The sequence below is a fragment of the Felis catus genome, chromosome D1, assembly GCF_018350175.1.
Source record: "Felis catus isolate Fca126 chromosome D1, F.catus_Fca126_mat1.0, whole genome shotgun sequence".
In the NCBI taxonomy this organism is placed as follows: Eukaryota; Metazoa; Chordata; class Mammalia; order Carnivora; family Felidae; genus Felis; species Felis catus.
The window spans coordinates 114,616,247-114,738,142 of record NC_058377.1 but is presented as its reverse complement, the minus strand read 5'-3'; the positions used below and the strand labels follow the sequence as shown (position 1 = coordinate 114,738,142).

Below are 121,896 nucleotides of genomic sequence, written 5' to 3'. Positions count from 1 at the left end.
TCCAAGTCACAGAACTTAAGAAATGAAACTGTTTCCAGGCACTTCTTACAAGTAAAGGCAGCCTGCCCCTCGCTGGGCATAACCTGGTTAGGGAGGGCCAGGTGGACTCAGGCCTGATTCTAATAAATGACCTGAGGGCTTGCAGGAGCCGAGAGGCAGGCAGTGTGGGGTCTTTCTCATGGCCACCTGTGTGCCTCACCATGCTCTGGGACCCCCGCCCCAAACACACACATACTTTTGGGAATCCCAGGAGGCCTGGGAAGCCCAGCAGCAGCACTGAAAGGAGATAGGATGTCTGTCCTACTCCAAGCCCCTCTTCAGAGAAGCCCACCACCTCGGCCTGAGCTGGCACTCTGTCCATTCCCCACGTGGGTCCCCGCAGCCTCTGGGCATTGCCCTGTTCTGTGAGTGGCTGCTGGGGGTGGGTCAGGGTCTGCTTGTCGGAGTCGCCTGGCTTGGCCATGGGAGGGGTATCTCGTGGCATGGGGATGTGGGCCCTGGGGATCTCCCCTCCTCCAGGAAGCCCTCTGCTGGCCCAGCTCTTTGGAAGGTCTTGGAAGGTGGTGAAATAGCTCTCTTACAAAGATTCCAGCCGCCAGGGTTCCGGTTTCCCCCAGGGGGTCTTGGAGGCCCAGAGCATGGGTGGGGTGTCTGGTCTGTGGGAGGGGCCCCGCCCCTTCCTCCTCCTGGTCAGGGTCCAGCTGGGCCTGACCTCTCACTGGGAACTGAGGAAGTGAGCCAGGGTGGGGCAGAGGTCTCTTTTGTGGGTCTGGGCCAGGATCAGGTTCAGGGCCCAGATACTGCCGCCCCCCCCCCCGGCCCCCCACCTGCCCCATAAGGAGGAAGCTTCCTTTTCAAAGCCATGTGGCTTCATGAAGGCCAGCTCAGCAGGGCCACCTGCTCTCCAAACACACTCCTTGGGTGTAGCAATGCGGGAGGTTGACCCACGGGGCGGCCCTCTGCCTTTACCTCGGGGTGCAGAGGTGGGTGGTGGCAGATCGGCAAAGGGTCCTGGCTGGGCGTTGAGGGATCAAAGTCTAGACTGGGCCCTGCGGTCACCGGGTGCTGTCTCGGGGTGGGGGTGGGCCGTCCTTTCTCTGCAGGCCTCAGTGGCCCTCTTTGTTAAGAAAGGACTGTCGGGTGATGTGCAGCAGGCCCTTAGGGCTCTGGACGCAGACCAGCCCCCGACGTGGGCAGCAAGTACCCCAGAACCTGGGCCAGGTCAAAGCCACGGGGGAGATGATCCTGTCGCGGAACGGCGCGTCGGCCCGCCTGCAGGGGGCGCCCCCGCTCCTGCCTTTACGCGCCCGCGCTTGACGTGCTCGTCCCCGCGCCGCCTGCCGCCGCGCGAGCGAGCGTGTGCGTGCCCGCAGCTGCGAGCGTGAGTGCGTGCGCGCGCGCGCGGCGGCGGCCCTGAAAGCGGCGCTCGGAGCCTGAGGCGGCTCCGGCTGAGGCGGCTCCAGAGGCGGCGGCGACCCGCTTCCCGCTCCCCGCTCGTCCTCCGGGCGCGCCAGCCCAGGCCGCTCCCCGGGGCCCGAAGATGCCGGCCGTGTCGAAGGGGGACGGGATGCGGGGCTTGGCGGTCTTCATCTCCGACATTCGCAACTGTGAGTGGCCGCGGCGCGGGACCGGCCTGTGGGGTGCGGGGGTGCGGGGCGGGGGTCCGGGTGCGGGGCGCGGGGCGGGGTCCGCGTGCGGACCCGGGGGACGGGAGTGCGGGGCGGGAGTCTGGGTGCGGACCCAGAAGGCAGCGATGGGGCGGGGGGGGGGGGGCGGCTCGGGGCGGGGCGGAGGTCCGGGGTCGCAGGCCCGGAGCGCTGGGTGGGAGTCCGCGGGCGCAGGCTCGAGGTGCGGGGGTGCGGGCCAGGGGTCTGGGTGCAGGGGCAGGGGGCGCGGGGCGCGGTCCCGGGTGAGGACCTGGAGGGCGGGGGTCCGGGGGCGCCCCCCTGGGGTGGGGCGGGAGTCTGGGTGTCGACCCAGAAGGCAGGGGGCAGGGGGCGCGGGGCGGGGTGGGGGTCTGGGGACGCAGGCGGGGTTGGTCTGGGTGCAGACCCAGATGGCAGGGGGCAGGGGGCGCAGGCTGGGGGTGCGAGGGTCCCGGGTGCGGACCTAGAGGGCGGGTGAGGAGGGCGCAGCAGGCCTCTGGTAGGCGGGATCGGGGGCTCCGACTGGAGTGCGGGGGCCGCGGGTCGGGGAGCAGTGGGGGCAGGGGTGCGGGGTGCAGGGTGGTGTTCGCCGACGCCGTAGGGGGCTGTGGTATCGTCGGCCCGGTTCCGGCGAAGACCCCCTTCTCCCCCCCCCCCCCCCCAGCATGATGTCATGTCGAGCAATCTGCTCCGTCTTTCTAGTAATGGAGCATTTAACCCAGCGTTTTCCAAAACAGCGTGGACTTTCGCTCAGGGAGTGGGAAGAGCGAACCCTGGGAAGCGGCTCTGCGCGGGCTGTGGCGGCTTACTGCGCCCTGATTAAAATGACTCATTCCCCGGGGGAATCCAGACACTGGGGCCCTAGAGGGTGGGCTGGCTGCAGGGAAACTGCTCTGGCTGCCGTCTCCGTTCCGGGACACGCGTGCCCTCCCCGGAGCGCAAAAAATCACGCGGCAAGGTGAAACAGGCGGGGAGGGTGCTGGGTGCCCCGTGGGTCCTGCAGTGAATTTGGCTGTGGTCGGCAGAGGAGCTCTTGGCATTCAGAGGACGTCTCCTTTACTGGCTTAAAAAAAAATAAACACAAACCCGGTTTCCTGCTGGTGCGTTTTATTGTTTTCGGTACCCACCAGATAGTTGACTGATTTTTATTGCCTTGGGTTCAGTGCATATTTTGATGGTAAATGCCGTTGTGTTGAACCCCTCACCTCCTTGCACCGGGGGCCCTGGTGTCCCCAGACCGTGGAAGTCTGGATCTTCTGGCCCTCTGCTTACTCTGCAGGAAGTCGGGGTGGTATTGCACTCTCGGATTGGTGCCTTCACAAGTAGGCAGCGTTTGTCTGTTCCTTTGCTGTTCGCTGTGACTTCAGGACGGTGGCACTCTTAATCCGGGCGCGTCTCGTAAAGCCAGGTGCATGTGCACTACTGCTGCAGGGGACCCTTGGCCGAAGGCTTAGCAGCCTTAAGTTGGGCGTGATGTCAGCCCTTCCGTTTTGGTAGAAACACGCATTGGGCAAGAAAGACCTCGAGGCTGAAACCCGTTTTCTCGGCCAGCCGTCACCCGCGTGCCAGACCTGTGACCCTGCTAGGTCTGCGCTTGGCTGCAAGTAGGCGCCTGCCCCGGACTGAGGACTCAGCCGGTGCTCGTTGACTGACTGGAGACCGGACTTTGCCCTCCGCCGCGCTGTTGACACCTGGGCCCACCGTCTGTGGTGCAGAAGCGTCCGTTAGTGGCGGACAGCAGCGTCCCTGGCCTCTCTACGACCAGATGCCTCCGTTGTGACGCCCAAGGCCACGTCCAGACGTTGCCCCGTGGGGGACTTTTCTCGGCTGGAGGGCCGCCGGTGTGGACCAAAGAGTAAGACAGCCTCTCCCCCGAAGTCTTATATGAGGGGGAGGGGTGCCTGGTCCTTCTTGGGGCCAGCTCTCCGTTTAGTGCGGCCCCCTCCTCAGAAACCCCTTCCCAGCCTCGCTGTGCCCCTGCCCTTTCTTCCGTCAGTCATGGTGCCGTGCTCCTTCAGAGCAGTGTCGGCGATCGTGGCCCCGCACGGCGGGGACCGCGTCTGTCGCGTCACACTCCTCCGCTGCTTGCACAGTGCCTGGCATGAGGCATGTGCCGAGGAAACGAGTAGACAGTGAGCCAGAGAGGACTTTGCTAGAAGATGATTCTTGCACCGATTTTCTCTGAAGGGCCCTGCAGGCAGAGGGCCAAGATGTGCCTGGAACAGCAGGGAGCTAACGTCAACACGGGCAACACGGTGCCTGGAGACTGACCGAGGGCTGACTCTGGCCTGGCTTACGCCTGTGGGGAGGGAGAGGGGTCCCTGCTTCCCCTTCTCCCCGCCCACCTCTGATCTCATGTGCTTACTGGTCTCTTGTGAGCTGTGATGGCTGCACCCAGGCTCTGAGGAGAGAGGGCACTGAGCTGGCCGCCAGGGTCTGGACTCAGCCCGCCTCTCCCCTGTGCCATGACCCACAGCCCGCGGCCGCTGAGTTAGGTTTCGCAGCTGACAGAGGGGTTGGTTTGAGCAGGAGCACCACTGAGGTCTGTTTCAGTTCTAAAATTGCAGCTCCCTTTGCCTTTCTGAGCTAGAGTCTTAAATTCCCCCCTTTAAGACGTTCAGGAGCGAGCGCTGCATCTGTCTGCACCTTATGTAAGTTATGGGCTTCAGGCGGCTGGCTGGGAACGTTGCTTAGCACAGCCACAGCGAATACCCTCCGGGATCTGAAAAGGTGCTCTTGTCATGCTGTGTTCCTCAAGCCTGTAGCTTTTGTGGCTCAGGTAGCAAACTAATTCAGTGCCTCATAAAATTAACTGGATTCTTTTTGATGAACTTCAGCCCAGGGCCACTGAATTTGGCTAGTGTGACTTCAGGGTGTGGGAGTTAGGAGTTGTTTCTTTCTCTCTGTTTTTAAGTTGGTATTGAAAAATTCGAGGGGCGCTTACGTGGCTCAGTCAGTTAAGCGTCTGACCTCGGCTCACGTCATGATCTTGTGGCTCTTGAGTTTTGAGCCCCACATGGGGCTCTGTGCTGACGGCTCAGAGCCTCTCTGCCCCTCGCCCACTCACGCTCTCTCTCAAAACATGAATAAAACATGAACAAATCAAAAGAAAAATTCTCATCCTTTTACTTAGTCCCAAATTTTAAATAAGTCTTTATTTTGAAATAAAAATAGATTTGCAGGAAGTTGCAAAGAAATGGACAGGGAGGTCCCGGCACCCTTCACCCCACCTCTTCAAAGGGGGATTTCTGACATGACAGTACAATTTCAACACCAGGAAACTGACATTGGTACATTCCACAGGGCGTAGTCACATTTTATCGGTTTTACCTACACTGGTGTGTGTGTGTGTGTGTGTGTGTGTAGGTCTTTGTGCTTTTGTCACAGGTAGCTACGTGTAACTGCCACCTTCATCAAGACACAGAGCTGTTCCATCATCACAAAGCCCCCTCGCCTTACGCCTTTAGCCAGCGTACCCACTCCCGACTGCTAGTCTGTTCTGTCTGCATAGCATCTCAAGGGCGTCATGTGAATGGAGTTGTGTAGTATGTGACCTGTTGATTGGCTTTTCTCACTCCGTACAATCCCCTTGAGGTCTGTCCGAGCTGTTGCATTAACTGATAACACATTCAAGTGATGGGTTTAAAGAAAACAAAAGCCCTGCTGAAATTGGGAAAATAATAGTTATTTGTTATTTAGTTATTTTGGAACTTTTGTTTACTTTTACACATGTGATGTGTCATTGGACAGGCATGTCTAAGTTAATGCATGTCTTTTTTAAAAAGTATTTTTTAATGTTTTTTTTTTTTTGAGAGAGAGAGCGAGAGAGAGAGCGAGAGCGAGAGAGAGAGACAGCAAGCAGGGGAGGGGCAGAGAGAGAGGGAGACACGGAATCTGAAGCAGGCTCCAAGCTCTGAGCTGCCAGCACAGAGCCCGATGTGAGCCTTGAACCCAGGAACGGTGAGATCATGACCTGAGCTAAAGTTGGCCACTGAACCAACTGAGCCACCCAGGCGCCCCAGTTAATGCATGTTTTTATGCATTACCATTGACATGTCAACACGAGAACAGTGTTGAGAATATGAAACACTGCTGAAAATGTTGACAGACTCCTCATTGGCTGCAAAATAACCAAGACTGAGGAGCGCCTGGGCGGCTCAGTCGGCTAAGCGTCCGACTTTGGCTCAGATCATGACCTCATGGCTCGTGGGTGCGAGTCCCACACCGGGCTCTCTGCTGTGAGCGCGGAGCCCACTTTGGTTCCTGTCTTCCTCTCTCTCTGCCCCTCTCCAGCTCGTGCTTTCTCTGTCTCAAAAAAACAAAACAAAACAAAACAAAAACAACCAAGACTGCAATGAAAGAGAGCGATGGGTCTTTACTCTTGTGAGACCAGTCACGTTGCCAATGGGCAGGAAATTGTCATTTATTCCTCCAAGCGGGAGGTGGCGGGGGCGGGGCCTGTGCAGGTGAAGGGAGACACTTGCATCTTGCTTGCGGGCGGGCGTTCTATTTACTCCCTCCAGGCACTCACTCAAATGAAGGGGAACAAGTGGAGACGTGTAATTAGCTATTTGGCAAAAACGCATTTCCCGTGTTCTTGGTGAAAGCATGCAGTTTTGCTGCAGGTGCAGTGATAAACTGGCAGAATGAGTATCACTGCTCGGCTCATTGTGTTGGTCACGAAACTCTGTCCTCTCCATTTCCGTTAACTTCGTTGAAATTGGGCACCCCTTTGAATTATATTTTAACATGACTAGAGTTCAAAACATTTAGTTCATAAAATTCCGTTTGTTATGAGTCATAAATTGGATGTGGAGAACTGAACGTAAAACGCTAAGTTCAGGTTATGCATCTGTGTAGGAAATGAAACGTAAAGGTGATACTTGGTTTTCCTGAGTAATAATAAGGAGCAGAACCAGAATTTGTCGGTCTGCTTTTTAACTTTTAAAGTCCTTGAAAAAATTTAAGGTTCGTTTTAGTCTTGACTGGACATTTGAAAAATGATGACTTTTTGAAAAAGAATGCTCTTCTTGCGAATTTTCTTTTGCATAATATATACTCTTTAGAAACTGATTTAGGGAGCGTGTGACGGAGGGCAAAGGGAGGGACGATCCCCCGTGCCGGGCAAGGGGAGGAAGTCTTTGATCCAGGTTGAATTTGTCTGCCAAGGTTGGTGGTTATTGCTTCGAGGAAATACCTGTTCATCCCCTTGTTTTCCTTCTGGCTCCTCTGAAGTCGGGGACTCTCTCTGTTTCTCTTATGACACGTTCAAATATCCTGGTGATGAGTGTTTTCTCGTGCCGGATACTTAGCATTACTTCTCTCTCCTCTTAAAATGACTTTCACTCTGTTGTTTCGGCAACAGTGTGTGTCAGGATTTTGTAGTTGCGGAGTTATTGGGAAGGCTGTCTTTGTGGGGGTGAATAACATTTCCTTGGCTTTTACAAAATAGAGTCAGATCACAGGGGAGGGTTCCAGTGCGACTAGGAAGCGCTGTTTCCCGCTAACGCAGAATGTGACTCCCTGGTGTGAGCCCCTGAGTGGGCGGGGCTCTGGGTGCCTCAGAATTTCGTGGGTCTGTTTTGCAGGTTCTTGGGCTCGAGGCCGGCTTCCCTTAGCTCCAATTTCAAAACTTATGAGACTCCCAGAACCAGAAGTCTTTTTTTGTAAGTCTTCGGTGAACTCCTTTGGCCACAACCCTGGCCTTGCAGAGCCGGGAAGCTGTGTGTGGTCTCCCTCCTGTGCGAGTGAGTGTTCACAAGCGTGTGCTTCCCGGACACGATGGCCACGTGCTCTGCTTCCTCCCAAAGTCTTACCGGTTCTGGATCTTGGGACAGATCGGGCCTCAGGTTTGGGGCAAGGGGTGGCATCTGATCTGTTACGTGAAATTTGTGGGGTTCGGAGAAACAGGACATGTGGTCCCTGTCCCCCTAAAGAGTTTGCAGACAAATAGGGAGATGCGTTCATCTTTATTGAGCACCTCCTACGTTGCGGACTCCTGAATGTAGTATGCAGAGAATGAGAGGCTGTCAGGTGGACAAGATGAGTCCTTGCCCGAAAGCAAGGTGGAGAGGTCCTAGAGGACAGAGGGCGCCAGGTGCTCAGACACCTAAGAAAGGAAGGTCTGCGTCAGCCTTTGGAATGTTTCATGTTTGCCTGTGGCCTTGTCGAGCATTCTTTTTTTTTTTTTTCGCTTAAAGTGTGTCAGTCCACTCCCTGCCTGGACTCGGTGTGTGAAATGAATGCAAGACAGATACGTAGGACGGGCACCCTCCTGTCTTGCCCTTTCATTGTGATCAGCACAGAGGTGTGATATGGAAACCACAAGTGCGGGAGTTAGAAAGTTGATCGTTTTCGTCAGCTTCCAGTGCACTGTGAAGTAGATCAAATAAGTCTGCCCTCAGCTTGACCAAATGAGTGGTACACTTAAGAAAAGAGAAATGAACAGTTTTCACCGGGCCGTGTAATGTCTGAGGTTGGGATGATAAGACTGTATTTACTGATTCTCCTCTTGGCCTTTTGCACGATAACTGACTTTGGGATGACGTTGCCATGGTTGAAATATCATGGAAAGTTGCATGTGCCATTTGATTATGAGAGCTTCAGGGTGGGTAGTTCAAGTGGGAGTCGCCACCGGGAGCTGGGGGCTGAGGCCGAGCGATAAGACCAGCCCTGGCGCTCTGTGGGAGAGAGGGCCCTGCACGCCACGCCATGTCGGGAATCAGAAGCGTGCAGGGAGGAGGAGGTGGCCTGTTTTAAAACAGTGCCCTGGCGACTGACCTGGGGACGGCCAGATGCACAGATGCACAGTGCCAGAGAGGGAGAGGCGAGTCCGAGCCTTGCCCAAAATGTTGCGGTTGCCCGGAAGATGCAGTTTAAACCTGTGGCGACACTCTTGTCCCTGCCTGCCGTCTCACATCACTTCCTGCCACCCTTCATTCTTTTTCCTTCAGTGTTACTGCCACAGAGGATTAGGACTGGGGCCCACAGTCACCCAATAGGGAAGGTGTGGGAAGTGGAGTCAGAAAGACTTCGGTGGGAGTTGAGAGCCACCAGTGGGAAGGTGAGAGGCACACAGGGTGTGGGGATGGGGCCTGTGGTCTGGCCCTTGGAGTTTGTTGTCTGTGTTAGTGGGGGTGCAGCAGAAGGGCAGTGACGTGCCCACAGCTGCTCTGGGCCCCGCAAGGACAGGAAGGTCTTTGCTGTGAGGCGGAGACCCACTTCCCTTGCTGCGTTCTGGCCCCACACGGCTCCCTCAGCTCCCGGCTGCCTCAGGAAACGGGGAGTTGAGTGATGCTGGATGTGTTCATTTAGGATAAGACGTTGCTGACCAGCGGTTTGGGTCAGATCCTGATACTGTACTCTTTGATTCCTCACCTTTGCAAATTGTGGCCTAGTAGAGTCTGGAGTCTTTGTTTTCACCCCCAGTTTAAACCCAGTGAGAGCTGCGGTGGTTTTGTGTATCCTTGTACTCAAGATGTTTCCCATTTACCTTCTCACCTACCCCAGGACCTGGTGTCTGTTTTACAGTGTTGCTTCAAAGTGTGGAGACCAGCATCCAAGTAGGGTTGCCTGGTTTTTGTTTTGGGTGGTAAGGTGTTTTTCTTGCCTTTAAAATCCCTTCTGGTGGCAGCTCAAGAGTGTAATGAGGATTAGTTATTCAGTGTACCTAAAGCCCTTGGAGCTAACCCTTAGGATGTCAGTGCTGCACTGCGATTTGTGTTTTGCCTTTTCTTTTTTAAAAAATTTTTATTCATTTGTTTTGGGAGAAGAAAGAGCACATGTGAGTGTGCACACGTGAGAGTGGAGGGGGGACAGAGAGAGGGAGGGAGAGAAAGAATCCCAAGCAGGCTCCGCACCGTCAGTGTGGCGCCCGATGTAAGGTTCCATCTCACAAACTGTGGTGTCCTGACCTGAGCCAAGATCAACATTCGGATGCTCAACCGGGGTGCCTGGGGGGCTCAGTCGGTTGAGCGTCTGACTTCGGCTCAGGTCACCATCTCACCGTTTGCGGGTTCGAGCCCCGTGTCGGGCTCTGTGCTGACAGCTCAGAGCCTGGAGCCCACTTCGGATTCTGTGTCTCCCTCTCTCTCTGCCCCTCCCCTGCTCGTGCTCTGTCTCCCTCTGTCTCAAAAATAAATAAAAACATTAAAAAAAAAAAAAAAAGAATCGGATGCTCAACCAACCAAGCCATCCAGGTGCTCCCGTTATGCTTGCTTGTTTCCTTCCTTCCTTTCTTTCTTTCTTTCTTTCTTTCTTTCTTTCTTTCTTTCTTTCTTTCTTTCTTTCTTTCTTTCTTCAATGTTTATTAATTTTTTTTTTTTTTTGAGAGAGAGAGAGACAGACAGACAGACAGACAGAGAATGAGCAGGGGAGAGGCAGAGGGAGAGGGAGACACAGAATCCGAAGCAGGCTCCAGGTCTGAGCTGTCAGCACAGAGCCTGATGTGGGGCTCGAACCCATGAACTGCGAGATCATGACCTGAGCTGAAGTTGGACGCTCAACCGACTGAGCCACCCGGGCGCCCTATAGCCTTTTTTTCCTTTATGTCAGGCACAGCACGACCAAATCAGAACCTGATTTTGAACCTCGCACCCATGAGAGTCAGAGCCTTCTGTGGTTGAGTTCATAATGAATCCTGCTGGGGGTGTGTCTCCATCTACAAGTAGTTTTCCCGTAGGGCTTCCTTCTGTAGGACACGCTCCTCACAAACTCAGTTACGTTTAGTTAGCTTATAGCTTCTGCTCAACTATCCTTTTTAAACTTTGTTGCCACCTTTTTTTTTTAAGCTTAAAAATATTTATTTTTGGGAGAACCCAAGTGGGGGCGGGCAGAGAGAGGGGGACAGGGGACCCGAAACGGTCTCTGTGCTGACAGGCTGACAGCAGACAGCCCGATGTGGGGCTTGAATTCACAAACTGCGAGATCATACCTGAGCCAAAGTTGGACACTCAACTGACTGAGCCTCCCAGGTGCCCCTTTGTTGCCTTATTCTTTCGCCACAATTTGAGCCGTCCTTGGGTAACATAGTACATACAGCTTTCCCAAGTGCTGAGAATGGAGGAAAAGGGAGGTGGGAAGGTGATGGTCTGAGGGTCCGTTTGTACCGAGTTGTTCAGTTCCTGAGGCTTGGCCTTTTTGAGATTGTCATCCACAGGATGGAGATGTGGGCCCCTCGCACGGATGCTGGTCACAGAGGGACAGGAGATGCTCCTCTGCTGGGGGCTGATGTCTGGTGTATATTCTCTAACGTAGCATTTGCTGTAGGTCTAATTTAAATCTGTTTAATATTAAGTAGCGAAGAAAACGTATTTCTTTGTATAATGTTCTTGTTTTGCTATACTTTTGGTGCAGCGCCAAGAGTGAAGTGTATTTTGTAGTTGTATATTTCAAAATTTATTTATTTTTCTGGATTCTGTTTTCTGATAGAATCGTACCATTTATTCATTCACGAAATCTATTTTTTTTAAGTTTATTTATTTATTTTGAGAGATGGAGAATGAGCATGAGTTGGGGAGGTGCAAAGAGAAGGAGAAAGAGAATCGCAAGCAGGCTGTGTGCTGATGTGGGGCTCGATCCCACAAACTGTGAGTTCATGACCTGCCCCCAAGCCAGGAGTTAGACGCTTAACTGACTGAGGGCAACCGGGCGGCCCCAAGAAATCTATTGAGTGCCTGCTGTGTGCCAGGCACTATTCTACTCTAGGTACCAGGGATTCGGTGGTTAACCAAATGGACAAAATCCCTGTACTTTCAGAACTTAAATTCTTGTGAGACTAGACGGACAAAATAAATGAGAAAAACAGGTATCTATTTATCTCCATTCATCTTTTTGTTGCTCTGTCGTGGAGAAAAATACAGTAGGGAAGAGGGACAGAGAGTGTGGACGGTTCTCAGCTTCAAAGCCTGTGGTCAGGTTAGGTCAGGTCAGGTAGCCTGGAGAAGGTGTATTCTAAGGAAGCTTGGAGGAGATGCGGAAGTGAGTTCTGCAGGTGGAGGTGCGGAGGCCCTCAGTGAGCATGGGCTGCGGGCGCGGAGGGCGGAGCATGTCAGGCCTTGTAGGAATCCTGGGAAGTTTTCAGCACACTTGATCTCACCCAAATTACTTTTGCTTTTAATGAGATCATTTGCTTCTGTATAGAGAGTGAGCAGCGGGGACAAGGGTTGAAGTGGGAGGCAGTTTGGGTGGCTGTTGTATTAACCATGGAAGGTGAGGCTGGGTTGAACCAGACGGAGACCACAAGGTAGATCTTCCGTCCCACGACGTTAAAGGTGCGGCTGTGTCTCAGGCTTTTGCCCTGTTTCCAGAGGTACGTCTGCCACCGTGTTTACCACTGTTCGCCTGTGTGCGATGTGGCTTTTTCCTCTGGCTGCTTTTCGTGTATGTTCCCTGGCTTTAGTCAGTTTTATTTGTTATGTGCCTTGTCATTTGCTTCATGTTTCTTGTGCTTGGGGTTCGAGCTTCTGAGATCAGTGGGTTTCTAGCTTTCACCAAATTTGAAAAGATTTGGCCGTTATTCTTCAAATACTTTTTCTGTCCCCGTCCTGCCTTTGAGGACTCTGTTACACACAAGTCAGGCCACCGGAGGTTGCCCCACAGCTCAGTGATGCTCTCTCAGATCATGTTTTTCGGTCTGCTTTTCTCTCTTTGTTTCACTTGGGCTCATTTCTGGGCTGTGTCTTCAGGTGCACTAATCTGTGGTGTCCGATCTTCTATTAATCTCGTCCAGCATATTTTCCCTCTCAGACATCGTAGGTCTCGTGTCTTGAACTTCACTTCGGGTCTTTCATGTGTCGTCTGTACCGATTCACATGCTTGTGATACCGTCTCCCTCCGTGAGCATATGGAGTATAGTTATGATGACTTCTAATGTTACTGTCCCCTGATTTTATGTTCTGTCATTTCTTGGTTTTTTTTTTTTTTTTTCCTTCATCATCTGTAATCTCTGGGTCTGTTTTTATTGATAGATCTCCCCCCACCCCCATTATGGGTTGTATTTTTCTGTTTCTTTGCATGCCTGTAATTAAAAAAAAATTTTTTTTTTAACGTTTGTTAATTTTTGAGACAGAGCATGAGCGGGGGAGGGGCAGAGAGAGGGAGACTCAGAATCTGAAGCAGGGCCAGGCCCCGAGCTGTCAGCACAGAGCCTGACATGGGGCACGAATGCTGAGATCACATCCTGAGCCAAAGTCAACACTTAACTGAGCAACTTAAGCACGCCTGCATTCCTGTAATTTTTTATTGGATGTCAGACATCATGAATTTCACCTTGCCCTGAATATTATTGTATTTCTTTAAATATCCTTGAGCTTTTTCCTGGGCTGAAGCTCAGCAACTTGGACACTGTTTGGTCTTAAAGGAGGGGCCGGAGCAGCCTTTGGTCTGGGGCTGATTTCACCCCCCTCTTGAGGTGGGTTCCTTCTCATTTTTTTTTTTTTAACGTTTTTATTTATTTTTGAGACAGAGAGAGAGCATGAACGGGGAGGGGCAGAGAGAGAGGGAGACACAGAACCGGAAGCAGGCTCCAGGCTCTGAGCCATCAGCCCAGAGCCTGACGTGGGGCTCGAACTCACAGACCGTGAGATCGTGACCTGAGCTGAAGTCAGACGCTTAACCGACTGAGCCACCCAGGCGCCCCGAGGTGGGTTCCTTCCCAGAAGTCTGCTTGATGCCCTGGGTTTTATGAGGTTCCCCCCCCCCCCCCCGCCCCCCGCCGGCTTACTGGCCCTGTGTCGGCATCCATGGCTTACCCTCCAGCTGCTTTCCAGCGGCTCTTTCCACAGCCGCGGGAGCTGGTGGTCGTGCCTGGGCAGATGAGTGATGAGGCAGAGATTCGAGGACCCCTCTGTGGCTCTGCTCTGCACATTCTGGCCCCTTTGTCTGTCTCCTCACTTTAGGGAGACCTGCCCCTCTCATCTTGTTTGTTTTCTGTCTCTCGGAGGTCATGGTCTGCCAGAACCTCTTGTCCAGTTTCTGGAGACTGTTGTTTCGTGTATTTTCATCTATTTAGTTGTCTGAGGTGGGAAGATAAATCACGTCCCTGTTTATCACCATTAGCGTTGGGGAGAGACACTGAGTACGCAGTTGGATATCCAGGACTGGAATGCAGAGAAGAGGTCTGGGCAAGAGGTAAACGTATGGGGGCAGAACTTCTAGGTGTTGTTTAGAGCCATGAGACAGGGAGCTAGCTCATCGAGGAGGCGAGTGGAAATGATCGAAACCTAGCTCTCGCTCCTACAGCTCTTCTGTGTGCCTGGCATGCTTCCAAGCACGTTACCTGTGTTTACACATCTGACATTCATGATGATATTTGAACAGTAGGTGCTGTGTTCCTCCTGTTTTGTTTTTTTTTTTTCTCCAACGTTTATTTATTTTTGGGACAGAGAGAGACAGAGCATGAACGGGGGAGGGGCAGAGAGAGAGGGAGACACAGAATCGGAAACAGGCTCCAGGCTCTGAGCCATCAGCCCTCAGCCCAGAGCCTGACGCGGGGCTCGAACTCACGGACCGTGAGATCGTGACCTGGCTGAAGTCGGACGCTTAACCGACTGCGCCACCTAGGCGCCCCGATCCTCCTGTTTTGTAGATGAGGAGGAAAAGTGGGGCCCTGAGCCCAGGGCCACGTGACTGCCTAGAAAGTGGTAGGACAGGAATTCAGACTCTGGCTGCCTGGTTCCAAGTCTCCTCTCTGAGCCACGGTGCTGGACCAGCTCTCTAGGAAGGTGGCCAGAGCTCCAGGCTTGCAGACCCTAAGCAGTTAGGGGGAGACATGTCTAGGTGGGAGGAGCACAGGCCAGTAAGGAGGGAGCACGGTAGTAGGTCACTTGAGTGGGGTGAGCAGAGGTGAATCCGATGGGGTAGTTTAAGGGAGAATAATTGGAAAATGTGAGTCTCCACCCTTTTGCGGAGTCTGGCTGTAAAGAGGAGAGAGGGGAGATGGTGACTGGGGAGTGTAGAGGGTGTGTTAGCTTTCTATCGTTGCTGTGACAAAGGAACACAAATTTAGCAGCGGAGACCAGAACTCCTGTATTATCTCGTGTTCTGTAGATCAGAAGCCGTGCACAGCCTGGCTCGGCGGGGTCCTCTGCCTAGAATCTCACGAGGTGGAGATGAAGGTGTCAGCAGAGCTGCAGTCCCTTCTGGAGACTCTGGAGGTGAGGCTGCTTCCAGTCAGTCCTTGTAGTGTGGGGGCCGCGGCCCCCTTTTCTTGCTGGCTTGCCTCCTACAGCCTGCTCACGGTCCTTCTCCTGCTTCCCGTGAGGCCCGCCAGCGAATCCCTCTCGACATAGGATCTTTCTGACTTGGTCAGCCTGTCTCCTGCCTCCAGAGTCTCTCCTTTTAAGGGCTTATGTGATTATATTGGGCCCATCTGCCTGATCCAGGATAATTCCCCTATCTTGATTACATCTGCAGAGTTCTTTTTGCTATGGAAGGTATCTTACAAGGTCCAGGTATTAGAGTGTGGGCATTTTTGGGGGAGTATTCTGCTTATCACAGTGGGATAAAGAAAAAGGAAGCTTTTTTTTTTTTTTTAAGTTTAATTGATTTGTTCATCAAATTTACAGAGCTGCGCGGTGGACAAAACAGACAAGAATACCTTCGTGTGGCTTACGTTCTAGTGAAGTAGACATAAAATAAGTATGATATATAGTGCATTATATAGCGTATTAAGGGGAAATAAGGCAGGAAAAGGGGATTGCAATCTAGCTTGTGCAGCTGGGGGTCAGGCATGCCCTGCAATGCTGGTGGACAGCGTGGCTGGAGTATGAGTTGCAGACAGACCCTGGGGTTCCGGAGTCAGGCGCAGGGGGCAAGGCAGGTGATGGGGGTCTCGTAGGCTGTTCTGAGAAGTCTAGTTTTCCTCCTGAGTGACAGGTGTAGCCGGTGGAGGGTGAGCAGAGAAGGGAGGCACCTTGGAAGGAATTACTGCGATGCTGGGAATAGGGGTGGGGGGGAAGCAGACTGTGAGCCGGATGAAGAAGGTGAGGACTCCTGGCTGGTGGGGGAGGCAGAGCATGTCTGTAGGCCGCCAGAAAGAGAAAGAAGGGCTAGGGAGAAGGTGGAGGGGTGAAGAAAAGTGGAGATGCAGGGGGAGGTGGTGCCAAGGGTAGCCTGAGCGCTTAAGGGCTGCCGGTGAGGGGAGGGAGGAGGCGTGGGGTGGAGGTGAAGGCGTTGAGGAGAGATGGTAGGGCCTCCCTGGGCTCCACATGTGAGGCCAGCCCAGGATCGCGGGTGTAGTTTTACCAGGACACTCAGCAATCCAGGCTCTGGATTGGCCAGAACTGGATTCAGCAGGGAGGGGTTTGCCAGCCAAGCGCACAGACAGAGAAGGAAGATCAGGGCTTAGTTTATGCCATGGAATTGAGGCTGGCTCAGAGGAGGTGGGGATGGGAGAGGGAGGGGAGAGGAAGACTAATCATCGGTCCCCGGGATGGGGGTGGCTGATGGGTGTCGGAATTTGCTTACCTGATTGAGTGAGCTGAAAGGTTGGGGCTGGTAGGATGCCTGCAGTGAGTACTGGGGGGATGGCCATGGTGGGACCAGATCGTCAACGGAGCTGGGGCTAAAGCCAGAGGATGGTGTGGGGGTCATGTGCATGGACACTCATCACCGATGATGGAGAGGGGTAGTGTTCTAGTAACTGGGCAGGTCTTTTCAATTGTGTGCATTTTTCTTATTTTTTTTTTGTCTAGTCTTGCCCTTAATTGTTTTTTTTTAATTGTTTTTAAATGTTTATTTTTATTTTTGAGAGAGAGAGAGAGAGAGCGCGTGTGAGCGAGCAGGGGGAGGGGCAGAGAGCGAGAGGGACACAGAATCCGAAGCAGGCTCCAGGCTCCAGGCTCTGAGCTGTCAGCACAGAGCCTGACGTAGGACTTGAACTCACAGACCGGGAGATCATGACCTGAGCTAAAGTCAGACACTCAACCGACTGAGCCACCCAGGTGCCCCAAGTGTTTTTTTTTTTTTTTTTCTTTTTAAAGCAATACATTTTACTTTTAGTTTTTAAAGTTTATTTATTTATTTTGAGAGAGAGACAGAGCACATGAGTGGAGGAGGGGCAGAGAGAGGGAGAGAGAGAGAATCCTAAGCGGGCTTCACATTGTCAGCACGGAGCCTAATGTGGGGCTCGAACCCATGAACCGTGAGATCGTGACCTGAGCCGAAGTCAAGAGCCAGACGTTTAACCAGCTGAGCCACCCAAGTGCCCCTTTCATTGTTTTAAAAAGTTAGGAAAAAGTTAAAACTCGAGAACGTAGTTTAAGAAGTTAATTATAAAACACTTGACATCTGCCTTATCTCCCCGTTCCTAAACTTAGAGTTAATTTTGATTTTATAGTCATTTGTTCTCATATTTACTTTCAGAAATGTGATTACTAAATTAATGTTTATACTATTTATGGGTGTTTTCCCCCATTTAATTATTATTTATTGACTTCTTACTGTGGAAGATGAGGACTTAATATACCTGAGCTTTCATTTACTCATTCTCTAATATGTCATTTTATTTAATCAGTGTATAGCAATTAACATCTGGAAATATTCTTCTCAGCTGAGATGATAGTTCAACTTAAAAAATTTTTTTTCTTAATGTTTACTTATTTTTTAATGTTTATTTTTGAGAGAGAGAGAGAGAGTGTGTGTGTGAGCAGGGGAGGGGCAGAGAGAGAGGGAGACACAGAATCCGAAGCAGGCTCCAGACTCCGAGCTGTCAGCACAGAGCCTGATGTGGGGCTCGAACCCACGAACTGTGAGATCATGACCTCAGCTGAAGTCAGACACTCAACGGACTGAGCCACCCAGGCACCCCAGTAGTTCAACTTTTTATTTTTATTTTAAAAAATGGTTATTTTTTGGGGCGCCTGGGTGGCGCAGTCGGTTAAGCATCCGACTTCAGCCAGGTCACGATCTCGCGGTCCAGGAGTTCGAGCCCCGCGTCAGGCTCTGGGCTGATGGCTCGGAGCCTGGAGCCTGTTTCCAATTCTGTGTCTCCCTCTCTCTCTGCCCCTCCCCTGTTCATGCTCTGTCTCTCTCTGTCCCAAAAATAAATAAACGTTGAAAAAAAAATTAAAAAAAAATGGTTATTTTTGAGAGAGAGTGAGAGAGTAGGGAAGGGGCAGAGAGAGAGGGCGAGGACAGAGGATCTGAATTGGGGTCTGAACTCAGGAACCTTGAGATCCTGACCTGAGCTGAAGTGGGACACTTAACTGACTGAGCCACCCAGGTGCCCCCTGATAGTTTAATTTTTAATGTGTTTAGTGTTAACTATTGTTGTTTTTATACTTTTGTATTTTTTTAAAAAATATTTTATGTATGCTTGTATGTATTTGAGAGAGAGAGAGAGGGAGAGGGAGAGAGAAAGAATATAAAGCAGGCTCCATGCTCAGTGCAGAGCCTGATGTGGGGATAGATCCCACAACCCTGGGATCATGAGCCGAAATCAAGAGTCATACGTTCAACCTACTGAGCCACCCAGGGGCCCCAAGATACTATTTTTAAGTAATCTCTACGTCCAGTGTGGGGCTCGAACTTGGAACCCTGAGGTCAACAATAGTCAAGTGCTCCACAGACTGAGCCAGCCAGGTGCCCCCATCCTTTTGTAGTTTTTAATGCACCTGTTGCTTTTCAGCCCTAAGCTTCTGGATATGACTGTGAGATCCCCCTTCGTGTGGTTGGACACAGCAGGTGGCCTGTCAGCCCCTTCTTTCCATGTTGAGGTGTCCTTCCTGGAGCGGTCAGTTCTGCTGTCGTCTGGACGGATTGTTGGTGCTGCCCTCTGGGGACTTCCCTTCACCATAGTCTGGAGGGGCTTGTCTCTGGCTGGACCTCGGTTCTTTGGAGTCCACGTGTGTGTGCTCCGGGCTTGTGCTCACTTGAACTCGGTAGGAGTGCATAGCAGGCGAAATTCTTTTGAGAAACTGCATTTTTTTTTTTTTAAAGTATTTTTTACCTTTGTACTTAATTGAGAATTTGGCTCTGGTAGAATTCTGGCTGAAGTTAACTTTTCCTCAATTTTGAAGGTATGGCTCTATTTCTATTCTTAGTTTCTAGTGGTCTGAAAGTTTAATTTTTTTTTTTTTTTTAAGTAGGCAGAGCCCATTGTGGGGCTTGAACTCACGACCCTCAGATCAGGACCTGAGGCCAAGATCAACAGTCAGATGCTTAACTGACTGAGCCACCCAGGTGTCCCTCTAGTCATTTGAAATTTTAAGATGCTGTGCCCATGTGTGGCATTTGGTGGCATGATTCAATCTGAATGTCAGAAATGTTTTGGGAAATGTTCTTGTTTTTTTTTTTTTTTAATTTTTAAAAAATGTTTATTATTTTTGAGAGTCAGAGACTGAGCGTGAGCAGGCAAGGGGCAAAGAGAGAGGGAGACCCAGAATCCAAAGCAGGCTCCGGGTTCCGAGCTGTCAGCACAGAGCCCAACGCGGGGCTCGAACTCACAAACCACGAGATCGTGACCTGAGCTGAAGTCGGTCGCTTAACTGACTGACTGAGCCACCCAGGTGCCCCAGGAAATGTTGTTTTATTTCTTTGGTAGTTTCCTTTCACTTTCTCCTTTTTGAGTGATCCTCTAATAAGAGGTGAAACCTGGACCTCTTGGCTTACATTTTCTTACCTTATCTCTCATTTTCCATTTCTTGGTTTTTGTGGTGTTCTATTTTCCACGATGTTCAACTTTGTCCTCCAGCCCTTTTGAATTCTTTTATTTCTGCTAGTAGGTTTATCATTTGAGGCCTTCTTCTTGTCCGAGTTGTCCTTTTTTGGTGTCATCTGCTTCTTAAAGCTGTGTTTCTCTGTGTGAGACTATGCATTGCTTTGGAGTGCCCTCCTCCACGTAGCTCTTTGCTCTGAATTCCTTTTCTGGGGCTTGTTTTGGTGTCTGGCTCGTGCCGTGCGAGTTTCCTGATGCCTGCTCCTTGGAGTCTGTCCACTCGCATGCGCCAGCATTGGCCAGCACGGTCAGGGCCCCGGGGGAGGGCTCCTTGCACGGTGATGGATGTGCGGTCTCCGTCATTGGGGGAACCCGCACGTCATTGGTTTTCTCGGTCTCTCCCAGAACCACCCTTCAGTCTCAATTCCTGCTTGGGGAAGGAGGTGAGTATTGCAAGCCCAGCTGCCACTGTTCTGGGAAGGGGGTGTCTCACCATCAGTGGGTGTCACTCTGTTGTGCTTTTCTTAGTATGGCGCCTTATCCCAGCATTCAGTGGTGTCACCAGGCCTAGAGCTTCTGTGTTCCTGCTTTTCCAGAGGAAACCTCTCGTCTGCTGCTGAGGTTATGAGAGTGGGCTGCCTGGCTGTAGGGTGTGCTGGAGGGCCTGCTATCCCTTAGGTAGACTAGCCTCCTCCAGAGTCCACTGCCCGAGGCACTTGGCATCTTTAATTTCTAAACCTTTGCAGGTTCTCTGAGAAGATTTGCTTTTTACTACTTCTCTCTCCTGCAGGCAGCTGGTTCCAGCTTGCTCTGTTAGGCTCAGTCAGTAGTTACCATTCGATCATCTCTTTCCAGCATCCCCAATTGTGGTCCTCCCTTTTACCTAAGTTTTGGACTGATTTCATCTATTATACACACACAGACCTTCACGATCTTTGTGGCCATTTTTTAATGCTTTGGATTAATCACGTCTTTGGAAATAAGAATTTGACTCTTAGTATTTCTACTTTTCTAAAGAAGTTTTTATTTATTTTTAAAAAAAATTTTTTTTCAACGTTTATTTTTGGGACAGAGAGAGACAGAGCATGAACGGGGGAGGGGCAGAGAGAGAGGGAGACACAGAATCGGAAACAGGCTCCAGGCTCCGAGCCATCAGCCCAGAGCCTGACGCGGGGCTCGAACTCCTGGACCGCGAGATCGTGACCTGGCTGAAGTCGGACGCTTAACTGACTGCGCCACCCAGGCGCCCCAAGAAGTTTTTATTTATTTTGAGAGCAAGAATGCACTAGCATGTGTGGGGAGGGACAGAGAGAGAGGCAGAGAGAGAATCCCAGGCTCCTCACTGTCAGTCCAGAGCTCGACGTGGGGCTCGAACTCCCAAACAGTGAGGTCATGAGCTGACCTGAAATCAGGAGTTGGACGCTCAGTTGACTGAGCCACCCAGGTACCCCTTACTGTTTTTACTTTCTAATTCTCAAAGGAAGTAGTAATACCTTTTTTAATTAAGTCTAATTTTGGAAGGTAGTTCTCACTGTAAAGGTGGTTTGGCATGTGCTTCTAAAGTAGAATTTAAAGGGAACACATGATTCTGTGGCATATTTTTCTAGTTCTTACCTGAAGCCGGCAAGCAGGGTGGACTGTTCTTCATTAAATGGAACAATATAGTATATACAGGTTTAGTTTGCTAAACCCAGTGCTCTGAAACCCAGATATCAAAGCTAGGGAGCTAGGTGTCTGATAGGATTTTGTTCCACAGACATGATCTGTGTTGATGAGGCAGTTTCTTGCTGGTAATGGAATATAGTAAGTGGAAACTTCTCTCTCTCTCTCTGTCTCTCTCTCTCTCGGTTAATTTTTGAGGAGGGTGGGGGAGACAGGATCTCAGCAGGCTCTGCTTTGTTAGCGTGGAGCCCAGTGCAGGGCTCGAACCCACGAACTCTGAGATCATGACCTGAGCCGAAGTCGGACGCTTAACTGACTGAGCCACCCAGGCGCTCCAGTGACAGTTGTTTAACATCGCAGTTGGGGGCAAATAGTAGTCTGGCCAAAATATAAATATATTATATCAGTGGCATATATTAATATTTAAGTTAGTTAACATACAGCGTAGTCTTGGCTTCAGGAGTAGAACCCAGTGATTCATCTTTTACCTATGACACCCAGTGCACATCCCGCAAAGTGCCCTCCTTAATGCCTGTCACCCATTTCACTCATCCTCCCACCCCTTCCAGCAACTCTCAGTTTGTTCTGTGTGTTTTAAGTGTCTCTTATGGTTTGCCTCCCTCTCTGTTTTTATCTTGTTTTTCCTTCCCTTCCCCTATATTCATCTGTTGAGTGTTTCAAATTCCACATATGAGTGAAATCATGTGATATCTGTCTTTCTCTGACTGTCTTAGTTGGCTTCACATAATACACTCTAGTTCCGTCCACGTTGTTAAAAATGGCAAGATGTCATTCTTTTTCATTGTCGAGTAGTTTTCTGTCGTATATATGTACCACATTTTCTTTATTCATTCATCAGTTGATGGACATTTGGGCTCTTTCCATACTTAGGCTATTGTTGATAGTGCTATAAACATTGGGGTTCATGTGCCCCTTCGAATCAACATTTTGTATCCTTTGGGTAAATTCCTAGTAGTTCAGTTGCTGGGTCGTAGGGTAGTTCTATTTTTAATTTTTTGAGAAACCTCCACACTGTTTTCCAGAGTGGCTGCGCCAGTTTGATTTCCCACCAACAGTGCAAGAGGGTTCCCGTTTCTCCACATCCTTGCCAACATCTGTTGTGGCCTGAGTTCGTTCTAGCCATTCTGACAGGTGTGAGGTGGTATCTCATTGTGGTTTGATTTGAGTTCCCTGATGATGAGTGATGTTGAGCATTTTTTCATGTGTCTGTTAGCCATCTGAATGTATTCTTTGGAAAAGTGTCTATTCATGTCTTCTGCCGTTTTTTTTTTCACTGGATTATTTATTTTTATTTGTGTTAAGTTTAAGTTCTTTAAGTTCTTCATAGATTTTGGATACTAACCCTTTGCAAATTTGCAAATACCCTCTCCTATTCTGTCGGTTGCCTTTTAGTTTTGCTGATTTCCTTCGGTGTGTAGAAGCTCTTTATTCTGATGAGGTCCCAGTGGTTCATTTTTGCTTTTGTTTCCCTTGCCTCCAGAGATGTGTTGAGTAAGAAGTTGCTGCAGCCAAGATCAAAGAGGTTTTTGCCTGCTTTCTCCTCGAGGATTCTGATGGCTTCCTGTCTTACATTTAGGTCTTTCATCCATTTTGAGTTTATTTTTGTGTATGGTGTGAGAAAGTGGTCCAGGTTCATTCTTCTGCATGTTGCCGTCCAGTTTTCCCAGCACCACTTGCTGAAGAGACTGTCTTTATTCCATTGGGTATTCTTTCCTGCTTTGTCAAAGATCAGTTGGACATACGGTTGTGGGTCCATTTCTGGGTTCTCTGTTCTGTTCCATTGATCTGTGTGTCTGTGTTTGTGCCAGTACCATACTGTCTTGATGATTACTGCTTTGTAATATAGCTTGAAGTCCGGGGTTGTGATGCCTCCTGCTTTGGTTTTCTTCTTCAACATTACTTTGTCTATAAAGGGTCTTTTGTGGTTCCATACAAATTTTTGCATTGTTTGTTCTAGCTCTGTGAAGAGTGCTGGTGCTATTTTGATTGGGATTGCATTGAATGTGTAGATTGCTTTGGGTAGTATCGACATTTTAACAATATTTGTTCTTCCAATCCAGGGCATGGACTATTTTTCTATTTCTTTGTGTCTTCAGTTTCTTTTATAAGCTTTCTATAGTTTCCAGCAAACAGATTTTTAACCTCTTTGGTTAGGTTTATTTGTAGGTATTTTATGGTTTTTGGTACAGTTGTAAGTGGGATTGATACCTTGATGTCTCTTTCTATAGCTTCATTATTGGTATATAGAAATGCCACTGATTTCTGTACATTGATTTTATATCCTGCGACTTTTCTGAATTCATGGGTCAATTCTAGCAGGTTTTTGGTGGAATCTTTTGGGTTATCCACATAGAGTATCATGTCATCTGCAAAGAGTGAAAGTTTGACTTTATCTCTGCCAATTTGGATGCCTTTTATTTCATTTTGTTGTCTGATTGTTGAGGCTAGGACTTTCAACCTACGTTGAACAACAGTGGTGAGAGTGGACATCCCTGTCGTGTCCCTGATCTCAGGGGGAAAGCTCTCAGTTTTTCCCCACTGAGGATGATACTAGCCGTGGGCCTTTCATATATGGCTTTTATAATGTTATGATGTTCCTTCTATCCCAACTTTCTTGAGTGTTTTTATCAAGAAAGGATGGTGTATTTTGTCAAATGCTTTTTCTGCATCTGTTGACAGGATCATATGGTTTTTGTCCTTTCTTCTATTAATGTCGTGTATGCTATTGATTGCTTTGTGAGTATTGAACCAGCCCTGCAGCCCAGGAATGAATCCCACTTGATCATGGTGAATAATGTTTTTAATGTACTCTTGAATTTGATTTGCTAGCATCTTGTTAAGAATTTTTGCATCCAGCTTCATCAGGGATATTGGCCTGTAATTGTCCTTTTTAGCTGAGTCTTTGGTTTTGGAATCAAGGTAATCCTGGCTTACTAGAATGAGTTTGGAAGCTTTTCTTCCATTTCTATTTCTTGGAATAGTTTGAGAAGAATAGGTATTAACTTTGCTTTATTTTTACTATTAAAAAAATTTTTTTTTAATGTTTATTTATTTTTGAGAGAGAGTGAGACAGAGTGTGAGCCGGGAGGGGCAGAGAGAGAGGGAGACACAGAATCCCAAGCAGGCTCCAGGCTCCGAGCTGTCCGCAGAGAGCCCGACGTGGGACCTGAACTCATGAACCGTGTGAGATAATGACCTGAGCCAAAGTCGGACGCTCAGCTGACTGAGCCACCCAGGCGCCCCAGCTTTGCTTTAAATGTCTGGTAGAATTTCCTTGGGAAGCCATCTGGCCTAGGACTCCTATTTGTTGGGAGATTTATGATAACCAATTCAGTTTCTTTGCTGGTTATGGGTCTATTCAAATGTTCTATTTCTTCCCATTTGAGTTTTGGTAGTGTGGGTGTCTAGGAATTTGTCCATTTCTTACAGATTGTGCAGTTTGTTGGCATATAATTTTTCATAGTATTCTCTTATAATTGTTTGTATTTCTGTGGTGTTGGTTGCGATCTCTTCTCTTCCATTGTGATTTTATCTATTTGGGTCCTCTCTTTTTTCTTTTTAATAAGGCTGGCTAGGGTTTTGTCAATTTTGTTTATTCTTTCAAAAAACCATCTCTTAGTTTCATTGATCTGTTCTGTTTTTTCTTTTTTTTTGATTCTATATCGTTTATATCTCCTCTAATCTTTATTATTTCCCTTCTTCTGCTGGCTTTTGGCTTTATTTGCTGCTGCTTTTCTAGTTCCTTTTGGTCTAAGATTAGGTTGTGTATTTGGTATCTTTCTTGCTTCTTGAGATAGGCCTGAATTGGAAATATGTTTTCCTCTTAGGACTGCCTTTGCTGCATCCCAAAGAGTTTGGACAGTTGTGTTTTCTTTCTTTCTTTCTTTCTTTCTTTCTTTCTTTCTTTCTTTCTTTCTTTCTTTCTTTCTTTCTTTCTTTCTTTCTTTCAACATTTATTCATTTTTGAGAGACAGAGAGAGATAGAGCATGAGCAGGGAAGGGGCAGAGACAGAGGGAGACACAGAATCCAAAGCAGGCTCCAGGTTCCGAGCTGTCAGCACAGACCCCGATGTGGGGCTTGAACCCACAGACCATGAGATCATGACCTGAGCTGAATTGGACACTTAACTGACTGAGCCACCCAGGCGTCCCTGGACAGTTGTGTTTTCATTTTGATTTGCTTCCATGTATTTTTTAATTTCTTCTTTAATTTCCTGGTTAACCAACTTATTCTTTTTTTTTTTAAATTTATTTTGAGAGAGAGAGAGAGAGAGAGTGTGCATGCGCGAGAGAGCGCATAAGTGGGGGAGGGGCAGGGGGAGAAGGAGAGAGAGGATCCTAAGCAGGCTCCACACTGCCAGCACAGAGCCCGATGCAGGGCTCTAAGTCACAAACTGTGAGATCATAACCTGAGCTGAAATCAAGAGTCAGATGCTTAACGAATTGAGCTGCTAGGCACCCCAACCCATTCATTCTTAAGTAGAATGTTCTTTAACCTCCATGTATTTGGGGGCTTCCCAAATTTTTTCTTGTGGTTGATTTCAAGTTTCATAGCATTGTGATCTGAAAACATGCATGGTATGAACTCAATCTTTCTGTACCTGTTGAGGGCTGTTTTGTGATCTAGCATGTGATCTATTTTGGAGAATGTTCTATGTGCACTCGAGAAGAATGTGTATTCTGTTGCTTTAGGATGAAATGTTCTAAATATATCTGTTAAGTCCATCCGGTCCAATGTGTCACTCAGAGCTGTTGTTTCCTTATTGATTTTCTGCCTAGATGATGTGTCCATTGTTGTAAGTGGAGTATCGAATTCTCCTACAATTATGGTATTATCAGTACATTTGCTGTGTTTGTGATCAATTGATTTGTATATTTGGGTGTTTCTACGTTGGGGGCATAAATATTCACAGTTGTTATCTTCTTGATGGATAGACTCCTTTAATTGTGATACAGTGCCTTCTTCATCCCTTGTTACAGTCTTTGTTTTAAAATCTAGCTTGATGTCTACTAGCATGATAGATGGTTCCCCATCCCCTCACTTTCAATCTGCAGGTGTCTTCGGGTCTAAAATGAGTCTCTTGTAGGCAGCATATAGATGGATGGCATTTAAAATTTTTTTTATTTATTCTTTATTCTGATACCCTATATCTTTTGATTGGGGCATTTAGTCCATTTATATTCAGCGTGATTATTGAAAGATAAGAATTTAGTGCCATTGTTTTATCTGTAGATTTCATGTTTGTGGTGATGTCCTCTAGTCCTTTGTAGTCTTTGCTCTTTGCACTCAGAGTCCCCTTTAGGATCTCTTACAGGGCTGATTTAGTGGTCATGAACTCCTTTAGGTTTTGTTTATCTGGGAAAGCCTTTATCTCTCCTATTCTGAATGGCAGCCTTGCTCGATAAAGGATTCTTGGCTGCATATTTTTCCTATTCAGCACATTGAATATTTCCTGCCACTCCCTTCTGGCCTGTCAAGGTTCAGTGGTCAGCTCTGCTGCTACCCTTATGTGTCTACCCTTGTAGGTTAAGGTCCTTTTGTCTCTAGCTGTTTTCAGAATCCTCTATCTTTGTATTCTGCCAGTTTCACTATGATATGTCATGGTGTTGACCTGTTTTTTATTTTGAAGGGAGTTCTCTGTGCCTCTTGGATTTGGATGCCTGTTTCCTTCCCCAGATTAGGGAAGTTCTCAGCTATAATTTGTTCAAATAAACCTTCTGCCCCTGTCTCTTGCACTTCATCTTTTGGAACTCCTATGCTATGGATGTTGTTTCGTTTTATGGAATCACTTAGTTTTCTAATCCTCCCCTCGTGATCTAGTAATTTCCTTTCCCTCTTTTTTTCAGCTTCATTATTTTCCATAATTTTATTTTCTGTTTCACCTGTTCTCTCCTCTGCTTCCTCCATCCTCACTGTCACTGTATTTAGTCTATTTTGCATCTCAGTTATGGCATTTTTTAAAATTCATCCTGACTAGTTCTTAGGTCTTTGATCCCTGCAGCAAGAGTTTCTCTGGTGTCTTCTGTGCTTTTTTTCAAGCCCAGCTATTAGTTTTTTGACTTTTATTCTAAGTTCTTGTTCACATAATATTATTTGTATGTTTTGAGCAATTCTCTGGCTGTGATTTTTTTCTTGAACTTTCTTTTGGGGAGAATTCCTCCGTTTTGTGATTTTGGCTAAGTTTCTGTCTTCTGCATGTTTTAAAAGCTTGTTATGTGTCCTGTACCTGAGAGCACTACTGTATTAAAACTATACGCTGTCCAGGGCCTGGCACTCGAGGTAGTGTTTTTGATGTATGTTGTGTGCTCTCTGTTGCTGTGGTTTGGCTGCTCTGTCCCACTGGTCAGTCCTCTGCAGAGCTCCTTCTTGCTTATAGTGGTGGAGTATTTGGACCTTCAACCAGAGGTGCTTTAATTTGTTTGTTGAAGTAACCCTGGAATTAAAAAAAGGAAAGGGGGGAGGGGAAAGCCCGATCCCATAAAAAGAGAAAAATAAAAGGGGGAGAAAAGAAATCCAAATGGAGAGTCAAAAAACCGTAAGTCTAAATCCAGAGAAAGAGAGAGGAAAATAAGAAGAAGATGAACGAGAGAAGGTCAAAAGATAATAGAGTAAAAATGCTTGATAAAAAATATTAATATTTATACATATTATGTATATAATAAGAATTGGCCAAAAACAAATCAGAAACTATGAGCCTGATTCCAAATGAAAAAGAGTAGAGGGATAAAGAAACAGAAAAGAAAAAAATGAAGGAAAAACCCTAAAACCAAACCAAAACAAAAAGAAAACAGTTGTGTTGGTGCCCGGGATGGGTGGCCGTGCTGGTGTGGAAGAGGGGCCAGCTGTGTTGGGTCCGTCAGTCTTGCTCCCCTCGATAAGCAGTCGCCAGGCACGGAGGGGCGGGGTTTGGTGTCAGCGGGTTCTGCCTCCACTGGGGTTGCTGTGCTACTCTCTGAAGTCAAACTGTGTCGGTGTTGGGGAGAAAACTGGCGACACCGCAATCTCTCGTCCCCTGACTGGATATCTTAACCTGCGCTGTTCAGGCAGCCCTCACAGAATGGCCAGTCTGGGTGGTCTGTCTCCCAGCCTTCCGGACTCTCGGCTGGGATTCAAAACCCATAGTCTTGAGGGACCCAGCTCAGTGCGGCTCCTCTCCCCTGTTCTGGGGTAGAGCCACCCCGTGATTCTGATCTTTTATCAGGGTCTTTTGCCCTTGGGGAGGCCATAAACCCTCTTCCCGAAGTACTCCGGGAAGGGGACTGCTCTCTCCCAGTGAGCCCCTGAGATTGCTACTCCTTGCTATGCACCCCGTGGCCAGCTCCCTCCTCCCCAGGAGTGCTTGCCATGGCTTCCAGCTCCCTTCCGGAGATAGCCGTGCACTTTGAAACCTCGGAGTTTCAGCTCCTAAGGATGTTTGCAAAATAGAAAGTGGCACTCTCCGTATTTCTTGTTCCCCAGTCCGTGGTCCAGAGAGGCTTTCCTCTTGTGTTAGCTCAATATCGCACTTTAACTGCCTCTTTCTCTCCTGCTCTCCCTTTTGTCCCTCCACAGAAGGGGTTCCCTCCCCTCCGTGCATATGCTGTTTTACCTCCCCCGGTTCACATACACGCACCTCGATCCTGCCAAGCTGTCTTCTTGCAACTGTGGAGATCCTTTTGCCGCTCTGCAGATCTATTTCCTGTGTGTTCCAAGTGAACTGACCTCAATATAGCTGTGTTGTAGGGGGTACGGGTATCCCGGTCCCCCTACTTCTCTGCATCTTAACTCCTCTGGCCAAAACCATTATTTTTATTATTTTTTTATTTTTTAAGAATATTTATTTTTGAGAGAGAGAGAGAGAGAGAGACAGAGAACACGCAGGGAAAGGGCAGAGAGAAAGACACAGAATCCAAAACGGGCTCCAGGCTCCAAACTGAAAGCACAGAGCCCGACGTGGGGCTCGAACCCACAAACTGCAAGATCATGACCTGAGCCGAAGTCGGACGCCCAATCGACTGAGCCACCCAGGTGCTCCTCTGGCCAAAATCTTAAAAAGAATATGTGAAAAATGACATGTCATCAGGGGGCTTTGAAAAGAAAAGATCCGACAGATTTCAGAGATCTAGAAGGCTGCACAGGTGCAAGGCTGTATGCCTAGGAAAGACTCAAGAGGCCCCCGGTGTCTCACCTCTGGCTAATCTTGAGTCCCTGTGCAAATAGGAAATGAGGGCAAAGGCAGAGTTATGGCTGCCTTGAGTACTGAAAGTGTGCTTCTACACACAGGGTCCTTGGAACACTTATTCAAGGCACTTAAGGACATCCCTGACCAATCATTAACTGACCATTAAGTTAAGTGAGCAAAGACTTTAGTAGCTGTAAACTATAGGGAATTTATGGACTTTACAGAACAAGTCCAGGAAATTCACTAAAAAAACCGACCGCAGCAACAACAATAACAGCAAACTAAACGCCAGGTACTGCCAGCAACAGCAGCCCCTGATTCCCAGCAGCCCCACTTTGATTTCCAGAGTTGCCATATTACATTGGCGAAAATACCCAGTTTTCAATAAAAAATTATGAGGTATACCAAGAAAAAGGAAAATATGGTCTATGTACAGGAAAAAAAATAGTAGAAACTGTCCTTGAAAGGGTCCAGATATTGAACCAATTAAACAAAGACTCTAAATCTGGTATCATAAATCTGTTCTAAGAACTTAAGTAATGTTTTAAGAATTAAAGGAAAAGATGAAAATGATGTCTCACCAAATAGAGCATATCAATGAAGAGGTAGAAATAAGCCAAATAGAAATTTGGAGTTGAAAATACAATCACTACATTGAAAACTTACTGGAGGGGCTTAACAGCAGATTTGAGCTGGCAGAAGAAAGAATCCGTGAATTTGAGAATAAATTCGTTAAGATAATCATTAAGATCTATATCAAGGTAAGCATAGGTCCAATCTGAGGAACAGGAAATAAAAAAGTAAAAAATGAACAGAGCCTCAGAGATCTGTGGGCCATCATCTAGCACACTGATGTATCTGTAACTGGAGTCCCAGAAAGAGACGAGTAGGAGAAAGATGCACAAAGATTATTTTGAAGACACAAACTCCCCGAATTTGGTGACAAACAATAATCTGCATATCCATAGGATTAATTTAAGAAGGAGATCAGTTTCTAGACGTATCACAGTCAAACTGTTGATAAAGACCTCAGGATACTCTTGAAAGCAGTGAGGAAAGTGACACCCTCAAGAGATCCTCCAGATTAACAGCTGATTTCTCATCTAAAACCATGGAGCCCAGCAGGCAGTGGGCTGACATCTGCACAATGCTGAAAGAGAGACTGTCAACCAAGAACTTTGTATACAGCAAAATCATCCTTTAAAAATGGAGAAGTTTAAGATATTATTTTTAACATTTATTTATTTTTGAGAGACAGAGTGTGAGTGGGGGAGGGGCAGAGAGAGAGAGGGAGACACAGAATCCGAAGCAGGCTCCGGGCTCCAGGCTCCGAGCTGTCAGCACAGAGCCCGATGCGGGGCTGGAACTCACAACCCAGGAGATCATGACCTGAGCCGAAGTTGGATGCTTAACCGACTGAGCCACCCAGGTGCCCAGGATATTATTGAATAAACAGGAGTGAGGGAGTTTGTTGTTGGCAGACCTGCCCTACGATAAATATTAAAGGGAGTGCTTCAGGTTGAAATGAAGGACACTAAGTGGTAGAATACATGAAGAAATAAAGAGCAGTGGTAAAGACAACTGCATAGGTAAATATAAAAGCATAATTCTTTTGATAACTTTTTTTTAAAATCTGGTTTAAAAGACAACTACATTAAATAATTTTAATTTACAAACACTTTAAATAAAACTGTACTGGAGCGCCTGGGTGGCCCAGTTGGTTGAGCCTCCAACTTTTGGTTTTGGCTCCACTCATGATGTCATGGTTTGTGGGTTTGAGCCCTGTGTTGGGCTCTGGGCTGACGCTGCGGAGCCTGCTTGAGATTCTCTCTCCCTCCCTCTCCCTCTCTCATCCTCCCTCTCTGCCCCACCCACACTAGTTCTCTCTCAAGATAAATAAATAAACTTAAAAATAAAACTGTACTGATGGGCTTATAACGTATAAAGATGTAATTTGTGTGACAGTAATAGTACAAAGGAGGGGAGAGAAAACAGCATATATATCAGAGCAAATTTTCTGTGTACTATTACAATTAAGTTGGGATTGTTTTAAGTTAAGGTGTTAATTATAATCTCCAAGCAAGTACTAAGAAAGTAGCTTAAAAAAACACAGCAAAAGAATAACAAGGACATTAAAGTGGTACACTAAAAAATACCTGTTTACCCAAAAGAAGATAGTAATGAAAGAATACAGGAACAGAGGCACAAGATATATAGAAAATATAGCAAAATGGCAGATACGAATCCTACCTTATGTAATTGTTTTAGATGTCAGTGGATTGAACACTTGAATTGAAAGGCAAGGAGACTATAGATTGCAAGATGACAAGTCAAAGAAAGAAAAATAATGTGCCTTGCAAATAGTGACCAGAAGACAGCTGAAGTGGCTATGCTAATGTTAGACAAAACAGATATTAAGACAAAAATTTAGAGACCTAGAAGAAGAACATTTTGTAATGGTAAGGGGTCAGTCTCTCAAGATATATCGTTTATTTGTTAGTTTATTTATTTTTGAGAGAGAGAGAATGAGAGAGAGAGGGAGGGAGGGAATGTAAGCAAGTGAGCAGGGATGAGGCAGAGAGAGAGGGAGAGAGAGAATCCTAAGCAGGCTCCATGCCCCGTGTGGAGCCCAATTCGGGGCTCAGTCTCACCACCATGGGATCATGACCTGAGTCGAAATCAAGAGTTGGACGTTTATCCGACTGAGCCACCCCGGCGCCTCTCAAGATGTATTGTAAACATAGCTACACCTAATAACAGCACCCCCAAGTACATGGGGAGGAATAGATAATTATAAAAGTTGGAGACTTCAGAACACTACTTTCAGTAATACATCTACAACTAGACATGATCAGAGTGAATAGGAGACTCAAACGACACTATAACCCAATCAGGCCTAGCAGTCACCTCTAGACTGTTCCACCCGACAGGAGCGGAATATGTAAATTCTTCTCCAGGGCACATGGAGCATTCTTCACAATACACTATACAATAGATTTCAAAGGATTGAGATCATACAAAGTGAGTTTTCCAGTCACATTGGGATGAAATTAGAAATCAGTAACAGAAGGAAATTTGGAAAATTCACAAATATGTGAAAATTGAACACTGTCCTAAGTAACCACTGGGTCAAAGAAGGAAACACAAAGGTGTTGGTTAGTAAGCTTCTTGGGAGCTTCCTGGGTGTAATCTGAAACTGGGCCCTGTATTTGGAGGGCAGGAAGAGACTGACTGAAGAGGCAGGCCACTCCACATTGGTAGGGGGCAAGTTTAATAAGCAAAATAACTTACATACGAGGTTTGGCCTGGGCAACTGAAGGACAAATGGATCTTTGTACCTATCTGTGAAATCTTGAGAAGTTTATATAGAGACCTTAACTAGATCAGTCACATATACTTTCCAGACGGTCTCAGCACCACATCACTGTCAAGGCTATGTCCTTGGAGCAGCTTCATGGAGAGGAGAAGGCAAGTGGGACCCATATTCCAAGGACAGGGACCGCAGTTTGCCGGGGTCTAACTCACATAACCTATGCTGAGATACAAGATCTCAAGGGGCACCTGGGTGCCTCAGTCAGTTAGGCCTCAGACTCTTGATCTTAGTTTAGGTCTTGATCTCAGGGCTGTGAGTTCAACCACCGAGTTGGGCTCTGTGCTGGGCACGGAGCCTACTTAGAAAAAAAAAGAAAGAAAAAATGGAAGAAGATCTCAGATCATTAACCTAATATTTTACTTTAAGAATCCAGAAAAAGAAGAGCAAACAAAACCCAAAGCAAAGCAGAAAGAAGAAAATAAGATTAGATCAATGATTGGTTCTTTGAAAAGAATATCAAAACTGACAAACCTTTAGCTAGACTGACCAAGAAAAATAGAAGACTCAAAATTATTTTTTTATTAAAAAAATTTTTTTTTACATGTATTTATTTTTGAGAGACAGAGAGACAGAGCACAAGTGGGGAGGGACAGAGAGAGGAGGAGACAGAATCCAAAGCAGGCTCCAGGCTCTGAGCTGTCAGCACAAAACCTGACATGGGGCTCAAACTCACAAACCGTGAGATCATGACCTGAGCCAAAGTTGGACGCTCAACCAGCTGAGCCACCCAGGCGCCCCGAAAAGACTCAAAATTATTAAAATCAAGAATGAAAGAAGGGACATTACTACCTTTATAGAAATAAGAAGGATTATAATGGAATGATATGAATAACTGTATGCCAAAGATTAGATAGCATGGGGCACCTGGGTGGCTTAGTCAGTTAAGCATCCAACTCTGATCTCAGCTCAGATCTTGTTTTCAGGGATGTGAGTTCAACCCCTGGGTTGGACTCTGCACTGGGTGTGAAGCCTACTTAAAAAAAAAAAAAAAAAAAAAAAAAGGTAACATAAGATGGAGAAATTTGTAGAAAGACACAAGTAACTGACAATGACTCAAGAAGAAACAAAAAATCTGCATAAAGAGATTGTATTAGTAATTTAAAAATTTCTCACAAGAACAATTCCTAGCCTAGGTGGCTTCACTGGTGAATTCTACAAAAAACTTAAATAATCAGTTCTAATCCTTACAAACTCTTTGGAAAAACAAAGAAGAGGAAGAAACACTCTCCTATTCATTCTGAGGTCACATTTACCCTGATAACAAAACCAGATGAATACATCACAGGAAAGAAAACTCAGTATAATATCCATTGTGAATATAGAAGCTAAAATCTTCAATCAAATACTAGCCAGCTGAATCCAGCAATAAGAAAGATTATACATCAGGTCATTGTGAGATTTATCCCATGAACTCAGGATTGGCTTAACATCTGGAAATAACCATGTTAATACAACAAAGATCTAAAAACATCTGGTCATATCAGTAGATGCAGAAAAAACACTTAATGAAACCCAGTACATTTTTATGATAAAAATACTCAACGAACTAGAAATACAAGGGAATGTCTTGACTTAAAGTATATCTATGAAAAATCCACAGCTAAGATCCTATTTAATGGTGAAAGGCTGTTACCCTCTGAGATCAGGAACGTGACAAGGATGTTTGCTTTCACTGCTTCTATTTGATACTGGAGCTTGTAGCCTGGCAGTGACAAAAGAAAAAGGAATAAAAGGCATCCAGGTTGGAAAGAAATAGAATGATCCCTATGTGTAGGTGACATCATTTTGTATATAGAAAATACTAAGGAATCCATTAGAAAACGATTAGAATTATAAGTGGGTTGAGGAAGGTTGCAGTATATAAAATCAATGTAGAAAAATTAATTGTATTTCTGTACACTGACAATGAAGGAAACAGTTCCATTTACAATAGCATCAAAAAGAATAAAGTACATAGGAATAAGTTTAAACAAAAAAAGCCTAACGCTTGTACACCTAGCTATGAACAGTAGTTGGAAGGGAGTAAAGGAGCCCTAAATAAATGGAAAGACATCCCATGTTTATGGATTGCAAGACTTAATACTGTTAAGATAGCAACAATCCCCAATTGATCTAAGATTGAAGGCAATCTTTATTTAAAAAAAAAAAAATCCTAGATGCCTTTTTTTTTTTTTTTTTTTTTTTTTGGTGAGATAAGCTGATTCTAAAATACAAACACAAGGGGCGCCTGGGTGGCTCAGTTGGTTAAGTGTCTGACTTTGGCTCAGGTCATGATCTCACAGTATGTGAGTTTGAGCCCCATGTTGGGCTCTGTGCTGACAGCTCAGAACCTGGAGCCTGCTTTGGATTCTGTGTCTCCCTCTCTCCCTGCCCCTCCCTTCTTGTGCTCTCTCTCTGTCTCAAAAATAAATAAACATTAAAAAAAACTAAACAGAAATTCAAGGGACCCATAGTAGTCAAATCAGTCTTGGACTGGTTAGATGAACAAAGTTGATGATGAACAAAGTTATTCCAAAACTTAATACAAAGTGATCAAGACATTGTTGTTATGGTGTAAGGATAGATATATAGATTAATGGAATGATGTGGAGAGTGCAGAAATAAACCTTGACATTTGTGGTCCCTTGATTTTTGACAAGAGTGCCAAGGCAATTCAGTGGGGGAAAAGAATAGTCTTTTAAACAAATGGTGCTGGGAGTACTGGACATCCACAAATAAAAGAATGAAATTAACCCCTACCTCACATCATACACAAAAATTCACTCAAAATATATCATAAATGCAAAAGTTAGAGCTGTAGAACTCTTATAAGAAAATAGTAAATTTCTATGGCCTTGGGAAAAGGATTCTGATACATTGACAGAAGTATAAGTGATAAAAAATAAATAACAAGGTTTCATCAAAATTAAAAACTTTTCATGCTGCAAAATGCTATCAGGAAAGTGAACAGACAACCCAAGAATGAGAGAAAATATTTGAAAATCATGTACTTTTCCAATTTGGCAATAAATTATATTAAAAAAAAAAAGAAAATCATGTATTTGATAAAAGGCTTGTATCCAGAATACATAAAGAACTAAATTAGAAGACAACTCAATTAAAAATGGTTAAAGTATTTGAATATACATTTTTCCATAGAAGGTATACAAATGTCCAATAAACACATTAAAAGCCCTCAGGCAAATGCAAATCAAAACCACGGTGGGATATTACTTCATACTCATTAGTATGGCTGTAATAAAAATGATTGGGAAAAAAAATGATGGACCATAGCAAGCATTGGCAAAATTGTGGAGAAATTGGAACCCTCATTCTTTTCTAGTGATATAAAAGGGTGCTGCCCTTGGGAAGAACATCTTGTTAGTTCCTCTAACATAGAATTATCGTATGGCCCAGCAATTCTACTCCTAGGTGTCCTCCCAAGGAAAACGAAAACATGTTCACACAGAAACTTGTACACCAATGTTCATAGCAACATTATTCATAGTAGCCAAAAAGTAGAAACTACCCCCAAATCCGTCAAGTGATGAATAGATAGTAAAATGTGGTAGACCCATACGCAGTTTGGTCCTTAAACAGTGCGGTGTTAGGGGCACTTAAATCCTGTGCATTAAGAAATCTGCATGAAACTTTAGTCCCCTCAAAGCTTAACTACTAATAAATAGCCTACTATTGACTGGAAGCCTTACCAGTAGCATATTGGTCAACACATTCTTTGTATGTTGTATGTACTATATACTCTTACAATAAAGTGAACTAAAGAACGTGTTATTCAGAAAATCATAAGGAAAATACATTTACAGTACTGTATTGTATTTACCGAAAAAATTTATGTATAAGTGGACCTGCACAGTTTAAACCCATGTTGTTCAAGGACCAACTGTAACGCAATATTATTCAGCAATAAAAAGAGATGGAATGTAATTCATGATACCTTGAAAATATACTAAGTGAAAGAAGCCAATCACAAAAGACCCTATAAAGATTTTATTTATCTGAAATGTTTAGAGAAGGGAAATCTATAGAAATAGCAGAGTAGTGATTGCCAGGGGCTGGAGGAGGGAGGAGCTGGTGAGTGACTGCTAACGGGTTTGAGGTTTCTTTTTGGAAAGATGAACATTTTCTAAAATTAGATTGTGGTGATTAATACACAGCTCTGAATATATTAAAAGCCATTGAATTACATACTTTAAATGAGTGAATTGTATGATATAGGAGTTATGTCTCAATAAAGCTGTGAAGGAAAGATATGCCATAGTCAACAGACACGTGAAAAGATGCTCATTATCATCAGGGAAATGCAAATCAATAGCACAGTGAGCTGTCATCTCAACATCTGTCAGAGTGACTAGCGTCAAAAAGACGAGAAATCACTAGAGTTGGAGAGAATGAGGAGAAAGGGGACCCTGTGTCCTGTTGGTGGGAATGCAGATTGATGCAAGCACTATGGAAATAGTATGGGGGTTCCTCAAAAAGTTAAAATACCATACGATTCTGTAAGTCCACTTCTGAGTGTTTGCCTGAAGAAGACAGACACACTAATTCAGAAAGATACCTGTGCCCCTGTGTTTATTGCAGCATTATTGACAGTGGCCAAGATACGAAAGCAGCCGAAATGTGTGTTGATAGATGAATGGATAAAGATGTAGATGACATGTATTTGTCACATACATGTACGTACACACACACACAGGACTATTACTCAGCCATAAAGAGGATGAAATCGTACTGTTTGCCTCAATATGGATGGACCTGGAGGTTATTATGCTAAGTGCAATAAGTCAGAGAAAGACAAATACCATATGATTTCACTTATATGTGGAATCTCAAGAACCAAGCAAATGAACAGACAAGACAAAATAGAAATAGACTCATAGGTATAAGAATGTACTGATGGTTGCCATGGAGGGGGTTGAGAGTTGATGAAAACAGGGGAAGGGGATTAAAGGTACAGGCTTACGGTCATAAATAAGATGGGTGATGTAGTACGTAGTTAATAATGTGTAAGTAACCACTTTGTATGATGACAGGTGGTAGCGGGATTTATAGTGGTGATCACTTCTTAATGTGTTTAAATGTTGAATCACTATGTTATACACCTGAAACTAACAATATTGTGTGTCAACTGCACTTGAGTAGGAAAAGATAATCAGTTAACGTTTGTCAGTCAAGAGTGGCTTTATCTTCTACGGCATAACAACTTGATATTTGAAGTCTTTTCTTCTGGTTTGTTGTTGAGGGTTTCTGTTCTGAGGCCTGTCCTTCCTATACATCCGTAAAGGGAAAACATAGACGCTGTCCTTGATGACGATCCTTACAGCCTCCCGTGACTATGCTGCTTTGTGTGGTCTTTTGGCTCCTTATCTTGTGTGGTCCTCATCATGGCGCGTTGATGGATGACATTCCCATGTAATGAAGGAGAAACTGAGGCACAGAGACATTAAGTTGATGGCCCCAGCTCACATAACTATCGAGGCGTGGGCCGGCATTCCAGTGCAGGCTTGATTTCAGACTTTTTGGCCACTGTGCTGACCACCTTCAGTATAATTGTAGCAAAAATATTTTCCTTAAAAAATAGGATTTTGTTTGGTAAATTTGGGGCTTTAGGTTTACTTAGTGAAATTCTTTTTTTCCTTTTTTCTTTTTTTAAGTTTATTTAATTTTAGAGAGCATGAGCAGGGGAGAGGCAGAGAGAGAGGGAGGGAGGGAGGGAGAGAGAGAGAGGGAGAATCTCAGGCAAGCTCTGTGTTGTCAGCATGAAGCTCAATTCAGGGCCCCATCCTATGAACCGTGAGATTATGACCTGAGTCGAAACCAACAGTCGGCACTTAACGACTGAGCCACCCAGGTGCCCCAGTTGTAGGATATACAGACTAAAATTCTTTATTTAGACCAAATTTTATTGTAAATTTCATACTTACTACCTTAAGGTTTTCGTAGTTTGGTACTGTACTCTTTGTTTCCAAAGTTAGGGTCTCAGCTTGCAATGAGAAATCATTAACCGGCATGTTATTCTGGAAGACCGACCAGGGCGGTATTTCTAAAAATCCAGAAGCTTTTGTTAAAGCCTATCTGCAGAGTGCATTCTTTGCTACTTACTTGGGCACAAATTGTAGCTTGTCTGGGGGCAGTGGTTGCGGGCTCGTCTGGGTTACTCATTAGCTACCAGAGCTCGTGAGTCCATGCTGGGCACTGCCTGTTACAAGTTCAGGGTTGTCAGGGGCTGAGCAACCTGCTGAACTTAGAGGCAGCGCCAGGAGGCGAAGACCAGCCACTCTTCGTGGAACAAAGATCAAACCACAAGCCCAGTGAGGCGTTTCCCTCCAGGCCAGTTACCCTTGTTGACAGTTTTCCCTTTCAAAACTGGTTTCCGAGGTCAGGGTGGGCCGTAAACCTCTCCCCAAGCCCGCAAGGCGAATTCTTCATCTAAAAAGAGAAGGGTTTTTGCTAGGTTTGCTCCCCGCTATGTGGGGTGGCTTGGTTGTCGGTGGGGCCCCCACCTGTCTGGAGAGAAGTACAGTATGAATGAGCGTGAACTAGCCTTTGCCAGGAAAGCCCCTGACGGACCCCAGTGGACAGGGTGCTCTGCAGTGTCCTCCCCTCATGGGGACTGAGGGATGGACAGTGCACAGTGGAAGAGGCCGCCAGGACATTTTGGTACATTCAGGACATAAACGTTGGTTTGGATGTGTGAATCTGCATGTGGGTTATCAGTCACCCACAGTTACACTCGATTTTCTTTAAAACCTTGGACAGGCATGTTAGAACCCAGTGCGGCAGAGGGCGTTCCCCTTCGGCGTTTGAAGGGTTAACACTTAGGGCTAGCCTCGTTCAGCTGAGTGAAAGCATCCAGTTAAGGGCTAGTGTTTGTGCCAGGCACTGTTGTGAGGGCTCCTTGTACTCCTTGCTGCCTGCGGTGGTGTCTCTGCTGGGAGACGGGGGCACTGAGGCGTTGGTGAATCGGTGGTGCAGCTTGGACCTGAGCTCAGGGAGGCTCCCGCACCAGGCCTTCCACCGTGTGTGTGTGTGTGTGTGTGTGTGTGTGTGTGTGTGTGTGTGTGTGTGTCTGGGCACTGTCTCACGAGCTCCCCTTTCTGGGAGTCCCCAGGGGGGTTCACCTGCCCCTCCGCTCGAGAGGGAACCCCAGTCATCCTGCCCAGCCTCCTTTGTCTGTGTTGGTCGCCAACCAGCCCTGTGGTGGGTGTGCTTGTGCAAGGCTGTTGAGATGGGAGAAAATCAGCTGGGAACAGTGACAAGAAGGGCCCAGGAGACCAGGGTCACTGTGGCAGTAGAGACAAGGGGGCACCTAACCTTGTTGTTGGAGGGGTGAGGGGGGTTTCTTGAAGAGGTGACACCCTTGCTGCTTAGTTGGGGGGGGGTGAGGTGGAGGAGAGGATACTGCAGGGGACTAGGGGTGGGGAGAGAAGGGCCTGGCTGGTGGGGGGAGGGGGCTCCGCTGGATCTCCTTGGGCCCCGCCCCTTAGGGGAGGGACGATGAACAGTGAGCAGGATCTTGTACACTGGTGGCACGTGGGCGGGGGGGGGGACATGGATGGCATCCACTGTCCTCGGAAGAGGCTTGGGTTTTGTGCAGGGGAAGCTGTGGTCAGATGCATCGAAGGGACCCAGCCAGAGCTTGAACATTTCTGGAGTTAAGGGATCCAGTGTCTCACAAGGCAGTTTACTCCTAATTTCTCCTTTTTGTTGTAAAATAAAACACAGACCTATGTTTGGAAATTAATGAGTTATGATAAAGCAAACACCCTTGTGACTTCCACCCGGGTGATGACCCCAGAAGCCCTTCTGCTTGCCCCATCCCATTGATCCCCCCTCCAAACCTCCTGTCCTCATTGGGTTCCTTTGTGTCCTTTACAGTTTTCTCACACCAGGATGCATCCTGAACATTCTGGTGTGGTCTTGCCCATTTCTAAACATTTCCTGTTCTTTAATCTTTATTCCTTTCTTTTCCTTACAACAGTCTGCTGAAGACCCGGGACATTTAAGGGACCTTAAGTTGTGGAGGTCCTAGTGTGTTTCACCATGTTCTTGGCCATCTGCCAGCTGGGTGTGGAGGCTGAGTCGCATATAGTCGACACCTTGGCAAGACTGGAGGTGAAGCTCTGCTGTTGCCTGTGGGGCTTGTGTGGTGTCCATCTGACCCCTTGTGATGCTGTTAGCTGCTCGGTTCCCGCCGTTCTGTGGGGGGAGGGGCCAAATGGTGATATTCTCATTCTCACTGACTTGTGAGGATCCTTTTATGAAGAGACTGTTCCCAGTTACGCTGGGGGATGGTTCCCGTGGAAGAGGCAGGGTAGGTGCTCAGTTCTTTCCCCTTGTTTATCAGGTTTCTTTATTAAAAAAAACTTTTTTTTAATTTTTATTTTTTGAAATTTATATCCAAGGTAGTTAGTATGTAGTGAAGCAATGATTTCAGTAGATTCCTTAATGCCCCTGACCCATTTACCCATCCCCCCTCCCACACCCCCTCCAGCAACCCTCCATTTGTTCTCCATATTTATGAGTCTCTTCTCTTTTGTCCCCCTCCCTGTTTTTATATTCTTTTTGTTTCCCTTCCCTTATGTTCATCTGTTTTGTGTCTTAAAGTCCTCATATGAGTGGAGTCATATGATATTTGTCTTTCTCTGACTGACTGATTTCACTTAGCATAATACCCTCCAGTTCCATCCACGTAGTTGCAAATGACAAGGTTTCATTCTTTTTGGTTGCCGAGTAACACTCTATTGTCTATATGTCCCACATCTTCTTTATCCATTCATCCGTCGATGGACATTTGGGCTCTTTCCATACTTAGGCTATTGTTGGTAGTGCTGCTATAAACATTGGGGTGCACGTGTCCCTTCGAAGCAGCATACCTCTCTCCCGTGGATAAATGCCTCGTAGTGCAATTGCTGGGTCGTAGGGTAGTTCTATTTTTAACTTTTTGAGGAACCTCCATGCTGTTTTCCAGAGTGGCTGCACCAGCTTGCATTCCCACTAAAATTTTTTAATGTTTATTTATATTTGAGAGAGAATAGGGGAGTGTGAACAGGGGAGGGGCAGAGAGAGAGGGAGACACAGAATCCGAAGCAGGTTCCAAGCTCCGAGCTGGCAGCACAGAGCCAGATGTGGGGCTCGAACCCACGAACTGCAAGGTCATGACCTGAGCTGAGGTTGGATGCTCAACTGATTGAGCCCCTCAGACACCCCTATTACCAGTCCTCAAGTCAATTTGTTCCTTAGTATCCTCTCAAGGTGACTAGGTGGTTTTTAAAATGTAATTTTGAACTCATGGATTTCAATGTTTTTGTGAATTTTGACCATTGCACTTTTTATCCTCTTGGAAGCTCAGGCCGTTCCCACCTTTGACTGATGGAGTCTCTTCATTTGGGTGCCGTTTCTGACCTGGCCCTGGTGGCCCGTGGTCTTTGACAGTCCTGTGAGGGCCGGGCTGGTCTTGGGCCTCTCCCTGTCGTGGGGCCAGCGGTTCCACCGAGAAGCCTGGATTCCTGTAGCGGGAACTGATGCTCCCCGATGCGGGTGTGGGGTGCTCACGGTGGCCAGGCGTCGTCGCGCTCAGTAAGCCTCCTCCTCTAGGAGGTACACGCACGCGTCTTGAAGGGAGAGTGCCACATGTGGTCCCGTGGACTCCAGCCGAGGTCAGGGCGGCCGGGGTTTTCTCCGGAGCCTCGTCCACACCTGGAGTCTCAGGGACTGGGGATGACTAGGTGGATGGCCCCCGGCTCACTTCCCGCGGCTCTGCCCCCGCCCCGTCCCGCGTGTGTGCCACTCCGCCGTCCCTTGCTTCCCCGGAGACGTCGCTGGAGTGCCACGAGCCTCCTGGCCCCCCCCCCCCCCCCCCCCCCGCTGCTGTGAGGCCACATGGCGCAGGAGTGTGGCGGGCACACGTGGGCTGATTGTGCCGGCCGCAAATCCCTGGTCGCAGGTCTCGCCTCCCCACGGAGCCCCCCGTGCCACCGCCTGCCTCCCGCTGGGATGCGATGCCGGAACCTGAGGGGCCCCGCTTTTCTCCATCAGGCAGCTTGCCCTTTTTTCCTGGGTGTCCAGGCGATTTTATTTTCTGTGAAGTCAGATGCTTCTATTAGAATACGTGTTGGTGTGTGTTATTTGGGGCCGGCGTTCCCAGGAGCTCGCGTGGTCATTTCAGGGAAGTCTTCGAATGACGCCGTGTAGCCTCTCTGCTGCTTGGTTGGCCGCCGGCCTCAGGGACTCCTGCCACAGGTCGCGTCTCTGTCCATTTGCAGTGCTTGCTGCTTTTTCTTGAACCCTTTATCTCGTTTTCCATTTCCGTCTGGTTTGAGTAATTTTCTTCGTATCTTCTATTTCTGTCCAGACCTCTGCCGTGTCTCTTTGCTCTCGTACCCCGAGGCCATTCTTCGTTTGTGGAACGATGTTTCTACTTCCTGTTTACCCGATACCTGAATGTTTCTAGTGGATTTTTGGGTATTTTCTCGGTTTTTCTTGCCGTCTCTCAGCTGGCTTGGAAACAGTGCTCTGATGTCGGTGCCCCGTTGGAGCGTCTTTCTGCGGCCCTCGAGCAGTTCCAGGCGAGAGCGTTCTGCTCGGTCCCCTTCGTTCCTAGAGTTTCTTTGTGCGGAGTTGACCCCAGCACTTTCCCGCAGCTTGTTTTTCCGTGAACTTCGTTTCTGAGCCGTGGGAGGAGGCATGGGCCAGGGCGGGCGGCGGCTCCATCGGCAGGCACCCCCCCCCCCGCCCCCCCACCTGGCGGCTGCTCCCCGCGGACCTTCCCTCTCTGTGTCACCCGGGGTGTGACGCAGTGCGGGCTCTCCCGTCTTGGCTGCGGCCCCCTGGGTGCTCCCGCCCGGCTCTCTGGTCTGGCTGAACCCCCCCCCCCCCACCCCGTTCTTCTCTCTGCCTTCTCCGCACAGGTGCACCGCGTGGCGTCCGTGGCGTCCATGGCTTTCCTTTTGAGGGGGTGTGTGTTCAGAGAGGTAAAGGAACTCCCCCTGGGTCACAGAGGGAGCAGAGACCGCTCGCGGACTCCAGCCTCCCACGCCTGCCTCTGGAGCCCACTCGTGGCGTTTGCTTGCGCCTTTCCTCCAGGAGAGCCCTCGCCTGCCCTGATTGAGAAAAAAATGTGTACTTCCGTGTTTGTTGTAAATTGGCTGTTTTATTTGTTATTATTTTTATTTATTATTTTTTAAAATTTTATTTTGGAGACAGTGTGAGCGCGAGCAGGGGAGGGGGCAGAGGGGGGAGAGAGGGAGAGAGGGAGAGAGAAGGAGAGAGGGAGAGAGGGAGAGGGAGAGGGAGGGAGAGGGAGAGGGGGAGGGAGAGAGAGAGGGAGAGGGAGAGAGAGGGAGAGACAGGGAGAGGAAGAGGGAGGGAGAGAGGGAGAGGGGGAGAGAGGGAGAGGGAGGGAGAGGGAGAGAGAGGGAGAGAGGGAGAGGGAGAGAGAGAGAGGGAGAGAGAGAGGGAGAGGGAGAGGGGGGAGAGGGAGAGAGAGGGAGAGGGGGAGAGGGAGAGAGGGAGAGGGGGAGAGGGGGAGAGGGGGAGAGGGAGAGGGGGGAGAGGGGAGAGGGAGAGAGAGAGACGAAGAGGGAGAGAGGGAGAGGGAGAGAGAGAGGGAGAGAGAGAGGGAGAGAGAGAGGGAGAGAGAGGGAGAGGAAGAGGGAGAGAAGGAGAGGGAGAGAGGGAGAGGGAGAGAGAGGGAGAGGGAGAGGGAGAGGGAGAGGGAGAAGGTCAAGCAGGCTCCACACGCAGCCGTGGGGCTCAATTCTCCAACCTTGGGATGGCGACCTGAGCCAAAACCGAGAGTCAGACGTTCAACCGACTGAGCTACCCAGGCGCCCCTAGATTGGCCACTTAAAACAAAACAAAACAAAACAAACTTTGGATAAAAAGCTGTAGCTTCCGCCCTGGCCTGGTCTTGCTCTGTGGACGGAGCGTGGTTCTACCGTCTGCTTCTGTCTCCTGGTGGTGACCCTTATGACTCTATGTGCCTTTAGTTTTATTTTGTGATTTCCCAATCTTGGGTAATCTCTGCAGGTTTTATGAAAGCTGATTTAGCTCATTTCGCGTTACTGCTTCTTTCCACCGTCTCCCCGTCTTCGGACGGTCTGCACAACATGGGTTTCTGCCACTCAGGGGGCCTCTTCTCCTGTAGGGCTTGCGGAGGTGGAGTGGCACACGTCCCAGAGAGAGCACGGAGACAGATTCCCGTCCACCTTGTGAGCAGCACAAACGCACACGTGCACACACACAGCCACAGGCGTGCACATACACGCATACACGGGTGCACGCTCCCACCCAGGCACACATACAGGCACACGTAAACAGGTGTGTGCCCCCACACAGGAGCACGCCTGCGTGCTCACACAAACACAGGTGTGCATGCACACACAGGCACACTCGGTGCACGCTCAGGCTGGGCTGCGTCAGGCTGCCTGCAGGCGCCGGGTGTGAAGCGGGAGGCTACCAAGATAGCATTTTCACGGCCGTTTCAGCCAGGTCCAGAAAGCTTACTTCAGCAAAAATAACACTAAGGATGACTTCCCTGCCGCCCTGGGCCATTAAGCCTACTGCTCTAGCGGGTACCCCCCGACTCTTCAGGGCTGCGCCTTATCTTTAAATTTTTTTTAATCTTTATTTTTGAGAGAGAGAGAGAGAGAGAGAGAGAGAGAGACAGACAGACAGACAGACAGACACAGAGCGTGAGCAGGGAAGGGGCAGAGAGAGAGGGAGACAGAACCCGAAGCAGGCTCCAGACTCTGAGCTGTCAGCACAGAGCCCGATGTGGGGTCGAACTCACGAACCGTGAGATCATGACCTGAGCGGAAGTCAGACGCTCAACCGACTGAGCCTCCCAGGCGCCCCTGGCTGTGCCTTATCGTAACTGTTGTGATCGGCTCTGGCCTGCATGACATCGGGGCTGCTGAGGGGGGCTGGACGCCCCTTCCCAGCCTGTCTGCCTCCCTGTTTCCCCAGAGCTCACCGTGCTGTGCTTGTTCCGTTAAAGGTCTCCAGCCCCCACCGCTGCCTGGAACGGTGGCTCCCTGAGGGCAGGAAGTGTTGTTTTGACCTACTGTCTGGTCTCGGTACCTCGAGCGGTGCCTGGTGAGTGAGCCTGCCTCGTGGCCCTGTCCTGACCAGCTGCTCCCCAGGGGCTTTCTAGGGTGGGATTGGCTTAAAGCGGTGTTCCTTTAATCTGGCAGATGGGAAGCCCTACCTAATGGCAAATTAGCAGTAAAAGATAAATGATGTTCTGGGAGCGTCCTGGAGAGAGGGAGGCCGCCTTGCTGGAGGAGGTGACAGACGTGCCACAAGGGGAGGCAGAGCAGGTGGACAGCATTTCTGGAGGAGGACGCAGGCGAGCGCAGTGTCTGGGCGTCTGTGAGCGGGGGGGCGGTACTTGTTCCAGCGGCTGCTTTCCTTTCCTCTCCCGCTGCACGCTGTCGCCAAAGCAAGGATCGCCTGGAGAGGGTCTTTGATAGTAAACTGGTGCCGGCTCTCACAGGGCGATGGGCATTTACCCAGATTTCCACATACAGCTCACTGTGTCCTGTGTGATGAATCGCTTCTTCCATTTTTACAGTACTTGTCAAGATTTGTAGCCCTTAGGAAGTGTCCTACACTCTCGAAGCCTCGGTTTCCACATTCGGTCAAGGTGGAGCAAAACCGTGCGTAGTCTGCTCTCCATTCCATGGCCGACACGCTGCATACACACAAATATTTGTTGGATTGAGTCCAATTTGCAACAGATGTAGAATTTAGCGAAAGTCTGACTGTCGTGTATATGATGTACTTTCCATCTCTTTTGCATATGATGGAGAAAACTTCCCAGACTTCACTGCATGTGGTAAAAGATTTATCAGATTTTGTAGTTTGGTGAATTTCATAGGGGAGGAAAATTGGAAGCTGCTAAAAGGTTTAAAACTTTATACTTTCAAAAATTATCCACGGCAATAACAGTCAATTTTAGGAGTTAACTATTAACTGTGGAAAATGTTCAGGTATTTTGAGTGCTTACAGTTCCAGAACGGTGGCAGAAGAGGGGATTAAAAATGGTGCTGTAGGGGTGCCTGGGTGGCTCGGTCGATTGAAAGTCTGACTCTTGATTTTGGCTCAGGTCATGATCCCAGCGTTGTGCGATCCAGCCCCGCATCCGGCTCTGTGCTGAGTGTGGAGTCTGCTTAAGATTCTCTCTCTCCCTCCCTTGGCCCCTCTTCCGTCTCTAAAATAAAAATAATAATAAAAAATAAAGTAACGATGGTGCTGTAGACCCCTTCGGTTTTTAGAGTGGCTGCTTTCCTGTGTGGTGCTTCTGGACTCACCCTGCTTTGACCTGGGACAGCCCGTGTCAGGGCCCCAGCTTCTGTCCCAGTTGCCTCCCTGCTGGTTTTGGCTGCTGGCAGTGTGGTTCTTTCTTTGCCTCCTAAAAGCAGTGATTTTTGCCTTTAATTCTGAGGTGTTGGTCTTGTCGGGGAACAGATGTTTGCTCAGAAGTGAGTTAAAGTAAATGCATTTGTGTTCTCTCTTTTTTTAGGCAAAAGTAAAGAAGCAGAAATAAAGAGAATAAACAAAGAACTGGCAAACATTAGATCAAAATTTAAAGGTAAGTGTGTTCAGTCTTTTTCGTGAAATGTCCTTTTGTAAATCTTCTGGAGCGGGGCCTCGTCTTCTAATGCCTTTTAACTCTTTCCTCTCTGAATCAAAGTTCTGAGTTAGCACAGTTACTCTTGTGGCTCTGCTGGAATTAAAACGTGCTTAGGGTCAGGCCATTGGTCGCTCTTGAGTTGTCTGAGAACTTGTGTGGAAGGGATGGGGTGGAGGGGCCCCTCCCGGGACCCAGCCTCTTCCTGAAGAGCAGCTCCTTCCACTCCTGGACTTCACTCCTTCAGGTCTGGGAGTGGTGAGCCAGACAGACCCGGTGCGGTCTGGGCTCAAAGCGTGAATCTCAAAGAAGTGCTCTACCTGAGGCCACTCACTGTTTCGGTATGACAGTTATCTGGGCACTTCTTGTACCAAAGTGTTCCTGGCTTTGTGAACCAGTCCCGAGCCACATCGCCCAGCCTCTCAGGTGGTGCCTCTTTGTAGGCCAGCATGTCTGGAGCGCACCTCCCTGGGCGCCCGCACCTTGAGGGGCTGCGAAGTGCAGATGGTCAGTACTGAGGACACGTCTGTGAAAGGCTGGCTGATCCGTTAAGGCTTACTTTCTCAGTGAATTTTTCCAGGTTTGACATCCGGTTCACGTGGCTGAGCAGACTTTAGCCATGAGAGTGGCTGGAATTGCCCGGGAACAGTGAATAGAGGAGAGGCTGGGACTGAAGCCAAGGAGCTGGGGCGGGGTGGGGTGTGTCGGGGGGACACAGAATTTCTAGGAATGGGTGGCTTCTCAGGGCTTGAGGATGGGTATCCTGTGTTATCAAGGGATGCAAACTAGTGGACCTCCAGTATTTCCCTGTGGAGCCCTAGGGAAAGGATTATGTTTTCATATTTTGAATTAGGCCTGAGGATCTTCTAGAAGGTCTGTGAAACTTCTGAAATTGCACACGAAAAGGTTTGCTGTTTCACACACACATGTATGCGCATATACGTGTATATAGTACGTGTGTATGTTTGGGGAGGTCTATAACTTTCATTGCTTAAGTTTTTTTTTATTTAGTTGTTTTTCTTAAGATTTTATTTTTTTATTAAAAAAATTTTTTTTACATGTTTTTATTTATTTTTGAAGGAGAGCGAGACAGAGCATGAGCCGGGGAGGAGCAGAGAGAGAGAGGAAGACATAGAATTTGAAGCAGGATCTGGGCTCTGAGCTATCAGCACAGAGCCTGATGCGGGGCTCGAACTCACGAACTGTGAGATCATGACCTGAGCCAAAGTCGGATGCTCAACCGACTGAGCCACCCAGGCGCCCCAAGATTTTATTTTTTTAGAGCAGCTTTAGGTTCACAGCAAAATCGAGGAAGGTACGGAGATTTCCCATACACCCCTGCCCCCACACCTGCACAGCCTCCCCACTGTCGACACCCCATCAGGCAGCTGAGGAACCTATGTGAACACGTCATCATCACCCAAAGTCCACAGTTGATGTCATGGGTCATTCTGGGGGCTGTACATTCTGTGTGTTTGGACAAACGAGTGATGACACATATCCATCACTGCAGTATCGTACAGAGTTGTTTCATTGCCCCAAAAATCTCTTGTGCTCTACCTGTTTATCCTTTCCTTCCCCCCCGGCCCCTGGCAACCACTGATCTTTTTACCGTCTCCATAGTTTTGCCTTTTCCAGAATGTCATAGAATTGGAATTATACAGTATGTAGCCTTTTCAGATTGGCTTCTTTTACTTAGTAAGGTGCCTTTAAGATTCCTTCTTTCCACGGCTTCCTAGCTCGTTTCTTTTCGGTGCCGAATAATATTCCCTTGCCTGGACATCTCACAGTTTGTTTGTTTGTTTATTTATTTATTTATTAAAAAAAATTTTTTTTTTCAACGTTTATTTATTTTTGGGACAGAGACAGAGCACGAATGGGGGAGGGGCAGAGAGAGAGGGAGACACAGAATCGGAAACAGGCTCCAGGCTCTGAGCCATCAGCCCAGAGCCCGACGCAGGGCTCGAACTCCCGGACCGCGAGATCGTGACCTGGCTGAAGTCGGACGCTTAACCGACTGCGCCACCCAGGCGCCCCTCTCACAGTTTATTTATCTGTCCACCCGCTGAAGGACATCTTGATGGCATCCGGGCTTTGTCAGTTGTGAATATAGCTGCTGGGATTATAAATAAAGCTGCCGCGAATGTCCCGTGAGCTCGCGTTTCGTGGTCGTAGGTCTTCGGCTCCCGCGGTAAATACCGGGGAGCGGGGCTTCTGTGTCGCGTGGTAATGGCGTGTGGGGTTTTCTCAGAAGCCACCAGACTGTCTCCCAAAGCGGCCGCCCCGCCTCCCATTCCCACCAGCAACAAACGAGAGTTCCCGTCGCCCTGTGTCCTCGCCAGCATTGGGTGATGTTGCCGTTCTGGCTTTGGGCCGCTCCAGTGGGTGTGTGGAGGGATCTCACAACGCTTTTGATGTGCGTTTCCCTCATGCCACGTGACGTGGAGCATCGTTCCGTGGGTCCGTTTGCCGTCTGTGCCACATGGTGAGGGGTTTGTAACTTTCACTGCATCCTAAAGGCACTGTCACATGGTGGTTAAGAGTAAGGTTGCCCTGACCACCTGCAGACAGGGTCCTTGCTCTGATGCTTTACAAGGTGTGCTGCCTTGTCACGTTACTTACCCTTCCCTGTGTCTTTTCTCGGCTTTCACGTGGGCTACTGATGATCATTTCAGGCTGGATTCTCTGTGAATCAGACCCTGAGCTAGGCTCGGAGGGCTGAGGATTTATGAGAGGAGCATCTGTGAGCAGGGAAGGGAGGGAGAGGGCTAGAGGCGGGCAGGGGAGGCCCGTTTGGGAGCTTTGACATGAAGATTGCCTGTCAGGGGCATCTGGCGTGGGGTGGGCACGGCCGGGCCCTTGTCCCCCCGCCTCGTGCAGCTGTGGCTCGAAGCCAAGGAAGGCAGTCCCTGACGAAGCTGACCCTTTGAGGTCCCCACGCTCTTGGCAGCCCCAGTCCTTCACTGAAGGGAGGGTCTGTGTCTGCTGCAGTAATTCTATCTATATGTGGAACTAAGCGTAAAGTGCTCTATGGAGAGCGAATGCCTATAAACGTTAACCGTGTTGTTATTAAAAACGAGTTCATGGCCCTTCGGATGGTACGTCTTCAGACTTTCCGTATAAACGTTTGGGGGCAAACAAGCCTTGTGTTGTTTCTTCTGTCTTCATGCCTGCCTAAGCTAAGCTGTCCTAGGGAGGGAAGGAGGTTCCCTCTCCCCTGTGAAGCAGTTGGCATTATTGAGTATGTGTGCACCTTGCATAGTAACAGATAATAGAAAACCTAGCCTTTGTCCTCAGAAATGTGCACCCTGGGGGACTTCTGAGTCCAGTTGTGGCAGATTAGCTAACATACGTCTGTACCATATGGTGGAAATATAATACAAGTCACTAATGCAGACATACATATAATTCTAAATTTTCTAGTAGCAACACTAAAAAAAAAGTAAAAAGCAGACGAAACTAATTTTAGGAGCACCTGGCTGGCTCAGTTGGTGGAGCGTGTGACTCTTGACCTTGGGGTCATGAGTTTGAGCCCCAGATTGAGTGTAGAGATGATTAAAAAAAACAACAAATGAAACTTCACAAAAACCTAGTTTTAATATGTTTTATTTATTGTAATATGCCTAAAATAGTATCGTTGCAACATGCAGTCAATAGAAAAAGTTACCTCTTTTTCTAAAGAGATATCGTACATCTTTTTCATACCACGTTTTTGAATTCTGGTGTGTATTTTACACTTCTAGCACACTCCACACTCCACGCAGACCAGCCACACTTCAAGTGCTCAGTAGCCACACGTGGCTAGAAGCTGCAAGTTGGACAGTGCTGACTTCAGATACACTGTTAAAAAAAGTCTTGAGGGGTTGCCTGGGTGGCTCAGTTGGTTAAGTGTCAGACTCTGGATTTCAACTCATGTCAGTCTCACAGGCCTGAGATTGAGCCCCGCATCCCAAACCCTGCTTGGGATTCTCTCTTGGAAGCATCATAGATAACAAGAAACAAGGAGAGTTTCTGGGCCTTCTCCAGGAGGAGGAAAGTGTCCACGTAAGCAAGTACAGCACACCGCTGTTTGTGCCTCGGGAGCGTTTGCTGATCCCAGAGAAAGAACCGTGAAACAGACATTGATGTGACCACGAAAGTCAAGAGGGTGGTTATCTGTCAGGGCGGCTTTGCCCTCCAGGGGACATTTGCAACACCTGGAGACCGGGTCCTTTGTCACCACCCGGGAGGGGGTGCGTTACTGCCATCTAGTGGGTGGAGGGCAGGGAAGCTGCTTACACCCTACAGCACATACAACAGCCCCCCACCCAGAGCCATCGGCCTGAGATGTCGACGTGCCGAAGTTGAGCAACCCTGGTCTAGGAGAAGAATCAAAGCCCGGAGCCCACGAGAAACGGAGACCCTTTTTGCTTTACACGGAGCTTTCAAGGCAGTGCCCTAAGGGCAGGAGTGGACTGGACGCGAGCCAGCCCTGTCACAGGTGTGCAGTGGGCCTTTGGACACCTCGAACTTTATACTCGGGTTAAGGTAAGAAAAGCAGTCCCCCGGAGGAGGACATTGTCGTTGCAGGCCACAGATGATGCCTAGAATTTTCACCCAGGTAGTCCAGCGTCTGGTCACAGATAACCAGGCACATAGGGAGTCAAGGTGGCGTGAGCGGGAATCAGCAGAGACCACGGGAACAGACTCACGGAGAGCTCTGATACCAGACTCAGATGGTGGTAAAGGGGCAGGTGTGCCATTTTTAAAGAGATAAAGGCACCCTTGAAATCTGTAGCAGGAAACTTGGGGTGCGAAAGGTGGCGTAGCGGAATTTGAAATATTAGAGCAAATGAAAATCCCAGAACTGAAACCTGCAGAAACCAAAGTGAAGAACTCTGGATTTCACAGCAGACATAGTTGAAGAGAGATTTGGTGGTCTGAACAATAGGAACAGAGCGGGTCCTGAATAGAGGGCAGGGGACAGGACAGGGGGCGAGAGGTAAAGGGATGTGGTGATCACGTCTCAAAGGTTTAGTTGGCGTCCCAGAAAGAAAAGAGAGAGAATGTGGCAGCTTTTAAGAGTGCACGAAGTTGTGTGGTGCGAGAGGAGAGAAGTTCGCTGTCCCCTTGATGGGGATGGAGGGGGCCCTTGGGCCTGGCAGCACGCTTACCGTTAGGCTGTGCCGCCTGCTTCGTGGCATCTGACCGTCATTGTTTTTTTTCCCCTAAATCCTTTAAAGTCAAATTCCTAATTCTATCTTTCTAGATTTCGTATATTAAGAATTTATTTTTCTGATTTCAGTACGTTGTGAAATATCTTCAAAATTTTAGTGAATTTGTGTGTCTTAAAAAACAAGGAATGAGTGAAATTGGCCAGACTGCAGGCTCCACACACACGGGTGGCATGAATGAGGTGTACACCTAGACGCGTTCTGCGGAGACGCAGAGATCACAAGTCACGGGCAGGGGAGCTGTGCTGGCAGCCGACGTGGCACGCGGCAGATCGGAAGCCTGGCCCCGTGCTGGAGAACAGCCAGTGGAAGACTGCCCGGCAAGAGTGTCTTCTAAGACTGAAGCTGGAATGGAGCTTCTTCAGACAAAAGTGGAGAGAGTTTCCCGTGAGGAAAAGGGAATCCCAAAGGATATACTTGAGGCCAGAAGCAGAGAATCCCAGATGCAAGGTCAGAGGGGCAGAAGAGGAGGAAAGACGTGGCGGCCACGGAGGTGACCGCACGCTCGCTGCGCACGATAGCACCTTGTGCAGTTACAGATACACGTGGAAGCAGTAGATGAGAAGTGATACAATGTGACAATCCTGAGAACGTCGGGAAGTTGCATCTGTAATCCGAAACCCTGCCACCGAGAAGGCTGGAGGCCGATGGTTTCACCGGTGGGCTCTGTCATTTGAGGAAGGATGTGGGACTTGGTCATGTGATGTGGCCGGTGGGATGTAGACCACGACTGTGTACCACTTTGAGACCTAACCTCGAGGGGGGTTGCTCGTTTCTACTCGCCCCTTCGGGGGCCTTCCCGTCGCCTCCTTGGGAAGGATGTGCTTTGGGTGCTGCTGGGCTGAGAGAGGGAGAGGCGCCCTGTGCGGGCCTAGATCCCACTTGTGGCTGGAGGCCGCCCCTGCTGAGTCTTGGCTGACCTGCAGACTCGTGAGCGAGAAGGTGGTGCTTGTTGTGTGAGCCACCCGGGTCTGGGGTGGATTGGGGTAGTTACTATGACATCAGCCGGCACACTCCACCTCGAGACCTCTGGGAAGCAGCTGCTGTGGTACCCTTCGCGGAGACATCACGCTTGCTTTTCACTGACTGTCCGCAGGGGTGTACCACATGGCATCCGCTAACTTGCTACGTAACCACTGGGTGTCCGCCACGGTCTGGGGTGCACAGCTGAATGAGGACGTTCCCATAAAGGGGGGCGCCTGGGTGGCTCAGTCGGTTAAGTGTCCGATTTAGGCTCAGGTCACGATCTCACGGTTCGTGAGTTCGAGCCCTGTGTCGGACTCTGTGCTGTCATCACAGAGCCCTCTTTGGATTCCCCCTCCCCCCGCCCCTCCCCCGCTTGCACTGTCCCCCAAATAAAGAAAACATTAAAACAAAAGTTCCCATAAAGAACTTAGGTTACTGTAGGTATAGAAAGACTTAAGTAAAGCACAGCTTTTTATGGAGGAAGCGCGAAAGCTCTCGGCAAGGGGGTGCCACGCTGGCTCCCGACGGGCTGGCCGCACCCCCTACCCCCTGCCCCCCCCCCCGCCCCCGGTCCTCGCCGGTGTTCTCCCATGCTTTATGCCTTTCTTCCTGGTGTATTTGACAGGAATGGTTTAAAAGTTGGCTTTATGGGATGTGTTTTACTTGCAATAAAATTGACTTAAGCGTGCACTTTGAATTTTGGAAGGTGCATGTATGTTCCCTGTGTCCCCGTGTACTCGGCCACCTTCGTCAGCCCCCAGCGGCCACCGGTCTGCTGTGTGTCACGGTAGCTTTGCTGTTTCTTGAAACCCACGTGAAAGGGATTGGGTGGCACGAGGTCTCTTCAGCTGAGCACGGTGCGCTCAGGGCACGCGCGTGTGCCGGTGGCTTGCGAGCACTTCTGCACTGCCGTGCACTCGCCCGCGCTTGCCTGTGAGGCCGAGGCTGCGGTGAGCACTCCCGCTGGGCACACACCCCGGGCCCGCGGCAGGGGGCCTTTCGCCGTTTTCGGGGGGCGGCTGTGCACGTGTCACTCCTGCCAGCCGGTGGGAGCGGTCCCAGTTCCTCCACGTTCTTGCCGGCACTTGGTATGGTTGATCTTGTGAGTTTTGGTTACGGTGGGGGGCGTGTAGTGGAACCTTACTGTGGTCTTAATTTGCATCTCCCTTTTTCTAACCACTGAAATCAGTAAGCATTACAGAGAGTGGAGGAAACGCCTCGGGTCTGTGGGGACTCGGGGGCGAAGAGTGGATTCTCCGGTGTGGGCATCTCTCAGTTCACGGAGGAGGCAGGCAGAATGGCGTGGGGGCGAGGGAAGAATACCGTCAGGGTGCAGACGCGAGGAAGGGCCATGTCCCTCCTGGTCTTTCCACCTCTTTGATCGCAAGATACTTGTCGAGCGCCGGTGTCTGTGAGAGAAAACAGTGGGAAAGGGCCACAGGTCAGAAATTGTCCGGAAGAGTCTGCTTCCTGGGACTCAGATGCTATGCCCGCAACCACACGGGCTCTGGCTGGCATCTTATTTGTCAGGTGGGAACATCTTTCTTGGTGAGATAGGGTCGTACTCGGGCGGCCAAGCTCAGACCTCCTCACAGTGGGCCAGGCGCCCTTGCCCTACTTTATGTGACTGCCCACGTGATCCCCCGGTGGAGGCTGAGGGTTTGGAAACCTGTGTGTCCCGGGCCACGTCTCCATTTAGCACAAGAGCCCTGCCCTTAAGGCACAAATGACAGATTCGTGTCAGCCTGAGGCCTGTTGGGGTCAGAGGTAAAACTGATAGGCATCTTTCTCCTGTCCCTTAAGAGTGGTTATCTTGCACGAATGTTGGCCATCGCCACTGTCGAATGAGACAGGATAGGCCCTGAAAAGCATGAGCGGCTGAGGGTGTTTTAGGTTGATCGGTGCTGGGACATGGCAGGGACAGAGCCGGCAGGGACACAACAGTGTGGTTGGAGGGGGTGCACGTGGGGAGCACCGCTGTGTGGGTACGCAGGGCTGACCTGGCTCTGACCCAGACACTAAGCCACTGTCAGGGTGCCTGCCCTCCAGCCCAGCGCCTGAGGAGGAGGGAGCGTGTTTGTCCCCGCGTCTGGGTGCACTGGTGACTCACTCTCCAGTCTTGGGTCTTACTGCTTAATATCTTCTTACAGAAGGACCAGGTTTTTGTCATCCTCAGATAGACCTTGTTTCACATTTCACATTCTGAAATTGGCATGAGTCTTAAGAGCCAGTGATACGGGGTCGTCATAAGCCTCACGTTGTCTCAGGCAGTGCTAAGCCGTGATGTGGTGTCCTGCTTCATTTCTGGAAGGGCCCACCGAGGAGGGGGCCGTAGACAAGTTGGGGGTCTCGGGCACAGACTGGATCCTGATCGTCAGTCAGGATGTGTGGCCTGTTTCCCACCTCCCCTCTTCTCTGGTCTTCATGGAACGTGGGGACGTGGGCCACCCCCTCTCAGGCACGAGATGTGCAGTGTGACAGTTTGAAATTACTGGAATAAAGACACAGTTCTAGCCCGCCCTGAAACTAACATTGTGAGGACCACCTCAGTCTGGTCTGGTCCGAGTGAAACCACACCAGCTTGGAGCGACGGTCACTGGGAGGAACTCCTGAGTTCTGGTGAGGGTGACTACAAGGCCCAAGGTATGGCCCCTCGGGCCCAAGGAGAGCCCCCAGGAGGACAGATCTTCAGGCCCCTCCTTGGAGCAAGGGGGTAGCTCAGCCCCCGGAGAGAGAGAAGGCAGCTGGTTTGGCCGGGCCAGGGCACGGGCCGTCAGGAACTCTCAGAGGGCGGCGACCCACCTCCGGCAGGCCAGTAGCGTGGGGCTGCAGAGGGGATCCGGATGATGACGTGGGCACCGGGGTCACCTTGAGAGGGCCGTGAGAAGGTTATGGCCAGGGTGGGGCCCCAAATTCACTCTGGGACCTCGGAGCCCCTCCAGTCCTCACCCCAAACTGCAGGAGGGCCCCTTCTGCAGCTGTGGCACCGCCCCCCGCCCCCCACAGCGGCCCTGTACTGAGACAGCCACGAGGGAGAGGCGTGCAGAGGGCTCTGCCCCGGGCTGTTCGTGGAGGTGCGCTTGGAACTGACAGGTGGCATGGGGACACTGTGTCCAGCCAGCCAGTTCTGTCCTTGGGAGATGGGCTCGGTCTCTTCAAGAACGGAGAGGATGCGGGGCTACCCATGTGGCCGGGGTTTGTGGCGCACGCTCTGCCCGGGCCTTGCTCCTGAGGTGGGTGGGTGCTGGGTGCTGGGAACGTGCGGGTGGACGCAGGCGGGGCCAGCAAGCACACTCTTTGTTGACGGAAACAAAGCATCTGGGCTGCGGAGTGAGCAGAGCTCTTTGTTTTTGAGGCCGCTCAGACTGAAGTGCACCCGTGTCTCCTTCCTTGCCCGTGAGGGCCGGCAGGGCCGCTGTGGTGTACCTCTTGAGCCGGGAGGGCACCCGGTCCCTGAGTCTGCAGCCCTTGTAGCTGCTGCTGGGAAGGCCGATGGTTGGACACTTGCCAGAGAAAGCACTGGAGTCACCGTGGGCCCCGAGACGGCGGGGCAGCGGCAGCCAGTGCTCCCCAGACCGCACGAAGCCCACGGGACCCTCCCCCCGCCCCAGCCAGACTCCAGCGTACGTGTGGGAAGTGAGAGTGCTTCCCTCCTGTCCGCACTGCCCTCCACGACAGGACCCAAGGTGGGGGCGGTCCGTGGAAAGGAGAGGCTTCCCCACGGGTCACTCTTGAGTAGGTGAGGAGCCCCTGAGAGCAGGTGGGGCTGGACTGGGCGGGTGCCTGGGGGAGGCACATAGGCATAATGTGAGCCCCGCTCTCTTGGGGCCATCGTTTCTTTCCTGATCACGCCGGGCCTGTGGCACGGTCGGGCGTCTCCCTGCTGGTTCCCCTTGGGAGAGCCACCCTCTCACTGGGGGCAGGGCTCTGCCTTCAGGCAGGGTGGCGTGCCAGACTGCCCTCTTGGATGGCACCCAGGTTCGTCCCCACTCTCTGCAGTACCTTGTGAGTTCCCGAAGCTGCCTTCTGGGCATTGGCCGTTACTGTACATCATAGCCACGCGCCAGGGCCAGGAGGTGCCTGGTTATTCTTCTGCCTTAGTGACGGCCCTGCTGTAAGTCTCCTGGCATTCGGGAGGGCTGTAGGAGGGACCCTGTGTCCGAGGTCCTGCAGGAGCAGAAACCAGTAAGGGGTTTCAGGGAAGGAGCCCCCAGGTGCTTCTGTGGCCGTCTCCACAGAGCTCAGTCTGACCAAGCTGTTCTCTCTCTTTGGATGCTGCTGTGTTTTCCTTTAAGATGTGCTCTGAGTAGCAGAGACCTGTCTCCAGGAGGTGAGAGGAGGTAGGGTGGTACCTTAGGCTTGGTTGTCAGAGGAGGCTTCTGGAAGGTGATGGAATCCGGGTGGGCAGGAGATGGGAGATCGGTGCTGCTTGCCCTGGGCTGCATGTGCTGAGCTTACAGACTCTTTCCCACAGCAGATGGGGGGTGTCCCAGCCAGAGCTGGGCTCCCCGGGTGCGGGGAGCGGATGAGCCAGTGGGGGCTGGCGGTGGTGGAGGAACCAGGCCTGGGCTCCTTTTATACTCTTAGGTCATTACATTGTATATCAGTTTGTTGGTGAAAAGGGAGAGTTTCTCAGAACATCTCAAGGTGAGGTGACCAGCTGGCTGGCTGACATGTGATTGTCCCCCTAGGAAGTCTTAGGGGAGGCCTTCCAGACGGCTCTCCATGGTCAGCCAGTGCTTGTTGGCCCACGAGCACGAGGGTCCCGACTTGTGAGGCCAGTGCTGTCCCCGAGTCCCCTTCAGCCCTCACATGTCCCACACGGGTCCTTCACGCTGTGACAGCAGTGTCACTGGGAGACCCAGCTCAGAAAGATGACCGATCTTTCTAGTTGTCACCTCTGCAATCCGCTAGTGGTGGGCTCTAAGGAAAACTGTGTCCTCGTCCGGCGAATTGAGAACTTCGATCCTTAAAATGGCGCAGGGTGGTCTTTTCTATTTTTTTTTAAATGTTTATTTATTTTTGAGACAATGTGAGAGACAGAGTGCAGGCAGGGGAGGGGCAGACAGAGGGAGACACAGAATCGGAAGCAGGCTCCGGGCCCTGAGCCCTCAGCCCAGGGCCCGTTTGAACTCTGGAACCGCGAGATCATGACCTGAGCCGAAGTTGGACGCTTAACCACCAGAGCCACTCGGTCGCCCTTGGGTGGTCTTTTTTAAATAGCAGTTTGTGTTCTGCCAGTGATGTGTCTCGAACCCGCCTCGTCATGATGTCTCGTGAGGTGCTCGTTTGCGCCGTGTTTAGGGTGAAGACACGGTTCCTCTGGCCCTCTCGTGTGTGACTTCCGCGGGTGGGTGCTTTGTCCTAAAACTGAAGCGAAGGGGGGTCATTTAGAGCATGCTCATCCGCCTGCGGGAAAGAACTTATTTAAAAGACCGACTTGCTGACTCCAGGGGCCCTGGCAGGGCTGGTTGGTCCCAGGGAGGCCCCCTGGGGCCTGGCCTGCCCGGGGCTGTGGGGGGGGGGGGGAGCGCTGTGGGGGGGGGCGGGCAGAGCTCTTGATGTAAGGATTCTGGCTTCGGTTTCTGAGGGAAGCCGCACCCTTGGGTTCTGCTGTGCATCGCCCGGTCTGGAAACGTCACCTGTCACCCGCGCTCGTGTGCAGCACGGTGGTGCCCCGTGTGCGGTGGAAGGCGGGCCCGCGCCCTGCTGTCCAGCTCCTGCCGACGACTTCCCTGCCCTCCCACTTCACCCACCTTTCCTGTAGGTGACAAGGCTCTCGATGGCTACAGTAAAAAGAAGTACGTCTGCAAGTTGCTGTTCATCTTCCTCCTGGGTCATGACATTGACTTTGGGCACATGGAGGCCGTGAACCTGCTGAGCTCCAACAGATACACGGAGAAGCAGATCGTGAGTGTCGCCGGAGGGGGGCGGGGGGCGGGGTGGGGCTGGCCTCCAGGACACCTGAGGCGGCCCCAGGGCCCCCCTCCCCGCCAGGAGGCAGTCTCGCCCGTGGAAGGGCCTTTTCTCCTGGCGGGGTCTTCTGATTTGGAGGCCGCTTCTTTCCTTGCTCCTTCTTTCCAGCTCCCCTGTGGGTCTGGATGGTGCTGCAGGGAGCCAGGCCCGGGTGTCTGGGGCAGGCCTGCTTCCTGCCCCAGAGCGTCTGCCTAACTCACCGGCACGGACAACCCCCCACCGACCCGCTCCCCGTGGTCCCTGTACAACTGTCCCTTTCTGGCAAGGCCGCCACACCCCCGTGGCAGAAGAGCTGGAGCCGCTCCTGGGCGTGCCCTTGCCCTGCTGCCGGCTCCCAGTGCCCTTCCAGATGGCGCTGGCACCTGGGCCCCTGAAGCCCTCTCCGGCTTTGTAGCTTTAGCCCTGTAGCTCCTCAGAGTAGCAATATTTTTATGTTTTCCCCAGTGTTGCAAAGTTAACAGTTTCCTCTGTCCGAAAATTTAACTTACAGGAAGTAAAATAACAAAAAACCAAAAAACCCTAGACCCCCCCCCCCCCCCCCAGGAATGTCATGAAGTATTGGTATTTACCTGATAAGAATTTGGGTGTCTGCCATGGACCAAGCAGTCTGCTGGGAGGCCCCTGGGGACATAGGGACCAAAAGCAGATGTGGGCCCTGCCCCTTTTCAGTGAAGAGATGGCATCATACAGTTCGTAAACGGAGAATTATAGCTGTGGCCAGTGCTCAGGGCAGAAGGTGTGGAGAGCTTTCTGGGGCCCTGAGAGGGGCTGGCCAGTAGGGAAGGTCCTCCAAGGAGGGCATCCCGAGCGGGGACAGAAGGACGAGGGCTTAACTGGGGGATGAGGGCAGACAGAGCCAGTAGCGCCCAGCTGGGCTCACGTGTGCCGGAGCTGAAGGGGCAGCGGTGGCTGGAGGGGAGACGGGGGAGGTGGGCTTGTGGGTGGGGCCTTTCTCCCAAGGCCAACAGGAAGCTGCACAGGAGTTTCACCTGCACGGTCAGTGATGAGATGAGTCTCGAGAAGGTCACTGTGTCCCCTGCATGGGGAGAGTGTGGACGGCAGGGGTGACACGGGGCTGGAGTTGGGCCAGTGGTGAGGGCGCAGAGACAGATCAAGAGAGAGGGTGAGGCCGGAGTGAGCAGGGTTTCGGGAACTCATCGTGGTTTCTTGGGGCCTTCCAGTGGGGGTCCTTTCCGCCCTGTTCAGGACAGTGGTGAGTCCACATTGCTCACACGTGGTACCATGGATAGGTGAGTGGGATGGGAGGTGGGACGGGGGACCGAGGCATCTGGTTCCCATGGGGACGTCTAAGTGCCTCTTGGGTGCGTCCCTCAGGACTGTCTTATGGCAGAGCGGGAAGCAGGGACTTTGCCTCTTTCACGACACTGGTGCTTTCATCAGAGTGCAGAGGAACCCTCTGTGGCGCGACCCCCTCCTGCAGGACACTGGGCAGTGGAGGCGTCGGGAGGCCGGCCCAAGGCTGGACGCTTGTGCCTTGTTGTCCGTGTCGACCCAGGTTATCACGAGCTCTCTGTCCTCTTGTCTCTCCGGAACCAGGGCTACCTCTTCATCTCTGTGCTGGTGAACTCCAACAGCGAGCTGATCCGGCTCATCAACAACGCCATCAAGAACGACCTGGCCAGTCGGAACCCCACCTTCATGGGCCTGGCCCTGCACTGCATCGCCAACGTGGGCAGCCGAGAGATGGCCGAGGCGTTTGCTGGGGAGATTCCGAAAATCCTCGTCGCTGGGTATGTGTCCCATGACTCGTCGGAAGTGCGTGTGTCTCTCGCGTTAAGTGAACCAAACGTGCAGCTGCTTAGAGGATATCTAGGATGAGTTCGTCTCCCTGTCTTAGGCGGTGGGGCAACCATACGTGTAGGTGCCTGGCGAAGTCCCGTCACGCCTCTCCTGCCCCAGTACCGCCGGGGTTTGGAAGAGCGTGGAAGAAGGGCCCTGCCGGCTGCAACCAACCGACAAGGGCCCAGCCTCCCACGCGGCTGCCGGAGAAGGAGCGCGTCGTCCTGGGTTGTGGCGCAGCACCCCTTCTCGCCCTTTCTCCAGAGTGTCACTGAGGAAAAGTTCAAGCACAGAATTCTTAGAGACCTACCCCCACCCCCTTTGATTTGGAGAGGGGCCACGTGGGGCAGAGTAGGCCGCTCTGGAAGGGTGCCACGGGGCATGGCAGAGGCAGGGTCCTGCGTTCGTGTTCCTGGACTCTGCTGAGCTGGGGAACTGACCCAGGGTCCACACCCTGGTGACACATCTGGCTCAACAAGCGCCTCAGGCCCGGGCACTTCGTCGGGACCAAGCTCTTTCAGGGTGGCCGGCAGTGCAGACAGAGGCCACGGCACTCTGGATGCCGGGACGCCACCCCAAACCCTGTGGCACACGGACGCTCCTCCCTGAGGCCTAGCTGTGCCTCCGGGGCGAGCCCTGGGCTGCACCAGTGACCAGAAGGGCTGTGGCCACACAAGCCCCGGAGGAGTGTCTGTCCGAGGCGTGTGCCACCAGAGGGAGACGGAGTGGCCAGGCCGGAAGCACGGCCCCACGGGAAGGGGGGCGGGGCACTCAGACGCACGCCGGGAGCAGGTCACTCACTGGAAGGACAGCGGAGCCGAGGAAGCAGGTGGGGAGCCGAGACGACGCTCCACGTCTGCCGATGAGAGCTGTGGGGCATGGTGGCCGCCCTGAGCGCAAACTAAGACAGAAGAGACTCGAGGGACTGGATGTGAGCAGAGTGACCCTGACGGGACGTTCGGGTCCGGACCCCACCAGGGTGGGTGTGGGTTCAGGGCCGCACGGCACCTTGTTTTCCTCACTCGTTAGGGCTGCACCAGGTTGGGCAAGGCCTTCCCTGAACCCCTTTCCCTGCTCTGGCTGCCGCCTGGCCCTTGCCCTGTTCCTGGCGCACACCAGGGAGCACGTCTGCGCCCTGCCTGCCTCCGCCCGCAGAAGGCAGGCTCCTGGGGGCTGAGGTTTCTGTCTGCTGTGGCCATTGCTTTGTTTCCAGCGTTTTGACCAATACCTGGTACACAGCAAGTGCTTGAAAAATGCCTGTTGGACGAGTGTGACGTAAAACAGAGATAATCTCTGGAGAGCATTCAGATGGCAACTGAAGAACGCTTTCCTGAAGTAAAGGACGGACCGCACCTACAGTGAAAGGGCACAGGGGGCGCATGGCCAGGCCCAGCGTGGACGGGACAGGGGAGAATTCTGCTGCGGGAAGACGGTTGAGCCGTGCCTGCGAGTTTCACGGCCTAGGGGACCTGGCGCGGTCATGCCCACCCCGCTGGATTACCTGTCAGAATCGAGGTCACAGACAAGCCTACACCAAGAGGCTCAGGCCGCGTGGTACCCACGAGCCCTATTCGAACGCCCTTCCCAGCTCTTGAATGTGCAGTTAACCCACGGGCAGCTCAAGGTGAAGTGCTCAGGCTGGAGACGGCCAGAGACGGATTGAGGCATTGCAGGGGTGGCAGATGCAGAGGAGATTGTCAGCAGTCAGATAACTGCACTGGAGTTGGCACGTTGGGGGCGGGACGGCGGCCCCCAGCAGGCGTTCAGGAAGCGAGGGTACTGGGCCATGGGCCCGAGATAGAACTGACACAGAGCGGGCAGTGGCCTCCCCGGCCTCCCCAGGGGTGTTGGATGCCGTACTTCCCTCTCCTCGAATGTTCTTCTGGTGTGGGTCCCGGGGGCAGGAAGGCCCTCCCGTGCGAGCACGGAAACGCAGTGGTGACTTGGGGCGGCTCTGCCATAAGGCCTGCGGGGCGTGCTGCCTGCTCCTTGTGAGGATGGTGTGGGGCCAGAGAGGGCCAGGGACGGACTGCTCCCCCGGTGCAGTAGAATCCTACGGGGTTTCCGTGAAGGCAGTTTCTCCCGGGGGTAGAATGGGGAGCAGCTTGAGGGTTTCTTGTGTTGGGCTGGATTTAGGGCCAAGAAAGCTATGAGGCAGGTAAATGGTGACGACGGTCCCAGCCCTCCTCTCCCCTCCACGTGGAGCAGGAGCCCCCACTGCTTCCACCGTTGCCCTGCCGTGTTCTTTTTCAGACGGCCTCCACGGGGCTGTTCCTTGGTGGGCGGCTCGGCGGAATTTGGCTGGGGTTTGGTGGGGAGGAGGGATAAAGAGCCCTGGGGACGTTCTCTGCCCGCCGCCAGCATTAAAACCGGAGCAGGAAACCCTCCAGATGTCCCTCTCCCCAGCTGTCTGTAGTCGTTCTGACCTAGCTTCTCAGTGTTTGCTGTGCTCCAGGGACCCCGGGCTCTGTGGCTCAGTGGCTACTTTTCACAGTCAACCACACGAAGGGGCAGGAGGGCATTTGAATCCCCGCCTCTGCTGTCCCAGCACAGAGAGAAGCAGGGGGTGGGATGCTTCACAAGGGCACCCGACAGGGGTTTTGGACACGGGAGGAAATCGCCGGGGGCATTTTGTGGCAGTGCAAGGCTCTCTGTTCTTTCTGTTTTGATTGTATGTTGTTAACTGAGTTTTGAAAAAAATACCGTGATCCAAGCAGAGAGGAGCATGAGTTGAATATGGTCAGTCTTGCATAGCCAAGGTCTTATTCAGCAGTTGGGAAAAATACCAGAACTGACACTTTTGGAGATGAGACACCTTTCCTGGTGGGATTCTTTGCTGTTGACTGTCTTGGGCAGGAGCCAAAGGCAGGTCTTCAGAGCAGAAGCCGTCTGTCACTGTCCACACGTGGTCCACACGGACACCTCTCGGAGGCGGTGGGCGTGGGCTGGATCACACGGGAGGGTGCAGCGACCTGGTCTCCATGTTACTCCGGCGTATGATCTGTGAGGCTCGGGGCCATGCTTAGCTTGTTGGGGCCACGTGGGGTGCCAGCCATGTTCTCGAGCGGCCACGGGTGTTTGTCTTTCAGAGACACCATGGACAGCGTGAAGCAGAGCGCCGCCCTGTGTTTGCTGCGTTTGTACCGAACGTCTCCCGACCTCGTCCCCATGGGTGACTGGACGTCCCGCGTGGTGCACCTCCTCAACGACCAGCATTTGGTAAGTGCCTTTGGACCAGGGTCCTGCTCACCCCACCGAGTGACCGTCTCTGGGATGACCATTAAGAAAACAGCAGCTCGGTGCTTTCTGAGGGGACACTGAGCTTAGTCCACTGAGCCTGTGAGCGTGTGTGCGCTCCTGTGGCTAGGGGGAGGGGCCCCTCCTTCCCGGGGGTGGGACCGTGCAGACACGACCTCCAGCCCGCCCCAGAGCTAGCTGTCGCAAGGCTTCCCGTGTGCTGGGGCCGCACAGACCGGCCAGACCGAGATCAGCGGCTTCTGGAGACACCCTGTCCAGGGAGGGCAGTCCGTGTGGTGTGCCTGTCTGTCAGGCGGTGGTGAGGGTGTCCCGTGACCCCCGCCTAAGCTCCTGCCCGCAGTCTTGCTAATCTGCACGACTGCTCCACAGGCCAGGCCTGAGCGTCCTCCCTGTGTCGTAGACAGGAACGTTTGGTGGTTGTGGTTTGACATGGGTCACAGGTCCGGTCCACACCAGCCGGGGCATACAGGGTCGTGACACCAGGAGATGGGGTCAAGTTGGAGCAGGCGTTCGGCACAGTGGCTTTGCGCTGTGCGAATTCTGTTGTAACACTGAGAGAATTGAAATGTAACACAGGGTTTCCTCCTGAGTAGATGGGGGTTAGTATGCAGGCTGCTTACTATGTTTTTTCCCAGAAACGAACCTACCTCAAAAATTAAAAATAAATGATCATTGCGTGCAGATTCAGAGGAGAGAGCCGGTCGGCAAGCTTGCTGTGCTGCGGCCGCCCTGGGGGCTGTTCCCACGTTGTCGTTGCCCACGTTTACTGGGTGTTTGTGTCCAAGCACGGCAGCCCTCCCTGAGGGTGGAGCTCCGCCTCTGTGGCCAAGTCCTGGGGAGAGGGGGAAGGGCCTGGGTGGGGGGGGGGTGGGGGGGTGGGGTTAGGGTTAGGCCTGCACGCCGGGTCCCCCTCAGTCTGTTCAGGTTCAGACTCCGCTGGTAGAGCCGGGAAGCCATGCTGGTGGCCGTGAGGCTTGAGGCCACGGGTCACCCACCAGGCAGCCCCTGCGCGGCAGTGGGGCTTTTTCTAGTTTCGCACCTGAGGAAACCGAGGCTCGGAGAGACGGAACGGCTTCACATAGATGCGGATTTGAACCAGGAGGTGACGGAGGGTCAGAACTGGGACAGCTTGGGGGGCCCGAGCCACACGGCCAACCGACACCAAAGCCCTTGGCCAGCAGACGTCCACCCCCAGCACTTGTCACAGTGACGGGGACTATCCCAGCTGCCCGCAGGATTCCTCTCGCTGACACCCAGAGATCCTGCAGCCCCAGCTATGGGGTCTGCTTTGGTGCCCTGATGCACACGACTCTGCTTCACCAGGTGCGCTGCCTGGCACATTCTTGGCTACAGGCACCAGAACCCAGCTCGAAGCGGGAGAGGTGGAGGGGCCGGCCCAGCCAGACCACGGGAGGGCTGAGCCCATCATCACCCCGCCTCCTTTTATCCTGCTGTTCTCGGCCCACGTTCACTGTTCTCTTGGCGCCTGTCCTCTGTGTGGCCTTGGCTTCCGTGTCAGATACTTCCTGGCTTTGCCGGTGAAGGAGGCCTGAGACTTGGCTTTCTTTGGTTTCAAGGTCAAAGAATGCCCGGAGGGGTGTCAGCTGGGTGGCAGAGCGAGCCAGCCCCTGTGGGTCCTGTGTTCAGAGAGCAGTGGAAGAGCTGAGGGGGTGTGTGTATGTGTGGGGGGGCAGGCCATGGGCTGTGGCCGGGGGGCAGCACCGAGGGCCATTTGGGCCTGCCCCGGTCTTCTCACACTGCCCTTCCTACGAAGACCCCTGCAGGGTGCAGAGGACGTGAGACACTGTGCTTTAGGAGTCTCCTCAGAATGCGCAGATTTGTTCTGTCCTCGTGGTGGGCCAGGCCGAGCCCCACACGCTTAGGAGCCGTGGGGACCACCTCTGCCCTGGTGGGACCTGCGTGCTCACAAATACTGACCTGTCAGAGCTGGCTTGCGAGGGGAATCTGTTGGTACTTACTCTGACCGCTGAGAAGTGGGCGTTGAGGCCAGTTAGGTCCGTTTGGTGCAGCCTTCACGCTGTCATTGGAAGGCTGAAGGAAGCGCTCAGCTCTGGCTCTCCCCCACGGTCTCCGTCCTCGAAGCTTCGCAGCTGCTCGAAATGCTGGTCTTGTCCCACCTGCTCAGGAGCACGGTGGAGGATGGCCAGCCGGGTCCGGCAGGGGGGGGGGGGGGGCAGGGCTCTCCTGGGCTTTGTCCTCGTCCTCACCGTCGGTAGTGGCATTCCTTTGTTCACGTATCTGTGAGGGCATCTTTTCTTCACCAGCATCTGCCTTCAAGAGATGTGGATTGCCGGGAGCCGCTCCTGGCGGTGCCGGGACAGCCGTCTGCAGGGAGAGTCCCCGCACATTGAGGCCGGGTGCCGTGTGGGGGCCCTGCAGGGAAGGAGTCTCGCCTGGGTCTGGGGTGCTTCGGGGCCAGTGTGGTGGGGACACAGCCTGGACTGCTTCCAGAGAAGGGGAAGAGTGGGCTCTCTCAGTTGTTGTTCTGCGCTGGAGTCTAAACAATGTCTCCCTCCCCAGTCCACACAGAGTGATTTTTTTTTCTTTAAAAAAAAATTTTTTTTTTAACGCTTATTCGTTTTTGAAAGACAGAAACAGCGCATGAGTGGGGGAGAGGCAGAGAGAGGGAGACACAGAATCCGAAGCAGGCTCCAGGCTCTGAGCTGTCAGCACAGAGCCCCACACGGGGCTCGAACTCATGAACCGCGAGATCATGCCCTGAGCCGAAGTTGGACGTTTAACTGACTGAGCCACTCAGCCTCCCCTTTTCTGTTTTTAAAAGATTTTATTTTACACCCAGTGTGAGGTTTGAACTCACAACCCCAAGATCAAGAGTTGCACGCCCCACTGGCTGAGCCAGCCAGGTGCCCCCACACAGAGTGATTCAAATCAGGGGCAGCAGTGAGTGCAGCTGCCCACAGGACCAGACAGGTGGCCAGACCCAGAGAAGGGCAGGAGGGCCAGTCGGGATGGGGCCTCCGCTGCCGCAGCGGTCTGGGCCACGTGTCCAGGCTTGCAAAGAGAAGCTCCAAAAAGAAAACGGGAGATGTGCGCTCTTGATGGTTAGAGATCTGTGAATCTGGCCCATGGACTACAGGTCTTTGCTCTCCATTTAAAGTTTTATTCGGAAAATGACTTTGCAATGAGAAGCCAGGCGCTTTGGCTGCAGTCACAGCATGTATCTGTTGTGTCTGTTCCAGGGTGTGGTGACCGCGGCCACCAGCCTCATTACCACCTTGGCCCAGAAGAACCCCGAGGAGTTCAAGACTTCTGTCTCTCTGGCCGTGTCCAGGTTAAGCAGGGTGAGTCTGTCGATGGGAGTGGGACTCAGGGTGCAGTTTGGTCTCAGTTATTTTAAATAATACGTTGGTTTATTAAAGTAAATTATTAGATTAAATAATTAATTATTATTAGATAATAATTATTAAATTAAACAATTAAATAAAATTATTAAGATAATTTTAAATAATACGTTGGTTTACTGTTTAGAGTACAAGGTGTTTGGCTCAGTTTGCAAATTCAGGACTGAGGACTCTTCTTGGTTAGGAAGTCTTTGGGTTTTCTTTCAACCTTTTTGTCAGTTGAGAAGTGTCCTGTCTGCACAGGAAGGTGCACGGAGCGAAACAGCCCGGCTCACACTCGTGCTGCCTAGGGTGGGGGCGGGGGTGCCGGCTGGGCCCCCTGCTGTGGGGAGCCCTGTCCTCACTCGCGTGGCCTCGCTCCTTGCTTTCCTTTCCTTTGCTGCCTGAGCGGGTGTCCTTAACTCTGTTGTCTAGCTCTGACTGCGCCCTGAATCTTCACACAGATGGATCCCGCGTATGGGGTGTAGTCTTTTATGTTTGTCCCGTTAGGCTCCGCATTGTGGAATGACCGTATTTGTCCTGTGTGCCGTTCGTTCAGTTTTGACGCTGTAGGATTTGTCTGAACACACAGCATACGTGCCCAGCGCTGAGGCGGGTGTGAATCACCTGCTGGGAACAGCTTTGCTGCCTCGGGGTGTGTGTGTGTGTGTGTGTGTGTGTGTGTGTGTGTGTGTGTGTGTTGTCCCTGGAAGTGGCGCTGCTGGCTCGTGGGGTGGCCGCGCTTCACCTGAGGGGACGGTGCCACGGCACTCCGCCAGCAGCGTGCAGTTCCCGCTGCTCTGCATCTTGGCTTTTTAAATGTTCGCCATTCTGGGGCGTGGCGGGGTCTCGTGATTTACGTGTCCGTTTTCTTCAGGGTCAGTGAGGTTGGGCAGCTTTGCGTGTTTATTGCTTTCTTGAACATCTTCTTCTGTGAAGTGCCTGTTAAGAAGTCTTTTGCCCACTTTTCTACAGAGTTTGCTTTTTTATTGTTTTGTAGAAGTTGTTCTCTACATATTTTAGATATGAGCACTTTCTTGGTTAGATTAAGTTGAACCAAACAAAATTGCCCACTTCTAACTATTACTGCTCTCTGAAAATGGCATCTCTGTATGCTTCAGTCTACCCTGTGTTTAAAAATCTTGTCCTACTCTGTAACTTGCCGTTTTACTCTCTTGATGAGGTCTTCTGTGGTCGGAAATTCCTCCTTTTAAAGCACCAATCCTTTCCTTTGTGGTTAGTGCTTTTTCTGCCCTATTTATGAGGTCTTTCCCAGTTCTGGGGTTTCATTTAGGTTGACCACCCGCTCTGGGACTGGTGTCTGTATATATCCAGTCCTAAAAGGCCTCCCTGCCCCCGCACCCCCCCAACAGTGCCGCCTTGACCACAAACCACGGGGCTCTGTCTGTGCCTCCTTCCCTTGGTATCATCTCTGTTCATCTTACACAGCGGTGCGCTGTCTTCGTTACTGGAACTTGAGGACAAGTCTTGATGTCTAGTGGAGCACGTGTCTTGTTCCCCCAAGAATCCTGTTGGGACTGCCTTTAATCTGTAGGTCAGTTTTGAGAGAATTCAAATCTTTACAGTATCGAGTCTTTGAATCTGTGACCATGGCATACCTCTCCATTTATTTGGGTAGTCTTTAATTTTTCTCAATAATGTTTTATAACTTTGTGAGTGGAGATTCTTTTATCTTTTGTTAGATATCTTTATACAGTTTATTTTTAGAATGCTGTCCTCAAGGATATCTTAAAATGTTATTTGTAAACTACTATGGGTTGGTTTTAAGTAACTGGTGAAGCCATTTGAGATTGGGGTTTCTTGTTGGCAATTTCTTTTAAAAAAAATTTTTTTTAGTGTTTTATTTATTTTTGAGAGAGAGAGAGAGGGAGGGAGGGAGGGGCAGAGAGAGAGGGAGGGCCAGAGAGAGAGGGAGACACAGAATCTGAAACAGGCTCTAGGCTCTGAGTTGTCAGCACAGAGCCCCATGCGGGGCTTGAACTCATGAGCCGTGAGATCATGACCTGAGCTAGAGTTGGACACTCAACCGACTGAACCACCCAGGCATCCCTGTTGACAATTTCTTATTATGGATTCAACTTGTTTGATAAATTATGAGTCTTTGTATTTTCTGTCCTTTCATTCACTTTGGTTATGTTGCACTTTCCTGACATTTGCTAATGTGTCTAAATATTCAGATGTATTGACAGAAAGTTATTCTGCACACGGGGGTCCGTAGTGCTGCCTCCTTCCTGGTGTTGATGCGGGTATTTGCACCTTCTCCCTTTCCCGATTAGTCTCAGCAATTCTTCTGATTTTGTTGCCCTCTCTATTATGTTTTTTTTCTCCCCGGCTAGTTTTGCTTCATATTTTTATTTCCTCTACTTTTTGGGTTAATCTGTTACTCTCTGTAAATCTTTGAGGTAAATTACTCATTGCTTTCTTTTCTATATTTGTTTCAAATGTGTGTGTTTAGAGTTGTAAGGTTTTGAGTGTGGTGTTAGCAGCACGAGACGGCCTGTGTTGGCCCCCCTGTCCCGAGGAGCACGGTGCTGCTCCCTGTCTTCCTCCAGTGCCTGCCCGTGTGCCCTCTATCTATCGCTCTGCTTCTTCTGCCCATGCCTCAAACAGCATGGAGCTCACCTCCCTGCAGGAGGGGCCGCCTCCTGGGTCCAGGCTGCTGTCTTGCAGCCGAGTATAGGAATTAGGTGAACCTTCCTGAATGTGTTTACCTAGGACCTAAAGTGTCACACCTGTGGCTTTGTAAGGCGGCGCTCCTCTGACTTCCCTGGCAGACACAGGAGGTGGGGAGGCACTGGGCTGTGTGTTAGTGGAAGTGAAATGTCTTAGGGGCGGTCGTGTATTTGGAAGGTGGAGGGGGTGTCTGCCCCGCCAAGGACTGTGATACACAAGGAGATGGAGCCATGAATGGAGGAAGCTTGCTGTCTGGCCTCCGGTGAGCTCATGGCAGGGGTCTGTGCTGGAGGGCTTGTCCCTCCTGAGGGGACTGAAGTTCTCCCTTTTGGGTTTTGTTCACTTTCTGCTCCACAGAGGAATGATTGGGTTTCCGGTCTGTTGAATTCTGTAGCGGTTCTGGGTCAGTGGTATAGGCTGGTGTGTGCCCACGGAGCGGGCCGGCTGTTGCACAGCAAGAGCGCGTGGGCTGTTCCCCAAAGTGACGGCGGGCAGCTGCTCTCCATGGGAGCCTGGCACGGCTGTGCTCCTTTACCTCTAAAATAGGAGACAACTAAATGTCCCTATTAGCTCATCGAATGGAACTGTTTCTCAGGTAGCGTGTGACCTCAGGACCACGCCGAGGGCCTCTCTAAATGACACCCGTCCGCACCCTGTGTTGTCTTACAGATTGTGACATCTGCATCAACAGACCTTCAGGATTATACCTACTATTTTGTCCCGGCTCCCTGGCTGTCCGTGAAACTTCTGAGGTTGCTACAGTGCTATCCACCCCCAGGTAACAGCTGCCAGCACAGACCTGTCTGAGAGGGGTTTGCTTCAGCATCGTAGGGTTACTCTTGTGTTGTTATCGTTACAAGACCTTTTCTGCTGCTAGTTCTTGTTCTGCGGGTCCTTTATGATGCTGCCACACATCTTGGCTCTCCCAGAGCAGCTGGTAGAGAACTCACAATTTTCTTGGGATTTGGGGTTATCTCTGCTTTTTAGATAATACGGTATCTGTCCTGTGCAGCTTTTTGAAACAGTGTCTTTCAGTAAAACTGGAAATGCTTACAAGCTCTGTATTTTAAGTTGTTAATAATCTGTATAACCTTAATACACACAGTGGAGATATTTTTCTGTTCACGTTTTATTGCAAAATGTTACTTTTGACTAATACGGCAAGTATCTAGAAACGGAACTTTTTTTAAAGTTTTTATTATTTTTGAGACGTAGAGAGCGCGCGCATGCCCGCACGCAAGCAGGGGAGGGGCGGAGAGAGGTGGTGACAGATGATATGAAGTGGGCTCTGTGTGCACAGCACAGAGCCCACTGAGGGGCTCTAACGCATGAACTGAGATCATGACCTGAGCCAAGGGCAGATGCTTAACCGACTGAGCCACCAGGCATCCCTAGAAATGGAATTTCTTGATCAAAGGATGTAGGTACTTCCGAGTTGTCCTTTACACTGATTGCTCGTTGTAACCTTTACGTTTTAATCTAATTGGTTTTGTGCAAGATATTTCTTTGTTAGATTCCAGTAATTTTCTCTTACTTCCATACTGAAGTATGAACTGCACACCTGCAGCCGATCCTTCGTGTGGGGGGACTTCCCTTGAGCCGGAGCAGGACTGGCCTCCCCAACAGCCACTCCTTACTTCTGCCTCCCTCCCTGCCCGGCCCTGCCCGGCCTGGCGGCCGTCCCGCTCCTTCATTCTGAGATCTGGGGTGTCTCCACTCACTCGTGGGTGTGTTTCCCTCATGACTCTCCTTTCAGGGCTTGGCCACCTCTCTGCTCAAGCCCTGGGGCAGGGGGTGGGGGGAGCTCCCCAGGGCCCTGATGGCGCCCCACCCGCGTCTGCAGGGCTCCGCTCTTCTTGACTGGCTGGGTTTGCTAGCCCTGGGTGTGCTGGGGGCTTTGGGGGACATGCTGTACAGGTTGTGTCTGATATTTGATATTTTTATTGCTTTCTTATTCTTTTTTTTTGTCTATTATTTCTTTTTTCTGGTTTCATTAGAATTTTTAACATTTCTTTCTCTTCATTGGTTTTGATAACAGTGTCTCTATTTCTATTGGAGATAGAAAGTGGAGGAAAAATCTTTTGTCCCCTTTCTTTCCAACTTTTATATTTCTTGTCTGCGTCTCCGAGATTTTCTTTTCTCTCTTCTAATTCAACGAAGGTGTTGTGCATCTCATTTGCATTAAAATGTACGTGCAGTGACATCCTCTCGCCGGAAAGAGCCGCGCACTCTGATGGGGAGCGTGTGCTGGCCAGCCGTCTCCCCCTGGTTGTGAGGTGGTGCGGCTGGGGGGCAGGTGGCTCTGGGGGGCCCGGCCCGACAGCGCTCTGTCTCGCCCAGAAGACCCTGCAGTGCGAGGCCGCCTGACCGAGTGCCTGGAGACGATTCTGAACAAAGCCCAGGAACCACCAAAGTCAAAGAAAGTGCAGCATTCCAATGCCAAGAACGCCGTGCTCTTCGAGACCATCAGCCTGATCATCCACCACGACAGGTGTGTCAGCAGCGGGCGGTGCTCTCCTTCCCCGGCCTCTTCCCCGGAGCGTCCTGGGTGACGTCGGGTGCTTACCCGCTCCCCGACACGGACAGGTCGCCTCTGCCCTCCTCAGGCGGGCGCGTGCTCCCTGCGGGCTCCCCTTCTGGTCTCTCCTCCGCTGCTTCTCTCTGGCCTCAGAACGTGCGCACCATCTGCCGCGGTGTTACCTCTCCCCGAGGGCCTCTCCTGTTTGTCCCGAGCACCCTGCTGCTGCCTGGCTTCTCCCGTGACCGCACAGGAAGGGGGGCGGGGGGCCTGTCCGCGTGTGTCCCCGTTAGCCTTCCTGCGGCACGAAGCGACAGTCAGCGTTGGTTTGAGGCCTTTGTGGGGATGTGGTGGCGGTGGCCGAGTGTGTCGGCGAGCAGAGAGATTGGGGATGGGGGGATGGTTTGCTTCCTTTCGTTTTCTTCTCAGCTCCTGTAGCCCGACTTCCTGCCCGTGGCCTTGAGCCCAGTGCCTTGTTTTAGCATTCCCGTTAGCGTGCCGGGGTGGCTCCCATGCGGGGCTGTGGGAGACGCCGCCAGGGTCCCCGTGAGTGCCCACTGCTGCACTCCACCCAAGGTGGTGTGGGGGCACGGTAGGCGTGGCCCACCCTCTCCTGGCCACCTTCCGCCTCGACGTTTTTGGACAAACGTAGTTTCTTGTGACAGAAACTCAGTCTGAGAGTCCTACTTCAGCAGGGTTGGGAACTGTTGAAAACAAAACTTTAGAGGTCAGAGGAAGCCTTTTGGTCTTTATTGAATGCGTTTAAAGAGCCACAACATCACGAAGGTAAAGCGGAGAGTGAGCAGCAGGGTGGCGGAAACTTCTTGGCGGCTGGCGCTTCGGGACCTACCTCTCGTGTCTGCCTCTGTGCACGCGGCTCTCGGGACTCTTCCCACGGCAAGGCCTGTGTTCAGCCGTTCACCACGGCTGGCTGCCTCTGGCTGAGGTGACGTTTCCGGCCGCTCGGCGAGAGCCCGGAGCGTTCCCTCCGCCAGCTCGGCGCCGAGGCTCAGAAGGAGCTTGGTTTGGGACGGCGCCTTCGCTGCCACCGCCTCTTTGAAGTTGGGGAATCCTGCGCGCGAGGGGGCAGCGAGCTGAGCTGCTGCGAAACTGACCTCGGGGTTTAGGTCCGTGGCTTCCGGTGTGGGGGCCCCGAGGTCTCCTCTGGCAGTGCCGTGGCCCCGAATGCCACCCGCCTCGCCGACCTGTGCGTGGCCCTGTCTGTGAGGCTCCTACCGAGGAACCCCCAGCCGCCCCTCTTCTCCTGCCCGTGCAGTGAGCCAAACCTGCTGGTGCGCGCCTGTAACCAGCTGGGCCAGTTCCTGCAGCACCGGGAGACCAACCTCCGCTACCTGGCCCTGGAGAGCATGTGCACGCTGGCCAGCTCCGAGTTCTCCCACGAAGCCGTCAAGACGCACATCGAGACGGTCATCAACGCGCTGAAGGCGAGTGCTCTGTCCTCGGGGCTCTCGCTGCCGTGTCCCCGGGGGTCTGTTCTCTGTGAGGCGGGCTGAGAGCACATAGTACCCAGCGCTGAGTCCCGCACGTACCCGAGTCACGATAGGTGTTTGAATCATCGCAAACGGTTCTTTTTGGTAGAAAGATAAAACATCTCGTCCTTGTCTCTGAGAAAACTCACCATGTGCGAAAGAACATCCGCTTTTCTCAAGGAATTACAATTCCAGAGTTGAAGAGCCAGGTTGAGGTCACTTGCGCCTGTTACCTGCCTTTGTGAGCCTCCAAAGCAGGCGGTGTGGGCTCGCTCCGCAGGCTCGGCCGTGACAGCACCCCTGCGTTCTCCTTGCCGTGCTAGGTCCGCTGGAGAACGCGAGGCCGGGGGGAGGCCACAAAGCCCGTTGTTCTGTCCCTGGCCTGACCCCGTTCCTTTGTGTGCTCACATTTTTGGTGTGTGTTTTGAACGAGAGGCCACACGAGGGCCCGGCCCTGCTTTTGGTGTTCGTTATCAGTCACTGCCAGTCTCAGAAAGACTTGCCCTTGCTCTGGCCCGTGGTCCTGCAGCGGTGCTTCCCGGGGCTGTCCCGTGCCGAGGAGCAGCTAGGGTCTTACTCCGCAGCAGAGGCTGAAGAGCAGGTGTGGGGTGGGGCCCGAGAGCAGCGCTCTGAGAAGCTCCCGGGGGAGGCAGAAGGTGCCAGTCTGTGACCATACAGTAGAGGCCTCTGACTGCCCCCCAGGGACGGAGCTGGATTCTGGGTGGGGAGAGTCAAGGAGCGAGGGGCTCCGTGTGACCTGTCTGTCGCGGGGAGGGGGGTGGTCCCGAGATCCAGACGGGGAGTGGGGGCAGTGCGCAGTTAAGCGTTGGGACAGAGTCGGGTGCCTGAGCCGCGTGGCCCGGTCACCTGGCCCGGGCTCTGCTCGTGCGGCTTTTTACTCTGCCTCGCACCCCCAGACGGAGCGGGACGTGAGTGTGCGGCAGCGGGCCGTGGACCTCCTCTACGCCATGTGTGACCGCAGCAACGCCCAGCAGATTGTGGCCGAGATGCTGAGCTACTTGGAGACGGCCGACTATTCCATCCGGGAAGAGATTGTGAGTCTGAAGGCCGCCGCGCTGCCACCACAAGACTTCCTTTCCTTACAGTGTGTGATTCTGCCCTGGCGCTTGATCGGGAATCCGCTAGGTCCTGGGTCGGGATCCCTCTGCTTAAGCTTCCAGGCCGCGTTCTCAGGGGAGCCTTGCAGGCTTTTGGAAATGACTTGAAACAGCCCTTGCTGACAGGGACCCTCACAGTGAGGTAGTTTTGCAACGCAGGTGAGTAAGAGTGCAGACTTGTGGGCACCGCTCTGTAAGTTTGACCCTCGCCTTACTGCTTATGTGCTCAGCCTGTGCTCCTGCCTCTCTCGCATGCATCGAGCTCAGCCACCATCGGCGAAGCGGGCGTGCACGCCAAACAGATTGCCAAGAGTTCCGCAGATACTTATCGTGAGAAGCGCTGATCATGATCCAGGTAGCCTGTGGCCAGCAGAGAGGGGCCCCGAGCGTGTGTGTGATTCACAGAGGGCTCAGCGTGAGCCTGTGTGAAGGGGTCAGCTGCTAAGGTTAGCGGTCCCGCAGCCTCTCATCCTATGAAAAGTGTGTCTTATTTGTCTTTCTGGGGAGCGAAGTGCAGTTGAGGCCTCCTTGGGAACTCTGGGGGCAAGTGCCCAGCGTCAGAGCTCCCCACAGCTGACTCTCAGCATTGCTCCTGGGCTGCTGTTGGGCTTGGAAATGAGAGGCTGGGAGCTTCTGAGCCGATGTGGCTCCGCACATAGCTGGACACTCAGGCTTCTAGGGGATCATTTACTGAATGGCTCTGGCCCCTGTGGCCAGTCTGGGGCAGGTGCTGGCTCTTCAGTGCTGAGTGGCGTGGCCTAATTACCACGTGGCCATGCTTTGATGAAGAGTGGGGCTGCCCTGGAGAAGAAAGAAGGCCAAGGAAGGCTTCTCAGAGGAAGCAGCCCTGGAGCTGAACCGCCGAGCAGCCAGGAGAGAGGACGCAGGCACTTCGGGGGGCCAGGAGGGACAGGGGTGACCAGCCAGGAGAGAGGACGCAGGCACTTCGGGGGGCCAGGAGGGACAGGGTGGAAGATCTAAGAATAGACGTGCAGGGAGAGGGGAGTCCGTTGTGGGGTAGGGGTGGGGTCACGTTTAGAGTGTGGCCAGGCAGCAGGGCCTGGGCTCCCGTTTGTGTGGGTGCAGCAGGTTCTGGGGACTGTACTCACTGGGGGCACTGTTACCATCGAGGTTCTGTGTGTCCTGAGCTGAGACAGAGGGGCCATGGTCTTCTGTGTGATGAGGTGGGGTTTTTTTTTTTTTTTTGTAAGTCTTGTTTATTTTTGAGAGAGCTAGAGAAAGAGAGAGAGAGAGAGAGAGCACGCAAGCTCGAGCAAGCAAGGGAAGGGGCAGAGAGAGGGGGGGAAGAATCTCAAGCAGGCTCTGGGCTGTCAGTGCAGAACCGGGCGCAAACCGTGAGATCATGACCTGAGCTGAAGTTAAGAGTCGGACGCTTAACCGACTGAGCCACCCGGGTACCCATGGGTAGGTTTTTAAGGTTTTGAATGTTAACCGGTTCCGTGTTGGCCCTTACTCCCTTTTACATGGTGAATGGCATTGCTCAGTTAGCTTCAGTCATACGAGGGGTAAGACAGATCTTCTGAGTTCGCGGTAAATGCTCTGTCTGGCCGTCTGTCCAGCCTGGTGTGTCGTATCATGCGTCCTGTGGGCGGGGCCTTTCTGTCCATGAGGAGTGCAGGTCATAGGCAAGATGGTGGAGCGCCTGTAGTGTGGGTGAGGGTTGGCAGAGGCAGGGCTCTGGACCCCGGGGGGGCCTCGGGAGCCGCTGTCATGGAGTGCTGGGGGGTTTCTGCAGGAGGCGGCAGTGAGCTCGTCCTGAGAGGATGACGGTACTTGGGGGTGGGCAGCTGGGCGGCAAGGAGGCGGCTCCGTCCGGTGGGAGCAGGGCATGTATGGCAGAGGCAGTGAGGCTGCTGTCCCGTGTCACGGTGAGAGGCCCCGAGCGCTCAGCTTCGGGGTGAGCTCTGGGCTCGAAGGATTGAAGCCGAAGGCGGGCAGTGATGCGGCCTGAATTTTGGAATGATGCTCTAGGATCACTGTGGAGGGTCGCCGCGGAGGCCAGAGAATGGGCAGAGCAGGTGGGTGGTGGTCCAGGCCCCAGCAGGAGCTCTGGGGGCGCATTCAGGAGGGCAGCGCAGCAGGGAGGTAAAGACAGGCAGCTGCGTGAGGGACACAGTCTAGCGTTGGCAGCTGGTGCTGTTTGGGGGGCTTGGTGCCCTAAGAAGGTGGCGTGGGTGGGGGCGAGGGTCTGCTTTGGGTCAGCCCAGTGCCATTGCCCCCGGGCAGTGTGTATGGCCCGCAGAGTCCTCTGGAGGGCGTGGGGGTAAATGAGTGGGTGGGGTCCCCCGTGCAGAGTTGAGGGAGGCTGGCCAGAGCTGGAGAACCCAGAGAGCCCTGCCGCCCTGAAGGCGGGCTTGCTGGGAAGGGCTGCCCAGGCTCTGGTCTGTGGCGGTGCAGGGTCGCCATGACCCGGCTGGACCGCGTCTCTCCCGGTCTGTTCCTGGAGGGCAGTTTGGCTTTCCCCAGTGAAATCTGCAAATCTCAACTTTCTGGGCTCCCTTGAGAATGTGGTGGAAGCTTCTTGCACACCCGAGCTTTGGCACACGCGTTCAGGTCCTTCCGAGGCCCTCGAGTTGACGCGGCGCCGGCGGCTGTGGGGCCCAGAGCGGCTGCCCTGAGCGTCCGCACCCTGCAGGTGCTGAAAGTTGCCATCTTGGCGGAGAAGTACGCCGTGGACTACACGTGGTACGTGGACACCATCCTGAACCTGATCCGGATCGCCGGCGACTACGTGAGCGAAGAGGTGTGGTACCGCGTCATTCAGATTGTCATCAACCGCGACGACGTGCAGGGCTACGCTGCCAAGACGGTGTTCGAGGTACGGCCCAGACGCGCCCTCGGGATAAGGCGTGGGGTTCTGGCGGGCGTTGCCGGCCTCCCTGTGTCTCCTGCCCACCGTTCTGGGAGGTCCCGGCTCCTATGCTGTGGACACCACCTCTGCTTGAGCCTTATCTCCTGCACGTGCAGGGTCTCCGTTGGTGAGGGGCGTGTGCCCCTGGAGGATGCTGGTGTGCACCGCCCCCGCCTGGGGCCTGAGTAGAGCGTGGCTGTTGTTCCAGGGCTGGCATTGGCCGCATCTCTGCCTTTGGCGCTTCCCTGCTACTGACCTACCTGCTGAAGTGGCGGGAAGGCAGGGAAGGGGCAGATACTAAAGCCGGAGGGTCTCGGGGCAGCTCTGGTGGAAGCTTGCACTAACGTGAAAAACAGGCCGTGCGGGAGGGCGGCCTGAAGCCCGTGTGGGCCTGGTGCCTCGCCACCTCCTAGCGACTTTACCCCGTCGTCAGACGCCTCCCGGCTCTCCTACCTGTGCCGCGTGCTCCTGTGCATCAGGCTCACAGCGCTCACGGTTTCACAGGCTCTTCAGGCTCCGGCGTGCCACGAGAACCTGGTCAAAGTGGGAGGCTACATCCTGGGAGAGTTTGGAAACTTGATAGCTGGGGACCCCAGATCCAGGTGAGAGACCCCGTGGGAGCCGGGCGAGCACCGCGCCGTGATGCCGGCTCCGTGCTTCCTGGTTCTCACCTGGCGGCCGAGGGGAGGTTGACAGGTGTCCTCACCTGCCTGTTGGGACAGCAGGGCAAGAGCACTTCCGCTGCGGATTCGTGTGTTTTTATTCTCGTTCAAGCCGTACAAAAGTCGGGACTCTTGTTGACCGTAGATGCGTGGTCACGTGGCTCCCACTGCCACAGGGAAGCGTGCTCTTGTGTGGGACAGGAGGCGCACGCCTGCCTGCGCCCCCTGTCCTGCGCGGGAGCGGTTCTGGTCTAGCGTAGGGGCCGTTCCCCAGAGCCACTCCTCGCTCGCGCCCGTGGGTGAGGTGCGTGGGCGCAGGAGCAGGGGGACACGGACGACGTGCTCCCGCCCCGTCTGTGCCCCGCAGCCCCCTGATCCAGTTCCACCTGCTGCACTCCAAGTTCCACCTGTGCAGCGTCCCCACCAGGGCGCTGCTCTTGTCCACCTACATCAAGTTCGTGAACCTGTTCCCGGAGGTGAAGACCACCATTCAGGACGTGCTGCGCAGTGACAGCCAGCTGAAGAACGCCGACGTCGAGCTGCAGCAGCGGGCCGTGGAGTACCTGCGGCTCAGCACGGTGGCCAGCACCGACATCCTGGTAGGCCCCGGTGGCTCGGAGAACCCCTGCCGCACCGTCCCTCGCCCTGGGGCCGGAAGCTGCGGGGCTTTCCGCTGCCGTGACTCCGGGCTTCTTCCTCCAGGCGACCGTCCTGGAGGAGATGCCGCCGTTTCCGGAGCGCCAGTCCTCCATTCTGGCCAAGCTCAAGAAGAAGAAGGGCCCGGACACAGCCACGGGTCTGGAGGAGGCCAAGCGGGAGAGGAGCGCCGCTGTCAACGGGGGCCCCGAGCCTGCCCCGGCCAGCGCCGCGGTGGGTCCCTTTCTGGTGGCGACGCCCGCATAAGCTCCTGGGTCGCCGGGTCCCCGAGATTCGGCACCAGCAGAGCATTTGCCCCCTGGGGAGAATGTGTTGTTAGGTGTGAGGTGTGTGCCGAGAGCGCAGTGGTGGGACCCAGCCAAGCCCTCGCCTCTCCTTCACCTCTGACCTCAGAAGGTGCTCCCCCCCAGGCGCCTGGGCCTCATCTTCCAGACTGGTCTTCAGACTGCCGTCTCGGGCCTAGAGTCCCCTCCCATCTCCTCTCTGTCCTGAGTGGTTCAGACGATGTGAGCGCTCGCTTCTTCTGTGGGACTGCCTTGCGTAGGAGGCCGTCCGGCTGCTCTTTGTTGGTGTAGAGCGGACCCACCTCACACCTTATGCTGTTCTTAGAGATTTTCAGCGGTGACTTGGGTTAGGGCCGGTTTCCCTTTTCTGTGTGACGTGGTGAGGGGATTCACGTATAAGTGAAGACCTGTCTTTTGATGTGCGTCTGGGGGAGGTGTCAGTTTGAGAGTTGTATTTGTTTCTTTTCTCTCCCTGGCTCGAGCAACAGCTTCGTGGGAACGCACACGCCAGCCCTGCCCCGCGACCGCCAGCTGGGCGCCATGACCAGCTCCCCAGGACTGTGGGCTTTCTGCTTGTCCGTTCTGGGAGGAGGCCTGGAGAGCTTTGTGTCGTCTCTGGGATCTTGGCCCAGGGGTGTGAATGATGCCTCTTAATGATATCAGGTGGCCTTTGTGAAGAGGAGTGTCAGAGGTGACACGCGCCTGTGTGCAGACAGACCGAGGCCTTGGGGGCTGGCTTGTCAAGGGCGTGATTATGCCTGAGCCGTTGTGCTCCTTGATGGGGCCTGTGGCCTGTCCCCTGGTCTACTTGTGTGTCCCTTTGACCGTGTGTCTGGCCCTCAAGCTGAGGATCCTGGGCCTGCCGTGAGCCCTCTATTCAGGCCTCACCGGGCCTCCTGGGGGAGGGAGGAGGCAGCCAAGGGGCAGTGGGTCTCTGCACGCCTGCCTTGGGGCAGAGCTCGATGTGGGACCTGGGCAGGGAGTGGCTGTCCAGGTGGGTCTTCCCAGCAGAACAGCCTTGCTTTTGTCTGTTGTAACTTTCAGGGCACATATTTGACTTCATTGGACAAAAGATTTGCCCATTGTCAGAAGCATGTGAATCGTTATTCGGGAACCAGTGGTAAAGATCTTTCAATAGATGGCAGAGGCGACACAGTCCCCATAACTCCCATGTAGGCTGTAGTTTGTCAGCTATGACAGATACCTTCCTTGCATAATTCAGAGCCAGGTTCAAAGCCACCTGAATTCTGCTCCTGACCCTCCTCAGGTGGGCAGACTCCTATGGCAACAGTGTCAGTAAAAAACAGTGTCATGTGAGTAGCTGTGCTCCCAGGAATGCCGCTGCAGGTGCAGTGAGGGGCAGGAACCACCTTGAGAGGCCACGTCCAGATGCTGCTGGCTCCTGGTGTCTCCTCCGACAGCTCCTCTGGGGTCCCCGTCCCTCAGGCTCCTCCTCTCCCAGACTCTCCGCTTCCTGAGGGGAGCCTCAGCAGGGCTGGGAAGGAGGGGCCGTCACGCAGAGCACACGTTTTGCAATGCCTCTTTTATCTTGGAATAGAATTCGTATGTGATACGACATACCTACGATGTAATTTTTTAGAAATTCTTTAACTTAAGCTGAAAGAGAAACGGGCAGTTATTTATACTAACGTTGATTTTCATGTGTAACTGCTCAGCACGGCCACACTGGAAGCAGGTGGCCATCAGAGGCCTGGCCCGAGGTGTGCCTGGCCAGTGCCCAGAGTGGGCGCGCCCACACGCCGGGGGGCAGGGGTGGGGAGGCAGGAGGAGAGTACTTGGCCTCCCTCAGCTGCCCTTCAGGGTAGTTGTGTTCTGGAAAGATGGACGTGGGTTAAGCCCGACCAGAGTGAGTGCAGTAATGTAAAATGGCGCCGGGTGCAGTCTCGGATAAACTGATTTTGACCTTCACGAATGCTCAGTGGGACATTCAAAGGTCACTCAAGACGAGTCCTCAAGGCAGAGCGGCTCATCCCTGGTTCTTGCGGCGACATGGCCCCTGGTCGTAAGCAGAGCCCCACGTGTTTATAGGGGTGCGGGGTCAAAGTGTGAGTGTCAGCTTGGGTGAGTGGTTTGTGTTGTGCGTGGCCCTCGGTGGCTTTTTCTTTTGCCTCGGATCAAAAAGTAATCATTTAAAGAAAAAATGGTCTGTAGGCTTTTTGTCTATTTGTTCTCTATAACTCCATAAGGCCTAACACGTGGCTAAACCAAGAATGCACCCAAAGTAGCTTGCCCACTTCTTTGTCTCTTCAAACTCAGTCTCACTCTGGAACGTCGACAGTAACGTGCGTGGTCTCGTTTCTTTTTGATCTCTTTTATGGCAAAAGTGTTTTCAGAACTTTTTTTCCCCATTCAGATGATCGTCACGGAAAAAGGTTGGCTGTCTTTGCAGTTGTGTGAGATGGTGACTGATCTTCAGACTTGGCTCTGGGGTTGCAGTCTCCCCTCACGTGCCGGGCCCTTGCCCCGCGCAGCCTGGCCGCGATCCCTGGAGGGGAAGCGCGGGCACTCGCGCTTGCTAGGCCGTGGCGTGCCCGGAGGTTCCCCGCTCACCCTCTCCCTCCCTGTTTTCCAGTCCACGCCTTCTCCATCGGCAGACCTCTTGGGTCTGGGGGCCGCGCCCCCTGCGCCTGCGGGCCCCCCACCGTCCTCCGGCGGGCTGCTCGTGGATGTATTCTCAGACTCACCCTCTGCGGTCGCGCCACTGGCTCCCGGCTCCGAAGACAACTTTGCCAGGTAGTTGGTCTCCCGTGTTCTCGACACAGGGACTCTTTCCTGCTCTGGCCGCCCGGGGCCCACGGTCCGCATAAGCTGGTCCTTACTACCCAGGCCCGCCCTGGAAGAGCTCAGGGCACCGGCCTGCTGGGTGGGGTTGCTCCAGAACCACCCCCACAGCTCTGCAGGTCATCAGTTCTCACGAGGTGCGGGTAGCTCACTGTCACCAGGAAGATCGGGTGGAAAGGAAGAGCTTCAGGCACTGGCCGTCCGCGTTTCTGAGGCGCATGCTGGCCTCTCACCCGCCTGCGACTGTGCCCCTCTGGCTCCGCACCCTGCCGTGCGGTCGCGCCCCTTCTGGCCCCGAGGTCGGTCCCTCTTTGTGTGTGCCTTGCGGGCGCCCAACCTCTGCTTTCTTGTTAACACCCACTCTCGGTCGCGCCCTCAGTCCCAGCCTTTCTGTGTCCCGAGGCGCGCACTGCCCCCCACAGCCAATGTGGTCTTTCTGGCTTCCTGTCTCACCTTCCTGGAGGCGCCACGTGCCTGGCTGTGCGTAGCCCCCACTGCCCACGAGCCCCGGACGGGCCCCTGCACCCCCCGCTGCTGCTCTGCTCAGCATGTTTCTCTTCCTGCTCCGTTAGCTGTGCGGTTCCATACCTTTCCCCTGTTGGCTCTCTGTCCCTCGAGTCCCTGCCGGTCTCAAGTCCCGCAGGGGGTGTGGGAGGGCTCGGCCTGGGTGCGGGGGCACGCCGGCCGGAGAGGAGCACCTTTACTGAGCGGCCCCTCGTTCTCCTGAGTCTGACGACAGCAGCGGGACTCGTGCGCTTGCGCAGTTTCCCTGTGTCTTGGTGTCCATGCTGCGTGCGAATTCTTACTTCCTGCTGCTCGTCGAAGATGATGAGGAGAGGTGGGTTTGGACGGGTGCGCGTTGCCATCGGTGGCTTCCAGAAGTGCCGCGTTGGAGATTGAAAAGCACTGCAGACCCCAGGCTGCGAGGCCCTTGGTGCTGGAGCGGCGTGCGTCCCTGGGACAGTGCCTGCTCGAAGCTGGGCATGCTGGTCTGGGTGGTGGCCCGGGGCAGTGGCTTTCCCCAGCGTTCTTGGTCCTTGCTGTGTGTGCAGGTGCACGTGGTGCCTGGGCCACGGGCTTCCTCGTGTGCACAACGAGGTGGGAGGCCTGGGGGGGCGGGTGTCTACGGTGGGAACCCTTGGAGCCATTTGCTCGGCAGCTTGCCCGCTTCCAGGCTCCCAGCCCGGGGTGGGGGGTGGTGGTGGTGTGTGTGTGTGGTTCTGGCTGTCTGGGCCGTGCTGTGGCCTCAGAGGGGTGGTGAGGGGTCTGCTGTGGGCCGGGTGTAGGTGCAAGTAAAGGGTGCTTTGGGACTAGCACCGCCGGCGTGGGGGAAGGTTTGCATTCTCCCGAGGCTGTCACAGGTGCTTGTTATAAACCTATAATCCCACAGGGTCAGGTTTTGGTTGGGGTGACCCTTTAAGAAACAGCTATCCAGCCAGCCCTTGACTGTCACCTAGTGGGCCATCAGTCAGTGCCCTTGCCATCTCCTTGGCAAATGTCAGATTAAAGTGGTTCAGCCCAAACCAGCAGTGCTATGTGCACTACAGGGCCTCGGATCTGAGGGTGGGGCACTATGGGCTGCCCCCTCCTCGGGTCTGCAGGGGCGGGGATGTGAGGGGCTCTGCTGCCCGGTCACTTCTTTCTGTCCCCTTGGGCTCAGTTCTGGGCAAGCGTGTGCAGAAGGTTGTGCATACGGAATGGACTGCATTTGACCTTGTGAGGCTTCGTGTGGGGCTTGAGCTGGAGAGAGAGCCCGTGGTGTTGAGATGGGGAGTGCCGGATGAGGTGAAGGGCAGCCTTGGGGTCCCAGGGGAGCACGGCTCCGTGGAGCAGGTATGGAGGGAGGATCAGGCCCGACCGTCTCTGAAGGAGCTGCGCCTCCTGCTGCCTGTGCTGAGACCATGCTGGACGCCAGGGGTCGTGTGCACACGTGAGCAGCACCGAACGTCATCTGCAGGGTGCCCGCAGGCCCTTTGTGCGAAGCAGGAGGGGGGCAGGGAGTGCTGACTCTGAGCTTTGCCAGGCCGGCAGCATGGTGGGACTTGGAGATTTTGGGCCGTGGGGGCTGCTGCCATGGGGCGTCTGTCTCTTGGTCCCCTGGATGCCCCAGAGGGCTCCACGTGGCCCTGTGCCGCCCCACTGCCTGCTCTGGATCATGAGTCCTTCGTGTGCGGGCTGCGGTGCTAGGAGTCACCCCTCGAGTTGTGGCCAGCACCCTGCGTCAGATGGGACAGCCTGGGGTCCGGCTGGCCTGGGAGTGTGTGCTGCGCCCTGGGGCACCTGAGGGAGTTGTGGAGAAGCCGGCTGTTGTGGACCAGCATGTTCACGGGCAGAACACCGACCTGCCCCCTCCTGTGCGGTCATGTCTCTGGTGCGCCGGTTCTGTCTCTGGAGGGCGCTTTCACTGGTGTTCCCTTGAGTATTTTCCTACTTTTTCTTTATCTCGTGTCCCGTAGAGGTTTTTCCTGGCCTTTTTGTTTGTTAAACCCTTCTTCAAAAAAAATCTTTATATTTTCATTGGGTGCCTTGGAGTGACTCACATGCTGTCCCTTTTCTCTAGGTTTGTCTGTAAAAATAATGGTGTGTTGTTTGAAAACCAGTTGCTTCAAATTGGATTGAAGTCTGAATTTCGGCAGAATTTAGGTATGTGTTTAATTATGTAACAAAAAACACTCCTCACTCAGATGATATGGGCAGAAAATATTTGTAAATCATACATCTGATAAGGGTTTAGTCTCCAGGATAGAATATATACAGAATTTGAATTTAACAGCAGAAGAACAACCCCATTAAAAAATGGGCAGAGGACTTGAACAGGCATTTCTCCAAAGAAGACAGACACCTGACTGACCAGCACCTGGAAAGATGACCACATCACTAATAATCAGGGAAGTGCCGATCAGAAGTAAGGTGCCGCCCCACGCCCATCAGGATGGCGGCTGTCGAAACAGCAGGGACCACACGTGTGCCGAGGGTGCGGCGGACGGACCCTCGGCCCTGTCGGCGGGAACGTGAGCCGGTGCAGCTGCCGCAGAGGACAGTGTGGTGGTTCCTCCAAACATTGGAACTGGAAGGAGCGTGTGACCCCCAGTTCCTATTTCCCCAAAGAACCGAGAGCTGAACAGATAGAGGTGGTCCGTCCGCTCCCTGGACGGTCACTCAGCCTGACGAGGAGGGACGTTCTGACACCTGCCACCACGTGGGTGGACCCGGGGGACGTGATGCTCACGTGTGATCCACTCACATGAGGCCCCTGGAGTCTCCAGATTCCCGAGACAGAGTGGACAGTGGGCGCCTGGGCTGGGGGGTCAGTGTTTCACAGGGACAGAGTTGCCCTTTGGGAAGATGGAAAGTTCTCGAGACCGAGGGTGGGGACGGCCACACAACAGTGTGAATGTGCTTAGTGCCCCTGAGCTGTGTGCTTAGAGTTGGTGAAGACAGTACTTTCTACGTTTGTGTATTTTATCACAGTTTTTTTTCAAAAAGCTTGTAAGTCTGCCCCTCAGCGCCCCCCCCCTGCAAAGAAAACTATGCTGACCGTTGGGGTGCTGCTGGGGGGCTCTTGTGGACTGACAACTGCCCGCCTCCCTCTTGGGCACCGTCTCTGAGCCTCGTGAGGACCCCGTTTTCTCCGTAAGAGCGAGTGCCAGTATGGGAAACGGGACAAGTGGGACGCCTGTCCTCTAGGGGTGTTTAGGGCCATCGTGAGGATTACCAGAAACCTCCTGGGAGCTCTGTGCTGAAAGCAGGGGCTGAGGCGTCCTTCTCGCTCTGGTGAAGGTGCTGCGCTCCGGACCCTGACAGTCCCCACCCCTAGTGGTGGCGATGTCAGCTGGGGGAGGGGTGGTGCTGGACAGTTTGTCCCCCTCCAGGGCATTTGAAGTCCATTTTCTTTTTTTTCTTTCCTTTTTTTTTTTTTTTCTTTCAACGTTTATTTATTTTTGGGACAGAGAGAGACAGAGCATGAACGGGGGAGGGGCAGAGAGAGAGGGAGACACAGAATCGGAAACAGGCTCCAGGCTCTGAGCCATCAGCCCAGAGCCCGACGCGGGGCTCGAACTCCCAGACCGCGAGATCGTGACCTGGCTGAAGTCGGACGCTTAACCGACTGCGCCACCCAGGCGCCCCTGAAGTCCATTTTCCACTCGAGTTCAGAGGGTATAAATGTGTTTAGAAACATTTGTGTACGCGTTTCTGTTGCGATGTTAAATAACTGATCACATCGGAGCATCCTCCTCGTCTGCAGCACACGGCTCATGAGCTGCTGTGGTGGGGGCAAGGGGCATCGCTGTCGGGGACGCAGGTCTGGCCTGGCCTCCCCGGAGGTGGCGGCCAAGGCCTCCGTCCCAGGTCCCAGGCTGGGCAGGGTCCCAACAAAGGCACGCTCCCCCTTAGATGGAGAGCAGGAGTTACCCCAGTAGGGGAAGCCGCGACCCCCTGTCCACCTGCGGCGAGTCTCTGGAACTGATCTGACAGCAGTGACTCTGCTGTTTTTCACGGTTAACATTCAGGATGTGTGTGAAAGAAATTGTTTTCTCCCTTCTAGGTCGGATGTTTATATTCTATGGAAATAAGACCTCCACGCAGTTCTTAAATTTCACTCCAACACTGATCTGTTCAGACGACCTTCAGATGAATATCCTTGGTCTCGTGTGTCTCACACCCCAGCACATGGCCATTTGGGATTTGGAGGAGGGCTCTGAGGAAGTCGTTCTTTATCAGACGCGGGATGCTCCCCAGCTGCTGTAGCGCCTCCAAGTGGCCTTTGTGTTTATAGGGAGCTCGTGGTCACGCGTGGAAAACTGACACTCGGGCGTCTGCTCCCGGGTCATTTGGTTCCTTGGAGTCACTTTTGTTTTCCCTTATTTAGCTCTCCTGTCACATTATTTTTAAGTCCCTCTGAGCTCTGGTTTCCTTCTCTGGGAGTCTCCCTGAGAGAGCAGCCGCTGAGAACAGGGTGACCGGGGCCTGTGACTGCCCGGGGCCCGTGCCGCGCCCCCCCGGGGCGAGCTGTGCTTCTTTCCAGCAGCCCTCTTCACACCGGAGCCTCGTCCCTCACGAGTACCAGAAACGTGGTTAGAACTCTCCCCGCCAGTGCCAGCTTTGTAGCCAAATATCTTTCCTCCAGGGATAGGCCGACCGAACAGAGCGGGGGTTAAGAATGCCCCAGCTTGACCGAGAAGGATGCTGCTTTCTGTACAAGAGGCATGCGAAGCAGCCACCTACCTACCACAGGCCAGGTCCATTTTTATTTTGAGATAAACTGGAAACAGGTGGGAAAGGAATTAAAAACCCGTGTATGTAGGATTGACTGCATTAAGGGTTTCTTTCGAGATCAGGAGCGTGAACTCGGACTCTTATGGATCCCCTTTGAGAAGGTTTCAGAGCTTGCTCGGCTCAGGCACGTTTCCCCAATGTTGGCATGGCCTCCTTGACACCTGCACATCTGAGCTTGCAGACCAAGCCTGTGGACCCGACCGTGGACGGTGGCGCGCAGGTGCAGCAGGTCGTCAACATAGAGTGCGTGTCTGACTTCACGGAGGCGCCCGTCCTCAACATCCAGTTCCGGTGAGGACCCGTGGGCCTGTGGGCTGAGCCAGCAGCTGGCTCCTGCCTGGAGCTGGGCGGGGGGGGGGGGGGGGTCTGGCATCACACATGCCATGCCTGGGTGCAGCTTCGTCCCTGGGGGCCCTTGGTCCTCGCTGAGCCTCAGCGTCCTTCCTTCAGAGGGCATCGTGAGGGCCGAGTGGGCAACCCCGGTAGATGCCGGCACCCGCGTGCACGCGGAAACTCGAGGCCGCTGTGACCTACGGTTCTGAGGGGCCCACGCTGCGGCGTCGGGGGCAGCTGGGTCCGGGTGCCTCTTCGTGCTTGCTGCTCCGCACGTCAGCTGCTGGGGGCCGCCCAGGGGTGCATCGCTGTCTAGTCCCTTCTCCAAGCACACACGCCATCGTGAGTCTTTTTTAAAAACCGCGTGTTGTGCTGCTGCTCGGTTCACTGCTATCCTTTTTCAGTGAGCGTGATGGCATGTGTGTGAAAATCCGGTTCCCTGCAGGTGTCTGTAAGGTTAAAGTTTTGGGGGTTTTCAAATCAGAAACACCGAGAACCGAAGACCGTGTGCTTTGTAGAATTTACGGAAACCGACACGCAAATGTTTGTTTCCTTCTGTAGACAACCGCTTTCTTTAGTCTCTTCTCGTGGAAGAAAGAAAAACCGTACACAACTTAAGCCAACTTGGAGTTGTAGGAAATGGGCTCTGGGGGAGAAGTGACGAGATAGTGGGAATTCGTGCCCAAGGTCCGTCCCTGTCCTGGTCTCATGAGCCCAGCGGGGCCTGGCCAGAGCACCAGCCCCCCTCCCGCCCCCGGACGTGTGCACAGAAGCCGGTGATCGCCCGGCTCGTCGGTCTGCACACTGAGACAGCCCAGGCCTCTCTGTGGCTCAGTGCCACCCTTCCAGAACACTCGACCCCCACGCTGTCGACAGCTCCCATCCACAGGCCCTCCCTGTGCCCCATCGATCAGCAAACTAGGAATTTGATTCTCTAGTTGAGTTTCAGACTTTTTTGGCCGTCCATTCACTTTGCTCACCACGTCTCTCTGTGTTGCCCATAGGTATGGGGGGACTTTTCAGAATGTGTCCGTGAAGCTGCCTATCACTCTCAACAAATTTTTCCAGCCCACAGAAATGGCTTCTCAGGATTTCTTTCAGCGTTGGAAGCAGCTGAGCAAGTGAGTGGGTGGGCGCAGGGGCAGGGCCCCCCAACTCTGACCTGGCTCAGCGTGGTGACCCTTGTTTCTACCTCACTAGTCCCCAACAGGAAGTGCAGAACATTTTCAAAGCAAAGCATCCGATGGACACAGAAATCACCAAAGCTAAGGTAAGGCCTGCTTGTGGGCGCTCCCAGGGTGGGGACACTGCCTCGGGCTCTTCAGGGACAGCTGCTGGGCTCTTCAGGGACCGTCGGGCTGCTGTGCCTCTTGTGGTGCCCGGTCCGCTGCCCCCCGCTCCTGTCTCTGTTGCGCAGATCATTGGGTTTGGTTCTGCGCTCCTTGAAGAAGTTGATCCGAATCCTGCAAATTTTGTGGGGGCTGGCATCATCCACACCAAAACCACCCAGATTGGATGCTTGCTGCGTTTGGAGCCAAATCTGCAAGCCCAGGTCAGGCTTCTCCGGGGAATCGCTGAGTCCGCGTAAACTGTGCCGTGCTCGTGGCAGAACGCGTGCACGGCGAGATCTGTAGGCCTCAAGTGTAGGAGTGAGTCGCAGTAGCGCTGCACGCCCGTGTGGCCGCCCCTGCTACACTGACACGTGTGGCGTCTCTGTCGCCCCAGGGAGTGCCCTGACCTCCCTTAGAGACTGCCGCCGCGGGGCCTGCCGTCCGGCTGACCTGGCCCCGAGCTCCAGCAGCAGTGGCCGCGTGGCCCTCCCGTGCCGGATGTGCCCCGGTCGGCTGACCTGGTCCTCCTGACGGACACCCGGGCTGTGCCGGTGTGGGGCCGTTTTGAGGAGAGCTGCTCTGTGCCTCTGTGCGCATGCCTGTTTTCACTTCGCCTGGGGGCCGCCGAGGCGGGAGGGCAGGCTCGCAGGGTCTGTGCGCGGGTAACTTCGCGAGAAGCTGCCCCGTCGCTCTCCGGGGCGGCTGCCCGGTGTTGCACGCACCGCGGCACACGGAGATGCCGGCTGCTCCACGCGCACGCTGGCGCTTGTTGTCGTCGGGCTTGCTCTGTTGGCCTCAGTCTGTGAGACGGGGGTGCTCCGGGGAAGGGCTGGGCACGTGAGCTCGGGTGGCCGTCTGCCGCCCCGAGCCCTCTGCCGAGCGCGCCCGCTGACCTGCCGTGTTCTGTTGCAGATGTACCGCCTCACGCTGCGCACAAGTAAAGAGACCGTCTCCCAGAGGTTGTGCGAATTGCTGTCAGAGCAGTTTTAATCGCCGAGGATGCGGGATCAGGCTCCTGTGTGTGTCGGTGTCTCTCCGTGTCTGCTGTGTGTCCTCCTTGCCGTGCCGCAAATAAACAGCCCAGTCGACAGGCGCCTCTCAGCCCTGCTTCTCAGACCTTTCGGGCGGGGCCGGGGTGGCCGGGGTGCGCGTCAGAAAGACAGGCTGAGCCCGCGCTGTGGCCGAATCGGAAGGGAGAGCGGGCCCGGGACCGGTGTCTGTGGAGGTCAGGACCGTCGTGTGGTTCGGTCTCCCGATGACAGGAGGTTACCGGTGTGAAGGAGGGCGTAGATTTGTTTGGAATCGTGCCGAAACGCCGCCGCTGCGTGGCTGAGAGCTCCCCTCCGCTCGCCTGAGAGAAGCTGCAGCCGGATCTTGACGAGGCTCTTTGGCCGTTTTGGGAGGCGACGCCGGGTGCGGCAGCCGCGTGGCCAGGCCCCGGGTGCGCGAGCACAGAGCACTCGGACTGGGCACGGCACCCACGGCAGGGCCCTCTGGGGTGGGGTCGCAGTCGAGAAGTTAGAAGCCCTGGTGTTTGGCTGGCGCGGCTGCCAGCGAGACCGCCGACGCTGGCCGGGCTGAACTCCGTGCGGCTCTTGCCAGCCCTGTGGCCGTGAAGGGACACCTGCAGCACTGACCGTCCGGGCCCCTGCGGCACGGCCTGGTGGCCACAGGGCTGCTGGCCGCTCTAGAGGGGGCGTGGCCGGCTTCCTTTATCTTTGGGTTTTAGGTAAGTTCACCATAACCATCGTGGCCTCGGACTGGTCCCTGCTTGTGATCAGAGGGTTAAGTGTGGGTGGCAAAGCAGATTCTGGAAGGTGAGCCGGTCTCTTTTCCTGGGTCGTGGGGACCTTGTGCCAGGGGAAGAGGGGCTCTGGGTGCGGTCAGGGAGCGGAGGGCCGTGCCCAGAGTGAGCGGGAGCCCGGCCTCCGCAGGCTGTTCCTGTTCTCGGCTCTCACGAGTCCTTGGCTCTCACATGACGTCCCTGTGTGCCAGCTGCCAGGGACAGCTGTCCCTATGTGCCTGTCTGCACCTGAGGTGGCCGGGGCAGGGGCAGAGCTGAGCCGGGGCCTGCGTGCACCACGTGGGTGGTGGGTGCTGGCTGGCGTTTTTTTTCCTAAGCAGACACGTCTCCTGTCAGCACCTGAAGGGGCCCAGGGAGAGTCGGGATCCTCTGTGGGTTCCCCTGGTTTATCAGCAGGGACTGGCCTCCTCGGAGACAGGCTGTAGGGGAGCCGTGTGGGGTGGTGAGGGGCACAGATGGCCCTTTGCTGTGGCGCGGGTCTCAGGGAGGCCCCTGGAGGGGGTCGCTGTCTGGGTGCCGGTGCCACCGCACCCACCGCTCTGCGTGGGTGTGGGTTTGGGGGCTCACGACTGCTTCGGGGGTGTGGGAGACGACACAAGTGGAGCTCGTGGACCGGCTCCTGTGCGTTGACCAGTGCTGGTTTATTCGTAGCAGTGGGTTTGTCGTGCGCGGCACATGTGGCGCCCCTCCCCGGGGTGAGATGCCGGCTGGCGCCTGCGTCCGCCCTCCCTTCCCTTCCCCTGCGGTGGGATCCTCGCGGCCCTCTTCACTGCGGCCCCGTGCCTCTTCCCCGCCCATCCTTGCTCAGGGGCCCCGTAGCTCCCGGGACCTGTGCCCCGTCTTCTCAGGCCTCCCCCTAGAGTGGCCTTCTCACTGCCCCCACCCAGGCTGTTTCCCGGGCCCAGTTCTGGCAGGGGCAGGTGGCCACCATCACAGGTTGGGGGGCCGTGAGGATGACCGATGGGCGTGCTCAGGGGGCCACCAGTTCATTCCAGTCTGTTGGGCTCGCTCAGCATCCGCGGCCCTTCTCGGCAGTGCACTTCCCTTGAGGTGCCCCGCCGAGCCGGGTGCGGGGGCTCGTTGAGGCTATGCCTCGTGGGAGCAATGGCGGGGGGGTGGGGGGCTGCCGGGCACGACAAGTCAGCGTCGGGGGTGGGAGAGGGCGGGTGGTGTCGAGAGCGGCGCTTCGTCCTCACGCCCGGGGTCTGTGTCCCTAGTCCCCACAGCGCCGGGGGTGGCACGCACAGCCGCTGAACATCTGCAGCGGGAGCACCAGCCGCTGTCCTCGTGCTCCGGGGTCTGGGCAGGGCAGCACGACCTGCTTCTCGTAGGAGCTGAGAGGGTAGCAGCAGCCGCAGTGCACGTCCACTTGCTCGGTGTGAATGTTGAAACTACAAAGAAGCCACAGCCGGGAGCGTGGGTCAGGGCCGTTGCCCCGGGAGTGCTCCTCCTGCTCCTCCCCGACCAGCCCCGGAGTGCCACCCCTCCTCCTCCCGGATGGCTCCAGGGAGAAGGGCGGTGCCAAGTACCTGGGCCAAGGGGGCCCCGAGGAGCGTGCCCCCTGCCCTTGCTGGCCTCCCCAGCTCCCGGGCAGTCAGGAGAGGGTCTGCCTTTGCCCCAAGCAGGCTGATGGAGGCAGGGCGCCGGCCCGGGCACCTGACTGGCTGGCACGCGCTCAGATGGGGGAGGCTCCCAGCCTGGGGCCAGCAGCTCACCTGGTGGAGGAGGGGCAGAAGCCCTCACAGCGGGTCACCGTCACGTTGGCCGTGCACCCCTTGTACGTGACCTCCTCCTGAAGCTCCTTCACCGAGCAGATCCCTGGGAGGCAGATAGGTGTGGTCAGCTGCCAGCCGTAATGCACGGGTGGGGGGCGACACACTCTGACCCTCCCAGGGGGCAGGAGGAGTGAGGCGGGGATTCACGAGGCTCCCGTGAGTGAGGAGGGAGCAAGCTGCGAGCTTCACAGCTGCTGCTGCTGCTCACGAGATGTCAGGACGCCTGCCTGCCCACAGTGCGGTCTCCCCGAGGCCCTCGCCCCTGCACTATAGCCCCTGTCCCAGGCCATCTCCCCTTGTTCCAGCGCCTCTGCCCTCGGACCTCACAGCTGTGCATGGGAACCAAGGGTGATGCTCTCTCGTGTGGTGTGTTCCTTCCGGAAGCTGGCTATTTTGGGGGTACCCCGAGGTCAAGGGGTCCTGATCCCTGCTGAGTTACACTCAGGCTCCTACCCTCATGGCCCGACACTGACCTGTGCACATGGGCATCTCTGGTCAGCTGGGACCAGAGCCGGGGGGGAATAGGGAGGACGTAAATATCCTGGAGGAGAGCGACAGCATCTCGGAAGCTCCCTGCAGGGGTCTGTCCTCTCGGAAGGGGCAGGGAGGGGCCCCAGCAGACAGTCTGGGCAAGCCGCCACTGGCACCCCGGCGGCAGGCAGAGGAGCGCCGACATCAGGCGCTGCCCGTGCGGAACGTAAGGGAAGAGGTTCAGTCTGCCGTGCGGCCTGCCGACCCAGGAGAAAGGAGGCTTGCTGGGGGACAAAGGAGATCCCACGCCACGATGACCAGTGAGCTGCGGTCGGCAATGTGTGGGGAGGGCTGGATGGAGCACAGCCGCGTGGGGAGTGCGGGCTGGGAGAGAAAGGCACGGCCCCAGAGGTCCTAAAAGGCTGGGAGAAAGGGAAGAGGCGGGGTCTCCGGGGGGAGAGACCGAAGGTACACTCCAGAGTCACCAGGCTGCACTGGAGGAAGCTGAGGTGGCAGAGTGGGCCCCAGAGATACTCCTCACCTGGGGACCTGGTCGGAGAGGAGGCCAGGGGTGAGACGGGGGTGCCCCGGCTCGACCATGACTCCGCAGTATGGAAGGACGAGCTTCCACGACTCGGGGTGGAGCCGGGCAGGAACACGGTGGTCGGCCGAACACTGGAGCTAGACTGTCCGGTCGTGAGGTTGGTCACCGGAGAACTGAGGATGGCTGTCATTCCCAGGGTGGAAGACAAGAGGCCGGACGTGGGGATTTGGGAGGTGAGAGACGTAGACTGAGAGGTGGGAGACTGGGAAGTCAGAGTGTGGGACGTGGGGGGGCTGGGTGTGGTCCTGGGTGAGGAAGGAAGGAGCGTGGTGCTGGAAGCAGACAAGGTCGACAAGTGGGGTGGGGTAGAGGTGGGGAGAGAGGGAAGGGAGGACTGACTGGGAGTGGGGACAGGCGGGAAAGAAATGGATGCAGTGTGTGACAGGCTTGGGGTGCCTGAGGATGCGAGGCTGTGGGAGACAAAATTTGACCTGGTGTTGTGAGGAGACGGAGAAGAGGAGAGGGGAGGGCTGCCGGTGGAGTGGGGCTGGTGGGTCTCCGAGTGGGTTGGGGTGATGAGTCGGTGGGTTGTGTGCGTCACCGAGGACGTGGTGGAGGGGGCAGGGCGCGTGGACCGTGTGGCCTCGGGGCGCGGCGGGGTTGGCCTGGCGGAGGTGGTGCGGAAGGACGTGCCCGTGGGGGGACCTGTCGACCGCGCGCTGGAGGGTACAGCAGACGGCGTCGGGCCGGAGTGCGTCGTGTGGGGTGTGTGGGACTTGGTCGCGGTGGCCGTGTTTGTCGCGGTGTGTGTCACGGGGGTCGTGGTTCCGGACCTGGGGGGCGTTGGGGAGACGGTGGTGTGGGGAGTGGGTGAGGATTGCGTGTGGACGGGGGCGGAAGGATGTGGCCCGGGCACGCTGGAGGTTTTGGTGGTGGTGACCGAGCTAGGCGTCTGGGTGGTCCGAGTGAGTGGCGTGGTCGTGGGCGTGGGCCGTGTGCCAGTGCCGGGCACGATGGGCGTTGCCGAGGAGGGGAGGGGAGGGCTGCCGGTGGAGTGGGGCTGGTGGGTCTCCGAGTGGGTTGGGGTGATGAGTCGGTGGGTTGTGTGCGTCACCGAGGACGTGGTGGAGGGGGCAGGGCGCGTGGACCGTGTGGCCTCGGGGCGCGGCGGGGTTGGCCTGGCGGAGGTGGTGCGGAAGGACGTGCCCGTGGGGGGACCTGTCGACCGCGCGCTGGTGGGTACAGCAGACGGCGTCGGGCCGGAGTGCGTCGTGTGGGGTGTGTGGGACTTGGTCGCGGTGGCCGTGTTTGTCGCGGTGTGTGTCACGGGGGTCGTGGTTCCGGACCTGGGGGGCGTTGGGGAGACGGTGGTGTGGGGAGTGGGTGAGGATTGCGTGTGGACGGGGGCGGAAGGATGTGGCCCGGGCACGCTGGAGGTTTTGGTGGTGGTGACCGAGCTAGGCGTCTGGGTGGTCCGAGTGAGTGGCGTGGTCGTGGGCGTGGGCCGTGTGCCAGTGCCGGGCACGATGGGCGTTGCCGAGGAGGGGAGGGGAGGGCTGCCGGTGGAGTGGGGCTGGTGGGTCTCCGAGTGGGTTGGGGTGATGAGTCGGTGGGTTGTGTGCGTCACCGAGGACGTGGTGGAGGGGGCAGGGCGCGTGGACCGTGTGGCCTCGGGGCGCGGCGGGGTTGGCCTGGCGGAGGTGGTGCGGAAGGACGTGCCCGTGGGGGGACCTGTCGACCGCGCGCTGGTGGGTACAGCAGACGGCGTCGGGCCGGAGTGCGTCGTGTGGGGTGTGTGGGACTTGGTCGCGGTGGCCGTGTTTGTCGCGGTGTGTGTCACGGGGGTCGTGGTTCCGGACCTGGGGGGCGTTGGGGAGACGGTGGTGTGGGGAGTGGGTGAGGATTGCGTGTGGACGGGGGCGGAAGGATGTGGCCCGGGCACGCTGGAGGTTTTGGTGGTGGTGACCGAGCTAGGCGTCTGGGTGGTCCGAGTGAGTGGCGTGGTCGTGGGCGTGGGCCGTGTGCCAGTGCCGGGCACGATGGGCGTTGCCGAGGAGGGGAGGGGAGGGCTGCCGGTGGAGTGGGGCTGGTGGGTCTCCGAGTGGGTTGGGGTGATGAGTCGGTGGGTTGTGTGCGTCACCGAGGACGTGGTGGAGGGGGCAGGGCGCGTGGACCGTGTGGCCTCGGGGCGCGGCGGGGTTGGCCTGGCGGAGGTGGTGCGGAAGGACGTGCCCGTGGGGGGACCTGTCGACCGCGCGCTGGTGGGTACAGCAGACGGCGTCGGGCCGGAGTGCGTCGTGTGGGGTGTGTGGGACTTGGTCGCGGTGGCCGTGTTTGTCGCGGTGTGTGTCACGGGGGTCGTGGTTCCGGACCTGGGGGGCGTTGGGGAGACGGTGGTGTGGGGAGTGGGTGAGGATTGCGTGTGGACGGGGGCGGAAGGATGTGGCCCGGGCACGCTGGAGGTTTTGGTGGTGGTGACCGAGCTAGGCGTCTGGGTGGTCCGAGTGAGTGGCGTGGTCGTGGGCGTGGGCCGTGTGCCAGTGCCGGGCACGATGGGCGTTGCCGAGGAGGGGAGGGGAGGGCTGCCGGTGGAGTGGGGCTGGTGGGTCTCCGAGTGGGTTGGGGTGATGAGTCGGTGGGTCGTGTGCGTCACCGAGGACGTGGTGGAGGGGGCAGGGCGCGTGGACCGTGTGGCCTCGGGGCGCGGCGGGGTTGGCCTGGCGGAGGTGGTGCGGAAGGACGTGCCCGTGGGGGGACCTGTCGACCGCGCGCTGGTGGGTACAGCAGACGGCGTCGGGCCGGAGTGCGTCGTGTGGGGTGTGTGGGACTTGGTCGCGGTGGCCGTGTTTGTCGCGGTGTGTGTCACGGGGGTCGTGGTTCCGGACCTGGGGGGCGTTGGGGAGACGGTGGTGTGGGGAGTGGGTGAGGATTGCGTGTGGACGGGGGCGGAAGGATGTGGCCCGGGCACGCTGGAGGTTTTGGTGGTGGTGACCGAGCTAGGCGTCTGGGTGGTCCGAGTGAGTGGCGTGGTCGTGTGCGTGGGCCGTGTGCCAGTGCCGGGCACGATGGGCGTTGCCGAGGAGGGGAGGGGAGGGCTGCCGGTGGAGTGGGGCTGGTGGGTCTCCGAGTGGGTTGGGGTGATGAGTCGGTGGGTTGTGTGCGTCACCGAGGACGTGGTGGAGGGGGCAGGGCGCGTGGACCGTGTGGCCTCGGGGCGCGGCGGGGTTGGCCTGGCGGAGGTGGTGCGGAAGGACGTGCCCGTGGGGGGACCTGTCGACCGCGCGCTGGAGGGTACAGCAGACGGCGTCGGGCCGGAGTGCGTCGTGTGGGGTGTGTGGGACTTGGTCGCGGTGGCCGTGTTTGTCGCGGTGTGTGTCACGGGGGTCGTGGTTCCGGACCTGGGGGGCGTTGGGGAGACGGTGGTGTGGGGAGTGGGTGAGGATTGCGTGTGGACGGGGGCGGAAGGATGTGGCCCGGGCACGCTGGAGGTTTTGGTGGTGGTGACCGAGCTAGGCGTCTGGGTGGTCCGAGTGAGTGGCGTGGTCGTGGGCGTGGGCCGTGTGCCAGTGCCGGGCACGATGGGCGTTGCCGAGGAGGGGAGGGGAGGGCTGCCGGTGGAGTGGGGCTGGTGGGTCTCCGAGTGGGTTGGGGTGATGAGTCGGTGGGTTGTGTGCGTCACCGAGGACGTGGTGGAGGGGGCAGGGCGCGTGGACCGTGTGGCCTCGGGGCGCGGCGGGGTTGGCCTGGCGGAGGTGGTGCGGAAGGACGTGCCCGTGGGGGGACCTGTCGACCGCGCGCTGGTGGGTACAGCAGACGGCGTCGGGCCGGAGTGCGTCGTGTGGGGTGTGTGGGACTTGGTCGCGGTGGCCGTGTTTGTCGCGGTGTGTGTCACGGGGGTCGTGGTTCCGGACCTGGGGGGCGTTGGGGAGACGGTGGTGTGGGGAGTGGGTGAGGATTGCGTGTGGACGGGGGCGGAAGGATGTGGCCCGGGCACGCTGGAGGTTTTGGTGGTGGTGACCGAGCTAGGCGTCTGGGTGGTCCGAGTGAGTGGCGTGGTCGTGTGCGTGGGCCGTGTGCCAGTGCCGGGCACGATGGGCGTTGCCGAGGAGGGGAGGGGAGGGCTGCCGGTGGAGTGGGGCTGGTGGGTCTCCGAGTGGGTTGGGGTGATGAGTCGGTGGGTTGTGTGCGTCACCGAGGACGTGGTGGAGGGGGCAGGGCGCGTGGACCGTGTGGCCTCGGGGCGCGGCGGGGTTGGCCTGGCGGAGGTGGTGCGGAAGGACGTGCCCGTGGGGGGACCTGTCGACCGCGCGCTGGAGGGTACAGCAGACGGCGTCGGGCCGGAGTGCGTCGTGTGGGGTGTGTGGGACTTGGTCGCGGTGGCCGTGTTTGTCGCGGTGTGTGTCACGGGGGTCGTGGTTCCGGACCTGGGGGGCGTTGGGGAGACGGTGGTGTGGGGAGTGGGTGAGGATTGCGTGTGGACGGGGGCGGAAGGATGTGGCCCGGGCACGCTGGAGGTTTTGGTGGTGGTGACCGAGCTAGGCGTCTGGGTGGTCCGAGTGAGTGGCGTGGTCGTGGGCGTGGGCCGTGTGCCAGTGCCGGGCACGATGGGCGTTGCCGAGGAGGGGAGGGGAGGGCTGCCGGTGGAGTGGGGCTGGTGGGTCTCCGAGTGGGTTGGGGTGATGAGTCGGTGGGTTGTGTGCGTCACCGAGGACGTGGTGGAGGGGGCAGGGCGCGTGGACCGTGTGGCCTCGGGGCGCGGCGGGGTTGGCCTGGCGGAGGTGGTGCGGAAGGACGTGCCCGTGGGGGGACCTGTCGACCGCGCGCTGGTGGGTACAGCAGACGGCGTCGGGCCGGAGTGCGTCGTGTGGGGTGTGTGGGACTTGGTCGCGGTGGCCGTGTTTGTCGCGGTGTGTGTCACGGGGGTCGTGGTTCCGGACCTGGGGGGCGTTGGGGAGACGGTGGTGTGGGGAGTGGGTGAGGATTGCGTGTGGACGGGGGAGGAAGGATGTGGCCCGGGCACGCTGGAGGTTTTGGTGGTGGTGACCGAGCTAGGCGTCTGGGTGGTCCGAGTGAGTGGCGTGGTCGTGGGCGTGGGCCGTGTGCCAGTGCCGGGCACGATGGGCGTTGCCGAGGAGGGGAGGGGAGGGCTGCCGGTGGAGTGGGGCTGGTGGGTCTCCGAGTGGGTTGGGGTGATGAGTCGGTGGGTTGTGTGCGTCACCGAGGACGTGGTGGAGGGGGCAGGGCGCGTGGACCGTGTGGCCTCGGGGCGCGGCGGGGTTGGCCTGGCGGAGGTGGTGCGGAAGGACGTGCCCGTGGGGGGACCTGTCGACCGCGCGCTGGTGGGTACAGCAGACGGCGTCGGGCCGGAGTGCGTCGTGTGGGGTGTGTGGGACTTGGTCGCGGTGGCCGTGTTTGTCGCGGTGTGTGTCACGGGGGTCGTGGTTCCGGACCTGGGGGGCGTTGGGGAGACGGTGGTGTGGGGAGTGGGTGAGGATTGCGTGTGGACGGGGGCGGAAGGATGTGGCCCGGGCACGCTGGAGGTTTTGGTGGTGGTGACCGAGCTAGGCGTCTGGGTGGTCCGAGTGAGTGGCGTGGTCGTGGGCGTGGGCCGTGTGCCAGTGCCGGGCACGATGGGCGTTGCCGAGGAGGGGAGGGGAGGGCTGCCGGTGGAGTGGGGCTGGTGGGTCTCCGAGTGGGTTGGGGTGATGAGTCGGTGGGTTGTGTGCGTCACCGAGGACGTGGTGGAGGGGGCAGGGCGCGTGGACCGTGTGGCCTCGGGGCGCGGCGGGGTTGGCCTGGCGGAGGTGGTGCGGAAGGACGTGCCCGTGGGGGGACCTGTCGACCGCGCGCTGGTGGGTACAGCAGACGGCGTCGGGCCGGAGTGCGTCGTGTGGGGTGTGTGGGACTTGGTCGCGGTGGCCGTGTTTGTCGCGGTGTGTGTCACGGGGGTCGTGGTTCCGGACCTGGGGGGCGTTGGGGAGACGGTGGTGTGGGGAGTGGGTGAGGATTGCGTGTGGACGGGGGAGGAAGGATGTGGCCCGGGCACGCTGGAGGTTTTGGTGGTGGTGACCGAGCTAGGCGTCTGGGTGGTCCGAGTGAGTGGCGTGGTCGTGGGCGTGGGCCGTGTGCCAGTGCCGGGCACGATGGGCGTTGCCGAGGAGGGGAGGGGAGGGCTGCCGGTGGAGTGGGGCTGGTGGGTCTCCGAGTGGGTTGGGGTGATGAGTCGGTGGGTTGTGTGCGTCACCGAGGACGTGGTGGAGGGGGCAGGGCGCGTGGACCGTGTGGCCTCGGGGCGCGGCGGGGTTGGCCTGGCAGAAGTGGTGCGGAAGGACGTGCCCGTGGGGGGACCTGTCGACCGCGCGCTGGTGGGTACAGCAGACGGCGTCGGGCCGGAGTGCGTCGTGTGGGGTGTGTGGGACTTGGTCGCGGTGGCCGTGTTTGTCGCGGTGTGTGTCACGGGGGTCGTGGTTCCGGACCTGGGGGGCGTTGGGGAGACGGTGGTGTGGGGAGTGGGTGAGGATTGCGTGTGGACGGGGGCGGAAGGATGTGGCCCGGGCACGCTGGAGGTTTTGGTGGTGGTGACCGAGCTAGGCGTCTGGGTGGTCCGAGTGAGTGGCGTGGTCGTGGGCGTGGGCCGTGTGCCAGTGCCGGGCACGATGGGCGTTGCCGAGGAGGGGAGGGGAGGGCTGCCGGTGGAGTGGGGCTGGTGGGTCTCCGAGTGGGTTGGGGTGATGAGTCGGTGGGTTGTGTGCGTCACCGAGGACGTGGTGGAGGGGGCAGGGCGCGTGGACCGTGTGGCCTCGGGGCGCGGCGGGGTTGGCCTGGCGGAGGTGGTGCGGAAGGACGTGCCCGTGGGGGGACCTGTCGACCGCGCGCTGGAGGGTACAGCAGACGGCGTCGGGCCGGAGTGCGTCGTGTGGGGTGTGTGGGACTTGGTCGCGGTGGCCGTGTTTGTCGCGGTGTGTGTCACGGGGGTCGTGGTTCCGGACCTGGGGGGCGTTGGGGAGACGGTGGTGTGGGGAGTGGGTGAGGATTGCGTGTGGACGGGGGCGGAAGGATGTGGCCCGGGCACGCTGGAGGTTTTGGTGGTGGTGACCGAGCTAGGCGTCTGGGTGGTCCGAGTGAGTGGCGTGGTCGTGGGCGTGGGCCGTGTGCCAGTGCCGGGCACGATGGGCGTTGCCGAGGAGGGGAGGGGAGGGCTGCCGGTGGAGTGGGGCTGGTGGGTCTCCGAGTGGGTTGGGGTGATGAGTCGGTGGGTTGTGTGCGTCACCGAGGACGTGGTGGAGGGGGCAGGGCGCGTGGACCGTGTGGCCTCGGGGCGCGGCGGGGTTGGCCTGGCGGAGGTGGTGCGGAAGGACGTGCCCGTGGGGGGACCTGTCGACCGCGCGCTGGTGGGTACAGCAGACGGCGTCGGGCCGGAGTGCGTCGTGTGGGGTGTGTGGGACTTGGTCGCGGTGGCCGTGTTTGTCGCGGTGTGTGTCACGGGGGTCGTGGTTCCGGACCTGGGGGGCGTTGGGGAGACGGTGGTGTGGGGAGTGGGTGAGGATTGCGTGTGGACGGGGGCGGAAGGATGTGGCCCGGGCACGCTGGAGGTTTTGGTGGTGGTGACCGAGCTAGGCGTCTGGGTGGTCCGAGTGAGTGGCGTGGTCGTGGGCGTGGGCCGTGTGCCAGTGCCGGGCACGATGGGCGTTGCCGAGGAGGGGAGGGGAGGGCTGCCGGTGGAGTGGGGCTGGTGGGTCTCCGAGTGGGTTGGGGTGATGAGTCGGTGGGTTGTGTGCGTCACCGAGGACGTGGTGGAGGGGGCAGGGCGCGTGGACCGTGTGGCCTCGGGGCGCGGCGGGGTTGGCCTGGCGGAGGTGGTGCGGAAGGACGTGCCCGTGGGGGGACCTGTCGACCGCGCGCTGGTGGGTACAGCAGACGGCGTCGGGCCGGAGTGCGTCGTGTGGGGTGTGTGGGACTTGGTCGCGGTGGCCGTGTTTGTCGCGGTGTGTGTCACGGGGGTCGTGGTTCCGGACCTGGGGGGCGTTGGGGAGACGGTGGTGTGGGGAGTGGGTGAGGATTGCGTGTGGACGGGGGAGGAAGGATGTGGCCCGGGCACGCTGGAGGTTTTGGTGGTGGTGACCGAGCTAGGCGTCTGGGTGGTCCGAGTGAGTGGCGTGGTCGTGGGCGTGGGCCGTGTGCCAGTGCCGGGCACGATGGGCGTTGCCGAGGAGGGGAGGGGAGGGCTGCCGGTGGAGTGGGGCTGGTGGGTCTCCGAGTGGGTTGGGGTGATGAGTCGGTGGGTTGTGTGCGTCACCGAGGACGTGGTGGAGGGGGCAGGGCGCGTGGACCGTGTGGCCTCGGGGCGCGGCGGGGTTGGCCTGGCGGAGGTGGTGCGGAAGGACGTGCCCGTGGGGGGACCTGTCGACCGCGCGCTGGTGGGTACAGCAGACGGCGTCGGGCCGGAGTGCGTCGTGTGGGGTGTGTGGGACTTGGTCGCGGTGGCCGTGTTTGTCGCGGTGTGTGTCACGGGGGTCGTGGTTCCGGACCTGGGGGGCGTTGGGGAGACGGTGGTGTGGGGAGTGGGTGAGGATTGCGTGTGGACGGGGGCGGAAGGATGTGGCCCGGGCACGCTGGAGGTTTTGGTGGTGGTGACCGAGCTAGGCGTCTGGGTGGTCCGAGTGAGTGGCGTGGTCGTGGGCGTGGGCCGTGTGCCAGTGCCGGGCACGATGGGCGTTGCCGAGGAGGGGAGGGGAGGGCTGCCGGTGGAGTGGGGCTGGTGGGTCTCCGAGTGGGTTGGGGTGATGAGTCGGTGGGTTGTGTGCGTCACCGAGGACGTGGTGGAGGGGGCAGGGCGCGTGGACCGTGTGGCCCCGGGGCGCGGCGGGGTTGGCCTGGCAGAAGTGGTGCGGAAGGACGTGCCCGTGGGGGGACCTGTCGACCGCGCGCTGGTGGGTACAGCAGACGGCGTCGGGCCGGAGTGCGTCGTGTGGGGTGTGTGGGACTTGGTCGCGGTGGCCGTGTTTGTCGCGGTGTGTGTCACGGGGGTCGTGGTTCCGGACCTGGGGGGCGTTGGGGAGACGGTGGTGTGGGGAGTGGGTGAGGATTGCGTGTGGACGGGGGCGGAAGGATGTGGCCCGGGCACGCTGGAGGTTTTGGTGGTGGTGACCGAGCTAGGCGTCTGGGTGGTCCGAGTGAGTGGCGTGGTCGTGGGCGTGGGCCGTGTGCCAGTGCCGGGCACGATGGGCGTTGCCGAGGAGGGGAGGGGAGGGCTGCCGGTGGAGTGGGGCTGGTGGGTCTCCGAGTGGGTTGGGGTGATGAGTCGGTGGGTTGTGTGCGTCACCGAGGACGTGGTGGAGGGGGCAGGGCGCGTGGACCGTGTGGCCTTGGGGCGCGGCGGGGTTGGCCTGGCGGAGGTGGTGCGGAAGGACGTGCCCGTGGGGGGACCTGTCGACCGCGCGCTGGTGGGTACAGCAGACGGCGTCGGGCCGGAGTGCGTCGTGTGGGGTGTGTGGGACTTGGTCGCGGTGGCCGTGTTTGTCGCGGTGTGTGTCACGGGGGTCGTGGTTCCGGACCTGGGGGGCGTTGGGGAGACGGTGGTGTGGGGATTGGGTGAGGATTGCGTGTGGACGGGGGCGGAAGGATGTGGCCCGGCACGCTGGTGGTTTTGGTGGTGGTGACCGAGCTAGGCGTCTGGGTGGTCCGAGTGAGTGGCGTGGTCGTGGGCGTGGGCCGTGTGCCAGTGCCGGGCACGATGGGCGTTGCCGAGGAGGGGAGGGGAGGGCTGCCGGTGGAGTGGGGCTGGTGGGTCTCCGAGTGGGTTGGGGTGATGAGTCGGTGGGTTGTGTGCGTCACCGAGGACGTGGTGGAGGGGGCAGGGCGCGTGGACCGTGTGGCCTCGGGGCGCGGCGGGGTTGGCCTGGCGGAGGTGGTGCGGAAGGACGTGCCCGTGGGGGGACCTGTCGACCGCGCGCTGGTGGGTACAGCAGACGGCGTCGGGCCGGAGTGCGTCGTGTGGGGTGTGTGGGACTTGGTCGCGGTGGCCGTGTTTGTCGCGGTGTGTGTCACGGGGGTCGTGGTTCCGGACCTGGGGGGCGTTGGGGAGACGGTGGTGTGGGGAGTGGGTGAGGATTGCGTGTGGACGGGGGCGGAAGGATGTGGCCCGGGCACGCTGGAGGTTTTGGTGGTGGTGACCGAGCTAGGCGTCTGGGTGGTCCGAGTGAGTGGCGTGGTCGTGGGCGTGGGCCGTGTGCCAGTGCCGGGCACGATGGGCGTTGCCGAGGAGGGGAGGGGAGGGCTGCCGGTGGAGTGGGGCTGGTGGGTCTCCGAGTGGGTTGGGGTGATGAGTCGGTGGGTTGTGTGCGTCACCGAGGACGTGGTGGAGGGGGCAGGGCGCGTGGACCGTGTGGCCTCGGGGCGCGGCGGGGTTGGCCTGGCAGAAGTGGTGCGGAAGGACGTGCCCGTGGGGGGACCTGTCGACCGCGCGCTGGTGGGTACAGCAGACGGCGTCGGGCCGGAGTGCGTCGTGTGGGGTGTGTGGGACTTGGTCGCGGTGGCCGTGTTTGTCGCGGTGTGTGTCACGGGGGTCGTGGTTCCGGACCTGGGGGGCGTTGGGGAGACGGTGGTGTGGGGAGTGGGTGAGGATTGCGTGTGGACGGGGGCGGAAGGATGTGGCCCGGGCACGCTGGAGGTTTTGGTGGTGGTGACCGAGCTAGGCGTCTGGGTGGTCCGAGTGAGTGGCGTGGTCGTGGGCGTGGGCCGTGTGCCAGTGCCGGGCACGATGGGCGTTGCCGAGGAGGGGAGGGGAGGGCTGCCGGTGGAGTGGGGCTGGTGGGTCTCCGAGTGGGTTGGGGTGATGAGTCGGTGGGTTGTGTGCGTCACCGAGGACGTGGTGGAGGGGGCAGGGCGCGTGGACCGTGTGGCCTCGGGGCGCGGCGGGGTTGGCCTGGTGGAGGTGGTGCGGAAGGACGTGCCCGTGGGGGGACCTGTCGACCGCGCGCTGGAGGGTACAGCAGACGGCGTCGGGCCGGAGTGCGTCGTGTGGGGTGTGTGGGACTTGGTCGCGGTGGCCGTGTTTGTCGCGGTGTGTGTCACGGGGGTCGTGGTTCCGGACCTGGGGGGCGTTGGGGAGACGGTGGTGTGGGGAGTGGGTGAGGATTGCGTGTGGACGGGGGCGGAAGGATGTGGCCCGGGCACGCTGGAGGTTTTGGTGGTGGTGACCGAGCTAGGCGTCTGGGTGGTCCGAGTGAGTGGCGTGGTCGTGGGCGTGGGCCGTGTGCCAGTGCCGGGCACGATGGGCGTTGCCGAGGAGGGGAGGGGAGGGCTGCCGGTGGAGTGGGGCTGGTGGGTCTCCGAGTGGGTTGGGGTGATGAGTCGGTGGGTTGTGTGCGTCACCGAGGACGTGGTGGAGGGGGCAGGGCGCGTGGACCGTGTGGCCTCGGGGCGCGGCGGGGTTGGCCTGGCGGAGGTGGTGCGGAAGGACGTGCCCGTGGGGGGACCTGTCGACCGCGCGCTGGTGGGTACAGCAGACGGCGTCGGGCCGGAGTGCGTCGTGTGGGGTGTGTGGGACTTGGTCGCGGTGGCCGTGTTTGTCGCGGTGTGTGTCACGGGGGTCGTGGTTCCGGACCTGGGGGGCGTTGGGGAGACGGTGGTGTGGGGAGTGGGTGAGGATTGCGTGTGGACGGGGGCGGAAGGATGTGGCCCGGGCACGCTGGAGGTTTTGGTGGTGGTGACCGAGCTAGGCGTCTGGGTGGTCCGAGTGAGTGGCGTGGTCGTGGGCGTGGGCCGTGTGCCAGTGCCGGGCACGATGGGCGTTGCCGAGGAGGGGAGGGGAGGGCTGCCGGTGGAGTGGGGCTGGTGGGTCTCCGAGTGGGTTGGGGTGATGAGTCGGTGGGTTGTGTGCGTCACCGAGGACGTGGTGGAGGGGGCAGGGCGCGTGGACCGTGTGGCCTCGGGGCGCGGCGGGGTTGGCCTGGCGGAGGTGGTGCGGAAGGACGTGCCCGTGGGGGGACCTGTCGACCGCGCGCTGGTGGGTACAGCAGACGGCGTCGGGCCGGAGTGCGTCGTGTGGGGTGTGTGGGACTTGGTCGCGGTGGCCGTGTTTGTCGCGGTGTGTGTCACGGGGGTCGTGGTTCCGGACCTGGGGGGCGTTGGGGAGACGGTGGTGTGGGGATTGGGTGAGGATTGCGTGTGGACGGGGGCGGAAGGATGTGGCCCCGGCACGCTGGTGGTTTTGGTGGTGGTGACCGAGCTAGGCGTCTGGGTGGTCCGAGTGAGTGGCGTGGTCGTGGGCGTGGGCCGTGTGCCAGTGCCGGGCACGATGGGCGTTGCCGAGGAGGGGAGGGGAGGGCTGCCGGTGGAGTGGGGCTGGTGGGTCTCCGAGTGGGTTGGGGTGATGAGTCGGTGGGTTGTGTGCGTCACCGAGGACGTGGTGGAGGGGGCAGGGCGCGTGGACCGTGTGGCCTCGGGGCGCGGCGGGGTTGGCCTGGCGGAGGTGGTGCGGAAGGACGTGCCCGTGGGGGGACCTGTCGACCGCGCGCTGGTGGGTACAGCAGACGGCGTCGGGCCGGAGTGCGTCGTGTGGGGTGTGTGGGACTTGGTCGCGGTGGCCGTGTTTGTCGCGGTGTGTGTCACGGGGGTCGTGGTTCCGGACCTGGGGGGCGTTGGGGAGACGGTGGTGTGGGGAGTGGGTGAGGATTGCGTGTGGACGGGGGCGGAAGGATGTGGCCCGGGCACGCTGGAGGTTTTGGTGGTGGTGACCGAGCTAGGCGTCTGGGTGGTCCGAGTGAGTGGCGTGGTCGTGGGCGTGGGCCGTGTGCCAGTGCCGGGCACGATGGGCGTTGCCGAGGAGGGGAGGGGAGGGCTGCCGGTGGAGTGGGGCTGGTGGGTCTCCGAGTGGGTTGGGGTGATGAGTCGGTGGGTTGTGTGCGTCACCGAGGACGTGGTGGAGGGGGCAGGGCGCGTGGACCGTGTGGCCTCGGGGCGCGGCGGGGTTGGCCTGGCGGAGGTGGTGCGGAAGGACGTGCCCGTGGGGGGACCTGTCGACCGCGCGCTGGTGGGTACAGCAGACGGCGTCGGGCCGGAGTGCGTCGTGTGGGGTGTGTGGGACTTGGTCGCGGTGGCCGTGTTTGTCGCGGTGTGTGTCACGGGGGTCGTGGTTCCGGACCTGGGGGGCGTTGGGGAGACGGTGGTGTGGGGAGTGGGTGAGGATTGCGTGTGGACGGGGGCGGAAGGATGTGGCCCCGGCACGCTGGTGGTTTTGGTGGTGGTGACCGAGCTAGGCGTCTGGGTGGTCCGAGTGAGTGGCGTGGTCGTGGGCGTGGGCCGTGTGCCAGTGCCGGGCACGATGGGCGTTGCCGAGGAGGGGAGGGGAGGGCTGCCGGTGGAGTGGGGCTGGTGGGTCTCCGAGTGGGTTGGGGTGATGAGTCGGTGGGTTGTGTGCGTCACCGAGGACGTGGTGGAGGGGGCAGGGCGCGTGGACCGTGTGGCCTCGGGGCGCGGCGGGGTTGGCCTGGCGGAGGTGGTGCGGAAGGACGTGCCCGTGGGGGGACCTGTCGACCGCGCGCTGGTGGGTACAGCAGACGGCGTCGGGCCGGAGTGCGTCGTGTGGGGTGTGTGGGACTTGGTCGCGGTGGCCGTGTTTGTCGCGGTGTGTGTCACGGGGGTCGTGGTTCCGGACCTGGGGGGCGTTGGGGAGACGGTGGTGTGGGGAGTGGGTGAGGATTGCGTGTGGACGGGGGCGGAAGGATGTGGCCCGGGCACGCTGGTGGTTTTGGTGGTGGTGACCGAGCTAGGCGTCTGGGTGGTCCGAGTGAGTGGCGTGGTCGTGGGCGTGGGCCGTGTGCCAGTGCCGGGCACGATGGGCGTTGCCGAGGAGGGGAGGGGAGGGCTGCCGGTGGAGTGGGGCTGGTGGGTCTCCGAGTGGGTTGGGGTGATGAGTCGGTGGGTTGTGTGCGTCACCGAGGACGTGGTGGAGGGGGCAGGGCGCGTGGACCGTGTGGCCTCGGGGCGCGGCGGGGTTGGCCTGGCGGAGGTGGTGCGGAAGGACGTGCCCGTGGGGGGACCTGTCGACCGCGCGCTGGTGGGTACAGCAGATGGCGTCGGGCCGGAGTGCGTCGTGTGGGGTGTGTGGGACTTGGTCGCGGTGGCCGTGTTTGTCGCGGTGTGTGTCACGGGGGTCGTAGTTCCGGACCTGGGGGGCGTTGGGGAGACGGTGGTGTGGGGAGTGGGTGAGGATTGCGTGTGGACGGGGGCGGAAGGATGTGGCCCGGGCACGCTGGTGGTTTTGGTGGTGGTGACCGAGCTAGGCGTCTGGGTGGTCCGAGTGAGTGGCGTGGTCGTGGGCGTGGGCCGTGTGCCAGTGCCGGGCACGATGGGCGTTGCCGAGGAGGGGAGGGGAGGGCTGCCGGTGGAGTGGGGCTGGTGGGTCTCCGAGTGGGTTGGGGTGATGAGTCGGTGGGTCGTGTGCGTCACCGAGGACGTGGTGGAGGGGGCAGGGCGCGTGGACCGTGTGGCCTCGGGGCGTGGCGGGGTTGGCCTGGCGGAGGTGGTGCGGAAGGACGTGCCCGTGGGGGGACCTGTCGACCGCGCGCTGGAGGGTACAGCAGACGGCGTCGGGCCGGAGTGCGTCGTGTGGGGTGTGTGGGACTTGGTCGCGGTGGCCGTGTTTGTCGCGGTGTGTGTCACGGGGGTCGTGGTTCCGGACCTGGGGGGCGTTGGGGAGACGGTGGTGTGGGGAGTGGGTGAGGATTGCGTGTGGACGGGGGCGGAAGGATGTGGCCCGGGCACGCTGGAGGTTTTGGTGGTGGTGACCGAGCTAGGCGTCTGGGTGGTCCGAGTGAGTGGCGTGGTCGTGGGCGTGGGCCGTGTGCCAGTGCCGGGCACGATGGGCGTTGCCGAGGAGGGGAGGGGAGGGCTGCCGGTGGAGTGGGGCTGGTGGGTCTCCGAGTGGGTTGGGGTGATGAGTCGGTGGGTTGTGTGCGTCACCGAGGACGTGGTGGAGGGGGCAGGGCGCGTGGACCGTGTGGCCTCGGGGCGCGGCAGGGTTGGCCTGGCGGAGGTGGTGCGGAAGGACGTGCCCGTGGGGGGACCTGTCGACCGGGTGTTGGTGGGTACAGGAGACGGTGGGACAGATTTACTTGTGTGTCGTGTGTCGGACGTGCTGGATGTAAGTGTTGTGCGTGTGCTCTCTTCAGGGTGGAGTGTGGAGTGTGTCATGACGGGACTTGTGTTTTGGCTGCTGTGGCCTTTGGTAGTCTCAGGGGCTCGGGGGGACTCCGTGTGCCTTGTCTCCCTGGTGGCAGGTGTGTCCGGGGTCCCGTGATGTGTAGCGATCGCTGCGGGAAACAGTGTGTGTCAGTCAAGTGCTTCTCCTCCTGGTCTTACCTGGGTGACGACCCGTCCCGTCCCCCAGTCCTGACTCGTTTTCTTCCTGCCCGCCTGTGGCTTCTGTGTGTACCTGGTGGGGATGTCCCAGGCATTCCCTGAGCGTGTCTATCGTGTTTCCTTGTGTCTCCCCCTGGGTTTTTGTGACTCCTTTGCACCTTGGCTTCTGCAGTGTGCTTTCAGTTGGTCTCCTTTGCCCATGTGGCACCTTTCCCCCTCCCCACTCTCATCTAGCTGTCTTTGCTGGGAGGTGCCTTCCGTCATGGGCCTCCTGCTGGTGTTTTGGGTAAGGTCTCAGTTTCTAGGTTCCTGTCAGACGATTTGGGACACTCGTCACCCAACCTGTAGTAGTTTGGGCTGCACTGAAGGCAGCGGCACGTTTGCTGGCCCCCTGGGTGTGTTTCCCCTGGGGTGGGTCTCTGACGCTGGTGTTGAGAAGCTGAGCGGGTGCAGTTAGGGCGCCACCCTTGATCCTGGGGGTTCGATGGGTACCCACTCGTGACCCGACCTCACCTGCCTCCCTCCCATGCAGCCCCTTGCTGCTTCCGTCCTGTTTCTGGGTATGTGTTGTGCCTGGTCTTTTGGGGCCTGTCACGTGGAGGCATCCTTACTTGGGGGCCCTGTGGAAGTCTCTGACGTTTGTGGGATCGGCGGTACTGGTGTGGTCTGCTCTGTGGCCCGAGCTGTGGATTGCGTGGCTGAGCTCAGCGTGAACGTCGTGGGTTTCCTTGTGGCCTGTGTCACCGTGGATCCTGCGGCCGTTGACTTGATAGAGGCTGTTGCGGCTGGTGCTGAGGTGGCCCGTGTGGTGATGGCAGAGGTGGTTCGAGGAGAGTCTGCAGGGGGCAGAGCCCAGAATATCCCTCCAGCCCTGCCCCCACTTTCCCTGCTGATTCTGAGGTCCCTGCACCCCTCGCGAGGGCTCTGTCTCCCCTGTCCTCGCCCCTCTCATTCCCATGTGCTACTGTGACTGGCCCTGGCTTGAGTGGCTTTGGTGGTGTTTTCATTGACCGCGTGGCGGCTGGGCTACTGACTGTCCATCCACCCACCATTTCTAATAGGACACAAGGTGTGTCGGCTGCCAGGAGGCCTTCTGCTGTGCCAGGTGGGGTGGGCAGCATGCCGGGCCCGTGCCTGTTGCAGGGGCCCGTCTCAGTGGTGTGTCGTACGTATTTTCTATCAATAGTGTAAGGCAGAAGGGAATGGTCACGTACTGTGACAAGGTTTTCCTAGAATGAGTCTTTTGTGGAAACCGAGGGCCACCCCGAAGCAGGGATTCTGTGCTAAGGATGCAACTTTCTGGAAAGTTCTCTCAGTGCTGAGGTGTGGGGCCCCTCCCCCAATCCGCACCCTGAGCTCCCCGTCAGCCTTGGTGTTCTCAGTGGCTGCTTAGGCTGCGGTGGGCCAGGGGGCAGAGGCTTAAATGTCCCTTCCTCTGTGACCTCACCGGTCCCCCTGTGCAGAGCAGCCCCAGGGACGGTCCTGGTGAGCTCTTTGCCCCATCCCCCCCCCACTGGCTGCGGATGCAGGGACAGGATTGTCTACCACGGGTCTGGGCACCCGACCCGACAGACACAGCCCCACCGAGCTGACGGGGAGCTGGGGGAGAGCGCCCTTCCCCTTGGCACCTAGGGCGTGTGCAGTCACCTGTGGTGGGCCCGGGTGTGGCGGGTGGCGGCCCTGCAAGAAAAGGAGCGGTGAAGAGGGTCTGCCCCCCGCCTCGTGCAGCTACAGATCCCGGGGGACGAAGCTGCCACAGAGGTGCCCATGTCCCTGCTTTTCGTCTGCCTCCGTCTGCACCTTCTTCCGTCCTGTCCCATGATAAGGCGGTCGTCTGGGCGACCTGGTGCTGAATTCCCAGCGGATTCCCGGCCCACGCCCATACCCCCCCAGCAGGGTGGCAGGGTTGGGTCTGGGGGACCGGGTGGGTTGATGTTTGGGGAGGAGGAAGGGAGGCTGATGCTTTTCCTGTTTGTACTGACCGGGTTCAGACTGCCAGGGTCTCCGGGAGCCTCAGCTGGGAGGTCGCAAGAAGGATGTGCGGGGTCTGGGGGGCACGGGGTGGGGGGGGGGCTTGGGAGGGGGCCTTGGGTGGCCGATGGGGCTTACCACAGGGAACGCAGGTCCCCTTGCTGTGGTCGAAGTACTCGTGCCGGGAGCAGTTGTAGCAGCCTGGGGAGCGGGTTGCAGAGAAGATGGTCTGGAGGGCCCCGCCCCTCTGTGTCTCCAGCCTGTCCCGGCGTCACCGCGGAAGCCTGGATACAGGCCCCCCACCCCCCGCCCCCATCCCCAGCCCCCGACACCCCGTTCTCTTCCCGGTGCATCCTCTGCCCAGACCTCTTTCTTGGCCTGTACCTTCAATGTTGGCGCCCGGGACGCTCTGTGGGTTCCCGGGGCAGAGGCACGGCTGGTAGTGCCACGTGCAGATGGTGTCCTGGGTTTGTGTGGGCGCACTGTCCCCCGACGTGTGGCCGTTGTAGAAATCGCAGTAGACGGCTGGGGGAAGGGGCGTCCATCAGGCCTTTGGTGCCCTGGTCGGGGGGCCCGAACACGGGTCTGGGGGGAGGGGCCGCCTGTACCCGCGCCCGCCCGGGGAGAGCACTGCATGTGGGCAGCCTTGCCGACAGGGCAGGGCACTCACGGCAGAAGTCGGGGGTCCTCCAGTCCACACACACGCCCTTGTCCAGGCAGGCCTTGGCGTAGGCGGCAACCGCGTCGCACAGGCACTCGCAGTCCCCGGTGGTGTCGCAGCCACACGTGTCTCGCACGCAGGCCTCATAGTAGGGCAGGCGGTACACCTGTGGGAAGGGACCCTCAGAGCCTGCCCGGTGCGCCCGCCTGGGCCGGCGTCCGAGGAGCGCACGGTGGGGGGGGGGGGTTGGGGGGGTTGGGGGGGGCTGGGCGCGGGGGCCCACCTGGCTGTGGCAGGCGGCGAAGGTCTGGCTGTTGATGATGTTGCAGGTGCGCTCTGCCCACACGTGGCGGAAGGCGTTGAGGCTGCAGGGGTCCAGCGTGAGGCTGGCGTCTCCGCACAGGGGGCTGTCTTTCCACGAGTTGACGAATTCCAGCTCGTCGGACGCCACGTACTTGCTGCGTGTCTCAAAGTCGTCTTTCATGTTCCCGTTGTAGTTGCCGCACAAGCCGCACAGTGCGTCCTGCGGGGGTCTGGCGTCAGGCCGGGCGCTGCCCCTGCCCCGCGGGCCGCCCCGGGCCTTGGGGCAGCGCCTGTACCTGGGCAGCACGCGTGATCTTGATGTAGACGGTCATGTGCTTGTTCCAGACGAGGGTCAGGTTGTACCTGCTACCGATGGTGATGTCCAGCACCAGGTTCAGGGAGCCGGTTTGCACCCGGAAGTGAACGTGAGGGTCCCCCCCACTGACCGTGTACGTCCTGTCCGCCAGCACTATGGTCAGGTCCTGTGGGGCAGGGCTGTCATGAGGCGGCCTGTCCCCAGTTCTTGGCGGCCGCCAGATGTCACCGGGCTCCACGTCCCCTGCCCGGGGCTCTCTGAGGCAGTGTGGACACGCATTGGGCCAGTGCCTGCCAGAGGCCAGTTCTGTGCTGGGGGCCTGCCCTTTGGAATTTGGGCAGAACATTCCAGAGCGTGGTGGAAACTGAACCAGGGGCTGAGGATCAAGCTTCTGGGAAGAGCACCCCCCGCCCCTTAGCACCGCTGTGTATCTCCGGGGGCTCCTGCCGCCCACCACGCAGACGGCAGGGGTCTGGGGGTGCCCAGCGGCCAGGACCTGGGGCTCTGGTGGCTGAAGTGTGAGGAGGCCCCACCCAGCCCGCTCACCCCCAGGAAGATCTTGATGGCCCGGGAGCAGGTGACGCCTGACTTCCCACACACGACGTTCTCTGTCAGGACTTTGAAGGTGGGCCGGGAGCTGTTGGCCCCGCAGCTGTCCTGTGGGGAGGGGGTGCTGAGGAGCCTGCCCAGCGGCCCCCGTGGCACCCACTGCCCACGGCCCAGGGCGGGGCCTTACTGTGGTCAGGACGTAGCTGCAGCTGCCATCGAACGTGAAGCGCTGCCCGTCAAAGGTGACCACGTGGCCCTCCCCGTACAGGGTGCAGGTAGACGAGCACCGGGCACTCTGCCAGCACGTCCACCTCCCCCCCGAGCAGGTGCTGGGGAGAGAAGCTGGTGATGTGGCGTTCCAGGGGGTCCCAGGCCCTATGTGCATTCCCGCTGGGCCCCGACCTTGGTGGGGTTGGTGGGAGACCCCGGGGACACCTCCGGGCCACCGGGGCCTCTGGGGTAAGGTTGTGGCTTACCACGTCTTACAGTCAGTGTGGAGTTGGGCGCCCCGGGGGTAGGAGACCCCTGCAAACTCGCATGGACACTCCTCAGGGGGTACGCACTGCCCCCTGGCGTTCTCGTAGAGTCCCTCGGCACAGACACAGCCAGGCTCGCACTTGGTGGGCACCTGTACGGAGAGGTCAGCGGTCCCTGGGAGGACGGCCTTGCCTGCTGCTGCCAGAGGGCCCTGGGCCCTCCTGAGACCCCTCGGTATTCCTCCCAGTCTGTCCCCCGTGGCCACACCTGCTCCAGACCCTTCTCTTAGCAAGGTCCTGGTGCTTCTGTGTCACTGCTGAGCTGTGACATCCCCTCCCTGAGTGGTGGGAGGCCTGGCCACCAGGGCCACTCATGACCCTCTCAGCCCCCTTTGGGCACCAGCCACCCTCGTCACGGGCTGACGGGGACAGAGGGACAGCGTGGCCCTGCCTTCCCTGGGGATTTTGCGAAAATCCTCTCGTGGTCCAGGGAGAGGCCCTGGGCGGCGTCCGCCACAGGCTGTCCAGGGGGGGTCTACCCTCGGGGGACCTCCCTTGCCCCTCTGCCCCAAGCCTTACGCAGGGGATGCCACTGGCCAGCATCTGGCACGTGGGGGCACAGGCTGCCCCAAACGTGTTTTCCGAAGACTGGTTGCAGGACTGGAAGGTCTTGGGGGCCGAGCAGGTGGCTGCAGGGAAGTTGGGGGGGTGGGGCAGGGGTGAGGCCAGCTTAGAGGGGCCACGGCACGTGGCTGTCCAGTCCCACCGGCCTCTGCACAGCTACGTACCCAGGAGCATCTGCGGCCGCCCTGGGCAGCTCAGCCTCCCGTTGATGCAGTAGCTGCGAGAGGGGGGCTGTGTGAGTGTGCTGGCCCTGGCTGGGGGCCGCGGGCTAGGGTGGGCCGGCTCCCCTGGGGACCCCTTGCTCACCAGATGACGCCGTTGACCATGGCAGACTGGTCAGCTCGGATGAACTTGGAGCCGTCCAGGAGGCAGGGGCACTGGGCCTTGCGCACGCACCGGGCCTCGTGGTCGAGGTAGGTGCCCTCGGGGCAATTACAGCCGTCCATGGGCACGGCACTCGGGTGGCACTCAGCAGCGCGGTCGGACAGTGAGAGGCACGTGCGGCCGCAGGCCCGGCTGTCGTAGCCGAACGTCTGGTTGCCCGTGCAGGGGGTGGCTGTGGGGGCGCTGGGGTCAGGCCCTCGGGGGGGTGGCTGGGTGGAACTGGGCGGGACCCCGTTGTGACCCCTGCCCCCCCTCCCCCATCCCCGCATGCCCTGGGCCCCTCCCACCCCTGCCTGCGCCCGCCACACGCACTGCAGTTGTCCACGCCGCTTCTCCAGCCCCGTAGCAGGACGCCCCGTGTGGCACACGCTCGGGCATAGTCACTCAGGACGGCGCAGATGTGGAGGAGGGTCTCCTCGTAGTTGCAGGCCTGGTACACGCACCTCTGCGGGTGGACAGGGCATGGTAGCGGGGGGATCCCCGGCCCCCAGGGCCCACCCCCCGGGCCCCCCACTGGCCCGCAGGTCCTGCCCACCTTGTAGAAGGGCCTGGGGTTCACCGTGGCATGGCACTTCTCGAACACCGTGCCCTCCCTCACCAGCACTGAGCAGCGGGTCTCTGCACACACCTCTGGGGGGACAGGGGCGGCATGGGTCTTGGGCTTACCCAGCCTGGGCCTCGCGCCCACCCGCGGATCTCCCCCGGGGCCTGGCACTTACTGTTGAGCTGGCTCATGGAGCAGGGGTCAGTCTCACGCTCAAGCGAGGCTGGGCAGTTCCCGGTCCTCCAGGAATCCACAAAGAGCGAGGCAGTGCCCTCAACGATGCCCGTGCTGGCCATGAAGTCATCGGTCGTGTCCCCGTTGAAGGTGCCACAGAGCCCTGCACCGGCCGGGCTGTGAGGCGGGGAGCCAGCCTGCTCTCCTGCCCTGCCCCAAACTTCAAAGCCCGTCTCCTCCCATCACCATGCCCTGGGCATGAGGCTGTCACTGGCTGCCACCTGGGAGGGCCAGCCTGGGGCCGTGAGCGCTGAACGAGCAAGATTCTCTTGGGCCCTTTCTCTGCTCTGGCCAAGCCGGGCAGGCCAGGGAGGGGCTCACCTGTGGTCTGGCCTCTGAACTGGGGCCCGACGGTGACATACACCTGGAACACGGGCTTTAGCTGGATCACGAGCTCCAGCCCGAAGGTGGTGGCCATCTGGAGGTGGGTGGACGTCTGCCTGAAGACTGTGATGTTGCCTGGGGGGACAGGGGGCTCAGGAAGCAGCCCACTTTGGGACTGTCTCCCAGTGCGGCCCTAGGTGCTGGGCAGGGGCTAAGGACGTACGAGTCTTGTATGGTAGCCACTTGGTATTTCCTTTGTCGGTGAGGACCTCGTCCTGAGAAATCACGATTTTGTCCTGGAGGGAGGGTGGCCTGAGTCATGGGGGTGCCAGGAGCGGGGGGTGGCTTTCCCTCCTGCCAGGCCGGATGAAGCAGGAGCTGGGACGTAGCAGGGATGCAAATGCTTGGGAACCCGGGGTGAGCACAGCAGCCGCGTGACAGGGTGGCCTTACCTGGCTGGACTTGTAGATGACAGCAGCTAGGGCGGTCTCCGAGTGAGAATGCCCAGACTTGTCGTACGAGGCCATGAGGGACCCCCCCTCGGGGAGCTGCGGGCTCTAGGAGGGGGATGTGGCTCAGCACAGATGGCCCGGGGGTGCTCGGTGTGGCCCTCCTACCCCTGCTGTGGCGTGTCCTACCTGCAGGAGGATGTAGGTGCAGGTGCCGTGGAAGCGGTAAGGCCTGGCATCGAACGTGGTGACAAAGGAGCCGCCTTCCAGGGAGCAGCGTCGGGGGCAGGGCTGCTCTGTGCACTTCCACTGGCCCATGGTACACTGGCTGCAGACCGGGAGGGGGTGACCCAGCTGGCACCCCCAGACGCTCCAGGCTGGCAGAGCTGGCTGCCTCCAGGGCTGAGGTTGCCCCTTATATAAGCCCTGTGTCCCGCCCCCCACGTCTCCGTCTTGCCCGTGTGCCCTGGCAAGCCGTCCGGCACTTACCAGGTCTGGCAGGCGGATGTCATGACCTCCCCAGGGGCGTAGACCACCCCGTTGAGCACGCAGGGGCACTGGGTGACCGGCACGCAGGTGTGGTTTTTGGAGATGTCATCGAGAACCGTATCTGCAGGAGAGGGCTTTCCTAGGCCTGGGGCTAGATGCCCTCCCACGCCCTCGCTGGGCAGTCCTTCCCGGCTCCTGTCCCTCTGTTCCCTGACCCCGTCCCCCGCTTGCACTTGCAGCCTCCCTCCCCTCGAGCCAGGGTGCCCAGACCCAGGTGCTGCTCCTGGTCGGATCCGGTGCCGTGTGTTCTGGCGCTCTCTTGGACCCCCCAGTGACCTCCCTCCTGCCCTCACCTCCTGGACAGAAGCAGCCGAAGGTGCAGAAGCTGGAGCAGGCGTGCTGGGGGTTGGAGCAGGTCCTGACGCAGGCCTCGCCGCACTCCTGGTACACCTGGTTGGCCGCGCACTGGCCCAAGGCTGCAGGCACGCGCGGCCTCCGTGAGAGCCCGCCCCTCCTGCCCTGCCCCGCCAAGGGCCTAGCCCAGCCCTCCTCCACCCGCTCTCCTTCCGTCTCACAGACATGGGGGGGGGGGCACGGGGGGCCTTTCCCAGGACTCACAGCAGAGGCCGGGGGCCCCGCCAGTTGCTGACGGCCTGGCCAGCCATGCTGCACTGGCGTGAGTACTCAGACAGCGTCGCACAGCTACAGTCCCGCCGGCCTGGCGGGACGCACGCGGCCATGTCCACTTGGCAGCTCAGCACGAATGTCTCTTTGGGCACGTTGCACTCGGGGGACACCAGGGTCAGCAGCTGGCTGCAGGTCTGGGCCTGGGCAGAGGACCATTCGGGGTTTTGGGGGTCAAGGCCGATCCCACACCAGCCTTAGAAGGCTAGGGGTGTCGTTGGCCTCGGAGAGCCCCTCACGCTCCACCGGCCGGCGCCGACCGTGGCTGAAGGGCTACCGCGGCCCCTGGGGTCCCCGTCACCTCACGTACATGCTCTGCCTGTGGGACCCAGGGGCTGGGGACGGCCTCGTAGGTGCAGATCTCGTTGGGGTCATCCAGCGTCTGGAGGGCGGCATACACGTGGGGTTCCAGGGGTTTGCCTAGGGGTGGCGGGCGGAGCAGGGTCAGCACCATGGGGCCGGGCCTCAGGGGGTCTGGGCCCCGGCCCCCACCTACCTTCCTCGCTCAGAAACTCGTCCGTCCGCTCGCCGTTGAAGTCTCCACAGAGACCGCACAGCCTGCCCCTGTGCCGCTTCTCGACGAGCACCTGCGGTGGCGGGTGGGTGGGCACCGCCGTCAGGGGGCCCCGGGACCCTCGCCGCACCGGTGGGGTGAGCCCGGGCCCGCCCAGGCTCCTGGTCAGTGCCCCACCCTGGGAGGACCGTGCCCCGGCCCCCCACCCCTGCCGGCGTCCTCACCATGAGGTGGGTGCCTGGGCCCCACATGACCACCAGCTCCAGCTCTAGCTGCTTGGTCACCAGCTGCACGCTCTGGCCGAAGGGTGTTATCTGGATCCCATTACTGGTGTAGGGCAGGCTGACGACCCTGTGGGACGAGAGTGGTCAGGGACAGCCCCCTTGCCCGCCCAGCCTCCCACCCCAGCCACGTGGCCTACCCCACATCCTTGACGGAGATGACTGCCTTCTGCACGGTGACCACAGAGGCCCCCAGCTCCACAATGATCCGGGAGATGCTCCCGCTGGGCTCTCGCCGTAGCTGGACGCTGAAGGTGGGCGACGCGTCTTTGCAGGTGGCAGAGAAGATGTAGTTGCAGGTTCCCGGGAAGTCATACACGTGGCCGTCGAAAGTGGAGAAGTGTCCGGCCCCCCATGTGGAGCACCAGCCCTTGTCTGAGCCTGTGGGGGTAGCGGACAGAGTCTTGGGGCCCTGTGTCCACCTGGCTGATGGGGCAGGTGTGGGGAGGCTTGACCCCACGAGCTGGGCCCCTGGCTAAGTTCCAGGCCCTCCTGGTGTGGGCGGGAAAGAGGCCCTGCCCGCCCCGCAGTCCCAAGCCAGCTGTGGGCTGGGTCTGCCTCCCAAGCCTTACGGGAACTGAGGCATCGGCCCCGGGGTCTGCAGGGCACAGAGCTGCAGCTCAGCACCCACGCGGGCACCTGCCCCCTCCGGCTGCGTGGGCTTGTTTCCCTCCAGGCGAGGGGCCGGCTGAGACTTTGCGGAGCTGGGTTCCCCTCAGGGAAACCCCAGACCACGGCTACCCTGTAGCCTCGGTGCTCCGGGCAGCTCTGCAGGACGGGATGGGAGGCTGGCTGTGGCCCTCACCTGTCTTTGGGGAGTCCTGCAGCCTCTGGAGGCCCGGGTGCACAAAGGGGGTGTCGTCTAGGCCTGTGTGGACAGAGGCTGCGGTCAGCACCGCCTCGGGTGTGCGGCTTGTCGGCCAGGAGCCGTGTGGCGGGAGCTCAGAGCCTGCTGGCTCCGGCTCTACTCCTCACACCCTCTGAGCAGCCCGGCTCAGCCACGCGTGGCACACGTGCACAGGGTCCCTGCGTGGGCAGGCCGGTGCACGTGCATGTGTGGAAAGGCAAGGAGCGGGGCCTGAGGGCGAGGAGATGACAGTCGGGGGTGCTGGGAGGACGGAGAGGCCCCTGGGGGAACGAGAGGTGTGTGGCCCCGTGCCAGTCCTGTGGGCGGAGTGGGGCGAGGGGTCCCTGTGCCCCGCCGCACCTGCGGTCTGCCTGCCGGGCTCCCAGCACTCACGCTGCAGGCGCCCCCCAGGTTGAACAGAGAGAGCCCCCCACGCAGGACAGGCTGCCTGGCTCCCCTGTGGACCCCGGGCGGGAGGGGCCTTGTGGTCACTGAGCAGGAGGCCGCGAGGCGACCTGGGGAGGGAGCGGCCCCCTGACAGCACAGGGCTGGGCCTTGGAGGCGAGCCGGCCTGGAGTCGGTGGGCGGCTGTCCGGGCTGTCCTTCTGTCTGGCTGCACCCCACCCACCGTGCTCCCAGGGGTGAGGTCCAGAGTCCCCGGGGGGCTACCCCGTCTACCAGCCGCCCAAAGTGGCTGCGTTCCTACTTCCTCCCTCCCTGTCAACCTCTTAGTCTTGGGATCGTGGTGACCGTTACTAGAGAAATGTCCGGTGAAGACGGTCACGTGACCGCCAGGGGCAGGAGTCGCTGACCCCGCTGGCGACTCCAAGCGCAGCTGGAGTCGGGGGCCTCACCTGTGGGCCGTGGCCTCCTCGGCTCTCCCCCCCCGCCGTGCTCCCAGTGCCTCCGTCCCCCAGACCCACTTGGGCCCTCAGTTCTGCCGAGGCTCCCACCTGCTTCAGCAGCCTGTGCAGCTGTTGGGGTTCCTGATCCTGCCCCCTCCCCCGTGCTCCCTCTGCCTCTGGCTCTGCCATGTTTCTGGGTCTCGGGGCGATGCCAGGGGATGGGGACAACTGCCCGGTGGCCGAGGGGGTCCCCAGATGGGGCAGGTGGCATAGAGGCTGTGTTGCTCTAGTTCCAATGGGCTAGTGACACTTGGTCTCCTGGGCCTCTTCCCTCCACGGTGTCCCCCACACGGGTCCCCATCTCTGCCCCTCCTCTCAGTTCACCACCGCCCCCAGGACACGTCCGGCTGTATCCTCTGCCCCACCCCCCGCAGTGGGTCACTCCCTGGTCCCCCCCCCTTGCAGTGGCTACTCCACCAGCTCCTCGTCCCCCCTTGCCAGCCTCACTGAGGCCCTCCGGCTCTGTGTCAGCCGTGGCCCCCACCACTGGCGGCGGAGGCTCCCTTGAGGCACGCTCAGGAGGCAGGCCGGGGGGCCCTCTGCACTTCCCGCTCAGAATCCCAGGACGGACCCACGGGGCCCGCAGGGCGGGCGGCTCTGCCATCCCAACCGTTCTCAGCCCCGCAGGCCACAGCGCCGCCAGAGCACATGCTGTCCCTTCTACACGCTGGGAGACCCTGCCCGCCCCTGCCCGTTCTGTCTCCACCCCGGCCTGCCTCAGGAGCCTTCTTCCTGTACCTGCCCCAAGTCCCCAGCACCCCAGGGCCCCTGCGTCTGACCTTGTGCTCTTTGAGTCTCTGGTCCAGGAGGGCAGGGCCCGCCTTTCAGCACCCTCACGCGAGTTGGTGCTCAGAGGGCGTTTGCCGAAACGTGGATGGATGGGGCCTGTGGCACTCACAGCTGGACCCCCATGGCTCGACATCCACTCGTCACACCTGCAGGCCTGCACCCCACCCCGGCTGGCTCCCGGGTGCCCCCCTTCTCGTCCTGGTTCTGGGTCCAGGTCTCAGAGGGGACGTGCCCAGGCAAGTGGCCTTGGCTGGCCAGGGGTCCTGAGTGCTCAGAGCCACGAGGGTGAGGGACAGGCTTCATGGGAGAGAAGGGGCGGGCCGAGGGGAGACCCACTGGGCTCAGGAGTTCATGGCCCACCCCCAGTACCTACACCCAGGGTCCCCGGCCGAGGGCCCGCCAAGGAGGGAGCAGCCGACCAAGGATTAAGGAGAGAGAAGAAACCAGTCATGTTGGGCTCGAGCAGAGAGAGGCCCAGAGGGCTTGGTGCCCGCAGTCTCTGGGCCACCGTAGGACCCCTTGGGGCTGGCTTGGGGGCAGGAGTGAAGGCTGTGCTCAGCCTGTGGCATTGGGGGGTCTGGGGTGGTTACCAGCAACCGGAGGTGGGGGTGAGGGGAGGGGGAAAGGGACCCCTGCTCCTTGGGCCTGGCTGGGAAGATGGGGCGGGAGGAAGCGGCAGCCCTGTCTGAGCCTCTGCAACGGTGGTGGTGGCCCTGGGCCCTGACATGAGCCCCCTTCCGGCCCCACTTCCTTAATCCTTATGGTAGCCACATGAGGGGGGGAATGTTTCCTCCAGTTTTACGGGCAGCGAAACTCAGGCCTAGAGCCCA

The 121,896-nt window shown here is 56.4% G+C and overlaps 1 protein-coding gene and 1 non-coding gene across 4 annotated transcripts; both read left to right on the top strand.

Annotated features, from left to right (window-relative positions):
* The first annotated feature begins 1,396 nt into the window (after window positions 1-1,396).
* AP2A2 (adaptor related protein complex 2 subunit alpha 2) lies at window positions 1,397-90,866 on the top strand. 3 transcript variants are annotated; one of them, XM_006937670.4, is made up of 22 exons: window positions 1,399-1,607; window positions 47,045-47,113; window positions 59,099-59,241; window positions 60,865-61,058; window positions 64,197-64,326; window positions 67,587-67,688; window positions 71,091-71,199; window positions 72,765-72,912; window positions 74,216-74,384; window positions 75,347-75,484; window positions 78,204-78,386; window positions 78,924-79,021; window positions 79,449-79,680; window positions 79,784-79,951; window positions 82,616-82,776; window positions 85,385-85,467; window positions 87,371-87,460; window positions 88,269-88,392; window positions 89,439-89,555; window positions 89,635-89,704; window positions 89,852-89,986; window positions 90,678-90,866. In XM_006937670.4, exons 1-22 carry the CDS (start codon window positions 1,541-1,543, stop codon window positions 90,753-90,755), a joined length of 2,808 nt encoding a protein of 935 aa, XP_006937732.1. In that variant the 5' UTR covers window positions 1,399-1,540; the 3' UTR covers window positions 90,756-90,866. The 3 variants fall into 3 exon arrangements, with proteins under 3 accessions (XP_044895676.1, XP_006937732.1, XP_006937731.1); XM_006937669.4 differs by having other exon boundaries at window positions 72,762-72,912; XM_045039741.1 differs by lacking the exon at window positions 89,852-89,986 and having other exon boundaries at window positions 1,397-1,607; window positions 72,762-72,912.
* LOC111556864 lies at window positions 52,228-52,351 on the top strand. Its single transcript, XR_002736579.1, has one exon. It is a non-coding gene; the product is annotated as a U6atac minor spliceosomal RNA (small nuclear RNA).
* Window positions 90,867-121,896: the final 31,030 nt, after the last annotated feature.

What these genes read in the sequence shown, in the direction of transcription:
- AP2A2 (XM_006937669.4), top strand. Translation starts at nt 1,541, where the DNA reads ATGCCGGCCGTGTCGAAGGGGGACGGGATGCGGGGCTTGGCGGTCTTC. An exon ending in GATACACGGAGAAGCAGATC is followed by an intron (nt 59,242 to 60,864) that starts GTGAGTGTCGCC and finishes CTCCGGAACCAG; the next exon opens with GGCTACCTCTTCATCTCTGT. An exon ending in CTGATCATCCACCACGACAG is followed by an intron (nt 72,913 to 74,215) that starts GTGTGTCAGCAG and finishes CTGCCCGTGCAG; the next exon opens with TGAGCCAAACCTGCTGGTGC.